Source organism: Scardinius erythrophthalmus (genome assembly GCF_964197995.2).
Source record: "Scardinius erythrophthalmus genome assembly, chromosome: 7".
In the NCBI taxonomy this organism is placed as follows: domain Eukaryota; kingdom Metazoa; phylum Chordata; class Actinopteri; order Cypriniformes; family Leuciscidae; genus Scardinius; species Scardinius erythrophthalmus.
Window position 1 is genome coordinate 33,360,493 of NC_138227.1, and position 142,903 is coordinate 33,503,395.

The 142,903-nt window shown below is 38.8% G+C and overlaps 4 protein-coding genes and 1 long non-coding RNA gene across 7 annotated transcripts; 4 read left to right on the plus strand and 1 right to left on the minus strand.

Moving 5' to 3' along the window:
• The first annotated feature begins 6,947 nt into the window (after positions 1-6,947).
• abcg1 (ATP-binding cassette, sub-family G (WHITE), member 1) lies at positions 6,948-63,022 on the plus strand. 2 transcript variants are annotated; one of them, XM_081371169.1, is made up of 15 exons: positions 6,948-7,424; positions 8,854-9,097; positions 23,981-24,098; positions 47,381-47,513; positions 48,610-48,660; positions 49,309-49,454; positions 54,226-54,349; positions 54,457-54,571; positions 55,560-55,708; positions 55,848-55,949; positions 56,975-57,143; positions 57,317-57,417; positions 58,063-58,221; positions 58,387-58,505; positions 60,233-63,022. In XM_081371169.1, exons 1-15 carry the CDS (start codon positions 7,362-7,364, stop codon positions 60,459-60,461), a joined length of 2,022 nt encoding a protein of 673 aa, XP_081227295.1. In that variant the 5' UTR covers positions 6,948-7,361; the 3' UTR covers positions 60,462-63,022. The 2 variants fall into 2 exon arrangements, with proteins under 2 accessions (XP_081227295.1, XP_081227296.1); XM_081371170.1 differs by lacking the exons at positions 6,948-7,424; positions 8,854-9,097 and adding an exon at positions 18,794-18,922.
• On the minus strand, positions 29,620-39,102 carry LOC308693972. 2 transcript variants are annotated; one of them, XR_014030534.1, is made up of 6 exons: positions 38,986-39,102; positions 38,238-38,545; positions 38,054-38,124; positions 37,681-37,893; positions 33,765-33,807; positions 29,620-29,775 (listed from the first exon to the last, which is right to left on the minus strand). It is a non-coding gene; the product is annotated as an uncharacterized lncRNA (long non-coding RNA). The 2 variants fall into 2 exon arrangements; XR_014030535.1 differs by lacking the exon at positions 38,986-39,102 and having other exon boundaries at positions 38,238-38,613.
• LOC308693971 (uncharacterized protein) lies at positions 40,494-41,578 on the plus strand. The gene is made up of 4 exons (XM_081371171.1): positions 40,494-40,525; positions 40,657-40,874; positions 40,962-41,121; positions 41,370-41,578. The coding sequence occupies exons 2-4, from the start codon at positions 40,743-40,745 to the stop codon at positions 41,483-41,485; spliced, it is 408 nt and encodes a 135-aa protein (XP_081227297.1). The 5' UTR covers positions 40,494-40,525; positions 40,657-40,742; the 3' UTR covers positions 41,486-41,578.
• Positions 60,562-87,581, plus strand: LOC308693222 (interferon-induced GTP-binding protein Mx-like; the record flags this gene model as incomplete). The annotated part of the gene is made up of 14 exons (XM_081370014.1): positions 60,562-60,608; positions 69,578-69,634; positions 70,379-70,548; positions 75,405-75,539; positions 75,789-75,943; positions 76,380-76,518; positions 76,629-76,827; positions 76,906-76,984; positions 77,265-77,387; positions 77,491-77,623; positions 77,713-77,871; positions 81,524-81,600; positions 81,691-81,954; positions 87,357-87,581. The coding sequence occupies 14 exons, from the start codon at positions 60,562-60,564 to the stop codon at positions 87,579-87,581; spliced, it is 1,962 nt and encodes a 653-aa protein (XP_081226140.1).
• A 36,955-nt stretch (positions 87,582-124,536) lies between these two features.
• On the plus strand, positions 124,537-142,315 carry LOC308693223 (interferon-induced GTP-binding protein Mx-like; the record flags this gene model as incomplete). The annotated part of the gene is made up of 13 exons (XM_081370015.1): positions 124,537-124,558; positions 124,877-125,074; positions 129,708-129,842; positions 130,470-130,624; positions 131,052-131,190; positions 131,304-131,502; positions 133,396-133,474; positions 133,779-133,901; positions 134,006-134,138; positions 134,228-134,386; positions 139,895-139,971; positions 140,058-140,318; positions 142,091-142,315. The coding sequence occupies 13 exons, from the start codon at positions 124,537-124,539 to the stop codon at positions 142,313-142,315; spliced, it is 1,905 nt and encodes a 634-aa protein (XP_081226141.1).
• Positions 142,316-142,903: the final 588 nt, after the last annotated feature.

The following is a 142,903-nucleotide window of genomic DNA, read 5'->3' on the forward strand; positions in this document are numbered from 1 at the left end:
GCGTGTCTGCGGCCTAGACATTATTGTGATGGCTGAGCCTGTGTAAACAGATCTGTGGGGGTTTGTCCCATTGTGCCAACTTGCATATGCACATTGATGGAATGACTCACATTTGGCCCCATCCAATAAAGTGTTCATGCACGTGCCTCTACCAACTCATGAAAACAATGCATTGTAGCAGATAACACTCCTCCTTTTGAACTGTGGACATTTTAAATCTGTGGACAGTTTAAGTCTGACACATTTACATAAAACAAATCAAATCATCAGGAAAACAGTTTGGTTTCGTGAAGCATAAGTCATGGAATTTTTGCTTTCACTCTTAAAAATGAAGGTTCCAAAAAGAGATTTTTTAGAACCATTTTCATTCCATTGAAGAAGCTTTCAGTGATCAGATCTTAAAAGAACCATTGTTTATGGCGAAGAGCATTTTAATAATCCACAGAAACATTTTTCCACGATAAAGAACCTTTCTTTTTAACAGCGTATCATTACATAACACAAGGGGTTGACCTGCCTCATGTATAATAAATACATGTTATTATACCTCAGCCATGTAAGTGTGAAACTGTCAAAAATATACATCTTCAATTGGACACATGACATTCTGAAGAAACTGTATATAGACGTATGTTGTTGTTTTTTAAAGATTGATTTTATTCAGTTGAAACACCATTAAGTACAACACAAAGTATCCAGCAATCCAGCTGCTTCATGACCGAACTGTTAAAGGACATCAAACTTGCATTTGCCCTCGATGTATTGAAGGGATTGTTGCCTTGTTATGAGATATGTGGGTCAGTGAACTCTTGTTGCTCAGTGCTGGTCATATTGCAGAGACCAAAGCTGAGCTGCTTTCACTCCACTAATCCAGTTAGAGCAAATAACAAACAAATATACTGCATGTATAAAGGGACCAGTCAAATAATAAACAAAGCAGGGGCCATCTAAATGTAGATTTTTGAGTACATATTGGCTGATCCTTTTGACAAACAAAATGTGGATATATATCTTTAGGTGTAAATCTGCTGCTTTTTTGCTCAGTCTTATTTCATGTGATGGTCTTAGTGACAATGTGAGATAATAATGCAAGCTGTTGGTTACATTTTGCAGCATAAATCGTTCTTGAGGTGCGGTCGCATTTACTGTTGCTCGGTGAACTTTCGCGGGCAGTCCAATAAGAACCGCGCAGATTCCAGTTAAAAGAATCGGCGCGATCGTGCGTTTTACGGGAATTTTCCCCACGGAGATTTCGCTTGTGTTCAAGTTGGTCATACAAATTTGCTGACCAACAGAAAGGTTTGAATGTTACTTCTGTGCAAGCTGTGCTTCATACATCTCTACGCTATTGGCAATATTGCACACGAAACTTCGCCAATATGACCGCACCTTTATGCTATCATTCGTAAATCAACACAGCATGTCTTATATTGTGTGAAAGAAGAGGTTCTGCATCCAGTCTTGATAAACAGGAGCTTCTTCAGAAAGGTTAAAAGCGCAAAGCACAGCACCTAGAAATTGAGAATACAAATATTTGGTTAGAATATCTATTTGTGTTACTTTTTTTGACAGAAATATTTCAGGTTACTAGTTAAAATAAAATAAAACATCACCAGATAAAAAAATGCATTGACAGGTATGCACTTACCAAACTAATCTGACGGGAAAACATATCTGAGTTACAAGATGGCGATTTCGTATGAATTCATACGAGTAGTAGAGAGAGAAAAAAAAAAACATGAAGGTCCACCCTAAACCCAACCCAAACCCAACCTTTACTGGGGCGTAAGCAGATTGTATGAAAATGCATGAAAAAGATTGGACGAATTCAGACGAAGAACGATAACTATTCAGCGAAATTAGTGTCCACACCAACGAACGATAACACTCTGTTTATTACAAGAGCATGCCGCAGGTTTTGTTGACTGCTGCTTTAAATGCTCGAGCTCTTTAAAGCAGGATGGATTCTGATTGGCTGTCAATGTTTTTATCGTTCATCAGCTGGAAAAAAATAGATCAGAAAATGATTCCAACGATTTAATTTCTCTGTGCCGTTATAGTTGTGGTGTGAATTTCTGCTATTCTTTTACATTTAGAAGGGTTTTCAGAACTATCTTTATCATTATCTCAATGCTAAGTAGATTACTTACAAATTGTAGTTGGTTACTGATTCCAAATTACATGACAAAAAATGTAGTTAGTAACGTAATCCATTAGGCCTACATGACATATTTAAAGTAATGTAATCTAACTACTTTTTGATTACTTTTAGATTACTTTTAGATTACTTTTAGATTACTTTTGACCTAATTCGTTTATCACATTCATACAAAGAGAACAAACTTAATTGTATTATCCATTATTATTATTGACTTAATTTTATTATTGACCTAACTTATTAACTTAAAATCTCGGGATAATTCAAGTAAATATACACTATATTTGTACAAATATTAATGACCATCACTGATTATCATTATAGTTACCATCCTTGGTGTGAACGGGCCTTCAACCATCAATTCGCCAAAACGTAAAATAGTTACGAATTGCCGAGAGATTGTGTTGGCATTTACAATGGAAGTCTATGGGGCAAATATACAGTATATTGTCCCATAGACTTCCATTGTAAGTGAATATTTGCGAATATATATATATATATATATATATATATATATATATATATATATATATATATATATATATATATATATATATTTTTTTTTTTTTTTTGTTATTCACATCTACAAAAACTATAAAAAAAAAAATATATATATATGCAGAACATTTCAGTACCTGTATCTCCGGGGACAACCATGATAACCAATCATGTACTCCTGCGCATAGCAGTGCTTCCTGCACAGTCCTCGATATCCACAGGTCCATTTCTGCACCTCTGTGTCATTGGCTGTTGGGAGAAGATCGCTTAGTACATAAACAACAATCAGCATGCACAATTCATACTTGTCCAACAGTCATTGTTGTCAGCAATTAGTAAATAATGCTATTAATCTGCCAATGCACATCAGCATTGTTAATACTAGCAATAATACCTACAGATCCAGACCTGTTGTTATGTTGTAGTAGCTATTGCATATTGAAATGTAAAAGTACCTTCACTCGCTGACAGCAGCAGCAGAGTTATTATAATCAGTCCCAGTGCCCTCATGTTGTAGCATCTCCGTCTCTTCGGCTGACCACTCACATTTATATTGCACAGCAGCCCGGTTCGAGGGGAGGGACTAGTCTAGTCAATAACAGTTTGCATTCCTTTATCTGCATCAGTTGTGAGATTATGTCTTTATTTATTTATTTTCTTTCTAATCCCAGCAACATTTCAAAAATTAATTTACCCATAGTGAAGAGCTTGTCTACAGTTTCATAACTTGTTATGCCCAGCATGCAAAGAAAGGAATGAATATATTTGGATCAATTATAAGGACTTTTTTTATTGTTTTATAATAATCTGATCCTTAAGGGTCTATTGGTATTGTTAAAATGTTTAACATTTGAAAAAAAATTGAAAAATGTGCCCTTAAAGTATAATAGGCATGTTATATAATGCATTGGAATTTAATGATGTAATGTTGCATTGACTCTGCGGGTCTTTTCTTTCAGTGCTACTGTAGTGGCCAAAAGTGATGTCGCAAATATTATTACAAAGTTGTTAAAGCATGCATGTCAGCATATTAGTTTGCTTGGAGTCAATTGTTTTATTTGTGATATGAAACGTGCCAAATTGTGCCGATATTTTTTTGGCCAGGCTGTCATACAAAAAAACAAGAGGGAACCAACAAAATATTAATAACTGATTTTGTTGTAATCAGCGTGTGATTTTTTTTTTTGCACAAAATTATTTTTTCGCCAACAACTACAACTATTTTTTTTTTGCATAGTAACATAAAACCTGTAGTTTGTTTTTTTGTCAAAAACATTTGTTAGATAAATACCTTGACCAAGGTCAGTGTTTGGTTCTTCCCTCATATTTAAAATATTTAAAGAATTATAAAATATTTTCTTCATATTTTGATGGTTTAATCAAACTTAGAGGGTCATTATAAAAACGAATAACTCCTCCAGACATCTCTTCTGGCCACTGAGACTGAGCTGTTACTCTGTTGTGTAGGTAAAATTGTTTCAGGAAATATTGGTAACACTTTATTTTACAGGGTCCTTGTTACACGTTACATGTAGTTACTAGAGTATAAATTAGGCATAACTAATCCAAAGCAAACCAAGTACATGTATTTAATAAATATAATTTAGTACTTAAATGTATAATTATAACAGGACACCTTAAAATAAAGTGTAATCAAAATTTAAATATTACATAAGGTATAACATTTATAGGATTTTAAGGATATATGCAAGATTTGATAAAGTTTATTTTTTTATTTGATGGCTCTGTATAATTTTTTTATAATGGTTTATAAATTATTTTTATTGTATGTTTATTAATGTTTTACATTGCAACTCGAAATATATGTCTTTCATTCTTTCTTTCTACCTATACATTTAGCATAGTTTTGCATAAGTTATGGGTCGTTTTCCCTTTACTGTACACTAAGGGGGCGTTTACACCATAGATATCTATGTTTAGATGCCACATTTGACCGCTCCAGGCACGTTGGCATATATCTATGGTTTACATGACAGTTTTCAACTCGTTTACATGAAAACTATGTACTAAAAACAGAAACATTTTTTCTTTTTTTTCTCTCTTTTTTTTGCGTACAGACAAAAATGTTGTCAAAACGATCCCCGTTCACGAGGATCTGCGAAAATGTCTAAAACGCTGTATTCTGCTGCCAGGCCAGTAGTTGGCGATGTCACTTTGTAAAGAAACACTACATGCCTGTAGACTGAACATGTAATACGCATGTGCATGACATCACCATTTTCACAAATTTGCATTTTTTTTTTTTTTTTTTTTGTATAAAAACAATATCGAAGATGATAACAGTATAAATTTTTTTTTTTTTACTTTGAAATCAGTTTTCACAAATCTGTGTTTTCAGGCCCCAAAAATGCTGTTATGGTGTAAATGAACGGCCAAAACGCATAAAGAGTGTTCCTTAAATCTTTGCAAAGTGACATGGCCAACTACTGGCCTGGGCTGCATAATACACCATTTTACACTAAGACCTGTTCAGAATCAATGCTAATAGAAATATTATTGTTAATTTAAAAATAGTTTATAGTTATGTTGAATGACCTCATTTAACACTCATTTATGTGTATGTCTCTGCAGTGGAAACTCGTTGGAAAACAGGTAGTTGTGCAACTGTGTACGGCCAGAAACGTTGTCAGCAAAAATCTACTATTCAGGACCTGGCAATAGCAGCTCACATGCAGGACCTTGTGACCAGGACCCTTTCTCTCTACACATACACAACCCATTCACACCCACTCACACACTGGTTTCACAACTGTTGGTTAAAGACCCATACCCATTTTTTTTTTTTTACATACAATGAATTGGCATAAAAAGATGATGTCTGTTCACTTCTCTCTCGTTTTCAGTGAGAAGCCACCAGAGGGTGCTACTATAGGCCTATAGCTTACTAAGTATAATATATAATATATAACAGGGGTCACCAAACTAAGGCCCGCGGGCCGACTCAGGCCCGCCACCCCCCTTTGACTGGCCCCCCAGCCCCTCTGCCCCCCACTACTTGAACCGGCCCTATGAGGCAATCCCCAAAAGTCGTCATGGTACGGGCATCACAGTTTGGTTCATACATTTAAATGGAGAATACCAGGTATAAAAATAAATAAAACTTGCGTGCAATTTAATTAATGTAATGCGGAACTACTGTTACATACGCGGATTCTTAGGGACACCTAATCTGTAGCTCCGCCTTAGCTCTGAAGCAGGCTGCGGTGTAAAGATTGCAATGCTGGAATATGTTGAGAGAGAGGTGTGGGCGCGATCGAAAAGTCGTAAAGTGTTTACTTATATTTGTGTGTGTGTGTGTGTGTGTGTGTGTGTGTGTGTGTGTGTGTGTGTGTGTGTGTGTGTGTGTGTGTGTGTGTGTGTGTGTGTGTGTGTGTCGCGGCCGCGATCGAACAGTGGAAACATAAAAACATACTCCGTCATTTAGTTTATGCAGGACATCATTCAAACCGCAAAGTGTTTAAGTTACTGTTAATTACATTTTTAAGGAAAACAAATATATTAATCTGAAATGTAGCAGATTAATTTTCAATTAATTCAGGTACAATTACCAAACATATCAAGGTATTTTTATTAATTGAATTAATGAACTAATTATATAAAACTATTGTCAGTGCACTACAAATAAACTGGTTCTATATGCCTTTACTTTATATTAATAAAACTTATTTTTTTTTTAAATACAAGGCTTAAGACATTTATTTTTCTTTTGGTGGTCCAGCCTGAGACATGCACAAGCCTTCTGCATTTTTGTTTTGCTTTTCCCTCCATTGTACCGAACTCGTACCGAATTGTGATGTCTGAACCGAGGTATGAACCGAACCGTGACTTCTGTGTACCGTTCCACCCCTAAAAGAGAGTGCAGAGTTTTCAATGAACAGTGGACCAACGATTATTTGTGAAGAATAACTTTAAATAAAACAAAGTGTGAAGACTCGATTACAACATTTGCAAACCACTAGTAAAGATAAACAAATATATGCCAGGAATCAAGTGTTGATATAGTAGTGTGGATATAGTAGTGGGGATGGCTGTGCCAGGCTAGTAATCTCTACTACACAATGAGGCCTGCTGGTGGTCATTTTGGTCTGGGTCATACAATTCTATGTTATATAGCTGACCCGGCCCCGGCCCCCCATCACAGTCAGGAACGATAATGTGGCCCCCAGAGAAAAAAGTTTGGTGACCCCTGATATATAATAATATGTAATTTTTGTAATTTTCAGTGAGAAGCCACCAGAGGGTGTACATGTGCCTTAAACCTGTTCTTAGTGCATTCTGCATTGGTAGAATGAAAAGTTTAACAAGGCATAGGCTATATTTGTCTATTTTGAACTTCTGTCTATGGGCTTGAATTGATATTACGTTCTATTTAGCGTCCGTTTGCCTCTCGACGACGTTTATTGAAAACAGTTCCGCTTTTTAAAACGCACCTCGAGACCTCTCCGATTTTTCCCCGTGTCGTATTCCCTTTCATCGCAAAAACGCGTCCCGTGTGTGTCCTGTGTGTGTGTCCTGCCCGCACGGTTATGGTGACGTCACCATCTGTACACCGCGCGCAGGTACTGCTCTTGTAAACAATAACATCGCGAGGAGGAACACTCGGAGGAGCTGCTGAGGACCAAACAAATGCAAGATCTCACTGCATTGGCCAGAATCGGATTTAGACGCTGCACATTTTAAAGGAATGGCATGTCTTATGGCAGCCTTTTCAGTCAACAATACTGCAGTGACCAACTCCATCATAATGGTAAGATTGTTTTATCTCAGTGATATCTATCTATCTATATGTATGCATATGTGTGTGTGTGTGTGTATATATATATATATATATATATATATATATATATATATATATATATATATATATATATATATGTGTGTGTATATATATATATGTGTGTGTGTGTGTGTATATATATATATATATATATATATATATATATATATATATATGTGTGTGTGTGTGTGTGTATACATTTTTTATTAACCATTTAATACTTAACATATTTAGCTACGTAAAATAAACTGTATGTTTAAAACCTGCTTGATTGATGTGTATATTCCGAGTGAACCAGAGTAACCCTCACTGACTGCACAGGTCTGTCAGTTCTTCACTGTCCTGGTGTCACAGACTGCATAGCATTGCTGTTGCAAAGATATTTCTAATGCATGATCAGTTGCTAAATATTTAATATAAATATAAATGTTATATATAAATATAAAAACGTAGTGCCAGCACTAATTTGATCAATTCTTTAAATTTCAGATGTGATGATGATGATGTTTTAATATCCTTTTATATTACATAATACAGTTTTAATATGGAGAAACACATTACTGCATTAAACTCACATTTAGCCATCACTGTTTTTCTTTTTTCTCTCTGAGCTTAGAATAAGCTGTGTCCGATAGTAACCTCATCTGCCTTGTGGTGAGAGAGAGAGAGAGAGAGAAAGATTAGGTTGTCTCTCTGTATATTTCGAGTGCATTTCTGATGAACTTTTATTTTCTACTATATATGTTATATGTGGTGTTGATGCTTATTGCTTATTCTTCTTAATATAAAAAAATAAATAAATACTGTCAGTAGTACAGTGATGGCATTAGAGAGCAATAACATGGTCCTTCGATACCATGGTACTCTGATGTACTTACTTTAATATATACCATGGACATATCATTGTTTACAAGATAAATTGCAACTTTTTATTGGTATTTTGCTATAGAGCAACAAATTTAGGGTGTGTGTGTGTGTGCGTGTGTTCCTGGTATTCCCTATGTTATGGGGACCACAAGTATAGTAATACTAGTCAATTTTGACCTTGATTTTTTTTTGGTCCCCATGAGGAAACATGCTTAAAAATCATACTAAACAATGTTTTTTGAAAATGTAAAAATGCAGAAAGTTTTGTGTGATGGGTAGATATAGGGGTAGGGTTAGTGTAATGGGAGATAATGTACAGTTTGTACAGTATACAAACCATTACATATATGTCCCCATAAAACATGGAAACCCAACATGTGCATGTTGTGTGAATGTTAACTTCTGAACTTCTGACTTCTGAACATCGAACATTTGTCAGCAGAGATTTTGAGTCCTAAGGGCAAAATCCTCAGGCCTTTTTTCTTTCAAGGCTGCAGTGTATTACATAAGCGTTCTCTCTTTCCACCCTCAGAATACCAATGGACCTCCGGATCTCATGCTAGACCCTAGAACCGTGTGTGTGTCCATTGATGAAATGATATCCAAGCCTGTCGGCAGTCAGCAAACACCACTGTTGCACGGACACCTGAAAAAAGTTGAGAACAATCTGACCGAGGCCCAGCGATTTTCATATCTCCCCCGCAGACCCGCAGTCAACATCGAATTCAAAGATCTCTCGTACTCGGTTCCTGAAGGACCATGGTGGAGGAAAAAAGGTAATGTTTGACCTTTAAGCCTCAAAGCACTTTATATGTCATTTAAAGGTAAGGTTGTGCTTTACCATACACTTTATTGTGTTAAATAACTAAAGCACAAAAGTAAATGTAAAGTACTGTGTTGTTCGATAGTACATTTCACGTAATACATTTTAGTAAATATTAATTTACTCAATTGCAACTTCATCATTACAAATGTGACATTCAAGTCTCAAAAATTATGATACAGTATATTTTAATTTACCAAAAGCAATATTAAGTTTATTAACTATCAAATTAAACTATAACACATTTCCATTTAATTACAACTAACATGCAATTAAGTGTCTGAAAACATCACATTCAGATCGTATATTCTTTTAAAGTATATTATTTCCATGATAGGTGCTCTTTTTAAAAGTATGCTAAGGTGAACTTCTTTTTCACAACCATAGAGACTCACATATATGTCTTTGTGCACTCCATTAAATCTTATCTGCAACATACTGTATTTAAATCCATCTTTTGTAGGATAGTGGGAAAGTTAGTTGTTTACTGTGATTTTTTAAACTGACATGCACACACAGTAAATGTATGTCTATAATATGTGTTTTGATAGCATACTACAAACTAATTTTAATGAAAAAGTCCATGTCTGCACTAATCAACTAATCTTGCTGTATGTTTTAATTGAATTTGCTGCAAGGGGATTTGTTGGTTTCTATTGTAAATATTCTGGGAATTGGATTGATTTCAAGGGGAATGATTTGTTTCGGATACAGATACAAATAAATTGTCTGGTGATATGGAGAGTGTAAGATATTGAATAGATTAGCCAAGAGTGGTTTTAGGCTTTGTTTTTTTTTTTTCAAAAATGTCCTTTTTGGTGGATGTTATCCTGAGAATGTCTGAGGATGTTATCCTCTGAAGTGAATTCATTAATTAAGCACTACGGTTGACATAACAGCCCAGCTGTCTACTTTGCCTTGGCTTTGCTCTTTTTTTTTTTTTTTTTTTTACGTTCACCTTAAAGGATCAGGGTTTGTTTTTGTTTTTGATGGACAGTGATGTCTTCATTAGGCTCACCATCTGGATTGTAATTTGATTTTAAATGTCTTGGATACAGCAAATGTTCATTAGCAGCAGTTTTGGCACTGGCAGAAAACCCTGAACGTGATTTCACCAAGTACAACATGTTCCTGGTTCAACATCTTTGTTGATCCTGGAGCAACATTCCAATCAACCAATCAGATTTGAGGAACAAGTTTACAGTTTATGTCAAGTTTAGGCTTACAACCGCGGTTAGATGCTTCTACATCTGTTTTATTCACCTATCATTTCCCTCTGGTTTTAGGGATAATTTATGAGTACGGTTAGATTTAGGGTTAGGGATATGGTTAGGACTATATTTTCTGACAGGAATTTTGTTCCACAATCAACAAAATATGTTGACCCAGGAACACATATAACTCTGCAAAATCACGGTGACCCAAGCCAGAACAGACGGCAGAGTTCAGCTCGAGAGATGGGCTTTTTTCATCCTACAATCTGTTTTTTTACTACTTTTTTGTTTTTGTCACTTGTCAGATTGTATTTTTCACATATTTCCCCTATAGCTCAGAAGTATTTTTGGATGTGCTCATTTGCTGCTCAGTGTTACTCAGTCCTTCTGCTAAGAAGAATGAATAGCTTACCCATTGGCCCTAATGCTGTTTGCAGATATAAAGGTGTTTTCCTGTCACAAATCTTTCTCAGAGCAATATTTTGCTTGCATATCATACTGTTCATAACATTGCCAATGCTACATTTACATTTACATTTATTCATTTAGCTGACGCTTTTATCCAAAGCGACTTACAATTGCTATATATGTCAGAGGTCGCACGCCTCTGGAGCAACTAGGGGTTAAGTGTCTTGCTCAGGGACACATTGGTCTCTCACACCAAAGGCATGTGTCTTATCCATTGTGCCACACCACCCCTGAGTTGCTAGTTTTTCAGTTTTTTTCTACTTTAACTACCACTACTTAAAGTGATCTTATATATCTAATTGCATCTGATATAGCAAGACAAGTGACTGCAGTGTTGTCTTGTATTTGATAAAATATCAAATAAAATATTAAAATGATAAAATAACAAAAGTATATACAGCAAGTACAAAAATCCCAGCTTGTTTTCAGAGGCTATTTACACTAACTCCTCCAACCATTACAAAATTGCAAAAGAAATCACGCTTATAACAGGATCGTGGTGTGGCTAGTAAGGCGGGTGGCGTTAGCTTTTGACACAACCAACCAGAGTCCGAATCCACCTTTTTCTGAACTCATTCTTCCTTTTCCAATCGCATATCAGCTCAGAGAGGCGTTTATTTTAAATAAAAATTAAGATAATATTGAAAAGTTGAAAAAAGCGTCAAACAGTGGGAGTAAAGTGTTTATCAGGTAGAGTTAGGGGAAGGCTACCTTTAGGGACAAGGACAAGTAATGTCCCAGTATGGCAGCATCCATTTATGATTTTAATAAATATAATCATATAAACTGTATAAGTTGTCTTCATTGAATACTGTTTCTTTAATATACTACAATACACTGAGGTGCAAATATAGTGTCTTCCACTATTTATTCATAGCGTCTAACAGCTATTTACACTTATTGCAAAGAAAATACTGATATTCTAACAATAATGTAACATCTATCGCTATTTACACTTAGTGTAAATTGGATTTAACTCTATTTGCACTTAGGCCATATTTACATCGCAGGTTTTGATGCCCAATTCCGATTTGTTGACTATATCTTATTTTTTTTGATGACCAGCTTACATCTTCTTTTAAAAGTGACCCATTTCCGGTATCTGCATTTACAGCATACACTTGGTGAAACAACCCAAAGTAGACATATTGACCCGGAAAAGCTTGGGCCAAAAAGAAAGTAAAAATGGTATTATTTGCAATTGACGCAGATGAAATTATATTACAAGTTTTGCTTTCCGCACCACCTCTAAAGGTCAGCAAAACATTGGATTGATGCTTCGTCCTCCATTGCGCCATTGGATAGAGTCATGTGATCGCGGATGGTGTCCACCTGACTTGATGTCATTCGCCTCCGTTGCTTTTTCAATGACATACGACTCGCATTGACAGGGAAATATCCGATCTGTCCGCTTACATGCAGACGCAAATGCATGTATCCTATCCATTTAATGTATTTCCACATATGAATGAGGCCTGAAACCGCTCTGAGAACATCGGAATCCATCTGCTTTTTTCCTGCTTACACATTCATGGGTCACATCCAATCTGTGCCACATGGGAGGAAAAAATTGGAATTGGGTCACTTGAACCATGTGATGTAAATGCAGCCTTAGGGCCAGATTTACTAAACAGGTCAAATTAGCAAGAGCACAATTCCATAACAGTGCCGATGGGAGTGGAAAGTTCAGTGCGTGATCTATACTGAACTTTAAAGAACAGAGACACCGCCGGATCATTTCCGTAATGACCAATGTAATGTACCAGTTAGCGTTTGGTTTAAGACTTTTTTGGGGTGGTAAATAATCTCGCAAACAGCAGTAAATTGACGAGCGCATATGCAATAAGGTCAGCAAAAATAACTGTCCACGGCTTTTCAGCGCTAATTTGTCTTTAGTAAATCCTGACCATAGTTTTTTAACGCCAAAAGAGTGTTTGTGCTGGTGCAAGCTGTTAGTAAATCTGGCCCTAAGTGTGGCTAATTGTAGCCAAAACATCTAGGCATGTTTCAGCATTGACACTTATAGCCACTGCCATGAAGTAAATAATAATTTATCAAAATTCTAAATAAATTTCATGATTTCTGAATAGTCTTTAGAAAGCAAAATAAAACAATAATTTAGAATTTGGTAAACACTTAATTTCTGAAATCTTTCCTTCCCTCTGAAGAGTCCCTGGACCCCAGTTCGAAAACCACTCAAAATGTAATTAATATTTGTACTAATAGTGTGTTTTTTCCAATGCTTAGGCAGGGTAATTTACACATTTGCTGTTGAATTTCCAGTCAACTTACAAAATCTGACCTGCTGCTTAAAGGAATTGTTGATCCAAAAAATGTAATTCTGCTATTTTGTCATGATATGGACTAGGGCTTGCTGTGTCCTCCTTGGTTTGACCTATGCACTGAATCTCCATTATCCCAGGCATCTGAAGTATACCTTTGAGATTTTTCAGAAACTTCTCTTGGAGCTGGATGCTTCAACGCTGTCAAACAGAGTCCAGTCACTCAGGTCTAAACTGCTGTCTTAAAATAAGATTGTCTTTAGTATAATCTGTTCTGTGGTTCCATGTTGCCTAACAAAGACCTTACATTTGAGCAATTATTTTGAACATTTTGTGCCTAGAAAAAGAGAAACACCAAAAAAGGTGTTCTGCAAACTTGAACTGTTTGAACTTGAACCTGTGTGAATTGACACCTTGCCCTAAGAGTTTTTACAGGCCTTGCCGTTCTTCCCACAAGGCTTGCTTCGTCCTCTTTGGTTTGATCTATTGTATGCACTGAACTCAGAGTGAACACAGTCTCCAGTCGCACAGAGTTTACACTGCTGGTTTAATACGAGATTGTTATTAGTGTAATCTGTTAAGACATTCGTTTCTTTTGTTTTCAGAAAATGTGGAAACCTTGTTTTTTATATTTATTTTATTTTAAACAACGCAACTCCGTTGTGTATTTTGAACAATTTGTGAAACTTTTCACAAGCTGTTTTGAAACTGTTTTCAACCTGTGTGAATTAATATGCCTTAAAGGAACACTTCGACTTTTTGGGACTTTAGCTTATTCACAGTATCCCCCAGAGTTAGATGAGTCCATACATACCTTTTTCATCTCTGTGCGTGCTGTAAGTCTGTTTGACGCACCCACCGCTAGCCTAGCTTAGCACAAAGACTGGATGTAAATGGCTACAGCTAGCATACTAATCCCAATAAGTGACAAAATAACGCCAACATTTTCCTATTTACATGTTGTGATTTGTATAGTCACAGTGTGTACAAATAACAAGGTCACATGAGACACAGCCATTTTTTAAACGTTTAAATGCTGGGAACTATTTTCTCAGAAGGCGAAGCACTGCTACTTGGGCAGAGTGATTAGCGCAGCACCCGAGAAGTGCCGTTCCGTCAACAAAACCAATGTGACTAACCCAATAGAGGAAGCGCTGGTGTCTGAGCGTGCAGGTCTGGGAGTGCAAGTGCAGGTCTGCAGCCAGACCCTTCTCGGAACAACTGTAATAGTAGTGAGCACCCTATTCATGTAATAGTGTCACTAAGGTTACATTACATATAGCTAATGGCATTGTAACAGTAGGCTAGTCATCTAAAACATAACGGAACACTTACCGCAGCCGCAGGTGATCCACTTTGTCCTGTCTTTACTATCGATGGGATGGCCGTATCCTTCAGCACACGTTTCATGGTCCGTGTGGCAAATTCTATTTTTTCTAAATAGTCGCCCTCAGTGAAATGTTCTGAGCCAACGCGATAGTCCTTGATGATGTCTACAGGTGTGTTTGGATCTATATCTAGAGCAAGTAGCCATTGATTCATCAGGTCAGCATTTTTGGTTGGAATTCAATGAAACATCATGGTATTATCTGGTCTCCCCTGTTTATTGCCGTAGCTCTTTACAATACAGTGAACACCCATGATTGTAAACTTTGCATTTACTATCTAGTAATTGCTGACTCTATTACTCCAACTCTGAGCGAACTCTCTGCTCCTCACCACGGCGCTTCTCGGGTGCTGCGCTAATCACTCCGCCCAAGTAGTAGTGCTTCGCCTTCTGAGAAAATAGTTCCCAGTATTTAAATGTTTAAAAAATGGCTGTGTCTCATATGACCTTGTTATTTGTACACACTGGCCCTCATTTATCAAAAGCGCGTACACCAAATTTCCAGCGTACACCTGGCGTACACCCAAAACCACGGTGACTTTGAGATTTATCAATATGAACGTTGGCGTACGGCAAGCTCAAATCCTACGCCAGCTCAGGAGGTGGTGTACGCACGTTTTGAGTGCGGGAATGCGCAGAAAAAACAATTCCTAACACCACAAAACGCACTGACAAACTAAAAGATATGATATATTATGACCCACTGTAAAAAAACAACAACATATTAATTATAAACTTCAGTGTTTATTTTTGTGCAACATGGACTTCAATGTTTAATTTGTGTGATTTTACCAAAGCATTTGATTTGTAGGCATATGTATTCCTTCAGTTGCGAGCCTGTGCGCTTTACCTGACGTTTCAAGCCTTGTTTATACTTTCGCCTGGCTCCGCAGCGCGAGTCTCCGCAGACTGCGCGCGCACCTCCCCAAACGGACGAGGCGTTTATACTCGACGCGCTCGCCGTTGTACTATTCTTTGAAACGATGGTTAGGCCAGGGTTAGGCCCGGCAGGTGTGCACGGACTAGGTTCAGTAATGAAAGGCTTTCAATGACCAAAAAAATAATTCAGACTGACAAAATAATAAAAATGACATTCTTCTTCTTTTAAATAATAATAATAATAATAATACAAATAATAATAATAACGACATTCTTCTTCTAAATAACAATAAGCGTCATTAATAATAAAAATCTAGAAATCAATTTTGTTTCTTTCCACTTCCCTGGTTTCGCTTTCTCTTTCTCAAAGAAGTTTCTCTTCTTTGCCGTCTTCCGTGTGTCCATGGCGTAAAATGAGGGCGTGGGGGAAGCGGAGACTTGAATATATAGGGGCGTGTTATTCTAATGACGCTCGTTTTCAGCCGCGGCATTTATCAAGGGCAGGTATTGCGTACACCTGGATTTCAAAGGTACGCACAGCTTCATAAATCAGGCGATGAGAAGAGTGTAAGCATAATCTTACGCCAATATATACGCCCGTTTCTACGCAAGATTGATAAATGAGGGCCACTGTGACTATACAAATCACAACATGTAAATAGGAAAATGTTGGCGCTATTTTGCCACTTATTGGGATTAGTATGCTAGCTGTAGCCATTTACATCCAGTCTTTGTGCTAAGCTAGGCTAGCGGTGGGTGCGTCAAACAGACTTACAGCACGCACGGAGATGACAAAGGCATGTATGGACTTATCTAACTCTATGGGATAAGCGTGAATAAGCTAAAGTCCCAAAAAGTCGAAGTGTTCCTTTAAAAGGTCATTGGGGAAAGAAATGCAGTTAGTTATGTTGATAAAGAGTAGTGAATATTCACTCAGAGTACTAACAGATGCCATTTCTGTGACTGTTGTTGGCAATAATAAAAGAGTTTATAATTCATCTTCATCAATTCGTCTGTTATTCATACTTGAAATTTTAACCCGATTTGATTAAATTATTTTAATTAATCCACTCATTAAAAATAATAAAACCAACTTATTTTTGTGTTGAATCAAAACAATTCTACTAAGTAGTATTTATTAGCATAGTGGGGGTTTTTGTCCAAGGAAACCAATATTTTTGTTTAAATTTTACTTAAATTTGTTTTGTGTGCTAATTGCAGTTACTCATTTTGAATGGTTAATTTGTAAGGATCTCATTTGATTAATTCTGACTCAATTCTAAAGTCTTGTTGAATTTAATTAATAGTATTGCTTGTAATCTGTTGCCACAATTTTATTGAGTAGATATAGTGTGTTATTTTTTACAGTATACTGTCATATGGCAATTTTATGGTGGCCACTATAAATGACCTATTTCTGGGTGGAAATATTCTTACAAAACAGTATAGTCTAAAGGTTATGTATGATATGAGGGTAATAATGACATAATATATATATATTTTTTTTAAATAATGAAGTCAGTTTGAACTTGTTTATTCAAATTGTAATGTATTGTGAATAATTAGGGCCCGAGCACCGATGGTGTGAGGACCCTCTTGGACTCGCTCCGTTTATTACAGTTTGAAATGTGGAAACATGTGCCTGAAGTAGAAGCAAGTTTCAATGAAACTTCAATGCCACACTCCAGTGTCGCTTCTTCCAACAGCCTTGCCATAAAATATACACAAGTCCGAGTCCCATAGCCAACTGGCTCATCGTACTGGTGACTTCACTCAATGTCTTTGGTTGGATACTCTTAGATAGCACGCTTTTTTTTGGCTTTCTCCAAAAACAACAGAATGCTCAACACACAGCCCTTACTCATGCACTCAACATCAGACACATGCAGGCAGCAAATGGATTGAACTGGCAAACAGCTGGGCACGGTTAAAAGGATCTGGTCATGAAATGGTCAGGGATAGTACCATGATGTCACTGAGTTGGAGGTATAGAGCAGATGTGGACAGGACCGATATAATCCTGGTGTTTTGTGCAGATCGCAGCTTTCAGAGCCTCAGGATGAACAGATCCTCTGGCATCTGCAGCTGGTATTTCATTTGATGCTGCTAACTTGGTTGACAAAAATGAATTTATTCAATATGATAATATAATTTGTGCACTGAAACATAATTCTGCATATCAAATATAAGCTGTTTTTATATGATGATGATTCCAACTGCTTTAAGGGCATCACTGCGAATTGAAAGTTTAAATCTTCTTTAAAGGGATAGTTCACCAAAAAAAGAAAATTCTGTCATCATTTTCTCACCCTCATGTTGTTCCAAACCTGCATGACCTGTTTTCTTTCTTCCGCTGAACACAAAAGATATTTTGTAGAATATGGTTAACCAAACAGTTGATGAACCCCATGACTTCCATATTATTATTATTTTCATACATTGGGGTCCAATAAATGCTTGTAATAAATTTGGCAGTACACTTTAACCATATTTTAAAGATGTACTTAAGTCGTACTTAAGTGGGTCAAAAGTTCAACTAATTGCATTCATTATAAATGACTATTTTCATTTAAATATAAATAACATGCATGATTAAATGCATTTGTTTAAAGCGCTTATAAATATAAAGTATTCTCATGTTTCAGACAACTTGGATCATGTTCCTTTCCCGCAGAAGCTCACTCTGTGTCCACAGAAATTGGCTATTCACTAGGCCTACTATAAGCTATGTGACTGGCTGATGGTTTCCAAGTCAAATTCACGATAATAATCGATTTTTATCGATTATAGTTGTTGCAGCCATAATGTACTTTGCTCTGCAATGCACATTATGGCAAATTTAGTTGCTCATTTTAGTATCCAATGCAGCAAATTCACACAGTATATGCTGCATACTGCAGAAATAATAGTATTAGCAGTATTACTGTTTGACCGTAGTACTTTCGTCTTTCGTTTCTGTGGAATATTTGTGCACCGATGAATCATTTACATCTTAAACATGTATAGGAAGTTACATGCAGTAGGGACGGTTTTGATTTCATGTTGACTAAAAGCAAGTCCATCTGACACGTTATCAACAGCTTCTAGGTTTTTATTTTATTTTAATTTTTTACTGAAAAGCAATAGAGAGTGATGTGCTGTTTATTATCAATTGATTGCCATTGAAACCGGGCCTTTGAGCTGTCTAACAAATCTTTGTAATCCATACTGAGAGGAAAGAGAGAGCAGCAGCCCAGCTCCGCTCTCACAGCTGGTTACTATCGGTCAATAAACTCCAGTAACCTCCGCTTTGAGCTGTGGAGCAGGAGCAAACCATCAGATAAGGCTGCTAATGAGAGATGCTTGTGGAAGAGGTATAACTTGGAAGAATATCTGAGATGTAGATTGTTCACTTTCATTTTCCATGAGTTGTCAACTCCATATTCAATCACTGAAAAAGGCTTTTAACAACATACGTGTCTTTGCTGCATTAGTGGATTATTCCTGACTGCCCTGTCTTCATCAAGTATCATAACACATCACATGTTCCCAGGATATATGCACTATAGGTAACTATAAGTTTATAGATCAGTGTTGCTGACTGTATTTATGAGAAAGAACTGAAGGATATATTAACATCGATCATTATCAGCTAAATTTTCCCATATATGTTGTATTGATAATATAACACTGGAGGACAACTGTGACTCTCAGTTAAGCTCATTTATTATTTATTTTATTGTACCTGTTCTGCAAAATAAAGTATTCTGTAACATGTATTAGATGCATGACCCTGGCTGTAGACATCTTGATAGCTGAATCTTGATGTTGCCATCAGATTTCTAAGACCCACCTTTTTCCAAATATTGGGCCTCCTTGGAAACATTGGTATAATTTGAACACTATGGATTCATTGCCAGTGAAAGTGTCATAAATATTTAATAGTGCGATCTGCAGGAGTGATCAGCCTGTTTCAGGTGTTGTTTATGTGACCTGAAAAGTTGTGACAACTCATCTGTCAAGGTCACATGACCACAACTTTATAGCGATTTGAACGGCATTTGGTCAGCACAAAGAAAAGGTTATTCATCATTACTCAAAACCCAGTGTCCCTGGTGAAAAATAAGTTAAATTAATCATAAAAATAAGTTTTCAAAGAGGTATATGCATGCTCTCTTCTCTTTGTATATGGGCTGTTTAACTGGTATGCATGTAAACTGGGTCATTAGCATTTGTTTAAAAACAGTGTATGGGTGCTTTCTGTATCAGTTTGATTACTTGCAATGAGCATATATAAGACTGCTGTTGCTTGAAACTCATATTATGTGTACTTTATGCTGTGTACCATGCCTTAAAATAACTTTTTCACAATGTTTGTTTGGGTCGAGCTTTTAATAGGATTTAAAGAACCTCGCACAGCCTTGAGTAACCTCCGGTAGGGGTGAAAATGTCACAGAAAATAACATCAATGCCAAGCCTACTGGAGCATGTAAAAGACCCAAGTGAACTCTGTCTCGTCTCTCCTCCTCCTTTGGTATTTTTACCTCGGCTGATGATTTGACCCTCATGCTGTAAAACGCTGAAAGAGCTGCATGGGCAAACCTGCTTTAGAGAAAGTGAGGTGTTTGCCAAGGAGGCCTAATACCTTTGACTCAATTACCCAATGAGATCTCCCTTCATAGGTCAAAAAAGGCCAAAATAGCTGTCTGTTGCTCTGGAAGGGAATCAGTGTTGTTTTAAATTGCTTTTTAAAATACTTTTTATTAGTATTGCAATAAATCAGCTGATGTATAGGCAATAGCACAGTAACAAGCACTTATCAAGCTCTTTCCCACCCAGCCCCAACCAAAACATCTTTCGCTTGGCTGTAACTAATAGATAAGGAGGCACTGACCTGCACTGTAACAAATAGATAAGGAGTTATGTCTAAATAACTGTACGGTAAATTGTCGCCAAGAACAGCATGATTCAGCATTGACAAACGGGTCACATGAAAAGACGAACATGTACCTGTTGAACACGATCAATGCAAAGTTCTGCACTGCCATATTTCGTATTTCCTTATATACATTGAAAAGTACTATACTGTAATATATACTGTACCATGGCACTGAATGATTGACATGTTTTCTGGCATGTACATGGTACTCACGGCGCATGTTTTAAAACAACATGGCGATTGTACATGGTAAATGTCTAAACACTTACAAACATTAGCATGGTATGTTTTTTGGACATGGTTTTCTGGCGCTACAATGGTATTTTGGGCAAGTACAATGTATCATGGTATTCTTGGAAGTGCCATGTATGTAAATACCATGATATGTATTTCAGTACCATAGTACTTTTCAAAATACCACAATTAAAATCTGATACCATGACTCTATAAGGTATACCGCTGTAAACCATAAAACATCATAATAATACGGTGGTACTTATTTGTTTGTGTAGCCAGTATGATCTGGTGCTATAGTTTGTTTTTGCTTTTTGATATGGTAGTTTTTTCTATAGTCATAAAATGAATAAACCGTTTTGTTTTAGTCTGTCCACCTTATTCTTCATCGCATAAGCTATTTCCTGTGAAAATGCGATTAGTCCGATTTATAAGCCGCAAAGTTAAAAAACAAAGTGCACTTAATGGTAAAACTAATTGTGCTACAAACCAGTGTGTTTATGAGTATGATAAATTAAAATAAAATGATGACAAATACCAGTTTGCAACATTAAGCAGCACAACTGACTGTTCTTGTTCAGCTGAAATAACTGGTAGCTATGCAAGAAAGAAGCTTTGCGCAAGTTAAAAATGTCTGTTCCTGCTCCTTTGTTAAAAATAAGGTGAAAAAGACAAAGTCATATAAAGCTGAAAGTTACAGTCATAGAGCCGGTCATACATTAGATAATTGTGGGGGGATGAAAATTATGCGGCTGAAATCATAATGACTCGACTTTATTCACTGTGGTTCATAATCATCGAAGTCTCTATGCAAAATGAACATGATTGTTAAGTACATTGCTGATGCTCGGTTACGTAGGATGTGAATGTTTGTCGGCACTTCATTTGACTACCGGTCAAACTTACATCTAACCCCACAGGTCATGGGAATTTGTGTTTGCCAAGCGATTTGAATGTTTTCTGGAAAGTTCACTTTGGCAAGCTGTTTCAAACTCCGAAGAAGGCCTGATTTTGTTCGAAATGATGTCACACTCGAAGAATTAAAGTAGTGGTGCAAATGAAACAGTGATGTTATCATATAGCAATACCTCCCAGTATTTCTGTGTTTCGATTTCTTCGTCATGCACACTTGATCGTGACTCAAAGTAACCCTTGTCCCTCGTGGCCAGGGAAAGCTCTCTCCTCTGTTGACATGCAGCACATCAGGTGCACTAAGCAAAATCATCCTGCCTTTATCTGCTAACCAGCTGGCTTCACCAAGAGACCATGCCTTTCCATTTCAGAAATAGTGTGATGCACCTTTCTATGTTGGTGGGGTTACTATAGTGCACGATCAGAGGGAGAAGCCCTGGGATCCTGCGCTAAAAGAGGACAGAGAAGGTCAGAGGTATTTGTGTATTGCTCTGACGGATTGTAAGCACAATCCAATTAAGCTGGCAGCCACTGCAATCAACTGGATTAGCATCTCAGCCTCAGATACGGGATAAATAACAGGTTACAATCGGTCAACCTGTAGATGTCCTCTTTTCAGTACAAAAAACAGGAGGTATCATTTCCCAATTAGTGCGGACTGAATGTAGTTCTTTTGGACACTTTATTGATAAATGAAAATGTTTTGTAGTTTAAAATGCAATTAGCTGAACTTTAGAGTCAGACGTAAGTGCATCTTTATGTGTAATTTAATAAACTTAGGTTACACTTTATTTTAAGGTGTCATTGTTATTATGTAATTATACATTTAAGTACTGAGTAATATTAATCGACTACATGTACTTACTATAGGGTTAGGGTAGGATTAGGATTTGGTGGAGGGTTAGTTTCATGTAATTATGTAATTATATTGTTATTACTATGGTAAATACATGTAATATAACAAGGACACTAAAATAAAGTGTTACCTAAACTTCTAAAGCTAATAAACCTCTATTGTATTTGAAATATGAGTAAAGTGCTCTACGTCATACTGACAAGTATTTATCGTAAACTGAAATATATTTTAATGTCATTTATATTGAAACTTGAATGTCATTTGCAAATATTACACATTTGTGAAAAAGTTACAATTCAGTATGTTTAAAATATATTAAATTAAAATGTAACATTGAATAACACTACAGTTAAAATTATAATCAAGCACTTTACATGTGCTTTAGTATGTTAGAAACAAAAAAAACAAATATTACAGTGCACTTTTTAAAACTGAACTTAAGTGCGTTAAAAAAAAAAACATAGTCATGAAATTGTACTCTTAAGTACACTTAAGTGCCATTTTATTTCATTATCACAAAACACTTCTTTTTCACAAGGGTTTATAATCGTCCCAAAAACTATTTACTTAAAATGTACAAATGTCAGTGCATTAGATAACATAATGCTATGAAAGATATCACAATCCCACATTTCAAGCAAACATTTCATGAATAGAGATTTTTCAGTTTATAAAACATAAATTGCACTCAGCATTTGCTCTACACTTTGCATAATGCGTCGGATGGACCAAAAATATACAAACAATGCTATACAATTCAAACTAAAATGTAGTAGCAGTAGTATGTTGTTTTTGTTTTGTTTTTTTTTCGTAGTAGAAGATTTCAACATCTTTCCTTTCTATTCTTACATGAATGAAGAAGGCTGGCGAGTGAACTGACTTGCCTGAAAATGGACTTTGCTTTATCTCAGTAACTTTAAGATTTCAAATCAAAAGCACAGTTAAACATGCTTGTTTTCTATCATTTTGCATGCTTGTTTGAAACATCCAAACCTGTATTTTCATTATCTTAGATATCAGGTTATCAAATTTCTATTGAAACAAGTTAGCACATTTCATGAATGAATGATTTTATGTCTTTAATTTGTGTTAAAAAGTCTTGTATTGCAAAGTTGATAAAATGTGACAAATGTCCATCTTGTTGTCTGATGATTACATTTCATTACTAATAATACAATTCATACATTTTAAGTTAGTAAACGTTCAAATACTCTTTGGGGCTAGTGTATATGAGTCAAAAACCCACAGAGAAATGTTGTTTACAAATCTGCACACAAAGCAGCGTAATATGGTGAAGAATGCATTGTACACCTTGACAAAAGAAAATGAATAGGTATTGTTGAAAGGTTATAGCATCAACCCATTTTTCTTTTAAAGTTATAGACAAAAAGGTACACTGAGAGGAACAGGTCAGATTGAGGTAAGAACAGGGTTTATCCATAGATACTCACACCAGCAAATATGTTCATTCACCTGGAAATTTTCAGAAACCCGACTGTGAACAAACAAATAACCCTTTTCACCTGCAATCACAAACTGACCATTATGTAAGCAGGAGAATTTGAATGGGATTTTGGCAGGTTCATTTCATGATTGGGTGGAACAGCTCAGGTGATTCATTGTGCTTATTGTCCGGACTGTGGAAGGTTTCTCACACGGCTCTTTCTCTGTTCCACCCTGTTTCAGGTTACAAGACTCTTCTGAAAGGGATCTCTGGGAACTTTACCAGCGGAGCTTTGGTGGCCATCATGGGACCCTCGGGAGCTGGGAAGTCTACGTTAATGAACATTTTAGCGGGTTATAGGTTAGTATGACCACATGAAGCATCCAACACTAACTATTTTACATTTATGCAAATTGGTAACCAGTTAAACATGATAGTATTGTCAATAATTTAAGACATTTTTTCTCATATAGAACCTTTTTGGCATAAAGGGTTCTTTAAAGCAGGGGTTCTCAAACTATCTGGAGATAGGGACCCCTCATAGGGCAGAAAAAATTCCAAGGACCCCCTCATAACCGCAACACAAATGTAATAGCTAAATGTAATAGCTAAATAGCTAAAGAGAAAGATGGGATAGGGGCAGGGGCGTTTCTAGGTTTTAAAAACATCAGGGGCTGAGCCTGAAACATTAGGGGCTGGGGGTGGGTTACAAGATAACATGATTCGATACAGATAATAATGTATATTGTAGGTCTATACAGGGGACAGCCACACCAGCCCACATTACCCCACAGACACGCGCATTGAAATGAGAGGTAGTTAGGGGGGTTCGGGGGCATGCTCCCCTGAGAAAATTTGGATTTCTCGGACCTACATATGTGCATTTTAAGGTGTTTGAAGGCCCCCAAAAACTGGATAACAATAGCTTTAAAAGCATGTCAATGGGCAGCAGCATAAATTATCAAGCAGATAACAGATTCTTATTGTTGACAATACACAATCACATATTCCAAACAAGAATGGCCTTAAATGAGAAATCTTTTAAGGATTATTTTGCATATAGATGTTACATTTCAATCAAGTGCAATCTTTTGTTTGTTTATTTTATAAATATATATCTATACTTATATTTTGCTTATAGTTTCTGTAATTAGCAAAGAACATCTGTGTTTAATAGGAATACATTGTAATAATGTTAATCAAGCTGACTAAATCACGACTGTGCAGCAGTTCACACTCACAATAAAAATACAATATAATTGAAAACAAAGACAAGCTCATTATACAAAGGAAATAATATTACAGATCTAGACAAATTGGGTTGCTTATAGTTAAAAGAATGTCAAGAACGATCATTTAGGCTAGATGTATTTTTCACATTTTTGGTCACAAAATAATTTTTTTATGACACGAGTCAGTTTTGATGACTTTGCAATATTGATAAAATGTTAGAATATTAATAATGAAAAATTACGCAGTTTTAATCTCCCTTTTGGTTATTTCAATACTTAATTGACGACAGAACACGACGTACATGCTCGTAGTTTCTTTTGCGTGATACAGGGCGCGCTGCATTTGCGCTTGATATTGAAGAGTGCGCGCTGCGAGCACACGGCTGATACGACAGGAAAGTTTTACTGACATATAGCAGCAAAGCCAAAGCACAATGAAATAAGGCGACTTATGATTTCGCGGGTTTACATAGGCTATTGTCCAGTTTCATTTTTGTCAGTCAACTTTTCAAAAAGCATTCAGGGCTACACTCAAAACATTCGGGGCTGAAGCCCCGGCAAAATCGTTAACGCATGTGCTGAGGGGGTGCTAGATCATTGAGGGGGGGGGGGGCTGCGCAATTATATATATATATATATATATATATATATATATATATATATATATATATATATATATATATATATATATATATATATATATATATATACACACTATTAATAAATGAGCTAAACTTGGCCACTAAATATTTAATATTCGATTATTCTAATGATCACAAAGTTTAAATTTTATTAAATTGAACAAGCGCAACATTCAGCATTCAATCAAATATTCTAAAAGATGTATTAATTAATAATAATGTTATAATATGTGTGCGTACAACAAGCAAGATGTGCCTTTGTAAATCCGGTGGCGCGTGCATTGATTTTTATTACAGTGTCGGCTGCAAAGATGAAGTTGACGATCGCCGTAGTGAACGCGCCCGTAGAGAGAAATGCACAACATGGATTACATAATCAGAGAGTAGCCTAGCCTTTTTGTTTTCGTTTTGAATTATTTCGTTTAAAGACATTTCAAGCTTTGTGTATTTGATGTATTTCTCATGTCTGTGTGAGGCATACGCTGAGTTTCGTTAAGTTAGGATGAGATGCGCTCCAGTTCACGTGCAGTGCAAGAGACCGCGCGGGCGCCTCCATGAATATTGTCTGTTATATTTGCATCTTATTCATTAAAAACAATCAATTGGTTGATGAAAAATGTATTAAAATTAAGATACAATTTATACAAAACGAAATTCACTTTAAAGAAAGGCTTTCTACAAAACAAAACTTAATGAAGTGGTCAAATCATGTCTAACCCGCTCCATGTCTCTCGATATATTGCGCATTCTATCTTACTCGTGCTGTTGCACTTTTCATAAATCAACATAAACGAAACAAAATAACATCATAATATTTGAACAAATATGAAACTAAATGTTGGCCTACAGACTCTCTGCAAATTGCTGCACATTCATTTAATTCTGAAGTTTTCACAAACAAGTTGAAAGGCATTTGATCAAATCAAGTTCACGGATAATTGTGCGTGCATTTATTAATCATTATGATACTAAAATCATACCAAAGTTATCAGATGAGCCCAGAATATGAACGCAACGTTCAACGCAACAAATGCATACACGTTAAGCATTTTCCTCCCATAGAAAACCATTATAAGAACGCTTAATGTGGCTTAATGCAGATAAGAATGTCCCCTTATTATGGCGAAATTACGAGATATTATGTCGAAATAACGACTTTTACAGATTGACGTAATACAACAGAGTTTCTATTGGCCCAAAGTTAAAGCGGGGGAGTGCTGATGAACACAATGGGCCTGTTTAATTGGCTTTTATTCATTCTTTAGCTGTGAGACGTGAAGTTAAAACCTGAGGGAAATGTTTTGGTAGATTGACGTAATGTAAAAGCCGAATGTTCATTGGTCTAACGTTACACGCGCGGCTACACACTGGCTGCGTGGCGTGAGCGTGGCGTTTCTGAAGCGTGTCAGATGCGTGGCGGCTGCGTCGCGTTTTCTGTGTCTTTGCACACCAGAAGCGTGTCTGACGCGGCGCTGCTGCTGCTAGGTGACATATTGGTGACATGGGGAGAGAGTTGTGGAAGGCCTATACTTCATGTTAAACATAAATATATAGCAGCAAAGACAACGTCGGCAGTGTTGACGGCAATATAGACTATAGAATATTTCGTTCTGTATTGACAGGTGCAGTATTTGAAAATCGATAATATTTTTTTAAATTGCATTTATTTGCATTTATGTCAAACCCTAGACACTTTCAAACATCAAAATTACATTTATTAATATGTATTCGTGTCAAAATGTCATATAAACATCTTTTCCTATTCAATTTTGCCTGGAAACGCTTCCAAGACGCTTGCGTGTCGCGTGAAAAATAGGCGTCGGTTCTATTTCTAGCAGGCACGCCTGTTAACATGGGAGCCGAAATAAAAACGGACACGCCACGCAGCTGAGACGCTTACCCCTCATTTACACCGCACACGTCTGCGGCGCATTACGGCTGCGACACGGCTACCGGAGCTGATCGCGCCCATTCTAGTCAATGCTGGTGTTTACACCGGCCGAGACGCGGCGCGTTTCAGAAGCTTCCCAGAAGCGTCTCTCTGCGCCGCTTCGCTAAATATAGGCGCCTAGTCTATTTTTGACGGACGCGCGTCCAAGTCGCACCGGAAATACAAAATAAAAGTAAAAGAAAACATTGTCAAATTCTAAATAAACACTCTGTGCAAACTCCCAAACGTATTACACACCGATATCCTTGGTAGAAACCATAGACTGTATGGTAGAAATCCAAAAATCAAGAAAAAACACGTCGGACAGGCAAATCACGTGGTCTCGCGCATCCACTCGCTCCGCTTCTGAAATGCTCCCGGTGTGAGTTGGCACCGCGTGGAGGATGGAATAAAACCTTGTCGCAGCCGTAATGCACCACAGGCGTTTGCAGTGTAAATGAGGGGTTAGGCCGGTGACACACTGGATGCGTGGCGTGAGCGTGGCGTTTCTGTTGCGTTTCAGCTGCGTGGCGGCTGCATCGCGTTTTCCATGTCTTTGCACACCAGAAGCGTGTCTGACGCGGCGCTGCTGCTGCTAGGTGACATATTGGTGATATATTTGACATATGGGGAGAGAGTTGTGGAAGGCCTATACTTCATGTTAAACAAATATATAGCAGCAAAGACAACTTCGGCAGTGTTGACGGCAATATAGACTATAGAATATTTCATTCTGTATTGACAGGTGCAGTATTTGAAAATCGATAATATTTTTTTAAAATACATTTATATTTGCATATGTCAAACCCTAGACACTTTCAAACATCAAAATGACATTTATTAATATGTATTCGTGTCAAAATTTCATATAAACATCTTTTCCTATTCAATTTTGCTTGGAAACGCTTTCAAGACGCTTGCGTGTCGCGTGAAAAATAGGCGTCGGTTCTATTTCTAGCAAGCACGCGTTTTCCGCGCGGCTCGAGCCGCGCCTGAGACGCGCGTGTCACGCACGCAGTGTGCAAGCTCTAACCTGTTAACATGGGAGCCGAAATAAAAAGGCCGGTGACACACTGGCTGCGTGGCGTAACCCCTCATTTACACTGCACACATCTGCGGCGCATTACGGCTGCGACACCCCAGCTAACAAGGGACGTCCCCCGGACGTTCCGAACGTCCACTTATGTCCTCATTTGGTCCGCTTTGTAACGTTCGGTGCAGGACGTTCCGAGGACGTCCACTTACGTCCGCATTTGGTCCGCTTTGTAACGTTCGGTGCGGGACGTTCCGAGGACATCCACTTACGTCCGCATTTGGTCCGCTTTGTAACGTTCGGTGCGGGACATTCCGAGGACATCCACTTACGTCCGCATTTGGTCCGCTTTGTAACGTTCGGTGCGGGACATTCCGAGGACATCCACTTACGTCCGCATTTGGTCCGCTTTGTAACGTTCGGTGCGGGACGTTCCGAGGACATCCACTTATGTCTGCTGGTTTAAATTGTGGTTCCTTAAAAATCCCTTTAAAGCAATTTTGATAATGGATTTTATGCAGAAACCACGTTCTTAAGTAGGCTATCTTACGTAAGATGGGAAAAAAATATTGATTTTCTTAATATTGGGCTACTCAATATGCTGTTAAAAATGGCCTTTTAAATATTATATTACAAAGAGCCAACTAAACCAGTTTATATTTGCACTATAAAAATTGTACTGTTTTAAAAATGAATAAAAATATCCAAAGCCATGTAATTGTTTACATTAAATCATTTTCCCCACCATTATTATTTTTAAAAACTGTCTATTTAATGTGTGCTTCATAATGTAAATCACAGTTCACATATTCATGCAATAGTTAAAAGAATCCACCATTGTGCAGTGATTTTTGTAACAGATTAAACGTTTGAATAAATGTATGACAATGCTTATTAATGGTTCTTTTTCATGCCTCTGCATTCATGCATATATATATCTTTGCATCCTCCTCCTATATATGAAGTGCTGTGAAAAATAATTGTCACACAGCAAATCTCCACACAAGCACATTAAATCAAGATAAAACAAACTTGACTGTACAACTATAACCAAAATGGAAAACACTTTTATTATTGCTAAGGGTTCAAAATGTAAGCAGAGTAATGCAAACAGAAATGCAGATTGACAGCCGCTGAATCAGATGAAAGCAATGACTTAAAATGCAGGAGGCCCCAAAAAGGATGGAAACGAGTCCAATTGCTGAAAGAAAAGAAAAAAATGCAGGTAAGACATACATTCTCATGTAATCTTGGGGTAATTTAAATTTAAACTGACAAACTGTTGGTCAGGCTGCAAAAGGTTTGTTGCTTGTAATGTTTTTTTCCTCTTTGTTATTTAAAATTCTTAACATGTAATTGTATTAATTTAGTGTTTTAATGTGTAATTATTTTTTAAAAGTAGCCTACTTATAATTACATATGTAATTAAATATTTTAACTTTTTTTAAAATTAATAATTAATTAATAAGAAAACAAAGTTGATCAGCTCATGAGGTGCCTAAAAATTGCCATCCATATTTTACAATGATTTATACTACAGGGCCGTTGAATGCTTGAATCTGATTGGTTGACGAACGTTCTAAGGTGTGCAATTATTTTCAGGGAAACGCACGGCTAAAGTAGTTCCAGGCAGGTCTTGACCGCATTACAGCTCCATATCACTTCGCATAGTCAACTGTAATAGCGGAAAATAGGATACAATTCATAACAAGAAAAAACATTTAGCCCCATGCGCTTGATCTGCAATTTTCAATGTCTAGCTCAACAATCAATGGAAACATGCAGTTTAATTAATAAGTTAAATAAGTATATAGTATAAGTATATAGTCCTATCTATAATCAATATAAAATTAAACTGAATATAGGCTAAATAAATGGATAGTTCTGCAGCACTGATTTTTATTGCAGATAATATAACAAATGAATATTTATTGATAGGCCTACTTGTTAAAAGGGCTTTGTGTTTCATTTATTCGGCTATAGTCTACTGTCATCTGTCAATAATAGGAAAAAAAAGAATGAACAAATTAATTAAATCGAATTGAATTAATAAATAATATTGACGCACATGCTTTTCGGTCTCATTATTACAGCGTCTCTCTCTAATAACTGCATTAATAACTGCATATTATAATGAATGTAATTTGATACTTATGACTGATCATGCCCAAACGCGTTTTCAGTCAGTGTTCAAAGTCGGTGTTTAAAATCTGCTGCAGTCGATGAAAACAGTCAGAGAATGTGTCAGCTAGTCGTGTGTCCCCAGCATTAGTCTGCTATCAGTGGCTCAAACCTCCGTTACTAATCAGCAACGGAGCATGGGATTAGATGCGTAAGAAATTAGTCCTACAAGAGCGTTTTAATGACAAAAACTTTACAAACGTCTTGAAATACATAATCTGAACAATGTTTCAAGGTGTGGTAACTGTAGTATAAGCGGAATAATTGACAACAGGCCGTTGAATTATTAGAAAAATAATGCTTCGCGTCGTGACCGCATTGCAACCTTGGGTGTGCATTATTTTTCTAATAATTCAACGGCCTGTCGTCAATTATTCCTTACTTATTGCTAGTCTTTGTTGAATAATAGAAATGATAAAGAGCTTAAAAAATAATTGCATATTAAATCGCAATATTGGTAAAAAATAATACCGCAATATTGGTAAAAATAATTATTTTCCAAAATCATTCAGCCCTAGATATAACTGAGAAGGGTCTGGTGTTAAAGGGATACTTCACCTCTGGAAAAGATGAATGTGTATTTAAAATGGGTAATTTATGTAGTAGAAATGTGAATTTTTTGAATTTTTAGTCTTCTACACTGAGAAAAGCCAGAAAATAATGTTGTTTTTCATCCACAAGCTAAAAATACAACTCCCAGAATGCACTTGCTTCGCTGTCCGAGGAGGCCACGCCTACCGGTAAGAGAGCGCAGTTAAACTCAAGGCGGCTAGCTACTAGTGGGTCTCCGTGATGAGTCTGACAGGGATTTCGAGATCACCCAAATGTCTGGGATTCAGCTTTTGTGTTCTACAGTCTCCATTCATTATTCTACTGATACAAATCTTAATGCTAAATCCAATCACCGCAGATTAGCATCACGCAAAGCAGGGATTTTGGAAAAATGAATCGTTGAACGAATCATTCTGGAGTCGCTGAGCAAATCAGGTAAAAATAAATGACTTTTATAAGACAACAAAAGTGTTTTTTTGTCATTGCATGCATGTAAAACTATTGTTGTGGACTCCCAAAGCAATATTAGGAAAATTTTAAATGCCATAATAGGGGCCCTTTAACCAGGCTACAAAAAATGAGCTTTCAGTAAGATTTTGTATTGGGCGCAGTACCACAAATTCTCCATTAGATGCCAGCAAAACTCCACTGGGACACAGAGGTTTAATTTGTTATTTAGAGTGGAGTTTTTCCTCTCAAATTACACACATTGGGTCTCATTCATGAAACAGGAGCAGAACGAATTTGTGTAAATCGTGTGTAAAATGGTTCTGGTGTAAATTTTAGGATTCATTAAAATGTTCGTATTTCCCAAATGTTAGTTGGTACGAAAGAAATCTACACCTGCTCCCAGCCACGCGTAAATAGTGCGTTTAACATCCGAACGTTTTGCTCATTAATAAGGCTGCCTTTTAATTCACCGTAATCGGGTACATATTTACACAGCATTTAAAAAAAATATTATATATAGTAATTACATACGGTTTTTCTTTTAACTTTTATTACGAGAGCCAGTAATAGCATCTGCAAACGGAACACAAGTCCACAAGTATTTTTCTTTTATTTTTTTTATATTCAAGCTGTTCATTCTTTTTCAAGTCACAAAGGTTGCAGTCAAGCTTCATGTCGAACCATTTTCTTTTCACTTCTGGGACTGTTCGATGAAACTCCATTAACTGCATCTGTAATATTCTGCCAAGCATTTTTACCTAAAGCATTTAGGTATTACCTAAAAAATCCTTTTTTTTTAGGACCTGATACGCCACTATGTACGCTTGAAAATAAAATGTGGCGTTTTGAATGAACTTCTGATAATAAAACTTCAATTTCTGCATCTGAGAAATTTCTCTTCTTCATTTGCTTTTGAGAAGACATGTTGAAATCCTTTGTTTGGTGTCATAATATGATGCCCATATATAGTTGTCAGTCGGTTTTAATGGACGGGATTTATGGTAATTAAGAATGAGCGTGCACGCGCGTCCCATTTACGACTGATTGGAATTCATTAACCCACACACACATTTCACTATCACATCTGACGTTTACGAAGTATTTGTGAATCAGGAGAAGAATTTTCGGGAATGTCTCTTTACGTGCAAATCACTCACATATTTACTTGTATATTCATGAATGAGACCCATTCACATTTTACTTTACTATTACACGCATTCAAACCACACGGAGGAGTAGAAGCATAAAAGGAGGTGTGACGAGATCGAGAGATCGTCGTGAGGGCTGTAGGGAAAAACTTGTAAAACTTTTTTTATTGGAACAAATATATGAATTATACAAATTTATAGCAATTGGTAAAAATTAATTTCATTTATAATTATCATTGGCATAAATTAAAATAATCTGACAGTGAGACCACGGTAACCACAGGTAAAATAGGCATGGCTACTCGCTCACTACCACTGTGTAAGAATTGATAAATTACACAATTCCGGACAGTCTGTTTCGAGGGTGACCCTGGGTGGTCCTCTTTGGTGTTTACCATTTGAACTGGCACTCGTGCACCATCAAGACGAAAGTCTCACCTCCGAATCAACTTCATCTACATCTCTTTCCCTCTCCCTTCACCCCCTCTCTCATGCCTCTCTCATGCTCTGATGATCACCTGATTTCACCCAAGAAAATGTATAGTTTAATGTGAATGATTATTTATCACAGAGTATTTTCATGTTTGGTATCACTTAAAATGTTACAGTGCGACTGGTACAAATGTACCAGAATAAGTAAACAAAGAAAAGAATAAGTAAAACAAAAGGTTTTTAAAGGAGAACTCCGGTCAATTTTAACATTGAGCTCATTTTTTTGTACATTTGGAGTGCTGTCAGTACAGCACACTAAAAATATATGATATATTTAACTTTATTGATTGATAATACTTCAAATGCACAAAAAAATTATAATAGTGATACGGTATCAAGTAGTGGTGTGGCATATTAATTTGCTTACCTACAGCTTCATCCTTCAAGCCACGAAGTAAACTCATCAGGCACTTGAACACAGAAACAGAGGACACAGTAATGAGCATCAATTGTTAGGTTGTGTGAATGCGCTCTAAACAATTTCCCCATGAACTATGCATGTATACACAGAGCAACAGCCTCAACATTAGCTGCAGGGTCATCATCATCATCCTAGATGTTATACATGAATCCCAGAACATCTTCTGGTGGTGAGGCAGCATCCATCTTGCTTCAGCTGGACACTGGATCCCCTCTAATGTCTCTCATCCTTTTCTTTCAATCTAGACATCCTTCACAAGCTATAACTTATCTGCATGTCATAATCCCCTGACCCGGTTAGGGTTGTAAAGTTATACTGGTATAATGATATTTCATGGTACACACACAATTAAACTGAGGGGCTTATTAGTGCACTACATATGGCCTTCACCAAGTTCCAAACAAGTTGCCTATTACATCATATGTCCAGTAAGAGCGGCATTAAGACATTTAAAATGTTCCTCGTCACTCAGTGATACTAAATAACTGTCATAACGGAATTAATGTTTGTTGGTTGAAGACGGTGGTGGAAATAGACGAGCTCGAGTTGATTTCATATTTGTTTCATATAAATTGCGCGAATTTTGTAGTTAATTGTTAGACAAGTTAGTTGCTTCGTTTGATTTACATTATAGGATTAATTAGTTACCATATATTGTATTTATATTAGTTGTGTACAGTTTGATAAGGTTGATTTTCAATAGGTTATAGTTTTTTACCCTTAGATTTAGTGTACAGTTAAGTTGTGTGTATATATAAGCTGTTTACGTGTTTGTGTATATAAGATTAGCTAGTTTATACGCCGTTTGTAGCTTTATTTACTTCTTTGTTTTGTTAGGCCTAACGTTACGCGTCGTGTTCATATAGTAAGGCCTATATTGTTTTCGTAATTTAAGTTTTTTAATTCAGGTCCATTACACCACTGTCCCCGTGAAAACAGTTACATTTGTGGTAAGTACGTTAAATTTATTAATATATTACCCTTTCGTCCACAGCTAACGTTATACGCTGCGGGTCAAGTGCGCGAGACGATTAGCAGCTACATTTCTTGCGCGAGATCATGCAATCCAGAGCTCGCGACGCAAGATCTATGATCTATATAATTGCTTCTTGAATAAAAGAAAGCTAACATTTGATGTAGTTATAATTAAACACATAATTAACGTTTAAATTATGAAACGTCTTACCTTTTAAAGGTGTTTCTGTAGCCGCAGTCTTCCAGATAGCCAGCCGTGTGTGTGTGCGACCGTGTATATGGCCGTGTATAGTTCCTGTTTACCATAGGGGGTTTACTGGCAGACACATAACGTTACTGTCTATCACAGCACACTATACCGCCTCCTATTGTACTGGAGTTTAATTAAAATGAGCTCTAGGGCTGAATACTGTGCAAACACACTGACAAGTAAAGCGGACTATAAAAACAATAGGCGTCCCAGTGCAAGTAGTTTTTTGGCCAAATCACAATAATAGCCTAATTCACCTTTGTTTGTAGAAAGATGTGGTTCACTTCTTGAACATATTACTAAGGTCACAGCTGAGTGTAGATTGTGCAGACCATTCAGCCTGATACATATCTTTATGGAATCATCTTTGAACCTTTATTCATTATATTAACATTTAAATTAATTCAATTTATATTTAAATTATAAATTTAAGCAAACAAATCTAAATAGGGACAATTTACAAATTGTTTAATTAAAAAAAAACATGCTACGACTTTAGTTTAAATATGCTTTGTCACAAAAAAGTTGCTTATATATATTAATTTATGCTTATTTTTATTTTCTCAGCCAGTATACTTCTTGCAAATATGTCATCCAAAAAGGTAAGTTCAGAAGCAAAACAAGTTATATGATTGATACTGGTAGTTTGAGGGGGGAATAAATAGATTAAATCTACAAGTTTACTGAAAAACATAATTTATTGGATCATTGGCAGAGACACCAGTACAGTAGCTTGATGACATCCAAAGAGCGTAGGAGGCAGTACAAAAGAATTTGGACTAGAGTGTCAAGGGCACAAAAGAAGGCAGCCAACAAACCAACTGTCAGTTCAGATGAGATGGCCAGCATTCCTGAAACTGACAGTTTTAGTCACAACCAGCTCTTTGAGGAGGAAAATTGTGTGGTTTCAGATCCAACCCTGTCAAGTTCTGAGAGTGAACAAGACAGTACACCCATGCTGCTCAGAGAACAACTTTCAGAATGGGCATGTGTGTTTCAAATTAAACATAACGCTGTGGATGCTCTCTTGAGCATACTTAAAAAACATGGACATGAAGAACTCCCCCAAACTGCAAGGACACTCTTTGGAAACGAAAACCACTACGAACTTTCTAACAAAGATGGTGTCGAGAGTGTTAAGTTTAATGTGGCAGATCAGCTGTCAAAACATCTGAGCAGATATCCTGCATCTGTGACAGAGCATCTGCAGTCACTTGACCTTTCGATGAACGTTGATGGGCTACCATTATTCAAAAGCACGAACCTATCCCTCTGGCCAGTTCTCTGTTCCATAAACCTGTCACCCGAATGCATTTTCCCCCTCTGCATATCCATTGCTGCATCCAAACCCAAAACACTCAACTTTGTTGATGACATTGTTCAGGAATTGGGAAAACTAATCCAGGATGGTCTAACCTGGGGAGGCAGATGCTTAAACATCCAAGTAAGATGTATTACCTGCGATGCCCCAGCAAAAGCTATGGTCAAGTGTGTAAAGCAGTTTTCTGGATACTATGGGTGCGATAGATGCAACCAGAGGGGATCCTGGCATGGTAGGATTACATATCAAGAAACAAATAACCTGACCATGAGGACAGATGAATCATTCAGGGAGTGCTGGCAACCTGAACACCATCAAGAAGAGCAGATCTCACCCTTCTCTGTCCTCCCGATTGACATGATAAAATCCTTCCCCATAGATTATATGCACCAGAGCTGTCTTGGGGTAATGAAAAAGTTGCTGCTTTTGTGGACAAGAGGTAGAACAGATTTCCGGATGTCATCAGGAGATGTGACCAGTGTAAGCGAGAGGCTGGTGACACTAAAGAAGTCCATTCCTGATTGTTTTGCCAGGAAGCCAAGGGGTTTGGAGGAAATTGAACGCTGGAAAGCAACAGAGTTCAGACAGTTTGCTTTGTACACTGGGAAGATCGTTCTAAAGGGAGTTCTCAACGATCAGCTGTATGAACACTTCTTGTGTTTCAGCACAGCTCTTTGCATTTTAGTGAGCCCAGACCTTACAAAGTCACAAGTACCTTATGCAAACCAGCTGCTGACATATTTTGTGGAGAGAGGACGGGAGCTGTATGGAGAGACATTTTTGGTCTACAATGTCCATTCCTTGCTGCACCTTGCAGAAGATGCCCAAACCTTTGGCAGCCTTGACAACTGCAGTGCATTTAAATTTGAGAGCTATCTTCATCAGGTGAAGAAAATGGTGCGCTCTGGGAAAAACATTTTGGCACAAGTTGCAAATCGCCTGGAGGAAAGATCAAAGTCCAAGATGGAAAACAAGACAAACTTGATGTCATTCAAGAGCCCAAACAATGTGTTTGTGTTAAGCCCTGAACAATGTTGCGAGGTGGTGGCAGAAGAAGAAGACAACACAGTGTTATGCAGAGTCTACACAAATCTACAGCCATATCTGATGACACCGTGTGATTCACGTCTCTACGGAACATACACCGTTAACACTAGGCATTCTCAAATGCTCTGCTTAGAAAGACAGTCACTTCAGAGGAGGGCATTCATTGTGGACGAAAACTATGGGACCAAAATTGTGGTGTCCATTCTTCATACTTTCTAGAGCTTTCTTGACAATGATGAGAGAATGACAATTTGAGTAAGAATACATACTTGAAGTATTCCTTTCGTCCCCTGAGTCTCTACATCTTTCATCCCTGAGTCTCCGCCTCCTAAAGCTTTCCCCTCTGAGTGTCTAACGCCTTTGGCTTCATCCCTGAGTGTCTGGGTCCTGAAGCTTTGCACCCTGAGTCTCTGCCTTTAGAAGATTTGCCCCATGAGTTCCTGCCTCCTGTCTTCTATCCAGCGCCATTAACTTTTGAAAACCTAGATGTTTCCAGTACAACAAAAAATACAACATCAGAAAAACATAATTTAAGCATGAGGTTAGAGAAAGTAGCCAATAATTGTCTATTAATAGGTAATTGTGTACATTAAATTTGTGTATTGCAAGCTGAACTAACAGAGTTATCTGAATTTTACTTACAGATTTATCTCCGCTACGTAGTACTCAATTTCATTGAGCAAAATGAGGTTGAGGTGGCACCATCCTCATGGCTAGAGTGGATCGATGGGGTAAGATTTAGATGATATATATATATTTTTATAATACATAAATGATAAACATTAAAACAAGTCAACTATATACAGAAAACATTAAGTAAACATACTTGTTTCTGTCTGAAAGGTACTGTTTTGCTATTGGCCCAATTCAAATGTTGGGACCAAGGTCAAAAAATGTGCCATTCGAGACGAACACCTCTGGACAAAATATGCAGTCAGAGTATTTTCTGACACAGGTAAAGGAAAAAAAACAAGGCTATCTTCAAGCTCAATAAATACTGGCAACCATTCATAAAATATAAATTGTTTATATAATGTATATTAAGCAAAAGTTGTGCTATTTTGAGAACAGACAGTTACAACCTGGCAAGATACCGGGTCCAAAAAGCACTGGAAACCTCTCATGTTGAGGACTCTGATGAAAACAGTGTACGAAAGATCATCCCACCAAGACGATTCAGAGGTATTAGATCTGTGCTAATACTGTAAATAAACTAAGGTTGGTCACATTAAAAGACAATTTCAGTTTTAACTTTGTTTCTTGCAGAAGAAGAAATCCAGCCCAGAAGAGCACAACAGACACAACACTGTAAGTATACATACAGCATTAAACAAATGAAGTTGAAATGATCAAGGAAAGTCAAATGCATGTCGTCTATAAATATTTTCTTTAAATTATCATTTTGTTTTACAGTTCAGGAGGACAGTGAATCATCACAAGGTGAAATCAGTATGTTACTGTCATTGTATCCATTGTTAAATATTGATAAATTGTTAAACAGTGGGGATGATAAAGGATTTAGAACAGAGACATTTTGCATCTGTTTCTAATTTATATAAAAAAAAATTTCTTACCCTATTGTTTTTAATTCTGAAGATGAGATGTCCTGCTTGAGAGCAAAGAAAACCAAAAAACGGTCAAGATCGACACCAATTAGACCTGAGTGTAAGTAGTGTGTTAAAAAAATTAACTGTTGAATATTTGATTATAATAATGTTAGATGATAATCTAAAGAGTACAGAGAAGTCCCTTTCTATGTTGTGCAAAAATGACTCAATTTAAGAAGGCCTACACATTTAGAAATGTTAAAAAAAAAAAACTTTCAAAGACTGTTAATGCTGTTGTTGTTGTTTTTTAGCTGAGGAGCCTGATGAAGGTAAAATCAATCGAATTTACTTTGATATGTTTATTCTATTATTACTTTTCTACTTACGGTTTTTTTCCTTATGTTAGATGAGGTACAACCTATAACAAAACATACAAAAAGATCCATGTTGCCTGAAGCACCTCGCTGTAAGTGAATTTAAATGTTTTCAGTCATATAGTTGTACTTCCATTGAATTAAAGGAATATTCCAGTATTTGTGGTATAATACTGTATACTTGTTTTCAAATGTATAGTCACATGATTTACACATATGCTAATAACATTTTTATGGCTTATAAAAAGAAAAAGAAAAAAAACTACAGATCAAGCATGTACAAGAGTGCAACTGTTGGACTAAAAATGGGTCTTACAGACATTTTTTCTTAATCTAATGATTTATTTTATGTGTTTAAAGTTCCATCTCCTTCATCACAACTGCTGCCACATCAGTCCATTTCTGCCAACTTTCAGAATCAAGGTATACATTAAAATGTTTGTTTTTTGTGTCGACTTTGGAGTCTCCCTGCTAAAATTCGCACTCAGCCTCTGTGAATATATTTGTTGTTGTTTTTTTTATAACTAGACACATGGATACAGATATTAATCTGAATAATGTTTTTGTAACTTGTTAGGAAGTGTGAATGATCCACAATCTCTTCGAGATGGTAACTATTTAATTAATTTCATCATAATTATCTTACAGTCAGTTTTATTAATTGTCTCCCAAACAGACGTATATGTTAATTTTTTGTATTGCTTTAGTTAGTTATGTCATTAATTTCAAAACAAATTCTGAACAGAAATATTAACTGAAGGCTACAAATTTTACTATATTAATTCTCAATATGTAAACATTAATTTTTAATCTTTTGCCTAACATGATGAAAACGGCTTCATGTTCCTTGTCCCCTCACAATGACAGTAAACTAATTATTAGGCTGCATTACATGAATCACGTTACAAAGGCCCATTTTCAGTTCAAAATGTTATAACGTTTAACATTTATAATATAAAACAGTTGTCAAATATGAAATGTTTAGTTTAGGTACTGTACTTACATCTCATCTCGCACTTGACCATGAACACGTGTCGACTTTGGAGTCTCCCTGCTAAAATTCGCACTCAGCCTCTGTGAATATATTTGTTGTTGTTTTTTTTATAACTAGACACATGGATACAGATATTAATCTGAATAATGTTTTTGTAACTTGTTAGGAAGTGTGAATGATCCACAATCTCTTCGAGATGGTAACTATTTAATTTCATCATAATTATCTTACAGTCAGTTTTATTAATTGTCTCCCAAACAGACGTATATGTAAATTTTTTGAATTGCTGTAGTTAGTTATGTCATTAATTTCAAAACAAATTCTGAACAGAAATATACAAGTTATTTGAGAATTTGGAGAGGAGAATCGTACTGAAACTGGACGCAATTCAGGAAAACATCACATCAGCGGTCAGAATGCAGAATATGAGGCAGCCAAACACCTCTGTCTCTGATCTCACAGAGGTGCTAGAGGAACCCTGTAAGACTGTGGAGGAATTAGAAGAGCTGTGTGAGAAGCTAAAGGATGCTGACCTTCGAAAGAAGATGGTAGTGCCACAACACAAGTAACATTACTAACCTGAAATACTAAACAATCCACTCTTGTGATCAATTGCTGTTTTTTGTTGTTTGTAGATTCGTTATCTGTGTCTTCAGAGTGGAGGCACCTTGGGAGATGGAATAAGGAGAATGTTAAAAAAAATTGGAGATAACTCTTTATGGAAACATTACAGCTACAAAGGGAGAAAAGGAAAACTTAAATTTCAGCAGCTCCTAATTAATGATGTGATCATACGTAAGTTTCAAAACTTGCCACTAATGACTAATAATGTGCCAATCCCCAAAATCACAATATTTGGAATGTAAATAAGTTTGTTCATCGTAAATGTATAATTGTAAAATTTGTTAGTTCTCAGTACTTAGCGTTCAGACTCATAGCACTCATTTTGAAAACAAAATGTAATGTTTGAAGCGTTTTAATAGAACTTTCAACATCTATCTGAGTGCAAGTTTTAATAACTGTGATCTCTGTATGTAATCAAGGTGCCTGCAGTAAGGCATATCCACACCAAAAAACCCAGAGTGTGGAGGAAATGATTGCTGTGACCCTGAAACATGCCCCAGATCGTGCAAAAACAGCAACTCAGGCAAGTGCATAGCATTTAATTCTAGCAGTTATAATAGGTTAGATTACATTAGATAGGTACATTGTAACATGACCATATGACAGATTAAAATGTTATCTGATCTAATAAAAAATATACAGGCTGCAAAACAAACTATAATATTTTGTCAATAAAAAACAACTATTACGTTTTTTCATATAAAATGCATTTCAAGACATTTGAAGGATAAGAAATAGCTTTAAAACCATGTCAGCGAGCAGTAGATTATTTGTCAATACCTTATCACCTCTTATGCTATCCATAAGTCCTTATCTTTCTCTCAGTCTTTGCATAGAGCTGAACTTTTTTAATTTACTGAAGGCTACAAATTTTACTATATTAATTCTCAATATGTAAACATTAATTTTTAATCTTTTGCCTAACATGATGAAAACGGCTTCATGTTCCTTGTCCCCTCACAATGACAGTAAACTAATTATTAGGCTGCATTACATGAATCACGTTACAAAGGCCCATTTTCAGTTCAAAATGTTATAACGTTTAACATTTATAATATAAAACAGTTGTCAAATATGAAATGTTTAGTTTAGGTAGGCTACTTACATCTCATCTCGCACTTGACCGTAAACACGTGTCGACTGTGAAGTCTCCCTGCTAAAATTCGCGCTCAGCCTCTGTGAATATAAAAGCCCTCCTACTTTGATTTGATTGGTCATCTCAAATATTTCTGACATTGACGAGCAGTAACAGACCAATGAAGCTCAGTTGAACACGCACACACAAACACACCCTGTCCTCTGTATCTGACGTGTGATTGAATAACGCGCTGATTATAAGATGGGGTTTTTTTCTTTGAAAAAAGAAGTGTAATCAGCAACATTTTAATAATAATAATATCTAACATTTCATAGGAATATTGGTGCATAGCCTAATTTATTTCCATATTCACTTGTTGGGTCTCCCAAAATGGCTGATAAACATGATTTAAGTCTTGATCTCCTCTACAGTGGACATGTATGAAATCAACGCCCTTTGATATTATTGAGATAAAGACTTTCTGAAAGAACAGCTGTTCTGTAACAAAGACTTTATACCAATAATATCAAATATCATAATAAAAAAATCTATAAATATCATTAGATAGCCTAACTTATATTAGCCTACTTATGATGTCATAAGTAAAACAAGAATAGAGTATATTTAATTAGGTCTAATGTATAGGCCTATATCATGTAGCCTATGTCTGAGTTGCGTGTGTGACAAAGTCGCCATGCAAGCTTAGCTTATGAGTTACATTATGAGCTCATATGTAGAGATCAAGCTGCATGATGTTTGCATTTTCACATAAATGCACAACGATAACATAAACAGATACTAATTACTGTGCTCATTTCGTTATTTCAGGTTAGAAGCCAACAGGAAGAATTTCCATCGGAGTAACCCCGGCCACAGCTGACAACCAGATCCAGACCATGCAGACCCCTCCCCAACAGACACACACACACACACACACACACACACACACACACACAGACACAGCGTGCGCGAGCGCAACAGACACACACACACACACACACACACACACACACACAGACACAGCGTGCGCGAGCGCGTACACACACACACACACACACACACACACACACACACACACACACCTTTAGGCTACAATTGTTCAGTTCAAATAAATGTACTTTGTTCCTTACAATTTCTCACGTGTCTTCTTTGGCCGTTTTCTGGTAAAAAGTAAAATAAAAGTAAAATAAAACGAATTAAGCAAAAGTCCCCTAAATGTCCCGAATGACCGCTGTTGGTCCCGTGAACGTCCTCTTGAACGTTCGGAGGACGTCTTTGCGAACGTCCGCGGGACATCAAGCGGACTCCACATGGGGACGTTCGGGGGGACGTTCGCACAGGCCATTTAGGGGACGTTCTGGGGACCTTTTTTTGTTAGCTGGGACGGCTACCGGAGCTGATCGCGCCCATTCTAGTCAATGCTTGTGTTTACACCGGCCGCGACGCGGCGCGTTTCAGAAGCTTCCCAGAAACGGCTCTCCGCGCCGCTTCGCTAAATATAGGCGCCTAGTCTATTTTTGACGGACGCGCGTCCAAGTCGCACCGGAAATACAAAATAAAAGTAAAAAAACACTGTCAATTTCAAAATTAACACCATGTGCAGACTCCCGATTGTATTGCACACCAATATATCCTTGGTAGAAAGCATAGACTGTAAGGTAGAAACCCCCAAAATCAAGAAAAATCACGTCGGACAGGCAAATCACGTGGTCTCGCGCATCCAGTCGCTCCGCTTCTGAAATGCTCCTGGTGTGAGTTGGCACCGCGTGGAGGACGGAATAAAACCTTGTCGCAGACGTAACGCACCGCACACGTGTGCAGTGTAAATGAGGGGTAAGCGTCTCAGCTGCGTGGCGTGTCCGTTTTTATTTCGGCTCCCATGTTAACAGGTTAGAGCTTGCACACTGCGTGCGTGACACGCGCGTCTCAGGCGCGGCTCGAGCAATATTATCTGCCTGCAGAGCCGGAGGCTGCATTTTCAGGACCCCACTTCTAGGACCGCATTTCTAGGACCCTAGTTTTTTGTGACAGCGCCACCTACCGACTCGGAGAACCGCAGTCTCAGGAACGCATTTCCAGGACCCTAGTTGTGCCAGGCAGTATTTCCACCCACCCAGTTTTAACTACATTAGAGTTTTACAGTTTTATTACACCCAAATACTACTTTATTTATTGCAATTAAACCTGGTTCCTAGGAATGTTGAGAAATTATTGGGTCTAGCATAATATAATAACTCAAGTAAAATAAACAAGGAATCATGTTATAGTCTTTTCAGTCACTAGATCGACCACATTTTCAAGTATAGAGGGAAGACAAGGATGACTCTGGGGGTAGATTGTGTATATTTTACAAAATAATATATCACACCTCAACTTGAACACACTAAATATTGTACAAAATAATATATAACAACTGAACTTGCACACAAAATATTGTACAAAATAATATATAACAACTGAACTTGCACACAAAATATTTTACAAAATAATATATAATAACTGAACTTGCACACACAAAATATTTTACAAAATAATATATAATAACTGAACTTGAACACACACAAAAACAAATTTGTTCATGATGTGGACCACAAACAGAACTTCATGGACAACATCATCACTGACTCCTAAGAGAGAGAGAGAGAGAGAGAAAGAGAAGTGAATTAAATAAGGAACATTTAGTTGAACATGTTCTACTCTTTAATTTTTTTTTCTTAGTTACCAAACAGTGCACACATATCAATTAATGTTCATAATACTATTATTGCATACTGTTCAAAGATTTGAAAAAAAAAAAAAGGTTTTGATGTTGTGGGAACAAAGGTTCTAGAAACATCTGAATAGAAATAACATTGACACGACTTTTTTTCTGACCATATATATATAGGCTATATATATATATATATATATATATATATATACACACACACACACATTTACATATGTATATAATATTTAAAGCACACATTATAAAACCATGTCAAAATGAAGAGACGCATGTAGACGCATATTACACATAACATGCTTTGTGGGTAACGTTAAACAGGCTGACTGTGAGCACGTGACAGTGAAAACATTAAGATTATTTTAACTGAATTAAAATGGAAGAACAATGAGTCATTAACAAGCTTTCAGAACGAACATGCTACAGTTTTATTGTGCTGTCAATAAGTCAACACAGGCTTATCACGCAACAGTTCCGTTAAATGAACGTGCTAACAATTCATTTTCAAGCAACAGTTCCGTTAAATGAACGTGCTAACAATTCATTTTCAAGCATTAGAGGCTAAATACTATGGCTATGCATTCAAGACTATTTATTTAGCAAATCACCATCACGTTTGCTACGTTAACTTTCCAATTAAATGCATCGCAATTGTAAAAAATTATTCGCATTTGATACTCACACTCTGATTGTCATCCATCTTCGCTGGTCCTCTAATTCGGTAGGTGGCGCTGTCACTAAAAACCTAGGGTCCTAGAAATGCGGTCCTAAAAGTGGGGTCCTGAAAATGCAGCCTCCGGCTCTGCAGGCAGACCCTACTCGGCTCGAGCCGCGCGGAAAACGCGTGCTTGCTAGAAATAGAACCGACGCCTATTTTTCACGCGACACGCAAGCGTCTTGGAAGCGTTTCCAAGCAAAATTGAAAAGGAAAAGATGTTTATATGAAATTTTGACACGAATACATATTAATAAATGTCATTTTGATGTTTGAAAGTGTCTAGGGTTTGACATAAATGCAAATATAAATGTATTTAAAAAAATATTATTGATTTTCAAATACTGCACCTGTCAATACAGAATGAAATATTCTATAGTCTATATTGCCGTCAACACTGCCGAAGTTGTCTTTGCTGCTATATATTTGTTTAACATGAAGTATAAGCCTTCCACAACTCTCTCCCCATATGTCAAATATATCACCAATATGTCACCTAGCAGCAGCAGCGCCGCGTCAGACACGCTTCTGGTGTGCAAAGACATGGAAAACGCGATGCAGCCGCCACGCAGCTGAAACGCAACAGAAACGCCACGCTCACGCCACGCATCCAGTGTGTCACCGGCCTTACGTTACGCAGCCAGTGTGTAGCCGGCCTAATGAATGAAGATGGGCCCTGCACTTTCTCCGGGTATGTTTATATTTTATAGCGAACTTTACACGGACCCCTAGGGGTCCGCGGACCCCACTTTGAGAACCACTGCTTTAAAGCACTGAAGTGCCTTGGAACACGCAACTTTGTATTATGCGTTAACGCCGGCCGCCACGTCGGGAAGTATCGCGTGATATCAGGTCTCGCGATGTAAACAATTGCTTTACGGCCAATAGAAATCTGCTAAAATGCTGTTGCGCTCCCTCACGCTGTCCGAACCCGAATGAAGAAGACGTTTAAAGAATGTCCCATCTGCTTTGATGTCGTTGATCTACTAGCCTCTGGTGTCTGAGAATCGCCAACGAGTTTTTACAACAGTGTTGTCAAATATATTCCAAAGCTGTGGGGGGAGCTCTAGAGAGAAACCTGCGAGCAAAAAGCGAGAATACAGCGAAAAAATCCCGAAACTGCATAGCCCTGCTTTAACCAACATACAAAATGGAATAAAACTTGAGCATTTGAGCAACTGAACACACATCTTCAACCCATATTGCTCCGTGAGGTGTCAACGGTCGCTTTGACCAGGTGGTATTTATAGCATAGGGGGCGGAGCTTTAGATTCTAGAGAGCATTTGATTGGACAGAAGATGTGATGTCATAAAAATCTGTGATCCATTTTAGCGGAAGTGAGAGACTGTAAGTTTTGAATGCTTCTATCTCCTAAATGTGAATTTTGTCATTGTTTTGGAACACACCAGCTTATTCATAACCTTAAGGCTAACATATTTATACTAAAAGCTAAAAAAACTTACATTTTGATTTCAGGGGGCCTTTAAAATTTAGTCTTTTTTCTAAGAGTGCAAAACCCAACCCTTAGTGGGGCATAAGCAGATTGTATGAACACGTATTTATGCGATTCACCACCAATTTGCCGAAACATAAAATTGTTACAAATTGCCATGAAAGTGTTGATATGTCCAACACAATCATTATACATTTTGGTTCTTTTTTTGTATCTTCCACTGGAAGCTGTTCATTATTTATTTAAATGTATTGTTTTTGCGGATACTTTTATGCAAAGCAATTTACAAATGAAGAATGCCTGAAGAAGTATGTCTCAGTGTTGATGCTGAATGAATACAGCAATTACTTGACATGTGGGGGAGACCATGATCATTTATCCGGATTCAGGAAGTGGTGGTTATAAATGTGTTGACGTTACAAAAGACAGTATATGTGAAGATGTGCTTTATCACACAGGGAAACAGGCATGAAGGGGGAGATCTTGATAAATGGGCAGCCCAGAGATCTACGATCTTTTAGGAAAGTGTCCTGCTACATCATGCAGGACGACATGTTACTGCCACACCTCACTGTACAGGAGGCCATGATGGTACGTGTCTGCTGAGATCATCTCATTGAGCTGCATTAGCACATGCTGTAATCCCCATTCAATTAAAAGTCTCAAGTATCTATAGCTAAAAGTTCTTGAGTAAAGATACAGATGAAGTTTCCACATTTATTTATACATATACAATTCTAACTATAAGCATTTTTAGAGTTATTCAGGAAAATGAATTAATCAAACAATGCAATTTGTCTTGACTATGGCTCTGACACTGGATATTACACTGAACTGAACTGAACTGAAAAGATTTCCTAACATATTTTATGTAAAATTTACATTCATTGTCAGACATGATGACAAGTAAACTAATGTCTGCTCTGAAGGTCTGCCCTTATGAAAAAGAAGTACACTTTAACATACATTTTATTTCATTGGTATTTCTGTACATTTAAGAATATATAATTTTAAGATTTGAAGTACACTATAAGTGCACATTGAGTACGGCACACTTCTTTTTCGCCAGGGTAGATGCAATTATGAAGAGTAAATGTTTCCCTTTGCACAAGTATTTACTTTAAGCAGTGCTCAAGTAAAGTACAAATTACGGTAACACTTTATTTTATAGTGTCCTTGCTACATGTTACATGTACTTACCATAGTAATAACAGTAAATTATGATTAATTACATGCAACTATCCCTCAACCAAATCCTAATCCTACCCTAACCCTATAGTAAGTACATGTAGTTAATTAATATTACTCAGTACTTACATGTATAATTACACTGTAACAATGACACCTTACAATAAAGTGTAACCCAAATTACTCCAAGTAATACATAAAATTAGTTTTACACCATGTATTGAATGTAACCTTTGTTGGTTGAATGTAACATATTTGTTAATATTTAGTTAAGAAAATAACATTTTTAATTGCAATAGCATAACATTACCTCATGGTAAATGTAACGTACACAAACTAAATAAAAAAAACATGTAATTAGCTGTCACAGCTAGTTTCACAGGAATATGTCTCATGTAATTGCAGTTGTTGTTTTGTTGAGTTCATGCAAATCCCTGTTAGCTGTAGTTGTATCGGCTAATGCTCATCATGATCTAAATCACTCACTCTCCCTGCTCAGGTATCAGCTAATCTCAAACTCCAGGAAAAGGATGAAGGCAAACGTGAAATGGTAAGCGAGAGGCGTGTGAAGTTTCTCACCCGGTTATGTACGTACTGCCTAATCTTTATGCTAAAGGTCAGCCATGGGTGCCTTAAACATGACTTGATTGGCTACTAATAATGTTGTTGCATGAACGACACGGATGCTGTTGCAGGAATATGTCCTAATTGGTGAACTCATAGTTAACATGTACACTACCGTTCAAAATGTTGTACTTTTTTTTTTTTTTTGAAAGAAATTAATACTTTTATTCAGCAAGGATGCATTAAATTGAGCAAAAGTGACAGTAAAGGCTTGTACATTGTCACACTAGAATTCTGTTTCAAATAAATGGTATTTATCCTTCTATTTATCAAAGTAACATAAAAAAAGTATCACAGTTTGCACAAAAATAATAAGCAGCACTATTGTTTAACATTCAACTTTGATAATGATAAGAAATGTTTCTTGAGCAGCAAATCAGCATATTATAATGATTTCTGAAGGATCACGTGACACTGAAGACTGGAGTAATGATGCTGAAAATTCAGCTTTACATCACAGGAATAAATTATACTTAAAATACACTAAAATAAAAAAAAAGCTATTTTAAATACTAATAATTCACAGTATAACAGTTTTACTGTACTTATTCCACATGAAATGCTGTCGTTCTAGGTACGGGAAATCCTGACTGCACTCGGCTTGTTAGAATGTGCCAAGACGCGCACATCCAATCTGTCCGGAGGCCAGAGGAAGCGTTTGGCCATCGCCCTGGAGCTCGTCAATAACCCGCCCGTCATGTTTTTTGATGAGCCCACCAGGTGAGCCCCCTCCATGTGCACACATTACACGGTAAAAAAAAAGTATATATATAAAAAAAAGCGATTGCCGTAAACATACCAGCAGGAACATTTTAGGTTTTATGCACCTGAACTTAAATTTGCATTAAAATATCTGTATATTCATTACAGGTGCAGTAGGCGATTTCTTAGAAACACTGTTGATATTTGATACCAACTGAAACAAACACACCCCTCCCTTCATTGCTCCGCCCCTAAAATTCATGCACACGCAATAATACTGCAATAATAATAATCAAAATAATGCAGTGACACTCCAAACTGTCCTGTTACTATAGCTAACATTACAACAACAATATATCTTGGTTCTGTGAAACAGCAAAACCAATGTTACTCACGTCTGGAGCAGAAACAACACAACCTCTGCATTTTTTAAGGCCTTGCCGTTTAGGTCTCTCCAGCGCTGGAAAGCTTTTCTAATATTAATGCGGGTTCTAAAGCTGATCTTAACCCCTTTTTTTCCAGTGATATTCCTCTGACCTTTTCTTAATGTCTCTCAGCCATCTCTCTTTCTACAGTCCCTCTTGCTCACTCTCTCTCCTCCCCCATCATGAGTGGACACGCCCCCAACTGCTGATTGGCTACTAGTGTGTTGTGGTGCTCGGTCCGATCCACTTTCAACCGCTTTTCTCAGAAATCTCTTACTGCACATTTAACTGATATAATGTTACTATTCCATCTAAAGTAGGGGTTGCACGACTACTGATTTCTGCTAGTCGATTTCTTATCAAAACAATACTCGAGTTACTCGACTACTCGTCGTTTATGCTACTGTATATGAAAAGACATGAAATAGCTAAGTTAGATCTTATCAATAAACATTTATTAATTCATAGCCTAATGCAACAATTACATAAGTAAACTCAAAACTTTATAATTATGACATTTCATTTTTAAATTTTCATGTAACAGTCTAAAGCCAAATAAATAGCCGTTCTTGCCTTTCATTTCAGACGGGGCCGTTCACATATCGCGTCTTTTCCGCGCTCAAGGTCGTTATTTCAAATGTAGGAGCGCGGCGAGCGCGCTCATAATGAAAGCAACGGACGTGGTGCGCTAGTTTGTCCAGGCGGGTTTTTCCTTCTCATCTCCAGAAATATATCTAGTAGTAAAGCTAATGCAAGGGCTAGAAATAAATTAATCCTTTGCTGAATGATACTTCTTCGTTGTCATCATGTAGAGCGCAGTTTGGTTGCATAGCAACGACAGACGCCACGGGAGCGCAAGCGCTTGTAGGAGACAGCGGAACGGCCGCGCGCGCTTTCCGCACGTTTTTAGAAGCAATATGTGAACGGCCTCTTGCAGAGTTGGCCAAATTACAATATTTTTGTCATCCTTGATGAAATTCTTCCACACATCTGACGCGTGGTGTCTGTTGGTGACGTTCGCCATTTTTAATTAATTTTGTTTAATGGACGCTCGAGTAGTCGATTGTTTCCGACAGCGTCGACTAGTGGTTGAAGTAGTCGATCTATCGACTACTCGACTAGTCTATGCAAGCCCTAGTCTAAAGTAATGAAATCTGTTGTTTACATGTATAATATACTGATAACCACCATTATAATACAGGTGGTAAAAGAGACACATGATGAACAAGCTGAAATAAATACATATATTTAGATAGAAGTGTAATGCACACAAACACAAAACACCATCATGGTAACACACATGACACTAAATTAATACAAGAAACATTCATTTAACAAAATAAGATGTAACGTTGCATAATTATAACAAAAACTAACGGGAAAAATAACTATTTAAATTAAATACCATCAAATGTAAAGTGTCACACAGGGAATTGTGAGAATGTCATTTTTTGCTTTTTCACTGTAAATTATAAGAGGATTGATTGTTTTTACTTCCAAAATCTGCACATTTAACAGTATTTTACAGTAAAATATCATGAAATGTCCCATTGGATCCATTACAGTTGTACCACTAAAATAAAAAAAAATAAAAACATGTTTACAGTGATATATAATGCATGGCCATGAAGCGAACCATCAAATCGACTCCTCTAAATGACGTTCCTGAGACAAATATATCTCTTGTTGAAAAGCTGTTACCCATGAGGCTTCTCTGTTCTGTCCTTGTAATGTGCGAATGCAATTTCATTGCATATTCACTTACAGGCTTTGCCCAGATGGGATATTGTTGGACAGTTGAGACCTGGTCTCTACGGACTCTATTAAGCTTTCATTCCTCTCCCGGGGTTTTACCCTCTAAGAACAAAAACGACTCTCTGACTTTAGTTTGCGCTCTCCAGAGAATCAGAGAGTCATTTTGTTCTTAGAGGGTAAAACCCCGGGAGAGTAAATAAATGCGATTTACAAAGTATTGTTTTAAGCCGAATTGACTTTAGTTTGGCTTAAAACAATTCTTTGTAAATCGCATTTATACGATTGCCATGCTTATCAAGGACGAACAGATTCTCCTTCATGGAAATCAAAACATGTGGCATCAGCTTCTATAGGTTGCATAAGAGCAGGACCATTATCATTAATGTGATGTCACAGAGTTGTGTTTGGTTAAGTGGATACTTTAATGGCTCAAAGGAATAATATTTCCCTGTGCATTAGATAAATATCAAATCAGCAAATTGTGTGTAGCATGTGTGATGATATTATTTGAATGCACTGCTAAATTGACAGCTACTAAAGTATTATCCTGTCCTTTAAAATGGACACTTAATCTTCCACTTTATCCAGCGTCTAATATGGCTTTGATAGAGCGAGGTCAAGATTATGATTTAATCTCACCTCTTTAACCTTGTCTAGCCCACTGACATGACACTTAAGTGATATTGCAAGGACATATTGTTATATACCGCAGAAGTATTGCTAAATTATAATATAGTATATACAAAAATAAGTAATATCGGTGTTATTTTAGTATCATTAAGATATTGTTGTAGTTTTTTAAATTTGTTTTTATATTTTCTGTTTTCATTTTGATTTTAGTTAAAGTTTTAGTAATTTTCTTGTGTCTTTGTCAGTCTTATTAGTTAAATAGGTATAGTTTTTGTTATTATCTGTTGTTGTTGTCTTTATTTTCAGTTGTAGTTATTTAAGAAAATAAAGTTAAACTAAATGAAAATGAGAAATGTTGCCTTGGCATCTAGCTGAAATTAGTTAGGGTTAAGTTTTTATTTATTTATTTATTTTATTTAATACGGAGCTCCTAAAGGGACCTTTGCAAAAATAAAAAAATATACAGACTTTCGGTGCTCATGCGAAACTTTTGTGTGCTCACTAGAAACTATTTTGTGTGCATGAGGAACTTTCCACGTGTATGTCTATCATCACAGTTATGTTTAGTTTAGTTCAGTTTAGTTTAGAACAGTTTAGTTCAGTCATATCTGCATCAGTTTTCATTAGTTACTATGGTTTGTGATTACTTGTTTGTGTTGAACGTGTTTGTGATTCCCCTAAGTTTGCTGCTTCATTAAAACCATCTTCTTCATCATGCTTCTTCTACACCCTCAAAATTTGGCTTTTTGCTCAAAATGAAACCACAGATTTCAGATTTAACAGCGCTTATTGCGAGCAGAGCCACAGACATTAAGGGCTTTAGATATGAAGGGAGGCTTACGCTTAAAAAAAAGACAAACTATTAAGTAGCTGGGCTCAGACGAACTGCTCTAACGAAATACAAATTTTAGATTTTTATTAGCCCAATGCACACAGCCATATTGCCGCCATTTCACGACCGCCACAGGGTTAAAGCGGACATGGTTTCTCGGCCATCACAGAGGATGCTTTTTTAAAGGAATAGTTCACATACAAATTTAAAATTCTGTCATTATTTACTCACCGTCAAGTTGTTTCAAACCTGAATGTATTTCTTTCTTCTGTTGAACACAAACGAAGATACAACTTAATGTAAATGATGACAGAATTTTCATTTTTCAGTGAACTATTCCTTTAAAGCGGACATAAGGCTTTGATATGAGAAAGCATATACTGCCCTGACAAAAGCTACATTTTGAGCATGTTTTTTATCACGGCGCATGATATTAGAGGTATACTGCCGAAAGCCAAATTTTGAGGATACAGATGTTTATTAATTCATGCGCATCCTCTCATTTTCTTCATAGTAAAATGGCAGTGACACACAAAGGAAATATGTTATAGACAGTATAGATAAAACATAAGTTGTATGAGCACGCTAAAAAATATTTTGGTCCCACTTTATATTAAGTGGCTTTAAGTACTATGTACTTACATGTACTTACTTTGAAATTAATAATTTGATACAATGTACTTATTGTGTAACTACATGTTTTTACATTGCACTTACATTTTAAAAATTCCTGCATGTAATTACAGCTGTAATTGATTTATGTAATTACATTTGTAATTACACAGTTGACCCTTCCCTTACACCTTAAACCTACCCAATCCACCACACCTGTCCCTAACCTTACCCGTATCCCACCTCAATAGCAGCAAAAGTGTTTAACAATACAACACGAAAACAATAAGTACATTGTACTTTTGATGTAAGTACATAGTACTTAACGCCACCTAATATAAAGTGGGACCAATATTTTTTATATATATTTTAACAGGAATTTCTTAGAAGAAAGAGGAGGAAAGGGAATCGGTACATAATAATCGGTATAGACTTGAACCTTGTCTGCATCGGAGCACCACAGCTTGGAAATATGTGCCACTGCCGCACCACAAGCAGGTTCTGACTGTTGTTTTCTCTGTCTTCTCCTCTTCAGTGGACTGGACAGCTCCTCCTGCTTCCAGGTGGTCTCGCTGATGAAGGCTCTCGCTCGGGGGGGACGGACAGTCATATGCACGATCCACCAGCCCAGCGCTAAAGTCTTTGAGCTCTTTGATAAGGTGATCACTATTTTATACTCTGATTTGTGTTTTTGAGGTTTTTAATGCATTCTGTTATGCAAAATACTGCCTGTCGCACCTCATTCTTGGTGTGTTTGTTTCTACAGCTGTATGTCCTCAGTCAAGGCCAGTGTATTTACAGAGGAAGAGTGTTAAGCTTAATCCCGCATCTCAGAGAACTGGGACTCAACTGTCCCACCTATCACAACCCTGCAGACTTCGGTAAGAACATGACACTTTCAGTATACAGAGGTCTTAATGGACAAACAAATAAATAAATAAACTTTTTTCGGGAATTGCTGGACCCTTGCTTTCAGAAGTTGCACGAGTGAATCAAATCTGACATTGCGCATCTACTAATTTGTACTTTTACTTAAGTGAAAATTTACTGACAGAAACAATTTTAATGAATGATTTAATTATTCAGGTAATAAAGACATTCAAAATGTTGGGGTTGGTATGTTTTTTTTATGTTTTTGATGAAGTCTCCTGCTTACCAAGGCTTATATAGTGAAGTATTGAAAGAATTTATTCCTGTGATTTAAAGCTGAATTTTCAGCATCATTACTTCAATCTTCAGTATCACGTGATCTTTCAGAAATCATTCTAATATGATGATTTGCTGCTCAAGAAACATTTCTTATTATTAATGCTGCTTAATGTTTTCATAGAAACTGTGATACATTTTTTCAGGATTCTTTGACGAATAGAAATTTCAAAAGAACAGCATTTATTATATATATATATATATATATATATATATATATATATATACATATACATATATATATATACATATACATATATATATATACATATATATATATATATATATATATATATATATACATATATATATATATTGTAATATATATATATATATATATATTGTAATATATATAAGTCTTTAAAGTTACTTTTGAATACATCCTTGCTGAATAGAAATATGAATTTCTTTCAAAAAAAACAAACATTTTTAATAGAAATAAGTAAATACTTCTATTCAGCAAGGATGCATTTTATTATATATTATATAGTTTCATTTCTATGTTTTTTTTTTTCCAGACAGATGCAAAATGTTATTTTTTGACACCATCTATATATGAATAAATAATATACTGAGCATAATCCAGAGAATGAAAACGCACCTGCATTCTCAATACATGTTGCAGCTCAACAGAGTCTGAGAGCATTTTCTTCGTTTCTCCAGTAATGGAGGTGGCCTCTGGTGAATATGGTGACCAGACGGCTCGGCTGGTGAAGGCTGTTCAGGAATGGAAGACTGAGAAAGACTACAAAAGTGAAATGAATGGTAATGGGGTCCATAACCCCTTCCTGTGGCACAGACCATCTGATGAGGTATGTATAGAAACATGTGAAGCCTTTATGTAACATGATGCAGTGGGTGTGACGTCATATGAGAAATATGCATCTCTGTATTTTTGGCTCAAATAATTTAGCACACAAGAGATGTAATAATTGATCCTATTTTCTTTAGGACTCTTCATCGTCGGAGGGTTGCCATAGTTTTTCTGCCAGCTGCTTGACGCAGTTTTGCATCCTTTTCAAGAGAACTTTTCTTAGCATCCTGAGAGACTCGGTAAGCTGCACCGCCACCTAGTGGGGACGTTTAGTGACACATACACAGCACAGCTAATATGTCATAAAGAGCAGCAGGTGTTTAAACATGGAGAACCTGATTTCAACATGGTCCTGGTGCAACATCTTTGTTGATCCTGGATCAACATTCCAAACAATCAGATTTGAGGAACAAGTTTACAGTTTATATCAAGTTTAGGCTTACAACCAGGGTTATGTGCAGTGTTATTCACCTATCATTTCCCCCTGATTTTAGGGAAAACTTATGGGTAGGGTTAGGTTTAGAGGAGTGGATTTTGTTTAGGACTACATTTTTGGACAGGAATTTTGTTCCATGATCAACAAAATATATTATCCCAGGAACGCATCTAACTCAGGAATTTAAATCTAACGCATTTAAATCAGGACATGCTTTAAAGTTTAACGTTTAAACCAATTTAGTTTCAAAAACAGTAGCAAGGTCATGGATTACTTTTCACTGGAATATACTTAATTGCAATTCAAAGATTTTTAACAGTTTAACAACAGCTGAAATTGTCCAAATTGTGTCAGTCCGGGAAATAAAGTGTTTTCTATTATTATTATTATTATTATTATTATTATTACACTCTAAAAAATGCTGGGTTGTTTCAACCCTTGTTTGGGTAAAATATGGACAAACCCAACCGTTGGTTTAAATTTTTAAATTATATTTTTTATAAATGTAATGAAATATATATATAAATGGAACACAAATCACCATTTCTTTTGGAAATACCTCGTATTGTGTGCATGATTACAAAGGAATTTCATATTGAACGGTTATCATTAAGAACCTAAAATTCATCAGAATGTCATTATATTTTAATTCTACTTTATAACATTTAAATTAGATTTAAAATAGATGTATCCTGTTTGCTCCCTAAATTCAAATTATTTTCCAATTTAGTATTGCAATTCATAAACCATTCTCAATTCAGTACGGTGGGTACATGTAAAATCAGAATGAACGAAAGCTTGGTTAGAAAATGATTCTTCTCTGTTCAGGTGTTGACTCACTTGCGCATCATATCTCATCTTGGGATTGGAATCCTCATTGGTCTGTTGTACCTGGGCATTGGCAATGAGGCCAAGAAAGTCCTTAGCAACTCTGGCTTCCTGTTCTTCTCCATGTTGTTCCTCATGTTCGCAGCTTTGATGCCTACCGTTCTCACCTGTGAGTCTGTGAAATTTGTGTAAAAAGGTCCATTATATTCTTCATACAAGAAAGACTTTGATGCACTTTTACTTTACTTTGTAACACTGTTCTTGTATGTGAAAAAACATGATCATTAACTTGATATTTACATTCTACGTAAGCTAATCTGTTCTTTCTGACTGTTATTGTAGTTCCACTTGAGATGGGCGTCTTTTTGAGAGAACATCTAAATTACTGGTACAGTCTAAAGGCGTACTACTTGGCCAAAACAATGGCGGACGTCCCGTTTCAGGTAACATGGAACAAATAAAACATGAGGCTTTCTCTTGAAAAGTAGCTTGCTCTTTTGAGATGATTCACATAGTGGATAAGAATAAGGTTTAGAATGGGATATCGTCAGAGTACATACACATAACAGGATAAAGATGGAACAAGAAAGGGAATCACTAAGATGGTTATGGCATAAACATGTTATTGGAGCTTCAAGAGGATTTACTTTTCAGGTCAAATCACTATTTGCACAATATAGACAAATCCTGCTGCAACATTACATAAGTGGGCTTTGCGTTTCCCCAGCAGAAATATTCTCTAGTGTTTCTACAAGAAACATTCTTCAGTTAGAAAAAAAAGATCTTGAACATTTGGCATGTTTTACTTAACCTGACAAAAATAGTTTTTTTTTTTTTTTTTTTTCCTATAGGGATCCTATTATGCTTTTTTTACATGTTCGTCTTTCTTAAGTGTGTAATGTTGCTGTTTGAGCATGAAAAAGGTTTCCAAAGTTACAAAGCAAAGTCACTCCATGAGGAGATATTCTCTGTATCTATTTTCAAGGTCACTAAGCAATTTTGTTACATTGACTTATGAACAAAAAGTCAAATTGTTAGTTTTCTCTATGAAAGGAGATTCTTCAAAATACTTCCTTTCTGCCTCACAGGTTGTGTTCCCAGTGGCGTACTGCAGTATAGTGTACTGGATGACATCTCAACCTTCAGATGCAGTCCGTTTCATTCTTTTCCTGGCTTTAGGGACGCTCACGTCATTAGTTGCACAGTCGTTGGGACTACTGATAGGAGCAGCATCCACGTCATTACAAGTAGATGCCTCTACTTTTGCCTTGTCCTGTAATGTTCTGTCATATACTTGATTTTATGAAAATAATTTGCCTCATTATCTATCAATCAATCAAACAATCAATTTTCAAAGCCATTTACAGAAAATGTACACTTTTGTCTGATGCAGTATTGTGTTTCCTTGTCAGGTAGCAACTTTTGTTGGTCCTGTGACAGCCATCCCCGTGCTACTATTTTCAGGCTTCTTTGTCAGTTTTGACACCATCCCAAAATACCTCCAATGGATGTCATACATTTCCTATGTCAGGTAAGAGAACCTCAGGAAATGCTCATTATAGCTTTTAGTTCAATATTAAGGTATGATAGATTCTGTATGTGCCAAATCATTCATTCATTGAAATTATGTACATGAACAGAAATTCTTACTTTTATTATTTATACCTAAAGACAAAATGATTAACCAGCAATATCACAGTTTCACAGAGTTGTATGTGTCCTTTTGAAAGAGATGTAGACTTTAAATTAAATGCTATTAACTGAACTTAAGAGTGCTTTTTGACCCACCTAAGTAGGATTTAAAGCTACACTGTAATATTTTAAGTTGATTTTTAGCAAAAAAAATTATACGTTCTCATTAATGTGTAATCATTTCAACCAACTAATTAAGGATTCTCGTAAGCGTAGAATCTGCCATTTAGAATACATACGAGCGAGTCGCTCGAATGGCGGAAGCCATGTTGCGCATCCATCTTGAAAATACATTAGACAAAGAGGGACATACCTGGAAATTTCGCGTTTTTACACTCAGTGGCACCGTGACGAATGTGAGGGGGAGATTACTCGCGACTGCCGGCAGATTTGAAATAATACGGCCACTGTAGGAGTTAAAACGCCCTGGGAATGGGAGGGGCTAGAAAGTAATATTCAGTTGGTAGTTATATAAAATTTCACCGCTAGATGGGAGTAAATCCTTCACAGTGTAGCTTTAAGTACATCTTTATACAGTATGTCATTTCATAATTTTATTAACTCTGAAATATGTTAAAGTGTACTGCCGAATGTATTGGCAAGCATTTATAGTAAAACATAATATACCATTTCTATTGAAACTTGTATGATACTGTATGTATTTAAACATGACATACAAGTTTGTTATTGCACATTTGTAATGATAGCAGTTGCACTTTTACTATATATAAATATATTCACTTTAAATGTAAAATCAAAAAAGTTCAATGTTAACTACAGTTAAAATTACAATCAAGTATTTTACATACTGTATGCTTTAGTATGTCAATCAACACATCAAAATAAGTGTACTTCTTTAAAGCATGACAACATATTACTAAAACATAATGTTTAAAATGTAAAAAGTAAAAATTTTCATTTTACACAAAAGTGTGCTTAAGTGTGTTAAGAAACAGTCATGATAGTGTTTTATTTCATTAATATCATATAATTTACAAGTAATAGTTTTTAATAGACTTTTAAGATTTGAAGTACACTACAAGTGCACATTCAATACAATTAAGCACACTTCTTTTTCACAAAACTCCTTTACATAACATTATAACATTATTTCCTGCTCAAGATTATATTTTACATCTCATTACAAAGATCAAATGTGCTACAAATATAATTTCATGTTGTCTTTAAGTACAGTATGTAAGATGAAGTACACTTATCATAAAGAGGTTAATCATAGTGATTGTTTGATTGAGATTTTAGATTAGGATTATTCACTATTACTACTTATTACCAATAAGTAAATAAATTATCATGATATATAGATTCAAGTTTAAATTATTTTATTATGCAAGTACAAAGAGATATGAAAGACTTGCAACTATATAGGCACAATGTTGCAGACTTAGTGTAGTGGTCAAAATACAAAATATTTGACAACAGAATGCTGCATTTGACCAATCAGAAACAAGTATTCCATAGAGCTGTATAATAAAACAAAATTGTATACCAAAAACATTGGATATCTTAAGTGGTCCTTTTCTAAATCAGTTGTCCTCTGACTTTCAGATATGGTTTTGAAGGAGTCATTCTGTCCATATACGGGCTTGACCGTGAGGACCTGCACTGCGACAAAGACGAGACATGCCACTTCCAGAAGTCAGAAGCCATTTTGAAGGAGCTGGATGTTGAGGATGCAAAACTCTACTTGGACTTTATCGTGCTGGGCATCTTCTTTGTGTCGTTTCGTCTCATCGCCTACTTTATCCTCCGATACAAGATCAGTGCTGAGAGATAGACTCGTGTAAGACGTGACGGAGAGAGTACAATCGAGACTTTCTTGTAGGCTGAAAAAGCCGAAACAGAGAGGGTTTGTTCCCTCAAAAAGAACCATCGGCATGTTTGCCTACACTGGACAGAAACCTGGGCTGAACCTGAAGTCACAGTATGTACTGTAAATGTCCAGCTTTTGCGTGCTTTTATAAGAAAACAAAGCGCTTAGAACGCAACCGTTTTTGGGAGTCAACCAAACATCTGCCAGATAGACAAAGAAACATGGCCGCACTGAAGAAAAGTCACAGGAGCAGACATTCAGTAGCTGACTGAAAAAGTAATGGGCTAATGTGTGTGATCATACTGGAAAGCTGGAATCTTTTCTCTTGCCCTTGTGAAAAAAGAAGTGTGCTTAATTGTATTTCTTCAAATCTTAAAAGTACATTTATTTAAAAAAAACTGTATTTGCAGATAATATAATATTGATGAAATAAAAGCCACTTAAGTGTAGTTAATAAGAGCACACTTTCATGACTGCTGCAAAACTTAAGTACGTTTAAAAGGGGCACTTTGTAATAATTTCATATTAAAGTGTACATTGTAAACCATGGTTTAATCATATTTTGTCGTGCTTTACAGAACTACACTTGATTTCATAGGCCATTAAGTCACATGTAAAGCACTTGATTGTAATTTTAACTGTAGTGTGTTATTTGATATTACATTTTAAGTTAATATATTTTAAATGCACTAAATTGCAATTTATTCATTACAAATGTGTGATAATGACAAATATATTTATTAATACAGCATACAAGTTTCAAAGGAAATGCCCTAAAAGTATGTTTTTGTCTTAAGTTCAGATCACGTTTAAGCTAATAAATAATTTTAATTGAATTGCAATTAATATGCAATTAAGTGTCCGTAAACATTCAGTTTCGACTTCTCCTTTCAAAAGAATGTTGAACTGCACTTTTTTTTTTTTCACAAGGGTGCCCTTTTTTCTTTTTCTTTTTTCCTGTGCAATGATTGGATATAATAGACAATCATTTATTTCTGGTCTACCTGGCATTCCTTCTACTCTTGTTCTGTTGGTAATGGCTGCCTATTGCTCTTATAGAAGAATGATAACTTAGAAGCTTGTGTAGGTTGTAACTGGGTTACAATCCTATCAGAGGAGAAACAAATAAAACAGAAGAGAACTAAAGGCTCAAGATGACTGGATCTCATTAGAATGAAAAAGGGAAAAATGCATCAAATCCTAATAGCATGTAAATTCTGTGCCACTGTTGTCATTAAACAGAACTGCAAAAGTAATGACTGTTTTCTAGAAGATTTCTTGAACACTCCTTCTTCTATCTTTGGTCAGACAAATGGATAGTCCCACCCCCATCACAAATGTTGTAAAAGCAACTGTCATAAAAGTATACAGCCTTAGGTAATGTGATGTTTTTATTCATGCTGACATTTCTGGGTGTTTAAAAAAAAATAAAAATCTGGGAAAGGAATTTATTTTAACATTGAACAAATTACATACATCACCTTTAAGGGTCCATACAACATGTTCAATATATCTTTATGACTCTAGTAATTAAGTGCAGTACATCTGATAAACCATCATCATATGCAAATATGAATTTTGGCATCTTTTGCAAAATGCTTGGCTTCTCTTTGTGCACTGCATTATATTTTTATATTTTTGCAAAGTAAATTGTTGGACTTCTTCACTAAGTTATCAACCCTAAAGTTGGCAATTCCCCTAAAATGCTTCTCTTACTTTCAGAAATGTATTTTATGAAAGGTTTACAAGTTCACGTTTACTGTTCTAAATGCCTTTGATTTTCCTGAATTATAGGTTCGAAGGTCATGTAAGTAAACAGAGGATCTCACACACTTCCATGTGCCGTTCATCATCCAAACAAGTTTTATTCACATTAAAGGGTCATTGTCATTGATTAATGTTACATTCTTTGTTGACATCTATTCACAGATTCCATGCTTTCTGGTTACAGGACAATCAAAAAATGGTGTAATTGCTAAGTTAATGCAAAAGTGAAAATGTGACAAAAATGAAGAATGCTATTTATTATCTGGGTTCTTTGTATTAAATGTCCATTTTGCAGATGTTTAGTGACCTCCGAGCTGTATGTCCCCATTCAGATCATCTTTCACTAAACATTGCAGGCACAATGTGAATGCTGAGCTTAACTCAAGTGTTATTACCATTATAACACACCAAACCTGTGTGGAAGTTGATGCAAAAATATGAACCATCTTTGATTGCTGTATTACCTCTATTCTTTTGGAAGAGTATGTCTACTTAGAATGTAGTGCATATTTATGTTTTTGTATATCTTAATTGTATATTATGTTTCTTATTTAGCTTCCTTCTTTGAATCTTGCACTTACAGTATGAACCGTAGAATCAAAATGATAGGGATTGTTATATATAAACATTCAAAGGCTCTATTTTAAAAGTTATTTAATTTTCCATATCTGAAATGGTCTACTAGTTACAATATGTTTCTGTTGCACAAATCTAATGTAATAATGGTTACATATTAGATAAGCTAATAAAGATTTATTGTTTTCAAACTGCTTGTTTTGTTTTTGTTTTTTTTAATCTGAGTGTCTTATTTTTGATGGGTTAAAAACGTGACATACTATTTATAAAAGATAAGATTAATATGATTTAAAACAATAAAAATTGTGTCAAAGTGTAGGGACAATTTAGCTGCAACGTTCAGTATAATATTAATAAAAAAAAAATAATAATTCTGGATACATGCACAAGCATGTGGGAAAAGTGTCAGAATAGATGGTATGGAGATGTTATCCAATAAGAAACGATTCCAAACCCTGTGTCATAAATATATTAAGTTTCATTGTGTTTTGGACCCAGGGTCCATCCATCCATTTCCCACTGCTTACAGCCTAAAGCACTGATAATCTCCAGCATCCCTGTTTGACCCTCTGTTTTTTCCTCCTGAGCTTCATTCTCACTGTACTATATGAGCCATAAAAGCCTGATGTATCAAATATGATACTCAACGCATATGAAAACTGTCTAAAGGTTCATTATACTGTTCCTTTAAAAATAAATTGTGTTACTGTATTTCATATATCAGGCTTTATAGGGTTAATTACAGAATCATAAGACATTTATAATATAATGATATCACATGATGATATACATGGTGATATAAAAAATAAAAAATAAAGTGAAACCAAACTGAAAAATGACTTTACTGGTTTATTGACAGTATGACAGTATGACTTTAATAGTCATACTAATAAACTAGGGCAGTCTGTAAAAGTGTGTTTTATCATATTTCATGACATTTAGGACAATATAATTTGTTAAAATGCAACTAAGAAAGTCAGTTTCCACAACAGCCTGACAGTAGTCTATGCCACTGAACTATAGTCCGTAAAACTGATGATGTCCGAAGCTGAGGCAGATGTTATCCAATTAACAGACATTGCATTTATTAGTTCATCAGTTCATGTATTCCCTGGGAACCAAATTTATGACTTAAATTAGTAAATTAGCTCAAAAGGGAAATAACACATTATGATCTATATATATATATGTGTGTGTGTGTGTGTGTGTGTGTGTGTGTGTGTGTGTTATAGTTAATATGTAGATCAGCTTCCAGAATCAGTTTTAGCAGAATTAATTTTAAATTGACTGATCTGTTCGTCCACCAAAGTACGACCTTCTATCAACTCTTTAAGGAAGGTTATTCTTCTGGCCAAGATTATTCTATATAGCACTAAACAGTACAAAACGCATGTAGCAATACCAAACGTAAAAGTGACTTGATCTGTGAGCAGCAACAGAGACAATCAAGCGTGGATATAATGAATTTGAATAAATGATACAACGGATACATAAAACTAAACAAACAAATCATATAAAAAATTACAAAAAGTAAAGAAAGAAGAGAGAGAAGATCAAAGAATGGCAAAACTTACAAACAGTTAACCTTTGAGAGCCAGCAAAGAATGAAATCACCTTAAAAGGGACAGATAAGCTTTAAACGCCACTAAATATCAAAAGAAATAATATACTTGTGTAACAGGGGTGTCTCTGCGATGTGTTGTGTATAACTCACAATGGACACCAATTTGCACTTTAGGATAGATTTGTATTCTGTTGGCAACCAATCTAAATGATTACTTCCTTTTACATACATGTAAACTACATAATAAACAGTTATAAAACAACACATTTGAAACATATGTTCTGTACCTGTTGGCAAAACAGTGGTGATCAGACCCGGGCCTCACACTCGTGCATGTTCTATAATGGAGGTGAACATTAAACTTATTACCATACATATTACAGTGGCACAAACACAAATCATACCATATAATTCTAATCACTCGTATGTCAATAGTGATCCATAAAATGGTTTGAGGTAAGCAGGGCGGGGCCAAGAGCCTTGAGAGAACAGCGCGAGGCCGGCGGCGATTGATAATGAGCATCACCTGTGCGCTGTACCGGTCTCGTATCTCACGGAGGAGCTTCAGAAGCATAAAAGGAGGAGCGATGACAGTGAAGGACGAGAGAGGACCAGGTCGTGAGGGGCTGCCGCTTTTACTTTCATTTTGTGTTTAGTGGTGCCAAAATCTGTGAAGTGATCAGTGGCATTTTCTTGCGGAGGCCAAGGGAAGCCAGGCTTCCCCGCTTTTTCAGAATATAATCGTCATTTAATAAACACTTTTGTTTTCACAGTTTACGTAATCCTTCTGTCATCCCCTCATCGTCTCTCTACATTCATTACTGAGCGTTTTATGATGTGTAAAACAGCGCCCCTATAAAAGTGACATGGTGAATGAGCGTTGAAAACATGGTACTGCACCCTGTGTCTGTGAGGAGGCCAGGCTGAGTTGGCATCCCTTGATAGAAAAAAAAAAGAATGATTAACCAATCAGGTGACGCTATTGTCACGACACTGCTCCCCTGTGATTGGTCAGGACAGTGTCAAGGGAAGCCATGAACTTGTTGGCATCAAGCCAATCACATCACGTTATCATCAATGAATGAAATAGCGGAAGATTTGTTGATTTGTGTTGACATCTTGTTTAGCTAGTTAGCTAAAATTATTAATTGTAATTATGGAGGGTGGAGATTTGGAGTATTTGATAAAAAAATCTTTTACTAAACTGCCTCTACAGCAGCAGTGTGTGAGAGAGAGCGAGAGAGAGAGAGAGCGCGTCTGGTCTGAACTGCCCATTTAGCGATGTGTTATTTTTTTAATGTGATTATAGTTCTTACTGTTTCTTGCGTGCTTTGATTAAGCAGCATGTGAGTGCACTTTATTGTTCATTGTTGTGATTGTTTGTGAATAACCGCTATTGTCCTTACATGAGCGTCACACCGATTTAAGGGTGTATTAAATGAAAAAGGTTATCTTCTTGTTGCTTACCGTTGGCGTTTCCTATCTGCGAATGTTTTAATAAAAACACCATGTTTTTTAGAGGACTGTGTGTGTGTGTGTGTGTGTGTGTGTGTGTGTGTGTGTGTGTGTGTGTGTGTGTGTGTGTGTGTGTGTGAGAGAGAGAGAGAGAGAGAGAGAGAGAGAGAGAGAGAGAGAGAGAGAGAGAGAGAGCGTCCGTGCTCAAAGTGTTGGATTGTAACAAGCGTAAGTCCCGGTAAGATGATGCTGGGCGCTCTAATAGTTCATCCAAATAGCAACATATAAATGGTAACGTATGATTTTCTGCCCCTACCCCTTAAAACACACAGCTTAGAGGTTGTGTCTTATTGGCTTCCTCAGAAATTTTCCCCACGCCACGCCACTGGAAGTGATAGATCGCGTGGAGCTTCGGAAGCATAAAAGGAGTAAAGAGCCGAACACGCTCAGTGCAAACTCTAGATTGTTATCCCTCAGGAGAAAATTAAGCAAGATCAAAGCTTCTTAGGCTACCTCAAATGCAACATGAGTGCACCCAGCTCCCTCAAGAGTCCAATACTCCAACAGACTCTTGTCTTACACATGCATAAACAAGCGGTCCTGAAGACAAAAAAGCTGATGATGTGTGACTCCATTAGATAATGATTATTGGCTTTTGTTTACACGTGCCTCAGACACCGGTCACGCTGATGACAATACCCATAGAGTCAATACCAGACACAGCGTCGAAGTTCCACTTTTTGAAAGGGAACTCTGACAAAGTTGAAAACGTTCATAAAGAGATCGTAAAATAAATCCATGTAAATCGAGTGGTTAAATCCAGTCTTCTGAAGAGACATGACCGCTTTATATGATGAACAGATTTAACAGATCTCTTTATGAAGTTTTAGGGCGTTTTCCCACTGGGTTCGTTTGCTGCGGTCCGAACCCGAGTGCGCTAGTTCCCGGCGCCCCCCGCAGAGTTGGTCTGGTTTCACACTCAATTAGTTGTATCGAACCCAGGTGCGTTTGCAGTGATCTTACGTCATTGCAAATGCAAACGCACACGGAACGCACACGTGTGTGAGGAAACAATGATATCGACAGTGATACGCATGCGCGGGATACTATACTTCCTGAACAAGCGCGCACCCGAGTCCGTGTTGCTTGCACATTAACGCGAACCGCACCACGGTTCGGGAGCAACCGAGCTCAGACCACCTCCTTGGTCGGTGCTCTAGTGCGCACCCGGGTCCGATGACAGCGTTCACATTAGCGATTTTTCATGCGAACCGTGCCCCGGTCCGCACTAAACTGCCAGTGTGAAAGCGCCCTTAAACTGTCCAAGTTTTGGGTGAACTTACTTTCAATGGAGGGACAGAAATCTCTCAAATTCCTTTAAAGATATCTTCATTTGTGTTCCGAAGATGAACGAAAGTCTAAACGACATGAGGATGAATCAATTATATGAGAGAATTTTAATTAAATAATTAATAATTAAATAAATAAAAAAAAGTTAATAATTGGTCACCATCTAGCTGTCCTCAGGATGTTATGCCACCTCTTTTCCATAGACAAATCATTGACACAGTCGGTCCTGACCTGTTAATGGTTATTAACAAATGCTTGTCTACTGGCTCCTTCCCTAACAGTCTTAAATATGCTGTGGTGACACCATATCTTATAATTTATAAAACCTTTCGTCCTATTTCAAATCTACCTTTTATCTTTAAAGATCCTCAAGAAAGTTATACTGACTCAGTTACAAGTTTTTTTGGCTGTAAATTCTCTTCATGAAATGTTTTAATTTGGTTTTAAAGATTTACACAGTACTGAAGCCGCCCTTTTAAGAGTCTCAAGTGAAATCTTTCCAGAAACCAATTCTGGGAAATCCATGGCTTTGGTTTTATTAGATCTGAGTGCTGCTTTTGATTTGGTCGATCATGAATTCCTGTTGACAAGTCTGTGGGCCTTCATGGCACAGCCTCACTGTAGTTTTGTTCTTATCTGAGTAATAGGTGGTTCAGCGTTCGTATTGGTCATCATTACTCCTCTAGTATACCTCTTAATTGTAGAGTCCCACATGGATCAATTCTTTGGCCGGTATTTTTTACCCTGTACATGAAACCTTTGGCTTCCATTTTTAGAATATCCCTTCATCTATGCTAATGATACTCAGATCTATTTCCCATTCAAACATAATGATAAAAATGGTTTACAACCACTATGTAGTTGATGACTGTGACTGTGATTCTCTTGCCCCATGTGAAACTCAAAGTGCTATCTGGGCGCTCTGTTTGATCACAGCCTAAAATTTGATAAACAGATCAATAAATTTGATAATTGAATACTAAAACAAAAATTATTGTACTGTTGTAAAATCATGCTTTTTTTTCCATCTTCGCCAATTCTGTAAAGTGAAACTTTTTTTATCCCAGAATAACTTCCAAACTGTGATTCATTATGAAATATCTCGTCTAAATTAATGTATTTCACTTCATCATGGTGTCTCACATCTCTCTCCCATCTATAGCTAGTGCAAAATACAGCTGCTAGACTCCTCACCGGGACTCGCATTTTAAAATTCTATATGATTTTAAAATTCTACTATTATGTTTATAAAGCCCTCTATAATTTGGCCCCTCAGTACCTGACTAATCTGCTCCGTCCATACACTCCTTCTAGAGCTCTGAGATCCAGTGATCTCTGTTTACTCATCATGCTTATATCCAGACTTTTAAAAAAAAGAGCCGAATGTCTTTTGCGATCACATCCGAAACTTTGGAACAGTCTACCTCTCCATATCAGATTATCTCCCTCTATTTCCACCTTTAAGTCTACCTTAAATACATATCAATTCTCTCTGGCTTTCTTGAACATAGGTTTGATTATTTGTTTACTCTTGTTGTGTGCTCTTTAATTTTGGAAGTTTTATTTTTCTAGTTTCTTAGTTTTATTCAGTTTGGTCGGCCTGGGTTGTTTTTAAATGTGCTTTATAAATAAATATTGTATTGTAAAAGTTATTAGGCAAAAGAGTATTTTTGTCATTAGAGTAAGTTCCTACAGTTGCCAGAAGACTCATTGTCAGAGAAGCACACTACACAGAGGTATGGCATGAACCAGAGTCTGGAATGTTTATTAACGCACAGCAGAACAGCAGAGTAATGATGGATCAATAACAGAGAGAACAAGGATAGAAATGGAATGCATTCCACAAGCACAGCAGTAGATGAGCACCAAACACGATGGAAAACCAAGGCAATCGAGGATAACACCACACACAGTATCACAGCTGTAACGTGAAAATTACTAAAAGGAAGCAAGACAAGTAAAAATTGACTTGATAATATTAATTGAGAGAAATGACTTGAGAAAACTAAGAATGTATAATATGAATCAGTTCTGACTGCATCAGTCTCCAGTGCTTCCAGACATGATGGGTAATTCAACCTGAGTCTTCTCATAATCAGTTGCTCACAAACAATAAACTTTACTTTTATTGGTGTACATTCTGTTAATTAATGTTGAAAATTGTGTGAAAGATGGCTTATATAAACCTATGGGATTCTGAACTTTTGAACAACACTGAACACGGCCATAAGGTAGACAACATTTTCTTTTGAACTTTCACTTGAATAGTACTGCACATAGTAAAGTACTACCTTTTATTTTAAATGTGTCTTTTTGTTAATGCTAAATATGTTGCTAACAAAACACATCTCTGTTAATTCATTTGCAGACAAATGATGGATGATCAGGACACATTTACAGATTACAAATCTCAAAGAGACGAGAGGTATGCTTCAGATGTTTGACAGTTTGATTACTAAAAATGTATGTTGTTAATATATTTTATTGTTCTACCCTATTGCCAGACCTAGACTTTCAATCTTTATTGAAATATATATATATAAATGAATGTATGCATGATCAACATTATGGTAATCTAAACAATGAGTAAAATAAAAAATAAACTATTTAAATATTCAGTGTGTAAAAAAGTCAGAGACCAGTGAATGCAGGAGAGGAAGGGTACCACAACACAACAGGGCAGATTGTGAAACACAAACAGCTGTGTGCAAATGTACATAGAAAAGACAGAAACAAACACAAATAAGGAAGAAAACAGAAGGAAAATCAAACCCAAGTCCTGACAATAGCATCAATAGTACAGTGTCAGTGAAGAAAAAAGCTTTAGATGCAATAAGAAACAATAATTATAAATATATTCTGATATGAAAATAAAAATATTTTGATATGAAAATGTTATTGTGTAATTGTTATGCAAATTAAGCATGAGAGTATAATGTTATTGTGTGTAGCTCTGAAATTAGCCTTAGAAAGTCAAAAGTCTCAATATTTTTACTAATACATTTAAAATGTAATTTTCATCACTCTTTTTCATAACATGTTGGTTCGAAAAAATAAATGTCTCTTGTGATGTCTGTCCACTAACTATATAACACTTTTCTTTCTCTCTCCCAATGTTTTTATTATAAAGCTCATTTTCGGACTCACAAACTCATGGAGCATTCCACAGTAATTTCATTGAGTCTGTTCAGCCTTTGATTGAGTTGATTGACTCTCTGAGGATGATCGCTCTTGATAAGGATATAGATCTGCCGTCCATTGCAGTGGTGGGAGATCAGAGTTCTGGAAAGAGTTCTGTTTTGGAAGCTCTCTCCGGGGTGGCTTTACCTCGAGGAAGTGGTAAGACTCCGAAATTACTTTTATTTATTTTTTTCATGTATATTTTCCCACTTGGTCCACTATTGAGATCACTTGTATGTTGATGGCAAACAGATTTATATTCATTGAAAACCCGTTCTATGTGGATGTTTCCTACCATTGTATATCTGAGAAAAAATTTATGGATGTCTAACAATTGTCTTTACTGAAATAGTTCTAAGACTAAAGTCATGGCACTCACCATCAGCTTCATAATGTTGGCCTTGTCTGTTGATTGCTATGTCTTGGAGTTTAAAATTAACTGAAAAATCTCTGAGTTATTTTTGATGAGGCGACTGGTATATATTGTGATGTTCCGTGCTGTAGTCATGACCGAAATCTTTGGACATACCATTTGAATTCGTCCGGCATTTCAATCACCGGTTTTGACAATATCGTTGTGTGTTTAAACCAAGCGGCAACCTCCCTGTCTCTCTCTTGAAACCAACACGGAAGTGGTCATTCGTCATCATTAGCCGTTTGTCTGCTGTCTGTTAGCCATCACGTTACCTCAGTTCATTGTCTGACTGTAAAAATAAATAAATTCCGGAGTGACGCGCTGCCAAGATGGCGACGGTTGGCCACGCCCACTTTAGGCTTCAAAAACAGTCTTCAGAAACCTACGGGTGACGTCACGGACACTATGTCCATATTTTTTTACAGTCTATGGTTGTAACTAGGGATGGCTGACGCGAAACTGACGTTCCGAAGCTTTTCGAGATCCCGAAGCGCAGATGTTTCGAAACACTGATCCGAAGCGTGATTCAAAACACCTATGTCACGTGACTACCGCTAAATGAAGCTTCGGAGTGTTTCACAAGTGTTTTGACAGGTGGCATGGTCCGCCGAATCAGTGTTTGATTGACAGGGTCGGGAACAGACCACACAATCGCACATCTGTATAAAAGTGAAGTCAACTCATCTTGACCTTGTGGGTTTTTGTGAGAGGAGTTTGATTTTGAGATAGCGGATTTTTGGTGATATAGTGACATTTATAGTGCGATTTGTTTAGTTATATTTAAATTTACACATTGACTGATAGGCTAGAGACAGACAGAGTATACATATAGTGACACATTAATAGATGCATAGATAGAAATATACATAGACAGATAGATTAATAGATAGATACATATATAGATACATAGATAAAGAGATAGATAAAGAAAAATGGAGGCTCCACAGAAAAGATGTCGTACATCTGTGGTGTGGGAGCATTTCCATTTGGAAACCCCAAATAAAGTGAGATGAATGTATTGTGATCAGCAGCTAGCCTACTGCAACAATACATCATCCATGATGCGCCATTTGAGGAGCACTCATCCTGCCATTTTGCAGGGTGCAGAGGATGGTAACATTCCCCCTGTTCCTAGGCCTGCTACTGACACTGCTGGGCCATCTAAGCAAGGTATGCATTGTTTGAAATATAATTATTTGTATGTCCTTGCTAAAAATATCTTTGCATGCCAGTGTGGCAGAGTGGGGGAGGTTGGCGGTATCGCCGAGGTCGGCGGTACCCCTGAGGTCGGCGGTATCGCCGGCGATACCAGCTCGCTTTTTTTTATCAGTGTAAAAGAAACTCATAAATACTCTGTTGACTTTGATTTTCCATAGGAGTTTCATACATCAATCGATTCTGTTAAATGTGTATTATTTTTGTGTATACTCACAATAAAAACAAAGTGTTGTGCTTTTTGCCAAATAAAGAAAAATAAACACGAAGAGAGTTCTGCCTTCTCTCTGTCAGTGTAGTCCATTCTGAAACGCGTCCGAAAATGAACAATAACTCAGCAAATACTCAGTCAAACAGACATACAGACACACAGGCATGAAGCTTGAATTCTCTTCTTTTAAATGAAGTAATTTATATAAAAAACAAATATTCTCATCTTGTGAAATCTGTATTAAAAGAGAGCGATTCCAGTCAAGTTTATTCAGATCATTACTTGTTTACACCATCTCGCAGCGCTGTGAGGAATAATAATAATGGAAAATGTCCCTCAGAAGTGCGGGCATTTCGAGGAGCAAGGATCAGACTGAGCTGAGGAATACAGTAGTAAGTTTTTTAGCGCAATTTTCCACCGGACAAAATTGCGCTTGTTAACTCATGATTTCTGTTCTGTGTGTCTTTGCGCACCAATCTTGCACTTCTATCTACTCCTCAACCAGACCACCTAGAGACTTCGGGTTTTCGGCATAATGTTAAGGAAGGTCTAATCTCGGGAACGCGCAAAAAAAAATCCAGGAAAAGATTTACTATCTCTTAAGCCTGTTTTATACTTCTGTGTCGAACTGCCGCCGTAGCTACGTCGTAGGCTGTGTGTAGCGCGCATACCCTATGGCGTACCCTGACGTGCACCTCTCCAAAAATCTAACAACGCGTCAATTCTACGCGGACACAAGCGCGGTGATTGGTCTGCCAGAACCCCTCCCTCGGGGTTTCACATGCTCCCTAGGTGCGCGTCAACGCAGACAACGACACAGAAGTATAAATTAAAACCAACACGTTGCCTACGGCGTATAGGCTCCGGCATAGGTCCGATGCAGAAGTATAATAAGGCCTTTAGTGTTGAGATCCCATGAGGTGAGAAAATTGCGCTAAAACACTGAGTTGGTATTACTTGTTTTTTCCTTCTCACGTGAATCGGGTTTCTGTTTACCCCAAATGGAGGTGGGCCAAATACCCCCCTTCAGACGTCCCAGAGAGAACCCACAGAACCCACTTAAAATTACAGATTCCATAAAAATAGACAAAACACAGCAAATTTACAAGAGAGACAAAAACAGCAGCGTAGTTTGGGTCCGTGTATCCTGCTGATTACAGATGCGCTTAGACGGCTCCGAGCTGGAAGCACGTTGTTACCCAGCCGGAATCTGACACAGCTATGGGGAATGAGTCTATGAGGAAATTATTCCCATTCTCCACCAGGGGGGGTAATGGAGGAAAATACCCCATCTGCTACACCAGCAACAAGTGTCCCTTGTGAGAGGACTTTTTTCAAAGGCTGGAGAAGTTATCTGTAAAAAAAGAAGTAGGCAGTCCTTCCACAGCAGAGAAATTAATATTTTTGAATAAAAATCTATAAAAAAGTGAGACATTGTGGCTTGATTTCTTTTAATAATATATATTTTTCATGACCAAAATAACATTATGCACAGTGAGGAGCCTACAGGTTTCAAGCTTCACATATTAGAAAAATACAATAATAAAAAAAAGTAATGGCTCGTTGTCAAGGTTGTTTCAGATCAACACCTGCAAGTGACCACTAGGTGTCACCGTTGAGACGGGTGTCGGATTGTTTCGAAGCCTCGACACAATATGGAATGGAATGAATGGAATGAGGCATTTATATAGCGCTTTCATATGTACTACTGTACACCCAAAGCGCTTTACAATCATATCAGGGGTCTCTCCTCAACCACCACCAGTGTGCAGCATCCACTTGGATGATGCGACGGCAGCCACAGAACAACGGCGCCAGTGCGCTCACCACACACCAGCTATAGTTGGAGAGAGGAGAGAGAGTGATAGAGCCAATTCAATGTAAGGGGATTATTAGGAGGCCATGATTGGTAAGGGCCAATGTGTCGAATGTGGCCAGGACACCGGGGTTACACCCCTACTCTTTACGAGAAATGCCATGGGATTTTTAATGACCACAGAGAGTCAGGACCTCGGTTTTACGTCTCATCCGAAGGACGGTGCTATTTGACAGTATAGTGTCCCCGTCACTACACTGGGGCGTTAGGACCCACACAGACCACAGGGTGAGCACCCCCTGCTGGCCTCACTAACACCTCTTCCAGCAGCAACCTGGTTTTTCTCAGGAGGTCTCCCATCCAGGTACTAACCAGGCTCAGCCCTGCTTAGCTTCAGTGGGCAACCAGTCTTGGGCTACAGGGTGATATGGCTGCTGGCCATGTCACCCTTAACCAATGTACCAATATGGTACATTTGCTTCAACGGTTTAATTTTTTCACGAAGCCTCGATCTGCCCACCACTAGTTGTAGCAAGAGTGATGTAAAAGACCATCTGAAATCCAATTTGAGCTGCCAGAGTGTCCTGACTGATACTCATCTGTAAAAATATGATTGGAATCACTTTTCAAACCACCTCCAAATGCAGCTTCTATTGAGTAATCTAGAATCGTAACAGGCAAAGGGTCAGGCACAGGAAGGCAGTCCAAAAAAAAAAAAAAGGCAGGGGACACAGGCAAAAATCAAAGAACCAAAACACATAAAACCAGGGAGAATGCTCAGAGATGCTAGGCAATACTTCACAATGAATGACTGAGATACAGGCTTATATAGGCTGTGGTACTGAGCTAATGAGAGACAGCTGTAAACAATAATGGTTGATTAGTCCGGGTAGTGGGTTATGGGTAATGTAGTCTGAGATGGTGTGGCAATAGTCCGTGTAGTGGGTTATGGGTAATGTAGTCTGAGATGGTGTGGCAATAGTCCAGGTAGTGGGTTATGGGTAATGTAGTCTGAGATGGTGTGGCAATAGTCAGGTTTGGAGTGCCCTCTGGTGGCTATCAAGGGCACTTAAGCTGATGATCGTGACACTGTTGTTCAAATCTTCACATTAATGGTACATCCGAGAAACATCTATTCTTGCAGCACGATGCAATGAGTGTACTCAATATCATATAAGTAGAAGAAGGAGGAGATGATCTTGATGCAATGTGACGAAATAAATTAGATTTGAAAACTAGGGACCAACATTCCTTGAGATCCTTGAGAAACATTGTGCTTATATATATATATATATATATATATATATATATATATATATATATATATATATATATATATATATATTTTTTTTTTTAAGGTATTGTCACTCGCTGTCCTCTTGAGTTGAAATTACGGAAGTTAAAAAAAGGACCGTGGTCAGGGACCATTTCCTACCGTGGTCACAACGAAACCTTTCATGACCCATTAATGGTGGATAACCTTGTCAGAGAAGGTCAGTATGAACAGAAACCCTTACAGATCATAACCAGCATCAGTTGTAATGATGCCCTGATGAATGTCATCTTCGAAAAAGCACTAGCTTATATTGCATCTGTGTTTAACACAATTGAGCAAAACTCAGAATGTTTGCTTCTTCAATTCAAATTCAGAAAGACAATTGGAATTTGACTTGAAATATACCACTTGAAAATCACAAATTAGTCTTGTTTGAATCTGCTGCAAACTTATGTATATTTGACAGCTCAAAACAAGCTTGCTGGAAATACAGTTGGAATATGTGATGAACTCATCTCTTTGGAAATTTCATCTCCTGATGTGTGTGACCTCACTCTGATCGATCTACCTGGTATAACCCGTGTACCTGTACATGGTCAACCTGATGATATTGGCGATCAGGTGAGTGAATAGAGTGTTAAAACAAAAATCCAAATGGCTGTTTGAAAGTATGTCAATATTATGAACATTTGTGTAAACAGGCATTTAAGCTGTCAACCTGCACCTGCAAAAAATATACAATCCCATTCAGTTTCAAATCAGTGGATTTAATCAACACTTGTTTTTGATGCACCAAGTAGTCTATTTGTAGCTGACAGATGTCAATGTGAACTCAAGAAGAGAGAGAGAAAAATACTTTCTTAATACATTTTCACCATTCATAATACACATTAATGCATCTCTACATGTTCATTATTATTCATTTATTTCTTATTAACTTATTTATTTGCAATGGTGTATTCTATATCGCATAAGTATAATGGGTGCTGTGGTGTGTCATGGTGGCTTAAAGATTCTCATATTTTTAACCAAAGGACATTTTATCTTTTATTTTTAGATCAAAAACTTGATACTGAAATATACTGCCAAAAGTGAAACCATCATTTTAGTTGTTGTGCCCTGCAATGTTGACATAGCGACAACAGAAGCACTGAGAATGGCACAAGATGTAGACCCAAATGGATACAGAACTCTTGGTTTGCCAACTTTTCGTATTTCTGCAATATTTTTCTTCAGGCCAAACTGTAGCATTATGATTCATGCTTTTCCTAACTTTTATCTCTTTTTTGTTGAATGCATGGATTAGCAATTCTCACAAAACCAGACCTTATTGACAGAGGAGCAGAGAGTGATGTTTTGAACATTGTCCAAGGCAAAGTTATTCCTCTCAGCAAGGGCTACATTATTGTGCGATGCCGTGGTCAGAGTGACATCAATGACAGAATCCCTCTTTCTAAAGCCATGGAAATGGAAAAAACTTTTTTTAGGAACCACCGATATTTCAGGTAATTCTAACTTTTATATAATAATAATAATAATAATAATAATAATAATAATAATAATTAACCTTTTTTTCTTGAAAGCTCTCTATTGAATGATGGTAAAGCATCTACTCGATGCTTGGCAGACAACCTAACCAAAGAACTGGTTGATCATATCAAGGCAAGCACTTTATTATTATGCTCCTAGCCTTCTTTCTTTCTTTCTTTCTTTCTTTCTTTCTTTCTTTCTTTCTTTCTTTCTTTCTTTCTTTCTTTCTTTCTTTCTTTCTTTCTTTCTTTCTTTCTTTAAATAATATACTGTACAATAATCTTCATCAGAACATAAAAACTGGTGATTTTTATTTTGTCACAAGTGGTCACAGTTTATTAATTTAATAGGATTAAATACTATTTTAAATTAGCCAGCTAATATATACAATTATATGTTTTTATGGACACAGAAGTCACTACCCTACTTAACTGAGCAGATTCAGACTAAACTACTCAGCGTTCAAAGGGAGCTTAAAAACTACGAGCAGGGTCCACCTGTTGAAGAAGAGCTGATGGGACCTTTTCTCAGTGATGTAAGAGCTCTGAGAATAAAGCACAATATATATCCAACTTAGCATCTTACCTACGCCTATATATCTATCACATAAATGATGATTTTTTTTTCTCTTCCTATAGATAATAATGGAGTTCAGCGATCAAATAAATGAACTGAGTAGAACAGGAAATTCAAAAGATAAAAACATTAATGCACTTCTACGTCCTGTGTTCAAGAAATGGGACATCTACCTAAGAGGCACTGAAGTATCATGTGAGTGAAGATGTTGAAAACATGTGACTTTTTAGGATTGTACCAAAATCCCTAAACTAGACCTTCCCTTTTTCTTATTACAAATGTAGTCACAGCAAGAGTGAATGAAATGATAGACAAGTATAATGAGATGCATCGTGGCAGAGAATTGCTTACGTTCAGTGAGTTCTGTGAGTTTGAATGTGTCATCAAAGACCATGTGGCAGCCCTTCAAGAGCCAGCTATGGAAACACTGAAGCATGTACGAGGTTAGTGTATATTTTATAAATATACAGTGTAGTCAGACAAATGTCACAATGTCGGTTTGTTTAGATTTCAGTTCTTGCCCATGTTTGGTTAATCAATCAATTGACCGTTCGCAAAAGCCACGCCCCCTAGTTATTGTTACTACGCCCGTCAAAAAATTGAGAAACAGACACATGGCTGGGTTGAGCTCCATACCGGTATAAGTGATTGTTTTGGAGTAATGCAGCAGACATATCCTCCAGGGCACGACAGAAAGGGTTGCAATATGCAGTGGAGGGACATGTTCAAAATGTTAAAATAAGAAAAGACAGGAATATTACAACAATCGAGGCCAGTGCTTGAAGTGGGGGAAAAAGGTGCCAGTAACTGTTACTCTCATGCATTGGCAAATCATGACATTTGAGATTAATACAGTGAAAAACAAAACTTGAAGATATTGCTGGTACAACAACAATTTATTGTTATTTATTATAAATGTATTTAAACAAATCGTGTGTGTGTGTGTGTGTGTGTGTGTGCTTGTGTTGTGTGCAAACGGAACTCCTCCAAGTCTGCAAGTCCAAAAATACATTTAGGCTATGGTGAGTTTACTACATTTTATTTTATTAAATGCATTTATGGTGAGATTATTATATTTTCATGTCAATCTGTGTTCGTTTTGACCAATAACCAAAGCTGTCACTTTAATTCAGCGCATGCAGCACAGCAAAAATAGACTCGGTGCAGAAACGATTGCAGCATCCGTGCAGTGTGAAAGCTTTACCTGTTAACATGGGTGCGAAAAAAACGCACTGTAAACGGACTACAGAGTATATGTGAAACGGGCGTGACTGACGCTTATATATTATACGCTGACATATGTATGCTTATTAATCTTCGAGGCATTTGTGAGTGAGGTCTCCCACACTGCTTAATCCATTGTCGGCATCTTTCCGCTTGGGTCTTGGGCTTTGGAAAGGCGAAAAAAACGACCCTTCCCTCCAACCTTTTGGGGTACCTAGTGTCAGGTTTGTAAGTGCCATAGGCGAATCGTTTCACCATGTGCTGAAATCGCAATATTTGACGGAGGTCCTTCTCCTTAGCTACAGTTGCTAAGCTAGGATTGGACGAGGACCGTTCGAGGGCGGGGTTTTGCGAACGGTCAATTAGTTCAGTTCTGTCTTTCTCCGCCCCCTGCCTGTTTGTTTCCATGGTTACTGTTTTGATTTGAGTTTCAGTTCAGGTGTGTCGGTAACACTTTAGAATACTGTATCTTACTTACTGCATAACTAATAAGGAATTATTGAGAAACTAATAGATAATTATTTATTAACACTTAAGTCACTACTGTTAACTACTAAGGAAGATGTGTTAACTAATTAGTATGTAATATAATTGTATGATTGTGTTAAGTTTCAGTTAGTTAATCAATAACTAATGAATTATGTCATAACTCTTGAAGAACTATTATTAATTATCTATTAATTAATGTGCAAGAAAAATAACTAAGAAGTACCTACTAATGAACAGTCATACACAGTGGTTACTACAATAAACCGTTTTATTTTAGCAGTGGAGTGGTGGATGAAGTACACAAATCAAGTACTTGAGTAAAAGTACAGGATATTACTCCAGTAAAATGATAAACTATTGGCCTATTAATTAAAAAAATTACCTTAAAAAAAGTACAAAGGTAATTACTTGAAAAGTAAAAAGCACTGATCAAAGTTTTTTATTTTATTTTCTAGCCAGTTTTAGTCATTCTTCAGCACTAATAAGAAAGATAAGTGCAGACATTTACTAGGCTATATATTGATCTGCAAATAAGCAAACTTTTTATTTAATTAGCAAAATGTATCATAATGTATGATAACTTATCTATTTTACAAAGGTTTAGATAATACCGTTAATAATGTGTTTTTTTTACAGTAAGTTTGATTTGAGTCAGAAGTATGTGGTAATTCTGTATTAATTACTAATGAGTTCCCTATATTCTCACTTTAGAATACTGTTCCAGGTTCCAAGTAATTCCTGAATAATTATCCAATAATTATTTGTTAATTACAATTCATTTCCTTATATGTTCACTTTAGAATACTGTTTCAGGTTATAAGTAGCCTAATTCCTGGACAATTATTTGATAATTATTTATTAATTACTAATGAGTTCCTTATATTCTCACTTTAGAATACTGTTCCAGGTTTCAAGTAATTCCTGAAGAATTATCTAATAATTATTTGTTAATTACCAATTCATTTCCTTATATGTTCACTTTAGAATACTGTTTCAGGTTATAAGTAGCCTAATTCCTGGATAATTATTTGATAATTATTTATTAATTACTAATGAGTTCCCTATATTCTCACTTTAGAATACTGTTCCAGGTTCCAAGTAATTCCTGAAGAATTATCTAATAATTATTTATGAATTACTAATAAGTTCCCTATATTTTCAGTTTCCCTTAGTCATTGCCTCAAACATGAATTTTACTCAATGGCATTCTATGCTGAGGAAAACAGACACACACAGTACTGTATATAAAATATAAAAACTAATCTGAGGTTAGTTTTGTATGACTGTTCATTAGTAGTTACTTCTTAGTTATTTTTCTTGAACCTTAATTAGTTGATAATTAGTAGTAGTTCTTCAAGAGTTATGACATAATTCATTATTTATTGATTAACTAACTGTTACTTAACACAATCATAAAAATATATTACATACTGATTAGTTGACACATCTCCCTTAGTAGTTAACAGTAGTGAAGAAGTAGTTAATGAATAATTACCTATTAGTTCTTCAATAATTACTTATTAGTTATGCAGTAAGTAAGATACAGTATTCTAAAGTGTTACCGGTGTGTCTTGTTAATTAGTTTTGTTAGTTCCTCTATTTCCTGTCTGTATTTATGGTGCCTTCACGTGCTATGGTAATTATGGTAAATACCAAAAGCCGACATGGAAAATGCACATGAACACCCCCTCATGTGGTATTTTCCACTGGGCAACTCGTAGAATATTTTGATGCACGAGTTGCCGAGATGAGATAACCTTTGACCTTTTCAAAATGGCGGAGAGCAATGCAAGAGTTGCGAATACTGTTAGCGGATAGTTTTTGTAGCCTATACAATGTTGTGTCATTAACGATTGTAATATAATGCGTTAACACTCAATTTTCAACTTCGCCGCAATTTCCTTGGTTCATATTTAATCATTTTATGTCATGTTTTATTTTTTATAATTATTAATTATGTTTTAATCATCAGAAAGCACCACATTTACGTTTTTTTTTTTGTAAAGATAAAAAAGATACTCTACTGACACAGACCTTGCGGGTACTACATTACGACAACAAAAGCACTTGAACACAACACACTGGTAAATACCAGTTCACAAGTGGAAAATATAATCTTTTCCATAGCACGTGAAGGCAGCATTAAGCCTTCTGTTTATTTCAGTTCTTTGTCAGTTCTATGTTGCATTAAGTTGGTTGTTCTGTTCATGTTCCTGTTGCAACCTATCTCTGCTGCAACCTCCGTGTAACATATTATTAGCAATAAACAATTTTTCAATGCACTTCAGAGTAACTCTGAAGTAGGTGCAATGTTCAACATTTTTATAGTAATTAACAATTTACAATTTTCCTTCTTGTCATAAACTAAAATTTCATTTTCAGAGATTGTTCAGGATGTGTTCAGAGAGATATGTTATTTATCTTTTGACCAGTACCCTGCACTGAGATACATTGTATCTGTAAGTACAATTTATTATTATTATTAGCAGCAGTAGTAGTAGCAGTAGTAGTAGTAAAGTAAATGCAATGTATTATGATGTACTCCTCAGAAAATGATTAATGACATTCAGTCAAAACAAGAGGCCAAAGTGGAGAAAAGAATCAAGGAGTTCATTGATATGGAGCAACTGGTCTTCACTCAGGACAAGGTTTTACAACAGAAACTTGATGACTCTGACATCCCTCAGAAGACTGGGATGGACTCTAGTGACGGAAACCTCTATGATGATGATGACACAATTTTCAATTCTAAAGGCTGTGCGTTTTTGGATTCAAGAAATCTAGTTCCAGACAAACTGGTTCTGTATTATGAGGTGGGTCGCAACACATACTATGAAATGTATTTATTTATTTATTGACAGTGACAGTAAACGTATCGTCATTAATAAAAGTGTAATATCCAAAGGGGCTTTAAAGTTGAAGTGTGTACTATCAACACCACTAGTTTCACCAAACAAAGTTGCAAAGAATCAACCCATCTGGCACTGGTCTACATCTACGAATGGCTTACCTTGTAGTAAATCCATGCTGGTGGACCAGGAATGCCACTTTTGGCTGTGCCTGGCTGACATGCATTGTAGTGGCTTCCTTTCCTTCTTTAGCCACTTACGTGAGGAAAAGTATCTTTGACACTACACCTGTTTTAGCGAGACTTGAACTTTATTGTAACAAAAAAGGTGACAACTTAAAGACAAAACTCCTTCCAAAACAAGCAGTGTGGTGTAATGTAGGTCAAAAAACTGTCTCCCTTCCCCCGTGCCCCTTGCCACATCACTTCCTGTTTAAGATGGCTACCTTCAGGAATTCTAAATTCCATTCTTTCCCTTTACCACAGGGGGGAGTACAGAAAAATAGGTACATACAGCCATGACATTGAGTAACATTATTAATAGCCTTATGGCTCCTGCATGCATGATGCCGACAAGACACGGTTCCTAAATTCCCCTGTATCCAATGCCGGCCTCTTCAGTGACGCGGTCGAGAGCTGCGCCCAGCAGTACTTGGCTGCCTAAAAGCAGACGGAGGCCATAAAATATGTTTCATCACCCGCTCATTACTGAAGTCACCCCCCAGCGACCGCCCCCGCTCCCATACAGCAGCAGCAGCCTTCACCTAAGCTGTGTTGTGCCCAGCCCATCCAGGCGCCTGCTAAGCCAAGCGGAAAGCGGCAAGCTCACGTAAAACCACACCACTCTCATCCTCCTCTGCTGCCAGCGGGCAGAAGTGGACGGCTCGAGGATGTCTCTAGACCTTCTCACACACCCTCTGCCCAACGGTGGAACCAGATAAGTGTCATGCCACGCAGGCGGAGGCGGAGGTGGCCCTTGTTCCCTGAGAGAACACGGTGTTCACATTCTCAACTATCTCGATGACAGGCTTATTCTAGCACAGACTCGGGATCAGTTGTGCGAACATAGGGACATGTTGCTCAGTCACCTCAGCCGGTTGGGTTTTCGGGTCCACTGAGAAAAGATCAAACTGGCCTCTGTGCAGAGGCTCTCTTTTCTCGGTATGGAGTTGGACTCTGTCTCACAGTCGGCACACCTCACAGAGGACCGTGTCCAGTCAGTGTTGAACTGCTTGAATTCGTTTGCCTCTCCAGAAACATCCCACTGCCAGTTGTTTTACTCTCTGACTGAGGGACAGACGGTTGAGATGCGCTGGCTCACAGCTGGCCCCAGGGCCAACGCAAGTATGTGTTTCCCCCAGTGAGCCTACTAGCAAAGACATTGTGCAAAGTCAGGGAGGACGAGGTTGGCCCACCCATATTGGCCCACTCTGACCTGGTTTCCAGGACTGATGCTCCTCGCAACAGTCCCTCCCTGGCGCATTCCTCTGAGGAAATACTACTTTCTCAGAGACGGGGCACCCTGTGGGATCCGTGTCCAGATCTTTGTAGACTACATGTGTGGTCCCTTGACACAGGACGTGGAGGCTCTAGGAGGTTGGAGGTACCTGAAGGTACCACAAGGGGTAGTGTAAAACATCACTTCAGCGCAAACACCGTCTACGAGACAGGTGTACGCCTTGAAGTGGAACCTGTTCGTCTGAAAGGTGAAACCCCCGAACTTGCTCAATCAGAGCCGTGCTTTCCTTCTTGCAGCAGGCGTTGGAGCGAAGGCAGTCTCCTTCCACCCTGAAAGTCTATGCTGCCTCTTTCTCAGCCCACTACGACTTGGTGGAGAGTAAGTCAGTTGGGAAGCATGATCTGGTCATCAGGTTCCTTAGGGGGGCGAGGAGATTAAAACCACCCCGCCCTCTTTCTTTACCCTCTTGGGATTTGTCTCTGGTGCTCTGAGCACTCCAGAATAGTGATCGACCGATATATCGGTCGGCTGATAAATCGGGCCGATATTTTATTCAGCGACCACCTGGCTGAGGTTTGGACGTGTGCTCATAAAAGAAGCGACGCGGTTGCGACACGCATGTGATGCAGCGCGCTCGTTTGTCCAGGCGCTTCTATGCCGTGGTGAGATGAAAACAAATACATTTTTTAGGGCCTGTTCACATATCGGGTCTTTTGCGCGCTCAAGTTCGTTATTTCAAATGTAGGAGTGCGGTATGCGCGCTCATAATGTATTTTCCAAGCGCGTCCGCGCCGCATCGAGATAAAAACATCTCAACTTTTCAGAATGCCGCATCCGTGGTGGAATAATACGACAGCATCGAAAACTCGGCCGAACAGCTGATCATAGCTGGACAGGGCAGGTTTTTATTTCTCATCTCCATAAATATATGTAGTCGTAAAGGGCAGGAAATAAATTAATCCTTCCTCCATGTCATCATGGAGAGCGCAGTTCATGGCTGCATAGCAAAGACAGACGTTTATTATGCTGCTTGCTTGTTGCTACTGTGTGCAATAGTGTAATTATTTTATTCATGCTTAAATATTTATTTTCAGAATTTACTTAAAGAATTTGAATTATGCTTAAATATTTATTTTCAGTAATTTTAGCACTGAACTTTTTTTACTTTTTTTTACTTTTTTTACTACCTCACGTTTTTAATATTTGTCAAATATTGTTTTTTTTAAGTTCAATAAATGTTCCTTTTTTAAATTGAGACTTGTAACGTTTGTTATCATCATTGTGTCATTTTTATGATTTAAATTGAGTGAGCAAAAGCAGTATCGGCTCCAAATATCGGCCCAAGAAAATCGGCAGCCCGAATCGGTCATCGGCTAAGGCTGATGAAAAAAAAATCGGTATCGGCATCGGCACTAAAAAATCCATATCGGTCGATCCCTACTCCAGAATGCCCCATTTGAGCCCTTGCAATCAGTAGACTTGAAAATCTTGTCTCTAAAGATGTTGCTCCTGGTTGCACTGGCCTCCATTAAGAGGGTAGGGGACCTGCAGGCTTTTTCGGTCAACGAATCATGCCTAGAGTTCGGGCCAGATGATTCACAGGTTACTCTGAGACCTCAACCCGGATTTGTGCCCAAGTTTCCCACCACTCCCTTCAGGGACCAGGTGGTGAACCTGCAAGCGCTGCCCATGGAGAAGGCAGACCCAGCCCTGGCTTCGCTGTGTCCCGGCCGCGCACTGCGACGGTACGCGTAGCTTCAGGACCTCAGACCAGCTCTTCGCCAGTTATGGAGACCAGCAGAAGGGAAAGGCTGTCTCCAAGCAGAGGACGGCCCACTGGTTGGGGGATACCATCGCCTTGGCTTATCAAGCACAAGATGTGCCTTACCCGCTCAGGTTGCGAGCTCACTCTACTAGGAGTATTGCATCCTCCTGGGTGCTGGCGTGTGACGCCTCCCTGACAGATATCTGTAGAGCTGCGGGCTGGGCGACACCCAACACGTTCATTAGATTATATAGCCTACGTGTAGAACCGGTATCCTCCTGTGTTCTTGCCTTAAACTGGTAGAAGACACTTAGTGGACCCGGCTTGTGTCGACTTGCTGCGTCAAGATATATGCTGTTGCTCCAGGGAGTTCCTATGGGTAAACCCTGTGAGTCCTCCATCACCCTTGGCTGCCGGACGGCACCAGGCGGAGCGTCCAGCACCAGGCCTATATTCCGCTGAATCCTTGAGAACCGGGTTTAGGCTGGGTGCCATATGTGTGACCCTGTGGGGATCCCATATGTGTAATCTCCAGGCTGCTCCTAAATGGAAGCTTGTGTCTTTCCCTTGGGGGTACCCATATTTGTGGGGATAGAGTCACCCCAGTAACTCCCATATGTAGTCAACCCTTCGGGGCTTGTCCATATGTCATCTACACATACAGTAACTCCTTCGGGGTAGAATGTTGTTCGGCAGTGTTCCTTTTCCAGTGGGAAGGGCACATTTTCCCAGTGTTATCCAATAGTCACTGAGCGGGTCATGTGGAACAGCAGTGATTTGATTTTCTGCGTAATCCAGATCCTTTCTTACAAGAAGGATTGGAGGCTTTCTTTGGGGTTTCATAACATTAGACCTACTTAAGTCTCTGCAGCTAGTGTACTTAAATTTTATTTATCTGCAAAATTATGTTGTATACTTACAGTTTTGCACAATATATGTTCTCAAAACTACATGCACCCTTAAAAAAAAAAAAAAAAAAAAAAAACATTTAGCAGTTCTTTAGCAGGGTCTGTGTAACCTGTTCTGAAATGGTTTTATTATAATATCGTTATCGCAAGAGGCTGCAATGTATATCACAATATGGATTTTAGGCCATATCGCCCATCCCTAATTGATAGCCTATAGTAGTTGATAATAACATAGGCCTACCTAATGTTGCCTACGGACGGTAACAGTACAGTAGTAACTTTTTACAGTCTATGAGTAGAACAGCTTTCTCAAGCAGTTTGTGATGCATTTTGGAAACAGGAGATGAGCCCCTGGTCTAATGCGCCACCTGGCTTGAGAAACCCGTTCTCAAAGACTTACTTTTATAGTCATTATTTGGGTAGCACACATATTCTGAATGTCTTCGGCAGAATTCAAATGAGCCATTTTAATCTAGATTAATCTAGATTAATTTCAAAATTAATCTAGATTAATCTAGATTAAAAAAATTAATCTATGCCCACCTCTAATATAAATCCTTGGGGGTTAGCTGATCTTTCTTCCTTCCTCAAAAAGAAGGAGAAATGAGAACAAAACACTTTCACCCTGAAGTTTTTTCAGTGTGGACAATTAGACGAGTTGCTAAGCATTTAGTGAGCATGCTGATTGATCAAGAACTTAATGCACTTAAGTGTGCAAGGACAATATGCGTCCTCGTTCGTAATGAAACAGGTACACAGAGCCACACCCTTCTGAAATGGTATTGTACTCACCCTGAGAAAATGAGAATAATCCACTCAATGAACACGATATATATTCTAATATATAAACCAAGTATGGGCAGATAAATCTTATTGAAGAAGAGAAATCTGAGTATTGATGACGCAGGTGGTTGCTTATGAGGCACCAGTGATGCAATGCTTCAGTGAGTCTTCAACCAATTGCCGTAAATATTTTTACTGAAAAGGTCTTAAAGGAAACAAAAAGAGTCTTCAAAAGAAATCTCTGTAAAAACCCTATTTTGGTTGTTTTACCAGGCACTTTTATTTTTATGATCAGTTAATAACAATTTTAAATTGAGTCTGTATGTGCAACCAAACCACACAATGCAGGTGCATTGGCACAAGAGATTCACCAGATATATCACTGTAAATGGAAGCCAACCCCAAAAGGTCGATTAAATACCTTTATTTTTCCATGTCCTGCCTCCATATAGATTGTCTATCAACGCCTTACAGACTATGTGCCCATGCTGATAATTCTCTTCATGCTGAAGGATGCAGCTAAGACATTGCGGCATCAGATGCTAGAATTGAGGAACGGGGCAGATGTGGTCAAACTGCTGAATGAAGACTCAGAGCGAGGACGCAGGAGAGCTGATCTAAAGCAGCGACTGGAACGCCTCACGCAAGCTCAAGAACTGATAAGCAACAGACTCTGAGACGTTTTTATCAAACACAAGCGATATGCATAAATTTAGCATCAGGGATGCAGATATACTATAATTACCTAATAATTACTATCATTTACCTTATTTCAGATTAGTAATTCTATAAGTTAAATAAATAAAAAACAATATAAGATCAATTTTACAAATCGGCTGAATGGAAATTGTACAGAAGGCTACTGTAATGTAGTCTAAGGTTGTCAAATTGACTTACATTGTCAAACCAAACTGACATAAAATCCATAATTATAATAAAGAACAATAAACTCTTAAACTCAATTTTCACACTCTCACTTAGTTTATTTAATTATTTTACAAACAATATCCTACAACAATGCATATAAATGCATTACATGAGAATTGTCATTGTTTTTTTTTGTTTTTTTTTTTCATTTTTACTACAGGCATTCCTGTAGATCAAACAGCAGACCATAAAGATAGCCACACCTGTCACAGTTATCTGGACTTATTCATCTTTAGTTTCACTTTCATGGACTTTCAGTTTGTTTTCATTCATCATATATGTTCCTTTGTTTGATTTTCCTGCCACTTTGATGTTTCATTGAAAATGTTTCATTTAATCACCATTATTGTAAGTAGTGGTTCCTTAGTTGGGCACTTATTTTTCACTGGCTGTTGTAACAGTGTGTTTAGAATACATGTATTTGTAGTGAAATAACCCAGAATCAAATAAAATCAAATGGTCGTCATCATCAAGTGGCCTAATTCATTGATCACTAAGTCTAATCACTAATCTAAAGTGTGTTGTGTCATTAATGCATGTAAATTTTGCGCAACCAACCCTGTGATACAACAGTCCATAAAGACAAGGACAACTTTTGTATCATCTTTATTATTAAAACAGTTAAATGAACGTATTCCAAATATATTCACCCTTGCATACTCTTCTCTCAACCACAATAACAAGTGGATTCCGCCCCAACTTCTCCTGCAGCATAAAACAATTTGTGACAATAATAAAGTGGTTAGAGGGGGAACTTTGGTCGACCTCCTTAACATGGGTTTGGTCAATTTGGCTAATATTGGCCAGATAAGGTTGATAAGGTGTAATAGTTATTTTCCTTCAAATATTCATTCTTGACACATAGTAACTTATTAAGTCTGACTTTACAAAAGTGGCAGCCAGAGCAATTGCTTTATCAGAGGGTGGAGAAAAATAAAAGACATAAATCCTATTCTCTCTCTCTCTCTCTCTCTCTCTCTCTCTCTCTCTCTCTCTCTCTCTCTCTCTCTCTCTCTCTCTCTCTCTCTCTCTCTCTCTCTCTCTCTCTCTCTCTCTCTCTCTCTCTCTCTCTCTCTCTCTGTGTGTGTGTGTGTGTGTGTGTGTGTGTGTGTTAGCCTTCCCTGTGAAGGGCTGGCCATGCATCCAGGTTGATTCCCTCCAGCCTCCAGCATTCCAGGCCCCTACATAAGACAAGTGAATTTGAAGATGGATGGTTAATTTTATAATTTCATATGATATGCACAGTGCAGTAAAAACAACAACAACAAAACCAAAGTAGAACTGCTTTGTTTTTTAGTCTCCCATGTGACCATTTTCCTTCTTCCTTGATTCCTCTTACCACACCTATTAGTTTATCCTTTGTCATGTCCTTTTTCAGTTAATTGATTTCGACCTGTTCCTTATGTTCCTCCTTATTTATTGTTCTTCCTTTACTCTTGTTATTGCTGGATTGCTTTGGCCTGTATCATCAATGCTTACTGCCAGCAGCTTTTGCTCTAGTCTCACTCTTGTCCTCTATCCAGCCTTATGTTCTTCTACTCACTGGTTCTCCATCACTTGTGGTCTGCCCTGCCCAGTGAATGGACAGACATTTCTAACCCATGCTTAATTCTATACAATAACTATATGTAATTGTCACAATTCTATTAAGTTTGGACTTTGCTGTTTTCCCGCCTCACTTCTACCTCTTCATCATCCTGCTTCTTCCTGCAACGAACTGTGACAAGACATATCGTTTCAAAGCAGCTTAACAGAAAATGCATGTGTCTACATTACAATTTAGAGTGATCAGTAATCAGAGGTGACTGTGTCCAAGTACATATGCAAATCACAGAGTTAGCTAACAAAGCATTAATATAAGGCAGTAACAATTAGCTCATTTAAGTCATTATTTCAAATTGTGAACAATGATTACAATATATAGAAATTTAGGTAACACTTTATAATAACGTTCAGTTGTAAGTCATTTATAAGTGGTTAGTTACACCCAACACTGGCGGTTAGTGAGTAGAGAATGTGATTACCCTATGAATATGTGAGATACTTTAACTAGAAACTGATCTTACACTGGACAGAGCTGTTACCATAGTGTACGATTGTACGATGTTACCATAGTGTACTTTCTTATCCCAAGGACCATTTGGAATTCCTAAAGACAAAGAGGTGCTGATAGGGCTCGAGACCTGTAGGCCAAGATATCTGGATATTGGCCCTGCATCTCAATGTCCATACTATCCATCCTAAACAGTATGTGAGATTAAAATAATTGTGTTTCAATGCATAGTATGTTGAAAAGAGTATGCCAGAAGTCACCGGATGATTTACTGTTTCTGGTGGATTTTCGAAGTGTGGATCCACGCTCACTAAAACAACTAGGGTTGCCAACCGTTCCGTATAATACGGAATCGTTCCGTATTTGACACATAAAAGTCTTGTTCCGTATTGAACTGATACGGAACGCACTTTGTTCCGTATTTTTGAGAATCAATTCCGTGCAAATCCATGACAGACACATAGATTCTAATATATGTCAGACTATGAACGAAGACAATTGTAGGCTATGATAAAAAAATAAACTAAAAACCCGACGGTGCGGTAGATATTAATTTGTCCCCCTGTTTGTCTATGATCAGCATAGCGTTTTTAACATCTTGGAACATCATCAGAGAATGCCCTTTTAATTGGTCGTTTCAGTCATTGTGAGTCACGTATCTGAGCAACGATGACGACAAGTGACAACAGCGGGAAATATGACTACCTCAGAGCAGCCGTCGAAAAAGAAAAGAGCACAAAAATATACATACAGGTGTTGTGTTGCTTGAATGCAGTATTTGAGTGCAATATTTTATATTTTCTTTATTATCTGTTTTGTATGTATAATTGTTTTGCACTGGAAAGAAAGTTAACTATAATGGAAGTATAATTATATAAAGATATGTGCACTACACTTCCTTAAAATGTTGTCTAATTAAATTAAAAATTTTATTTTTTGCACTGGAAAGAACATTCTAGAAGTCTAATTCTATTGAATAAGTTCGCACAAGGCTACAGAAAACTGTTTTGTTTTTTTTTCTTCAAATGCAGTCTAAGCCGATGAGTTTTGAATGATATATTTTGTATTTGTTTAAGTTAAAAATAAAACGTATTATAAACTAAACAAATCCATGGTTCATTGTTGTCAAAATGACCTTGATAGCCTTTATATTTCACATCTATGTGGTTCAGTCTTGTATATTGATTAGGCCTACTTTGCTATTCTATAAATATATAGGCCTAATAAGTTGTAGGTCTATTATAATATGCTTTAATGTATGCAATATATTTATCTAAATATCAATTAGTTCCCACAATATTCACCAGAAGTCATCATTTCAGGGGTTATTTTTCAAAATTTTCTTCCGTGGGGGCATGTCATATACACCCCCCCCCCCCCCGCCGTTCCTTACTTCCATTTCAGAAAGTTGGCAACCCTAAAAACAACTAATATTGCCCACAACCCAGGAACTACAAACACAAGTAAAAAGTGTTAAAAAACTACAAAAAATGGTGGATATGCGCGACGATGAGAGGTTTAGATAAAGGTTTGAGTGACTTATCAAATTTTATCCTGATAAACAAATTATATATTTTAATGTTACAAGTGTTATATTTCATATTTGAAAATTAGGATAAAATTTCATAACAATGTGGACTTTTATAAAGATCCGTTTGGCCATTAGCTTTTAAATGCACCATTAATAATGCATTAATATGAGGAGAAATGAAATGAAATGAAATGTGGAGGATTTTAACAGTGACAAGATGATTGACAGGTCAGTTTACTGTGACAGAATGCAACAGAGAGCAACAGTTAAAGACGTAATTGTATGACACGATAGTATGTCCCAAAGTCTACTTTTTACTACTAACTCAAAAGGATCTACTTTTTCTTCACAAAAAGAGTACATACTTTTAGGGCGTAGTATAAGTAGGCGAACTGAGATGCAGCATGGGTGTCTTCTAATCGTCACACCTTTAGTATGATGGGGGAAGTTGTAATTATCTGATTGGTCAGTTTGAAAGTCTCACATTTGGGTTTCGGTCACATGGTCAAGAAAGGGATAAAATAAGATTTTAACAGTTGCTCTGTCTTTGTGATTATCTGGCTCTTCTTTGCGCTGGCTCTTTCTCTTTTCTTTGTCTCTTACTATCTACACTCTTTCTCTCTCTCTCCCTACCTCTAAGGTAACATTTTACATATATGCTGGGTACAAGTAATGGTATAAGTTTTTATCATCTCATACATCTATTTTGTAACTAGTTTAACCATAACCATATGTGACCCCGCCTGTGAAACCACGGCTAAAGTCGCAATATGATTTTCTGAGCCCGAATTTTAGCAAATCTTTGACATGGCCGTAGTCAATATTAAAGATATCAAGGTTATATTTTCACAGAATGTACTTTACATTGTGTAGGATGATTTTATGTAGAAAACATTGAATCACAAAAAACGTACTCGGTTACCTAATGTAAACTCGGTTCTCTCTAGAAGAGGGAACGAGTATTGCGTAAGTTGCTTACGGATCGGGAAAGTCTTCTTTCCTCGAGATCTGAAGCCAAAAATTATCCTTAATTTTGTATTCATTGTCAACGCAGTGCGGCAGCCGGCAGACCATGGCAGGCTGTATGAGTGTGCTCATTGGCTGCTCAGCGGCAACTGCTTAAGCCTACCAGTGAGCCCTGAGTGACGTCACATCCAATGAGGGCGCTTCGCGCCCTCCACACCCCTCTAACCGTCAAGATGGGTGTGGCCAGTGTGTATATAAGCAGGGCTCACAGGCTGAAATTCTGGTTTTCGTAGTCTGAAGCGCAAAAGCTTGTGGCGCGTCACGGCAGGTTACGCAATACTCGTTCCCTCTTCTAGAGAGAACCGAGGTTACATTAGGTAACCAAGTACGTTCTCTCACGAGGTTCTCTCGTATTGCGTAAGTTGCTTACGCATCGGGAACCCCTTGTCAACGCCGTGCGCGCCGAGCATCCAGCACATGAATCCCAGGGAGACCGGGGAAACCATAACGCTGAAAACAGGTGGCCGGTCGGAGAAACGGGCCAACACATGTACAAAGCACTTCACTTCGTAGATAGATAGAGCGGCACAGCCGGTCTATACATATCAATGTAAATAGTGCGGCCGGCAGCGCGGGCCCACACAGTACATAAGCACATATTAGGGAAAGAAATAGAGCGGTTTCACAGTCTATTTGTGGGGAGAATAATCCCAGCGCGACAGAGTGTAGGGCGGGCGGCCAGCGGTGCGGGCCAGCACCAGTACACAAGCGCGTAACGGGGAATAAAGGAACAGAGCGGCACAGCCGGTCTGAGCACAAAATACTCCTTCCCTTGGTGCCATACCAGAAATATCACCAGTATGTGAACGTAGTCTGCGCATAATCGACTGGGCAGAGCATACATGCCACTTATACTGATAATAGTTTAGCCTGCAAGGCAAGAACTTCCAGGTTATAAAACCTCACGAATGTTGATGGGGAGGCCCAGCCCACTGCCATACAAATATCGTGAATAGAAATTCCGCTGGACCAGGCCCACGGAGAGGCCATGCCTCTAGTGGAGTGGGCTCTGATACCCAAAGGGCACTGCAGGTGTTTGGAGGCGTAAGCTGCTGCAGTCGCGTCCACTATCCACCTGGACAGGCTCTGTTTCGAGGCGGCGAGACCCTTGGTGCGTCCGCCAAAAGAAACGAAGAGCTGCTCGGAACGCCTGAAAGCGGCGGAGCGCATGATGTAAACTCTCAGCGCCCCAACAGGGCATAGGAGGTTATCACTGTCCCCGTTATCAGATGTTGGCAGAGCCGAAAGGGAGATGATTTGTGCCATAAAGGGGGTTCCAATCGCTTTGGGGATGTAACCGTGTCTCGGTCTGAGAATGACTTTTGAGTCATTTGGTCCGAACATAAGACATGCAGGGCTAACAGATCCCCCACGCGTTTTACTGAAGACAGAGCTATCAGAAAAACGGTTTTGAGCGAAAGGTACTTTGGATCCACGGATTCAAGCGGTTCAAAGGGAAAATCCTTCAGTGCCTCCAGGACCAAGGACAGATCCCAGATAGGAACCGAGGGGGGCCGCGGGGGATTCATCCGTCTAGCTCCTCTGAGGAAACGGATAATAAGCTCGTTCCTTCCTATTGCCCGGCTGCGCGTCGTCTCAGCGAACGCTGCAATAGCCGCCACATACACTTTGAGCGTGGAAGGGGACCTGCCTTTATCCAACAGCTCCTGTAGGAAGGAGAGCACTCGCGGGACCCCACATGTACGTGGATCGAAGCTCTTAGTAGCGCACCATTTAGAGAACACAGACCATTTAGACGCATTGAGCCGTCTCGTGGAGGGAGCTCTAGACTGTGTGATCGTGTTCACAACCCCTTCTGGCAGGTCAACGGGTATCCTTTGATTATCCATGCATGCAGAGACCATTGTTCCGAATGGGGATGCCAGATCGATCCACCGGCTTGAGAGAGGAGATCCTTTCTCACCGGGATCGGCCATGGGGGTGAGTGCGACAGCCTCACTAGCTCTGGGTACCAGACTTGGTTCTCCCAACGCGGGGCTGTGAGAAGCACTGGGTGGTGTGTTTCCCTGATCCTCGCTATGACCTGTAGTAACAGGGAGATCGGAGGGAAAGCGTACAGCGGGAGTCTGGGCCAGGTTTGGGACAGCGCGTCCTCGCTTTTCGAGAAAAATATCGGGCAGTGAGCGTTGTCTTTCATCGCAGAGAGGCCGACCTCCGCTCTGCCGAATAGGCGCCAGAGGAACTGGACTGTCTGACGGTGCAGGGACCATTCTCCCAGGGGAATAATGTCTCTGGACAGTCTGTCTGGGCCGACATTCAAATGGCCCGGCACGTGCGCGGCTCTCAGCGAGCGCAACGAGCGGTGAGCCCACACGAGAAGGCGTTCTGTCAGGTTGCACAGGTTCCTGGACCCGACACCGCCCTGTCGGTTCACATAGGACACCACGGACATGTTGTCCGAGCGGACTAGCACATGGTGATCCCGTATGAATGGGAGAAAGCGCTTGAGCGTGTTCTCGACCGCTATCATCTCCAAACAATTTATGTGGAGGCGTTTCTCTTGTTCTGACCACAGGCCAAAGACCGGTTTGCCCTCGAAAAGAGCTCCCCAACCTGAGGTGGAAGCGTCCGTCGAGATAACTTTGCGGTGTGAGACGGCTCCCATTGTCACTCCCTGCTGGTACCAGTCGGCCGCTAACCAGGGCTTCAGTGCTGAAACGCAGCTCTGAGTCACTCTGATTCGAATGCCGCCGGAAGCCCAGGCTCTGTGAGGCACTCGGGCGTTCAACCAGCGCTGCAGCGGGCGCATACGCAATAGACCCAGCTGAAGCACTGCTGCAGCTGAAGCCATACAACCCAGCATCCTCTGAAATGTCTTGAGAGGTGCGGTGCTGCCCGGTTGGAAGGACGCAGCCAGGCGTTGAACGCAGCGCGCGCGCCGTGGCGATAGGCGGGCCGTCATTGCCACAGTGTCCAGATCCAAACCCAGGAAAGAGGTTGATTGACTGGGCACTAATGAGCTCTTGGTCCAGTTGACCGTGAACCCCAGGCTTTCCAGGTGGCTGAGAAGCACTGTTCTGTGGGCGATGAGTTCGGCCTCTGACTGTGCTAATCGTCCGGATAGTTCAAAATTCGCATCCCCTGACCTCTCAGGGGAGCGAGAGCCGTGTCCATGCACTTCGTGAATGTACGGGGTGCCAAAGACAGGCCGAACGGCAGGACGGTGTATTGATATACCTGATATTCAAGGCGAATCTCAAGAATGGCCTGTGACGGGGTATTATCTGGATCTGAAAGTATGCGTCCTTTAGATCGAGAGAGATAAACCAGTCCCTCGGGCGAATTTGCGTGAGGATCTGCCTGGTTGTGAGCATTTTGAATAGTCTTCTCATAAGAGCTTTGTTCAAATATCTCAGATCCAAAATCGGTCTGAGCTCCGTCCTTCTTGGGAACGAGGAAATATCGGCTGTAAAAGCCCGACTCGCTCATAGAAGGGGGAACCGGTTCTATAGCCCCTTTGCACAGAAGTGTGGCTATTTCTGCTCGAAGTAGATGTGCTACTTCCCCATTCCCTCTCGTCTCGGTACGCGCCCGATAGCGCGGGGGGCGGCGAGCAAACTGCAGAGTATAGCCTAGTTTTACTGTGCTTTGCACCCATTCTGATGCGCCTGGAAGAGCTTCCCACGCTCTTGCGTGTGCAGCCAGGGGCAGAATGGCCTCCGGGCTCTGATCGCCGCGCATCGCGGGCTCGAGAGCTCGAAACGGAGGGGCGGGCGCAGCGCTCTCGGTACGATAGCTGCCCGTTTTACACACAGTGTCCCGGTGGCTTTGGACGGGGAACATATAGTGTGAGGCGTAATGCGCGAGGGCGGCGTCGGGGGTGAAATGTTCGTTAGTATGTGTGAGCGCTCAAGGGCGGGCACAGGATTTACATTTAAAACATGACCGGTCGTGAGAGGCCGTGTGACAGAGCGGGCAGTGAGTAGGTGTGGGCACGGTGAGGTGGACACGTGACCTACTTTTAACACTCGAGCGGCTTCTGCCTACTTTATGAGAGTGGGCTCTGTGAGAGACACAGGATTTATAGTGCTTGTGTGCAGGGGTGAACACGGAAACGTGGGCACATTCACTGCATTTGAAACACATACGGCGTGAGCCATGCAACCGGACATTATGCTCATTTGAGATTTCTCTGGGTCGCCGTGAGAACGGTGGTTGCGCGCAGGCGAGCGGGTAGATATACCGGTTCGTTGGCTGCGAGGTAAACATCTGCAGTAGCCGTGGCAACGGGGACTGACAGAGCGTGAAGCTTTGACGGTGGTCTAACCGCAGCGGGACTTAACCGTCTTTTCTTCCCTCGTGTATAGACGCTCATAAATAATCGAGCACCATGTGGTGCGAGAGGCGGGTTCGCTTTCTGTATGTAAGAAAAGCTGGCCGCGAGCTCGGAGAAGCGAACAGTAAAAAAATGTATCTGCCGCGAGAGCTGGGCTCGAACACGGGTCTCTGGCGTTAGAGCCTATGATTCTGCCACTGGGCTACAGGGGAGAACGCATTAGCTTTCGGTTAGCGCGAGCATATAAGAGTACGACCTCATGTTTGTTTGCAGTCGTGCGTGTATTAAAAACAGGCTCGTTTACTGCAATTGTATTATTTCCAGCCGCCTGAACTTAAGAGGGGACTGAAAAATGTTTGAGAATTAGCGGTTTGTCCGGCCACAGCGGGACGAAAACACTCTCTCTTCCTCTTTTCGCTGGTGAGTGAGGCGCGTGCGCTGAACGTTGCTCGTGACCGTCCGCTCTGTTATCCCTTGTGAACGGCGCAATCTGCGCGGCCCAAAAAGGGAGAGTGCGGGTTTGCTTTCTGTATGTAAGAAAAACTGGCCGCGAGCTTGGAGAAGCGAACAGCATAAATTTTTATCTGCCGCGAGAGCCGGGATCGAACCGCAAAAGCCTTGCTTGCAGGCGTGCGTGTATTTATAACGGAGATGTGTGAGGACGGAGTAGCTTTCTTGTAACGTAAAGAGAGCTCCAGGACCGTCCGTTTCTGCCATCCCTTGTGAGCGGCGCAGTTTGCGCGGCTCGAACAGAGGGAGAGGAAGCTCGCTCCGAGACTGTCCACTTCTGCCATCCCTTGTGAGCAGCGCAGTAGCGCGGCTCGAACAGAGGGAGAGTGTCTATCTCATTCGCCTCATCCCCTGACGCGGCGGCGGCGCGGGCGAGATCCCGTGGTTGAGCGGCCGGGAGGGGGGGCGGAGAGGGCGAGAGAGAAGCTCGAGGGAGAGGTTCCGGCGAGCTCCTCAGTCATATCAGTCTCCGGTGGTCTCTGCGAGCGGCGCTTTCTATTGCGCGGCCCGGCAGGGACAGGCGGAGCGACAGCTTAGTCGAAAACTTCAAGTCGAGCCCGCAGGGTCGACATTGAAAGTTCTTCGCACTCGGGGCATCCGCCCGTAGAGAGTGCGGTGGCGGCGTGCTCGCGGCCCAGGCAGAGAGCGCTGAAGAGGTGGCGGTCTCCGTTGCTGAGCGGGGCGCGGCACGAGCCGCAGGAAAAAAACGAGGCGTTTTGACAAAAACGCCTCGTGCTCTTTTAGAACAGTGAGAGATAGTGTGTGTCGCAGGGCAAGCACACACAGCTGTAATAAAAGGATATGTCGCCGGATAGCGTAGCAGGCACGGATGGCTGAAGACGGCAAGGCGGCCGGCTTCTTCAGGCGCTGTCCTAAGCTTGCTGGTCGCTGGTTTCAACGGCGGCGGCTCTTAAGATCCAGCGATGCGAAGAGCTTCGCTGAAGACAAGAAAATCAGAATTTCAGCCTGTGAGCCCTGCTTATATACACACTGGCCACACCCATCTTGATGGTTAGAGGATGTGACGTCACTCACATCTCACTCACAGGGCTCACTGGTAGGCTTAAGCAGTTGCCGCGGAGCAGCCAATGAGCACGCTCATACAGCCTGCCATGGTCTGCCGGCTGCCGCACTGCGTTGACAATGAATACAAAATTAAGGATTATTTTTGGCTTCAGATCTTGAAGAAAGAAGACTTTCCCGATGCGTAAGCAACTTACGCAATACGAGAGAACCTCTCGTAAGAGAAATGACTTTAGCTGGGTTTTCACAGGCAGGATCACATATTGTCATTAAATCCTTTCAATAGCAAATGATGTGCTAACTAGTTTTAATTTGGTATTGACTTTGAAGTGCTACTAATTGCAATACAATTTTGTCACTCTATAGCAGTGTTTCCCAACCTTTTTTCTGTCATAGCACCCTTAGAAAAGTTTCTACATTTTTGTCACGTAAATTACAGAAAACAAAGGGAGAACTCAAATGCAAAGGGAAAAAGATATTTATTACAAAAGAAACACTAAACACAAAACAAAACCCACGAGGGGGAAAACATAACTAAATACAAAACAACAACTTCAAAAACGAACATACCAAAAAGGGTCACGGGAGAACAGGAGACGTGTACAAGACAACGATCCGACACAGACTGCAAACACAAAGGAACTTATAAAAGGGACAAATCAGGCAGGTAATGAGGGAACAACAGGTGGGACAAATGAAACCAATAATGAGATAACAAGGAGGGTGGGGTCAAAACAGAGACAGGGACACAAACACCACATGTGCTACACAAGACAGGACAGGCATGTGACATTACCCCCTCCTTAAGGAGCGGCTACCAGACGCTCCACTAGGGACGGGAGGGACAGACCAGGGCGGGACGGGAGGGACAGAACAGGGCGGGACGGGAGGGACAGAACAGGGCGGGACGGGAGGGACAGACCAGAGTAGGGCAGGGGAAATGGACAGTTCGGGAGGCCAGGGCGGGCCACAGAGTTCGGGCGGCCAGGGTGGAGACCTTCCCTCGGGCGGCCAGGGTGGAGACCTTCCCTCGGGCGGCCAGGGTGGAGACCTTCCCTCGGGCGGCCAGGGTGGAGACCTTCCCTCGGGCGGCCAGGGCGGAGACCTTCCCTCGGGCGGCCAGGGTGGAGACTTTCCCTCGGGCGGCCAGGGCGGAGACTTTCCCTCGGGCGGCCAGGGCGGAGACCTTCCCTCGGGCGGCCAGGGCGGAGACCTTCCCTCGGGCGGCCAGGGAACAGGCACCGGCTCAGGAACAGACATCACCGGCTCGGGCACTGGAACTGGCACCACCGGCTCGGGCACTGGAACTCCCACCACCGGCTCGGGCACTGGAACTCCCACCACCGGCTCGGGCACTGGAACTCCCACCACCGGCTCGGGCACTGGAACTCCCACCACCGGCTCGGGCACTGGAACTCCCACCACCGGCTCGGGCACTGGAACTCCCACCACCGGCTCGGGCACTGGAACTGGCACCACCGGCTCGGGCACTGGAACTGGCTCGGGCACTGGAACTGGCACCACCGGCTCGGGCACTGGAACAGACACCACCGGCTCGGGCACTGGAACTGGCACCACCGGCTCGGGAACTGGAACTCCCACCACCGGCTCAGGCACTGGAACTCCCACCACCGGCTCGGGCACTGGAACTGGCTCGGGCACTGGAACTGGCACCACCGGCTCAGGCACTGGAACAGACACCACCGGCTCGGGCACTGGAACTGGCACCACCGGCTCGGGAACTGGTACCACCGGTTCAGGAACAGACACCACCGGCCCAGGAACAGACACCACCGGTCCAAGTGTGTGCGTAGCCCACACACACCACATGGCTGTGGTCATAATGGCCAGTGTCGCGGTCACTGAGGGCTCAGGAACAGACACTGGCTCCGGCTCAGGAACTCGATCAGACACAGACACTGGCTCCGGCTCAGGAACTGGAACAGACACAGACACTGGCTCCGGCTCAGGAACTGGAACAGACACAGACACTGGCTCCGGCTCAGGAACAGACACTGGCTCCGGCTCAGGAACAGACACTGGCTCCGGCTCAGGAACAGACACTGGCTCCGGCTCAGGAACAGACACTGGCTCCGGCTCAGGAACAGACACTGGCTCCGGCTCAGGAACAGACACTGGCTCCGGCTCAGGAACAGACACTGGCTCCGGCTCAGGAACAGACACTGGCTCCGGCTCAGGAACAGACACTGGCTCCGGCTCAGGAACAGACACTGGCTCCGGCTCAGGAACAGACACTGGCTCCGGCTCAGGAACAGACACTGGCTCCGGCTCAGGAACAGACACTGAAGGTTTGAAGGGCGTCTCCAGGATCCGAGCTAAACGCTCTAAATAGCCGATCAGTGCCCCCCCGGCCATGAGAATGGGCATCTCCCGATCTGTCTCCGACTGGGCAGATGTGGCTTGAACCATCTCTGGCTGGGCAGATGTGACCTGAACAGTCTCTGACTGGGCAGACGGAACGTGAACAGTCTCGGGTTGGGCCACTAGACTCGGGACCACCAGACTCGGGACCACCGAAACAGGGACCACCGGAACAGGGACCACCGGAACAGGGACCACCGGACTCGGGATAGCTGGAACAGGGACCACCGGAACAGGGACCACCGACATAGCCCCGGAGGGGTTCTTTCCTCTCCTCCTCCGCTTCGGAACCACCGGAACTGGGACCACCGGAACTGGGTCGAGGAGGGGCCAGAGTGGAGAGTGGTCTTGAAATTCCCCTCGCCCACCTCCTCTACTGCGGCCTCCACGGGTCCCGCGAAATATGACCAACCGGGTCCCCTCAAAACTTTGCCTCCTCTCCCGCTCGGTGGCTGGGGAAGAGACCCTTTGCTGAGTCCTTGACATGGTTGGATCGTTCTGTCACGTAAATTACAGAAAACAAAGGGAGAACTCAAATGCAAAGGGAAAAAGATATTTATTACAAAAGAAACACTAAACACAAAACAAAACCCACGAGGGCGAAAACATAACTAAATACAAAACAACAACTTCAAAAACGAACATACCAAAAGGGGTCACGAGAGAACAGGAGACGTGTACAAGACAACGATCCGACACAGACTGCAAACACAAAGGAACTTATAAAAGGGACAAATCAGGCAGGTAATGAGGGAACAACAGGTGGGACAAATGAAACCAATAATGAGATAACAAGGAGGGTGGGGTCAAAACAGAGACAGGAACACAAACACCACATGTGCTACACAAGACAGGACAGGCATGTGACAATTTTGTGGCACCCCATCCACAGACCCCACCCCACAGAAGTGAGAATATTTTCATCTTTCCCTTGCATTTTTGTGTTCAGGTCATTGAGATGCTTAAAAACATCGGTGAGATATGCAAGTTTTGAACACCATTCCATGTCTGCAATTAACTCTGCATATCCCAAATTCTCCTGATTGAGGAACGTTTTTAACTCTTGCCTCAGTTCGTAGAGTCGTGAAAAAACCTTGCCGCGTGATAGCCATCGAACGGCCGCATGTAATAACAAGCTCTGATGTTCCGCTTCCATTTCCTCGCATAAAATCAAAAATAGACGCCTCTTCAGTGGGCGTGCCTTGATGAAATTAACTATATCTACTGCTCTGTCCAGTACATCAGAGAGTTCCTTCGGGAGCGTCTTTGCTACCAGTGCCTCCCTATGTAAAAAGCAGTGAGTGGCTTTCACATGTGGGTTTTGCGCTCTGACTCTGCTAATGAAGCCCTTCGTACTCCCCGTCATGGAAGCGGCCTCATCAGTACACAAAATACTCTGTTGTCACACGATATATTTCTTTTCCCGTTGTTTTGTCTGGCATTGATTTACAAAATAAAAAAGTTTCTCTAATGCTGTCGCCATCAACGAATCGAACATTTGCCACGAGCTGTGCGTGCCCACTAATGTCAGTCGACTCATCCAGCTGCAAGGAAAATTTGCCGCTTGATCTGATTTTTTCCAAAATCACACTTTCAGTGTCTGAAGACATGTCATTTATAGGCCTGCTAATTGTATTGTTTGACAGGGGAACCTTTAATATTTATTTCGCTGCTTGTGGGCCCAGCATGGTATTAACAATGTCTTTGCATGCTGGTAAGATTACAGTCTCAGCGATCATGTGTTTTTTTTTTTTTTTTATTTAGCTACTATTTCAGCCACAAGATAGCTTGCGTTTAAAGCTTTCTCAGACACTTTTGTACTCTTCATCATAATTCCCTCTTGTTTTTCACGTTGCATTTTCAGTCGAATAAAATATTCTGCATCCTTTCTCACGGGTGATTTTTTTGTCAGATGCCGTTTCAGTTTGCTAGGAACCATTGATTCATTCGACAATTTTTCCCCACATGCCAGACACAGAAGAAGAGGACATGATGGATCTCCGATAAAGATAAAGCCATATGACAAGTAATTGTCGATATACTGTCTTTTCTTCTTCTTACTGCTGCTTTCAGCGGCCCGTTCTGGACTGCTGCATGAGGAAGTAGACGGTACAGAAGCATCTAGAGCTTTTCTTTTAACAAATCTGTCCATATTCTTTTGCACTACACACACATCGTCGTCACATGTGAATTGTTATTCACACACAAAAAAAAAAAAAAAAAAAATACATGGCACCCCTGCTCTCGTCAGACGGCACCCCGGTTGGGAAACACTGCTCTATAGCAACACTCTCCAACATATTAAGCTATCGTAATATTAAGCGCGTATTTCCATCGTTGGTAAAAGTAATAGTGGGTGGTTATAGACAAGAAATCTACAGTTTTCTACCATCTTGCTGATAATGTTTCTTTAGTCATTCGGCAGTCCTGCAGCCTGAACCCCTGCAGGAAATCCACCCTTACAATAGCAAGCCAGATTGAATCTACCGCCGATCAGGCTAAATCCATTTTAATTTCCCACCAAGTTACCTCCCCGTACAAGCAATGCAGCACACAGTAAAACACAGAACAACAGGGAAATTGTACACATGAATCATTACAGGACAGTACAATGGTTACTTGCTGGGGGACAGAGGATACCCTTGTCTGCCCTATTTAATGACACCCTACCCTGAACCTGATCCCGGACCACAGACCCGCTTTAACCTGGCTCACAGCCGAACACGGGCCAAGGTGGAGATGACCATAGGGATCCTGAAGTCTAGGTTTCAGTGTCTGCGTGGGCTCCGGGTCAGTTCAGAGAGGGCATGCGACATCATAGTGGATTGTGTTGTGCTTCACAACATTGCCAATATAAGAGGAGAGAGCCACCCTCTTTGGATTGAGGAAGATGGCCCAGAGGAACCCCAACAGGGTTTTGCACACAACAGAGATGGAAGACTATTGAGAGACAGGATTTGTCAAAATTGCTTTTATTAAAATGTTTGCACTGGTCTGCTCTGCAGTTCATTTCTTGATTTCCTGCAAAACAATGAAAGTAAAAATTTCAGTAAAAATGTTTTTTTTTTTTTATTACAATGCTTTATATACACAACACTTTTAACATGCAACAGATTAATCAGAAGTTCTCACCTTAAGGCGATGCTCCAGTAATTCAATTTCAAGTTTTACTTTTTTAATTTGAAGCTGTATAAGGTCCATCTCCATGTCACTTTTTCTTATTTGTTTTTGAAGATGGACCTTATACAGCTCCTTTGCTGGCAACTAGGAAGGCAAAAAAAAGTTAAATGAGATTCTGTCAGACAATAAAAGTAAAATATGGACAACTGCACTCAAATTCTTACTCCGGTTAGATTGTTCGTTGAGGTTGAAGGACCTTAATCTGTGGGCAAATCCCCAGGTATGTACTGTGAAAGGACAATGACAGTTTGTTACTCTAATGTGAAAAGGGGGCATGCATTATAATGGTGTGCATCATACCTCAGTGGATCTACCAGCATTGTCCACTTCTGTCACAGCAGATGTGGTCTCTTCATCGTCATCTTCATCCTTCAGTGGAAATTGTATATAATTGTATGAAAAAGTATACATTATCTGGCAAAAATAAACATAAAAAAAATATCTAAAAGCAACTAAAGGTACCTGACCACAAAACACTTACAGCTGTGACAGACTGTGTTCTTTCTGTAGGGTCCAATAATACAATCCCTCTGTCAGTATCTATAAGAAAATACAACCCATACAATTCTCAATATTATCAAAGAGGTACCAATAATGCAGAAAAAAATATCAAAGCAATATAACTAAGACCACAGTAGCCTATACATCATATGTAGTTCAATAAAGTAAGCCTGCATAAAAACGTTAAGCATGTTCAAAAAGCCTTTATAAGTGACAGAGAGTAATTTATTAAGTCATAATGAGAACAAATCACAGTGGCAAACTTACATTTCACCATGTTACTTGTGGTGCATGGTGTGTGTGATGAAGTGCCCCCAGGAATGCCAGCAACCACTGGTCGCCCTTTATTAAGAGACAGAGCCAGCTCCTCAGATGGGGTGAGGGGAGGTGGTGGTGGGCCCCCGCCAGTTAGACGGGCTTCAGCCTTCTTTCTATTAGCTACATGACAGAAAGAATATACTAAATCGTGTTTAATAAATAGTTCAGTAATCCATCCATCCATCTTCTAGCGCTTGTCCGGGGCCGGGTCGCGGGGGCAGCAGTCTAAGCAGGGATGCCCAGACTTCCCTCTCCCTAGACACTTCCTCCAGCTCTTCCGGGGGGACACCGAGGCGTTCCCAGGCCAGCCGGGAGACATAGTCTCTCCAGCGTGTCCTAGGTCTTCCCCGGGGTCTCCTCCCGGTGGGACATGCCCGGAACACCTTCCCGGGAAGGCGTCCAGGAGGCATCCGGAAAAGATGCCCGAGCCACCTCAACTGACCCCTCTCGATGTGGAGGAGCAGCGGCTCTACTCTGAGCTCCTCCCGAGTGACCGAGCTTCTCACCCTATCTCTAAGGGATCGCCCAGCCACCCTGCGGAGAAAGCTCATTTCGGCCGCTTGTATCCGGGATCTTGTCCTTTCGGTCATGACCCACAGCTCATGACCATAGGTGAGAGTAGGAACGTAGATTGACTGGTAAATCGAGAGCTTCGCCTTGCGGCTCAGCTCCTTCTTTACCACGACAGACCGGTCCTGGTCTGATGAGGCCAACACGACAACATCATCCGCAAAGAGCAGGGATGAAATCGTGTGGTCCCCAAACCCGACCCCCTCCGGCCCCTGGCTGCGCCTAGAAATTCTGTCCATAAAAATCATGAACAGAACCGGCGACAAAGGGCAGCCCTGCCGGAGTCCAACACGCACCGGGAACAAGTCTGACTTACTGCTGGCAATACGAACCAAGCTCCTGCTCCGGTCGTACAGGGACCGGATAGCCCTTAGCAAAGGGCCCCGGACCCCATACTCCCGGAGCACCCTCCACAGGCCGCCGCGAGGGACACAGTCGAATGCCTTCTCCAAATCCACAAAGCACATGTAGATTGGTTGGGCAAACTCCCATGAGCCCTCCAGCACCCTGTAGAGGGTATAGAGCTGGTCCAGTGTTCCACGACCGGGACGAAAACCACACTGTTCCTCCTGAATCCGAGGTTCTACTATCGGCCGGATTCTCCTCTCCAGTACCCTGGCATAGACTTTCCCAGGGAGGCTGAGAAGTGTGATCCCCCTATAGTTGGAGCACACCCTCCCATCCCCCTTCTTGAAAAGAGGGACCACCACCCCGGTCTGCCAGTCCAAAGGTACTGTCCCCAACCGCCACGCGATGTTGCAGAGGCGTGTCAGCCAAGACAGCCCCACAACATCCAGAGACTTGAGGTACTCAGGGCGGATCTCATCCACCCCCGGTGCCTTGCCACCGAGGAGTTTCTTGACTACCTCGGTGACTTCAGCTTGGGTGATGGACGAGTCCGCCTCCGAGCCCTCAGCCTCTGCTTCCTCAATGGAAGACGTGACGGCGGGATTGAGGAGATCCTCGAAGTATTCCTTCCACCGTCCGATGATATCCCCAGTCGAGGTCAACAGCTGCCCACCTCCACTGTAAACAGCGTTGGTAGGGCACTGCTTCCCCCTCCTGAGGCGTCGGACGGTTTGCCAGAATCTCTTCGAGGCCGACCGATAGTCCTTCTCCATGGCCTCACCGAACTCCTCCCAGGCCCGAGTTTTTGCCTCCACAACCACCCGGGCTGCAGTCCGCTTGGCCCGTCGGTACCCATCAGCTGCCTCAGGAGTCCCACAAGCCAGCCAGGCCCGATAGGACTCCTTCTTCAGCTTGACGGCATCCCTTACTTCCGGTGTCCACCACCGGGTTCGGGGATTGCCGCCTCGACAGGCACCGGAGACCTTACGGCCACAGCTCCGAGTGGCCGCGTTGACAATGGAGGTGGAGAACATGGTCCACTCGGACTCAATATCTCCAGACTCCCTCGGGATCTGGTCGAAGCTCTGCCGGAGGTGGGAGTTGAAGATCTCTCTGACAGGAGATTCGGCCAAACGTTCCCAACAGACCCTCACAGTACGTTTGGGTCTGCCGAGTCTGTCCAGCTTCCTCCCCCGCCATCGGATCCAACTCACCACCAGGTGGTGATCAGTTGACAGCTCCGCCCCTCTCTTCGCCCGAGTGTCCAAGACATACGGCCGGAGGTCGGATGAAACGACCACAAAGTCGATCATCGACCTCTGGCCTAGGGTGTCCTGGTGCCATGTGCACTGATGGACACCCTTATGCTTGAACATGGTGTTCGTTATGGACAAGCTGTAACTAGCACAGAAGTCCAATAACAGAACACCACTCGGGTTCAGATCAGGGGGGCCGTTCCTACCAATCACGCCCCTCCAGGTGTCACTGTCGCTGCCCACGTGGGCGTTGAAGTCCCCCAGTAAAACGATGGAGTCCCCAGTCGGAGCACTTTCCAGCACCCCTCCCAGAGACTCCAAGAAGGCCGGGTACTCTGCACTGCCGTTCGGCCCGTAAGCACAAACGACAGTGAGAGACCTATCCCCGACCCGAAGGCGTAGGGAAGCGACCCTATGAGCTGGGGGGCTATAAGCAAACCCACACCAGCCCGCCGCCTCTCACCATGGGCAACTCCAGAGTGGTGAAGAGTCCATCCTCTCTCGAGGAGTGTGGTTCCAGAGCCCAAGCCGTGCGTAGAGGAGATCCCAACTATCTCTAGTCGGAATCTCTGAACCTCACGCACAAGCTCAGGCTCCTTCCCCGCCAGAGAGGTGACATTCCATGTCCCTAGAGCTAGATTCCGCGTCCAGGGATCGGGCTGTCTAGGCTCCCGCCTTCGACTGCCGCCCGATCCACTTAGCACCGGCCCCTTACGGTCCCTCCTGCAGGTGGTGGGTCCACGGGAGGGTGGCCCCACGTCACTCCTTCGGGCTGAGCCCGGCCGGACCCCATGGGGGGAGGCCCGACCACCAGGCGCTCGCATACGAGCCCCAACCCCGGGCCTGGCTCCAGGGTGGGGCCCCGGCTGCGCCATACCGGGCGGCGTCACGGTCCTCCTTTTTTTGGGCATCATAAGGGGTTTTGAACCGCTCTTAGTCTGACCCGTCGCCTAGGACCTGTTTGCCTTGGGAGACCCTACCAGGGGCATATAGCCCCAGACAACATAGCTCCTAGGTTCATTCGGGTACTCAAACCCCTCCACCACGGTAAGGTGGCAGTTCAAGGAGGGGTAGTTCAGTAATTGTGTAATCAAATATGACCTTTTTGCAGAATGTTTTTGTGTTTCATTTCAAAGTTATTCTGGCTCCAGAGGGATTACACCTTATTAAATAAGAAACCATATATTCCTAGTCAATATACACTGGTATTTTAATCTAAAGAAATGAATGGCAGGAAAAGTAAATGCTTTTGTAGTGATTTAACAGTCAAATTGTTATTGTCATAAGTGTATTGTGATTGTCAAAGCATTTTAGTAACTAACTAGGTTTAGTGACAAAGTTACTATGTTTACATGGTACAATTTATGGTAAACTATGTTTTTTTCATTATTATTGCTTGACACAAATTTCACGATTTCAATTAAATTAAATTCTTGTGATTTGATTTAATATTGATTCATTTGGATAAATATAAGGTACACAAGATAGACATTCATTTTTCACAAAAAAAAAAAAAAAAAAAAAACTCACCTAATTCTGTAAACATACAGAGAGCCCTATCAGATGGTAGTATTATTTATAGGTTAAAAATAATTCAAACATTTTTATTACAATAACAATTTTAGTAAAAGTAAAATAAAATATAATAAATATGTAATATAGTACACATATAGCAAAATACTCTCTATAACTCTTTTTTTTCTAGCCAACTAACGTGCTATAGCCACTGATCTATATCTAATGATCAGTGGCTATAGCCCATATTATGGTCATTAAATGGCTTTCCTGAGGTAAATGTTATGTGACATAATTGTTCTCCAGCTGTTTTATTGACCCCTTTTCGCGGATGAAAAACACTGATTGATCGATATCATGTATGAGGAATATACATTTCGGTAAGTTGTACTGTATCTTTCAACAGTGTTTGTGTTTATTTACTATTAGCTAGTAGAGATGACTGGTTCACGTGCCACTAGGTATCTGTCACGTCACATTCACAAGCGCCAAAACGGTACAGTATTTATTGTTTGAATTTCGTAATAAAATTGACAGAATCTGAGAGCTGAGTTTTTTTATTTTTATATCATAAGTAACTGCTCTGTCTTGTCTGTCTCGGTCTCCGTGTCCTCTTTGCTGAGATAGGTCTCACTGCAGAACCGCAGAACCATACATCATAGTAGTGTGAGGACGACAGCGCCAGCCTAACAGTCTGGTGCCGGAAGTGGATACCATACATATCCACCTTACATATACCATACCTAAACCTACCCATCTCCACCCCCTGACCCCTAAACTTACCCCTAAACCTACCCATCTCCACCCCTTAGATGCTTTTACCACGCCCACTTCCGGCATCAGACTGTTAGGCTGGCGCTGTCATCCTCACACTGCTATGACGTATGGTTCTGCGATTCTGCAGTTGGTAATTGTCTTTGCTTCGCGATTTTTCTGTGTGAGAAAATGGATGTGTGGCATGAGAACGTGTGAGAAGTGTCAATTGCGCGAGTCTCACAGTGAATGCGTGAGAGTTGGCAGCTCTGAATGTATCCTGTAAAATCCTGTAAAAACAACCAAGTTTAGTTTTGTTTACCCTTTACACAGAGACTTTTTGACAGTTCATTTTTCTCCTTATTTAACTTGTCTCTGTGTTTAATCAGGTCAAGGTTACTTGATGATAATCCATCTCTCTCTTTTGTCAATTGCATGTTCCTGGTAAGTAGCTCATCTCTCTCTTCTGTGAGGTTGGAGATCTTGTCTTGATGTGGACACACAGCACTATGACCGCAGTCAGCAGAAGAACACACAGCAGAGCCAAACACACCAGAGCTGCTCTGGAGCTTCTGTTCCTCACAGTATCACTTCCTGAACACCAGAGATATGAAGATCAACGCTAATTGCTCGTATTACGCAAATGTGTGTGTTATAATGAATTTAATCTCTGTACCTGTGTGTTGAGGTGTTTGGGAATTCTCTGTTTGTCATAACATCAGAACCGTTTATAGGATCCACTTTATCATAGATATTCATCTCTTCTTCATCTTCTCTGTCCATGCCATCTTTCCTGGAAATGTTCATATTGCCATAAGACATATTCAGTCTGCTGAAGTAGATGTGAGATTATTAGAAGTTGTTTCTTCAAGTGGATTGCACTGCTCTGAGCTTCTGCTTTTGAGCTTTACTTTCAGCAGACACAACCACTGTGGTCGTCAAGGTCATGTGATATCCAAATGGGGGGCAAAAAAAAAAAAAAACTCTTTGCTAACTAACTATTGAAAAAAGACTTCTTTTTTTCTGTAAAAACTATTTACTTGTACTTGTGCATTTATGCCTTGTGTTTAGATGTATGTATATGACGTTGTCCATATACTTCATTAACATGGACAAAGCCTGTTTTCATACTGAAGTTAATTGACCTGCACAGCTACTAGAACTCGTTTCATCATATAATTAGAGATCAACTGAAATCATTTGGATCTTGACTGTTTTACGTCTTCTTTACTTTAACAAGTAGCCTACTTATACATATATGTACAAAATTCTGTTTATGAGTGTGAGTTTTTTTTTATTTATTTTTTTTATTATGCAAGGAGTGAAATTACAGTGAGAACAGTGTATGTATATACAGTGAAAACAGTGAAACATCAAATTGGATCTCAACGGAACAACAGTTGAATTGTTTAAATTTCTGAATAGAAATGTATGTTTGTGTGCTCTATATAGCTAATGACATATTAGCATTAATAACATTAACAATATAACAAAAAAAAAACAAAAAAAAACAATTCAAGGCAAATAAAACAAAAACAAAATAATTAACAAAAAAAAAAAAAGATACCACTGTCACCATTCCGATAGCGATAGTAACAATAATAAAGATGATAATATCAATAATTACTACCATTACTTCCACCAGCATCATAATATACAATAAATAACTAAATGCAGTAGCAAATAATTACCGCTATTATCCAGTCGTGTTGTGTTTTGTCACGTCTCCGCCCTGCCACCCACAGCCTGTAGGATGTGCCCAGAACGTGCCGCCCATCAACAAGGGAAGATACCGCTGAGCCCAGAACACCCCAAGTACCCTGGCAACTCCCACCATCGCAGACAGGCCGCTATCACCAGATTGCCAACCCTGGTGACAATGTTCCTAATCTAATATGTTGCATTAAAAATGAGACATGGCATGAAACACAGACCCAGGGGTAGCCAGTTGATGGCAAGGCCCGAGTGGAATTCTGACCTCTGCCACCCCTGTGCTAACTAACCTTGATCAGAAGTAACGCACCATGCTTACCCTGTTCTATGTGTTAATTTTGTTTTTTTAATATATACATATATACATATATATATACATACATACATACAGTACATATACATATACATATACATACATACACACACATACATACACATATATACATATATATACATATACATACATACATATATACACATATACACATATATACATACATACTTTTTTTTTTTATTCATTCATCATTTTTTTTAATGAATTAGATGCATTAAAAAGGACAATAGTGTTGCGGCCGTCCAAGCCCAGCCCAGAGCACCCGGGGAGCAGGCCCCACAGGCATCCTTACCCTGAAAAAAACCCTGGCCCAGGGACCATCATGTCTATAGGATAGCAGGAAGGAGACACAACAAAATTTTGTATAATCAATACGATTACTTCAGTAATACTATTTATAACAGTGATAACAACAACAACAACAACAATAACAACAATAATAACAATAATATCAATAACAACAATAATAATAATATCATTATTATTATTATCATTAACAATAACAATAGCTACAGTGGTATCATGGCAGCCAAAAAAAAAAAAAAAAAGGAAATGGAATCCTATAATGAGAGATAATATAATAATAATTATGTCAGGAAGTATAAAATCACTAAGGTCAAATAAATGAATAAAATAAAATGTCAAATAAAGCGATAATAATAACAGTAAAATATATTTATGATCATACACAATAATCCTTATAGTATAGTAGTAGTAATGCTTCTTATAATAATAATAATAATAATGATAATAATAATAGTCATTACTACCATCCTCATCATCACTATACACATAGTAATAATAGTGTATTGTTGAGAAATGTAATTGATGTTTGTAATATTTATTTTAATCATATACCATAAATAATTAGTCAAGGTGTGCATCTTGTTTTAAATGAATGTGAACATAGTAGTATTGTTATCGTATTATATTATAGTATTATAGTTTATATAGTATAGTATTACTAATAATATTATAGTAGTGTTATAGTATTATTTCTTCTTTTGATAGGAATGTGAGAAGACATGAGGAAATATATGTAAGAATGTGCGTGGCATCAGTTTCAGTTTGGGTCGAGGTTGAAATAGTTGAGGAATGGTTTCCAGTTTTCCCTGAAGGACGGTATGTCACCGTTTTGGAAAGTTGTGATTTTTAGTAAAGTTATGAATTCCAATAGTAAATTTTCCCAATGGTTTAAACTAAGAATATTTTTGGATTTCCAGTTTTGTAGAATTGTTTTCTTGGCGATAGCTAGAGAAACTAATAAACTGTCTTTGTATTTGGTTTGTAAATGTATTATTTGTAGGTCTCCCAGCAGGCATAGAGGCGGAGAGAGAGGGATTCTACAGCTCAGAACATCTGAAAGTTTTTGTGTTATTATTGTCCAAAAGTTGTAAACTGGTGTACATGCCCAAACTGCATGAAAATAATTGTCAGAAACACCCATGGTGCACTGTGAGCAAATGTCAGAAGTTGCAAGTCCCATTTTATATTTTTTATATTGAGTGATGTGAGTTCTATGAATGATTTTATATTGGATTAGTTGTAAATTAGTGTTTGTTGTCATTGCAAATATATTATTACATATGTCAGTCCAGTATTGGAAGGTAAGAGGGGCGGATATATCTTGATTCCATTTAGTTTGTGGTACATGTATTAAAGTGTCTGATTTAGTTAATAATTTATATAATTTAGAGATCAATTTATTATCATTTCCAATTTGCATAATTTCTTCTGATATCCGTGGGGGTGTAAGAGTATTATTTCTTATGTTGATTTTATTTCTTATGATTGTTTTAAGTTGTATATAATAAAAGGACTGTTGGTTTTCAATTGCATATTTCTGGGATAGATCTTGAAAGGTCATGAAATTATTGTTATTGAAGAGGTGGTGAAGGTGTGTGATTCCTTTTTCTTCCCAAGTGTGAAAGTGAATAGGTGTTTTACGGATATGAAAATCTGGATTATGCCATAATGGGGTGAATTTACAGGGAGTAGTTGTGGAGTTAGTGATTTTAAGTACTCTCCACCAGGCTGTCATAGTTGTGGATATGGCAGTATTTCTAAAACAGTTGTGATTTTTAAGTGAGGTATTAAGAAATAGTAGGTCTGACAGTTTAAGATTAGGGCAGTATGCCTGTTCTAAATCTATCCATGAAGTATTATTATTGTTTGGTTTTAACCATTTGACTATATATTGTAATTGATTTGCTAAAAAATAATAAAAGTTGGGTGCTTCAAGACCACCTTGCAGTTTATTTTTTTAAAGGGTTGAATACTTAATCTTAGCTTTCTTATTTTTCCAAAAGAACTGTGATATTGAACTATTAAGTGATTGGAACCATTTCTCTGTTGGGATTACGGGAAGTAAGGAAAAAAAGTAATTTATTTGAGGTAATATTTTCATTTTAACGGTGGCTATTCGTCCTAGAAGTGAGAGCGGAAGACTTGACCAGCGTTTTAGATTGTCTTGAATTATTCTAAGGAGTGGAGAGTAATTAAGTGAAAATAACTCTGACAGCCTGGGGGAGATGTTAATACCCAGGTATTTAAAATTCCCAACCCTAAGTGATGGAAATGAAATCTGAGCTGCAGAATCCCAGGCGTTGTCTAACAGTGGGAGTATGATGGATTTATTCCAGTTTATTGTATAATTTGATATTTCAGAGAAGTTATTGATGATTTTGAATGTTTCTTGTACTGAATGGGTGGGGTCCTGTAAATGTAATAAAATGTCATCAGCATATAAGCTAATTTTGTGTTGTGTGTCTACAGATTTAATTCCCTGAATCATATCGTTTTGTCGGATTGCTTGTGCAAGTGGTTCAATAAAAATTGCAAATAATGAAGGAGAGAGTGGACATGGCGCCGGGTCGGCAAATGCCCGTATGTTGTGACTTCATGTGGGAACTATGTATAGGAAAATGTTGGCGTTATTTTGTCACTTAATGGGAGCAGTATGCTAGCTGGAGCCGTTTACCTCCAGTCTTTGTGCTAAGCTAGGCTAGCGGTGGGTGCGTCAGACAGAGTTATGGCACGCACAGAGATGAGAAGAGTATGTATGGACTTATCTAACTCTGGGGGATACGGTGAAGAAGCTAAAGTCCCAAAAAGTCGGCATGTTCCTTTAAGTTTGGGAGGAAGATGTGTGGTATTTTTAAATGAGGGAACGGCTGCAACATATAAAATGTGTCAGACGAGGCCCTACTGCCACATACATGCAAATTCACACACTCACCAAAGAAGTAAAGTGTGAATGTTTTTATTAATTGTTTGTCACATGGTATGTTTCTGGTATGTTTCACACATCACCTTCTGTTTTTTTCTAACATGTGATAGATGATGATAAGATAAAAAAAATTAAAAAAACAGATCTGCCAATTTAAACTGGCCTAAACAGGAACATTAAAATTCTGCATTAACCCTTAAAGACCTAGAACATTTTTTGGGGCATATGGCTTGCCAATTCTTTTCTTTGTTTTTCTAACCCATAATAGTAGTCAGCATCAAGTGCTATATATCATTTTAAACAGGAGAAATTGAAGTTTCAATCTAGCTCATTTAAATTTATTTTGTCTTAGAATGGATTAATTTACCAGATTTAAGAAAAACAGCAGCAAAGGTTTTTTTTTTTTTTTTTTTTTTTTTTACTCAAAAAAACAAAAAAAACCTCCTGAAGTTTGGATTTTTTTCCTTTAGAAAGTTATACTTGGGTATTCTAGATTTCCAGATTAAATTGTGTCTACATAACAATCCCCAAGCAAGTTATAGCAATTTATTACAATAGTATAGGTGATTTTCAGTGAAAAGCTTGTTTTTTGAAAAAGTTCAAGAAGTAAAGTAAATAGAAACATTGTTATAATAATAGAACACTGAAGCAAAAGTGACTATATATAATATATATATATATATATATATATATATATATATATATATATATATATATATATATATATATATATTCAGAGCTGATCCTGACCTCCCTTAGCCTGGCTCCGCCCTCCTACGTACTTCCGCTCAATTTCATTTTCCTTCAGTACTACGTCTGGGACTGCTGTATATTCTTAAGTTTCCAGAAACAAATTTTTTGTAGGACCAATCAGTGAATAGAGGGAGTGGCTGAGAACGATGACGCTGATGTGATCACACACATGACTAGCGTCGGCCAATAGTGAGCCTACGTGTGACGTACAACACACAGACGCGCTGCTTTATCAAGACTGGAGGAACAGAGAGAAGGAAATGAATAGTGGAATAAAGTCGTTTTTTTTGTTGTTTTTGCGCACAAAAAGTATTCTCGTCGCTTTATAAACTTTATAAAAGACAGACATCTTATTCTAAACATAATCCTCTAATCATTCGGACGACCACACGTTAGCGATTGGCTATGGCAGATCCTGAGTGACTCTGGGCAGATCCAATAGTTTTGAACTTTAACAGAGAACCCGCCTTCAAGGAAGTAAACGTTTCTCAATGGAGCGAGGCCAGACTCTCTGTACAAATGAAATGTACGAGAGTCTGGTAGAACCAGGCTAGACCTCCCTGGGACCCTAAGCAAAGTTCTGTTAAGGGGCCCTCCTACCTGACCATTGAGCCATGGAAACCATTTGCCATTGCCACACAGTCACACCTGACACCCCAGTGCTCCCACTCCTTTAATATCTGAAGACTGAAGATCGGACCTAGATTTGTATTTGTATTTATTTTATTTTTTTGTGAGTTTGGTTGTGTTCTTCACCCCCATGGATCTGCCAGAGGTCAGACTGTTATGTCTGAGGCAGAGGGACTGTTAGCTTACACATCACACCCATGATTTCCTCGACCTGGCGTGCCTTACACACCATTGACTTGCTCAATGTATTTTACTACACCGGCCTGAGCGAGCAGGCGAAGGAATGTCTGCCAGAGAACGGTCCCCAGGGGGATTTCGCTGCATACGTGGAGTGGGTGCTGGTGATGAATAGACTGGATTGCACAGTCCGCCCCAAGGAGCCCATCTCACTCCAGCCCCACTCCTGACTCAGAGTCCAGCCAGACACCACCACGAGGGATGGACATGACGCCTGAGCCAACCGCAGACAGAGAGCCATCGTGAGAAGTAGCGACTGAGCCAAAGAACATGTCTGACCAGTTGTGTAAGCCGGCCACATTGTCAGTTTTAGTGGAGATCGAGAGATTTGATTGGAACACCCCCAACTTTCCCGTCACTGTGAGTGAGTTTCTGTTGGACTCAATGAACGGTTGGTTTGATTTTGGAGAGGATAATTCCCACCACCTTGGTTTCATCAATTGTCATCTCACCTGGATTCCCATCCTCCACCAGAGCCTCCTTGTTCCTCTGTCGGCATGAGGTCGCACCTCTTCAGAAGGAGGTGCACTGTCATGATTCTATTATGTTTGGACTTTGTTTGCTGTTTTCCCCTCCTTATTTTGTCACCATAGTAACTGATTTGATTTTGTCATTCTGTTCACCCGTCATTATTTACCTTGTTTTATCTATGTATTTAAATCCTTGTGTTTTATTTGAGTTTTGTCTGGTCTCGTCAATACTATGGTTGTGTATCGTTGTAACGATACGCAGACTCAGAGTGTACAACTGGAAAACAGTTAAACAAATTGTATTGATGTGGCATAGAGAGTGAGACAAAACAGGCAGGTATCAGGATGTAACAGGGCAATGATATGGAGGATGAGAGTAACACAGTCCTTTCTGGAATATAGCTGAGTGGGGAATGACCGAAGGGAATGGATGGTATGCACACACCTCAGTTGTTGATGAGTTGAAGGAAACCACGGTGACAGGGAAACGCACGGAGATGAAGGAGAACGACTAGGGAGATAGAGTGGGGATTTTCTTTTCTTTAAAGGGGGGGTGAAATGCTATTTCATGCATACTGAGTTTTTTACACTGGTAAAGAGTTGGATTCCCATGCTAAACATGGACAAAGTTTCAAAAACTAAGTTGTACGTTTGAAGGAGTATTTTTGTTCCAAAAATACTCCTTCCGGTTTGTCACAAGTTTCGGAAAGTTTTTTTCGAGTATGGCTCTGTCTTGCGTAAGATAGAGCGGAATTTCCTTATATGGGTCCTAAAGGCACTTCTCCGGTAAGATCGCGGGCGCGTGCGCACTCGTAAACCAGAGCAAGAGAGTGAAAGCAGTTCGCCATCAAAGCGCCCTGCCCGGCTTTTGGGAAGTCAGTGTCACCAAAGAAGTGTGTTTTTGGTTGCCAGGGCAAGACAACCCTGCACAGATTCCCAAAGAACCCAGCGTTAAGGAACCCGTGGATGGAGTTTGTTTTCCTGAGCATAAACGGAGTTGTGTAAGACTGTTGTTCCCTGCAAATGTACAAGAATACATTTCGACGATGATTGTTTTATAAACAAAGCCCAGATCGATGGATTTGCAGATCGTCTAATGCTTAAGGATTGAGCAGTCACAATGATAAAGGTTCGCGGCCGTGCGTTGGAACGGTGAGTAAAACTGTTGAACAAATGTCTCTGTGTGTTGTTAGCTAGGCGGGTAAGCACAGCAAAGCTTCGCCCACACGGCCCGCCCCCAGCCGCTCGTTTTTTTCCGGAAAGACTCGGTACAGTCTATCTTTCAATTAAAAATATAATAAAACAAAAGACTTTTTGGAGATATGAAGGATGCAATATTACTCTATAGGTACTCAAGATTAACAGAAGATTGAGTGAAAATGAGCATTTCACCCCCCCCTTTAAGAAAGGCCTTAATTTGGGGGAAGTATTAGAGCTAGTTTCATAGGGGAAAAATCTACATATTTTTGTTAAAATGTCCTTAGAACAAAATAATAATAAATAAAACTTGCCAAATGACTCACACCACCACAAAGTATTCATTAAAAAATGAACAGTAATTAAGGAACAGAATGTACAAGAATACTTGTAGGATAGGCACAGTGACCTAGAAATTACGGTAACACTTTAGAATACTATTCCTTCATTAATGAATAACTACATAGGAACGAATAAGTAACGCACTATTAACATAGTATTAACTAACAAGAAACTCTGATTAACAATAATAGCGCTCAGTCGAATGTGGTAGTTCACTATTAGCTAATCAGTAACTACTATTTTTCATACCTCACTGAACTACTATATAATATTAATAATGCATAATGTAGGCCTATAATATAAGGTAATGGTAACCCATTAGTAATGAATAAAGTGTTACTACATCCTTCTAATAATTCGGATCAGTATTCTAAAGTGAAAAGCTTGCCAACTACATATTGACTGAAGTCATTGCAAGCTTTTGAGGTTTTTGTAAGGTTTTGGATAGTGATGACTGAAGTGTTACTACATCCTTCTAAAGGAACTACTAATTATTTGGATCAGTATTCTAAAGTGAAGATCATGGGAACACACTAGTAATGACTAGTTTAACAAGTTGTTGTTGTTAACAAGTCCATTGGAAGCAATTACTATTCAAAATCTTACAAAAACCTCAAAAGCTTACAATGACTTCAGTCAATATCATGTTTTTCACTTTAGAATACTGATCCAAATAATTAGTAGTTCCTTTAGAAGGATGTAGTAACACTTGAGTCATTACTACTGGGTTACCATTACCTTTTATTATAAATGATGCATAATTTATGTTAATTATGAGTTTCAACCACATTCAACTGAGCGCTATTACTTACTAATTTGTTAATCAGAGTTTCCTGTTAGTTAATTGTAGTTACTAGAATGTTAATAGTGCATTACTGGGCTTCCGGTTGTGCACGCAACGAGATGGCTGCATAAGAACTGCGCTGCTCCCGGCATTTTTATCTAAAAAGCCCTGAAAACTCGTAAACCTTGACATAAATTTGTTAAACAAGAAGGTACAGGACAGGGCGATGGTGAAAGACAGGTAGACTAAAATAAGGAACGAAGGAACTGAAGCTAACGAAGACAGCGACCTAGCTAGCGCTAGTGCTGGGGTGGAACAGGAGGGCAACATTGACCTAGGAGCGATTCTCATGGAAATGAAAGACTTTAGAAAAGATAATACCCAACAAATTCAGGAAATAAAGGGGGAAATAAACACTCCCAATGCAAGACTCATGGATGTGGAAAGCCGTATACTCGACACTGACGAGCGAGTGCAATCGGTGGAAGATATTATGACAGAGCTGTTTAAAATTTAGTCCAGACTCGAGACGCAACTAACTGACCAAGAAGGACGCTCGAGGCAAAATAACATAAGGATCTACTCCATTCCTGAAGGTGAGGAAAAAAATGCCCCCTCAATGATAGACTTTATTGAAAACGTGCTAAAAGAAAATCTGCAGCTCCCCCCGACCTTGAATCTCCAGATAGAATGGGCACACTGCGCGCTCGCCCCGGCCCCACCAGACAGAGCACCGCCGCGGTCCATCGTTGTTCGCTCTCTGAGCTACAGGACTAAAGAAGAGGTCCTTAGAAAAGCGTGGCAGAAGAAAGGGTTTAACTGGAAAGGTAAACAAATAAACTTGGATAACGATTACGCACCCAACGTGCTTAGACAAAGACAGTCATACGCGGAGGCTAAGAAGATACTAAAAGAAAGAGAGATATGGTTTCAGACGCCATTCCCAGCAAAACTACGGGTGTTTTACCCGGATGGAACAGGAGTTTATAACATGGCCGAGGAAGCAACGAAAGAAATGTCTGAGAAGGGACTACCCGTCACTGTCATTAAACCACCTGCGACGCTGATGGAACAGTTAAAGAGACTAACGTGGTCCGTGAGTAACGGGAACCGGAGAGAGCAGCGACGAGGAGGAGAGTGCACAACACGAGAATGGCCAAAGACTAAAGACAGACTTGAGCAGTTTCGAAGGGAGCCAGCCTAAAGTGACAGGGGAGTATGAAAGAAATATGCTCAAATGTGAAACGAACAGCTTCAGGTACTTTTAAGTGCTTTAGTTAAATTTTGTTCTAGTGTTGGTTACACACAAGGAATTCTGTAAGAAATTATCAAAGAGCAGATGGTTTTAGTATACAAAAAATGCCTGCCTATTTTGATTTGGACGACGGGAAACGACAGTTTTTGTTTATTTATTTTATTTTATTATTATTTCGTTTGTTTGTCTCCACACGAAAGAATGTGGGAACTGAACGACAAGGACGCTCCATGTTAGAAACCCAGGGAATGTTGATATGTGGAGGTGATATGAATATGAGATTATCTAAACTAGATAGTTCATGTACAAATTTACTACAACAAAAATCACTCACCAGAAAGATAAACTGTATCATGACCGAAACTGGAATTATTGGATATCTGGAGAGACTTCTACCCCTCTGGTCGAGAGACTACACACATTATTCTGCACCCCACTCCACGTACTCTAGAATAGATTACTTTTTTACCTTTAGTAAAGACAGACACAGAATTAAAACATTCAACATTGGCACAATTGATTTATCGGACCACTCTCCTGTACATTTATCCATCTACACTAATAATAAACCTAAATCAACAATCTGGAGACTCAATTCAAGTATATTAAATGATCCTCAAATTAAAGAACAGCTAAGAACTGAAATTGATTTATATTTTAATGAAAACAACAATGGAGAAGAAACGACAATTACTCCATCCATTTTGTGGGATGCATATAAAGCAGTAATAAGGGGGAAAGTAATTGCCTACACCGCCCTGTTAAAAAAAAATACAAAGATATGAGGTAGGGGGTAGATCTACAAAATGGCTGGCATTTTTAAATTAAGAAAACAACAAGCTGACAGCACAGTTTACAAGATTAAACATCCGAATACACCATGAGGTGGAAAAAATACAACAGAGCCTTGAAACTTATTATAAAGACCTATACTCCCAGCCAAAGTTGGATAATGATAATCTGGTGAAAAAATTCTTGGTCTCAGTGAACCTGCCAAAAGTGACTGCAAGAAAACAGCAATCTATTAAAGGAAATTACAGATAACGAAATTAACGCAGCAATAAGTAGGCTAAAAGCTCATAAGAGCCCAGGCACAGACGGCTTCACATCCAAATATTATAAGATGTTTAGAGAACAACTAACTGCAAGGCTATGAGCAGTCTGTGACTGGGCCCTCAAAGGGGGAGAGATCCCCCCCCCCACCCCCCATGGAAAGAAGCAACAATTACGGCCATACAAAAAGAAGGTAAAGACAAAACGGACTGTGGTCAAATACATAGACTTCGGTCCTAAATTTAGACTACAAAATTTACACTTCAATAATAGCCAAACGACTCGACAATATTATGCCTAATCTTATAAAAACAGACTAGACGGGGTTTATTCACCAGAGGCTGACCCAGGACAGTATTAGACGGACCCTGCATGTCATACAACACATCCAAAATATTAACAAAGAAGCAATGTTGATAGGATTGGACGCAGAGTAAGCTTTTGACTCTGTGAGGTGGTCATTTATTTATCAAGTTTTAACTAAGTTTGGTTTTCATGAAACCATTATCAAGGCGAACCAAACAATTTACAATATGCCAACAGCTAGAATAAAAATAAATGGCAGCTTGTCAAAACCATTTACATTAGAAAGATCCTGTAGACAAGGGTGCCCTCTCTCCCCAACCTTATTTGCTCTGTTTATAGAACCACTCGCCCAGTATATAAGACAAGATGATCTCATTAAAGGAATACATATGCAAGGAGGGGACCAAAAACTATCTCTATTTGCCGATGATATCTTGATTTATTTATGCCAGCCAAAGGAATCGTTACAGAGGCTGATGTCCACACTTGGAGAATTTGGGTTATTCTCAGGACATAAATTAAATATTCAAAAAACCCAGGTTTTGACCTTTAACTTTGAACCTCCTAGAGAACTACAAAAAAAAAATATAATCTTAAATGGGGCCAGAATTCGATGAAATATCTTGGGGTAATTTTATGTAGAGACACTACAGCACTATTCAAACTTAACTATGGGCCATTAAATAAAAAAATTAAGATATCAAGATGGAGTCTTATCCCTTCTCTAGGGCTAATAAACAGAATTGAATCAGTAAAGATTAGTGTTTTGCCACACCTCTTGTGCCGTCAACAAACCCTCCCTATTGAAGTTACTAAACAACAATTTGCTGAATGGGATACAGTAATTTCTTGCTTTATATGGCAGGGGAAAAACCCAAGGATAAAATACAACATGTTACAACTCACAAAAGATAAAGGAGGCCTGGCACTGCCATGTCTAAGAGATTATTATTACGCTGCCCAGTTAAGACCCCTAGCATGCAACCCAACTTTTACAGCAAGATGGAAAGACATAGAGGAGGCTACCACTAATGGCCCTCCAATACAAGCCATGGTAGCAGATAAGAGACTACTCACTCACCTAACAGATAAAGATAATCTGTGGATAAAACTAACTTTAAAGATCTGGCATCAAGTTTGTAAAAATAATAAACTAACCAAGGCAGTGGCGATGTTAAGATGGTGTGCCTATGACACGGAATTTGTACCCAATAGACATGATAAAAGATTCCATGAGTGGGCAGAGAAAGGCCTTACCTCTTACTTTACATTTACACATAATGGACAACTAAAAGACTTTCAAACTCTCAAGGTGAAACATGGTCTGCTAAATCAAGACTTCTGTCGGTATCTGCAAATGAGAAATAGACATGAGGAAATTACAAGGGGAAACCCAGACAGAAGGGACGGCATCATTCTGAATATATTCCGGTTAGCTTATATTGTGAATACCATTACAAAAATCATAACAAGGCTGTACCAAGGTCTCCAAGAAAGCAAACCAATAAACACGCAATACGCCAAAAAGAAATGGGAAAAGGAAATAGGCACAGCAATAGATGAGAATGACTGGGAAGTAATGTGTAAAATGCAGTGGAAGACAACTTACTCGCTAACTTGGAGATAATTTGGATGGAAAAACATAATGAGATTTTTTATTACCCCTGTTCAGAAAGCTTACCAAAACATAGGAACAGGGTGATTGAGATTTTGTGGCGTCAGCGACGCTAATCATTATCATATTCTGGGCCTGCCCAAAGGCTGTACTCTTTTGGCAAGAGGTACGCAGATGCTTAGAGAATATTTTCCAAACTAATATCCCTTTTGATTTCTTACACATGTACCTAGGTCTGGAAACCCCACAATCTGACTTCAACTGCAGATAAGAACCTGTTTAGGATTCTGTTATTGTCAGCCAGAAAGGCCCTGACAAGAAAATGGCTTCAACCAGACCTACCGGGCACTGAGGAATGGTACAACACTATATACCAAATATATATAATGGAGAGACTCACTATGACCTTAAGATTAGAAAAGGAGAAATATATTGGTCTATGGTCTAAGTGGATTGAGTATATAAAAGCAATAAGACTGGATCTTGTCTGAGGTCTGAGCAGCGAGGGCAGACGACACAGGGTTGGGAAGGGAGTGGACAACAGGAGAGAGAGGATTGAAACAAACTGTAGTTTGTGTTGTAGTTTGTTTGTGGTTTTGTGTAAATTAAGCACTAGAAGATTTTATCCACTTATACCATTTGTATATAGGTTTTTTTTTATTTATTTTTTATTGTGTTTTTGTCGACATGCAATCAAAAAAAGGTCAACAAGTATGTGAGGCAATACAAAATACTAATCTTCTTTTGTTTTCAGACCAAATGTTATGTTTGGAAAAGTGCATAAATAATAAGCATAAGTCACACTTTATTCCTATTTTTGAGTTATTATGCAAGTGTGTCTTTCGCAGATAAATGTCAGAAAAGTTTGCCTCCAATGTATATTGTCAAATGTGCAAGATCTTTATAATAAAAAAAAGTTAAAAAATAAAATAAAAAATAGTGCATTACTCATTTGTTCCTGTGTAGTTATTCATTAATGAGGGAACAGTATTCTAAAATGTTACCGAAATTACAAAAGTAAGCAAAACAAAACTGAAAATTATCTTTACTGCTTTATTGACAGCCATAGTAACTGCCTTGATAAACATGATAAGGACAAACGAAACTAAGAATTTATCTTTTAATGAGTTCTGATTGAAACTGTCTGTGTCTACAGATAATGTCTATGACAATTCAGCCAAGTCATGAGTCATATCCAGTTCCTTACAACTTTAGATTTATTGGTGTTCATTCTGCTAATAAATAACAGTATGAAACACAACCCTCATATACCTTTCAGATGTTAAACTGTTATTACACACAACGCAAGTGTAAGGTAAGGAGACAACAGTTTCTTTCATTTACATTTCTTTTTGGGTTAAGTGAAAGTACTGCATTGAACATTGTATTTGCTAAGACTTGACATGTTATTTTGGCTTATTGCAGACACCTAATCATTCTTTCTAATTATTTCAGTAATATCAGCTTAGAATTCTTAACTCATTTTCAGACAAACTATGGATCACCCAGACAAATTTAAAGACTATGATTCCCAAGATGAAGGGAGGTACAGTATTCAGCTTATTTTTTTGTATAGATTTGACTGTTCTTAGTTGCAAATTAAACATGAAAAAATGTAATTTTGTGTATATATTGTACATATAATATGACAACTTTAAAATTAGTCTTATGAAAATGTAATTTTCATCAAGTCATTTCTACCTCAGAATGCTGTTAAACACAATACAACAGATGTGGTGGTGGCGTTTGTTGGTTCGAAAAATTAAAGCTCAGAAAAAAACAATTTAAATAATCGAATTAATCATCTAAACAAGATCTAAATAATATCTCTGTTTGATGTTTTTGTTATAAAGCTCATTTTCAGACTCACAAGCTCCTGGAGCATTCCACAGTCATTTCATTGAGTCTGTTCAGCCTTTGATTGAGTTGATTGACTCTCTGAGGATGATCGCTCTTGATAAGGATATAGATCTGCCATCCATTGCAGTGGTGGGAGATCAGAGTTCTGGAAAGAGTTCTGTGTTGGAGGCTCTCTCTGGGGTGGCTTTACCTCGAGGAAGTGGTAAGACTCTGAAATTGCTTCAGCTCCTTGCAACTAAATGAGAATGACTGGAATTATGTATTGCAGTGGTACAATATGTTATTGCCATGTCCTCATCTATTAAAATGAAACTAATTTACATTTGTTTATGTAGCTGAGCTTTAATATTAATAATAATAATAATAGTAATCCGTTACATTTATTTAAAATGTTATTTTATATATAAAAAAGCATGTTAAAATGGACACTTTATGGTCCCTTTAAATGCAAATGAGCTGGTGCTCCCTTAAAGAAGAGAGCAGAGCTTCAAGAGCTCATGCATGCTCAAGTTACAGGACAATCTCACGCAATGAAAGTGTCAGAAACTCTCAGTAGCGGTGTTCAGTTTGAACCGGAGTCGGACAATAATGCCCACAGAGCCAAATAATATATGCTGCATGGATATAGAACAGGTATAGTTTAGTGTAATTATGGTTATAACTTATGTTGTCATCTTGCTTTTATCCATTGTTAGTACAAGCCTGTTTTAGCGGTCCTTGTCCGAATGGTGGTCAAAACTTTACTGATGAGTTTTATGAAGTTTATTGTACTTCACGCCAAAGATAAACCATCTGTTTCACTCCAGAAAGTCACTGTAAGAACTGAGTAAAACACAGTACAAGACATACACAGTAAAGTCTCATACATAAACTCTCTCTCTCCCTTGCATTATCATCAACATACATTACACAAAAACACTCGTTACGACTAACAGTAAACAAATATACAGACCTACTGTACTGAGAAAATGGCGGACAGTGTACAACTCGCTCAGGGCGGAATCTATGCTAATACGACAGAGTCCGTCAACAGTCATGGGCGGGGCTTGTACAAAGTGAAGGCTTGTTCTGAGACACTGTTTATTATTCATGGGGATTAAAAGAAAAGGAGTGGGTGGATTTTTTTTTATCATTATAAGATGGCTGTGTACATACACACACATTTATGTTCATACACCATGTTCCAGAACATCCAGAAAGACCGGCGCCAGGGCTGGACGGAATCGAGGCCGAGCTGCTCAAAGAGGGTGGACCGATGCTGTGGGCAGCATTGGACAGCCATTTCAGCCACTACATGGCGCAGAGAAGAACACCAGATCAATGGAAGACGGCCAAGACAGTGCTGTTGTACAAGAAGGGTGACCGAGAACAGCTGAGGAATTATCGGCCAATCTGGCTCCTGCCGACCGTGTACAAGGTCTTCACCAAGGTGCTGTACAACCGACTAGCCAGGCAGTTGGACGAACAACAGCCACCCGAACAGGCCGGCTTCCGGTCTGGCTACAGCACAATGGACCACATCCACGTGCTGAACCAACTGCTCGAACGCTGCCGGAAGTACAAGATGCCCTTGGTACTGGCCTTCGTAGACTACGAGAAAGCCTTCGACAGCATAGAGATCAATGCCGTACTGCTCGCCCTACAACAACAGGGCATCTCCTACGAGTACGTGGACCTTTTGCGGGAGCTGAACAGCGGATGCGCCACCAACATCACCTTGTTCGACCGGACACTTCCCGCTTGAATGACAGGGTACAGCTGTGGCCAAATTTGAAATTTTTGCTGCTTCAGTTGTTATGATGTTGATTCACATTTTTCTAGATTATTGTGCAGAGTGATCAGTGGCATTTTACATAATTTTAAAAAGCTTTATCACAAAACCCCAAATTTCACTGTTTTTGTCCTTGGCACCAAATTACCAGCTAACATCATTTTACTAATCATATCATCAGCACATGATTGCTATAAGGAAGGAAGAAGTGCTTCCAATCATTGTGTTCTTCTGTTAGCAATGGTTTCCTCCAAAGAAAGATGGAGGATCATCTTTGCATCAAAATGGCCTCCATTTACCAGATCATCAAGAGCTTCAAGAATAGAGGTTCGGCTGCAGTGAAGAAGGCTTTAGGATGTCCCAGAGTGTCCAGCAAGTACCAGGAACTTCTCCTGAGGAATCAGCTAGGGAATCGTGTCACCACCAGTGCAGAACTGCTCAATATTGGCAGCAGGTGGGTGTGAGAGCATCTGCACAAACAGCGAGGCCAAGACTTTTGGACAACGACCTGGTGTCAAGAAGGGCAGCAAAGAAGCCACTTCTCTCCAATAAAAACATCAAATATTGGCTGAAATTCTGCAGGAATTACAAGAATTGGACAGCAGAAGACTGGTGCAAAGTTAATGTATCTGATTAGAACATCTGGAAAATCGATTGTCCAGAGAAGAAAAGGTGAACGCTACCATGAGTCCTATGTCGTGCCAACAGTGAGGCATCCTGAGACTATCAATGGGAGTGTCATATTGACCCCAAACCTATCCTTGATAAAATATATTATATAATATAATAAATAAATAGCTATTAAAACACCAAAAATATATATAATTTTTGAATTTTAGATAAATCAGTGACATTTTATAGTGATTTGCTAATTTGTCCATAGTCGTGCAATAGGTATTCTGGATGTATAAGGGGTGGGGGTGGGGGTGGGGGGTTGGTGGTGTTTTATTTAAAGGGCTATTTAAGTAGTCAACAAAGAAACATAAAGTACCTGACTTAAACCTTTGGGGAAAAAATCAAATTGTGGGAGTTTAAATTGGTGGGGTCAAATTGACCCCAGTGGGTAAAAGATGTTGGTAGATTTGAGGGTAACAGGAGGGTTAATATATAAAAATGTGATACTGGTTTTCAGGAGCAACAATAAAGTTAACACAGAAATGAAAATGTTGTCGTCGTTTGCCCAACTTTGTGTCATTCTACACCTGTCTTTTTTTTTTTTTATTAATAGAACACAACATGAGATGGACTGTAATAAAATGATCATAACATTAAAGCTGCTTAAAGGACTTTGAGGTATCATAAATGCAGCCCATACTGTAATGTTTGGGTTAAGGTCGGGTGCAGTCGGATACACTTTAGGGGAAACTTTAGGGAGTCATCAGAGCCCCTCCCACTGATATTGTTAAAGACATTAGAACTACTCGTCCTTTACTTTACTTTTTGTTTTTCCCACTTATAAAAGTATTTTAATTATGAAACTACACCTTTTAATTTTATTGAAAGGGTACAGTTGTGGTTAGGTTTAGGCTTGGGGGTGTTTAGCAGCTACCATATAAAAGGTCTGTATTTGATTTGATTATTTATTCACTATTTATTCACAGTTTCACTAAAAGCTGTCATTTCATACTTCGCAAGATACGAAAACAAAACATAGAATATATGCATTTCATAAATATTTTTGAACCCACAGTCATGGCATGAAAATACAATAAAAAAAGTAATTGTGAAAAAATACTTTTATTAAAAATCTTTATATTAACTGATTTTCTATAAATGAAAAGACATTTATAGAAATTTTAACACTTCAGTAGAGATGATTTACACATTACAATGACTATATTTGTCATAAAAAGTGAAATATTCTATCTTTGGCGTGTATGAAAACAATTGATATCTAAGGTTAGCATCAACATTTTCCATGGCATAAAAAAAATCAAAGTCCCCTAATTTTGATTTTTTTTTTATATCAATATTTACAAACATTTGCTAAACTTTTTTGCTTTCTCTCATATTGGCTTATAGTCGCTAGAGCGCCTCTTGAGATCTGGGGAGTGAGGTTTTACCTGCACAGTTCTTACTAGCTGGCCTCAATTACACATATACACCAAACTGTAACCTGTGCTCTTCTCAGTTGCCTTTTAGGCTATATTCAGACTGCAGGCAAATCAGATAGTTTTCTCAAATCTGATCTTTTTAGGCCAACTGTCTGCATTTTGAATAGCTAGTGTTCAAATAAGATTTGTGTGTCCTGATATAAACCTATCTGCATGAGTTGCTATAAGAGAAACAGACCATAACATCAGCTCTGTAGCGGACATTTAATATCCACACTATTTATTAGCAAGTTAACAAGATCAGCAGTTTAAGACAAATCGTAATAATGGTCTAGCTCTGCAGTATTTGGCTGCATTCGCCCCGCTCTGTGCGGGCACATAATACAAGTCACTTATTTTTAAATACAAACAGGACTTTATTGATTATTCTAACACATAAAAATAATATCTAACACATAAACACACACACACACGAGTTACAGAAAGAAAGTGAGGCAGGGATGAGTTTTAAGAGAGTGAAATGATGAAATCCCAAGTTTCTAGAAATAGATGCACTTTAAAAAGACATGACCTGAATAAACCATTAATCATTAATTTAACCCTTCTATTGTTTCTTAGGTGGGGTTATTAAATTAATATCAATGCACCAGTTCAGCTAGAATGTCCAGCCGTCCGTTGGAGATCTGATCAAATAGACATTGTCTTAAGCTTGGGGTGTAACTATTTTTCCCTTATTAGTTGGTCACTCTTGACATACATTGTGACCGATGGATAGGAATCTCGCTAGAGAGACCAATCTACTTTGAGCGAAACTAAAACAAGCCAATGCACATTGGCGTGCAATAATTTGCATCAGCTGTTCAGCCACGCAGCGCGGGTATATAATGAGCAGCAGGTGCGATTGCACTTCCGTTTTTTGCTTGCAATGTGGGGAAATAAATGAGATTTGAAAACTTGGGGCCCACATACCTTGAGATCCTTGAGAAACTTTGTGCTTTCTTTTTTTTAAGGTATTGTTACTCGCTGTCCTCTTCAGTTGAAATTACGGAAGTTAAAAAAAGGACCGTGGTCAGGGACCATTTCCTACAGTGGTTACAATGAGACCTTTCATGACCCATTAATGGTGGATAACCTTGTCAGAGAAGGTCAGTATGAACAGAAACCCTTACAGATCATAACCAGCATCAGTTGTAATGATGCCCTGATGAATGTCATCTTCGAAAATGGACTAGCCTATATTCAATCTGTGTTTAACACAGTTGAGGAAAACTCTGAATGTTTGCTTCCTCAATTCAAATTCAGAAAGTCAATTGTAATTGAAAAGACCTTCTCCATTCAGCTGTGAATGCTGCACAACCCTGATGTCCTGAGATGGATTTCCAGGGTCAAATTCACCAATATACCTTATCCACAGCAGCGCCATCTTTGATTTTTATCGGGAATGAAAGCGAGGCTGTGAGGAACACACATGCATCTCTTCAATGGGCTGTACTGTTATTTAATGTGTTTTTGGATTATTCTGCTCATGAAACACTGGAAAAATATCTTTCCAAGAAATTTCAGTTGTCAAAAATCTCCCGAGAGATCTCTAATCTAAGAGCTTTATACAGCTTTTTTACAACGGATGCCATTGGAAACACGGCAAGTCTATCCCTCACAGCCTCACTTTCATACCTGTCATGGCGCTGCTCTGAATAAGGTCTGTACCACTTGAAAACCCCAAACTAGTCTTGTTTGAATCTGCTGCAAACTTATGTATGTATATTTGACAGCTCAAAACAAGCTTGCTGGAAATACAGTTGGAATATGTGATGAACTCATCTCTTTGGAAATTTCATCTCCTGATGTGTGTGACCTCACTCTGATCGATCTACCTGGTATAACCCGTGTACCTGTACATGGCCAACCTGATGATATTGGCGATCAGGTGAGTGAATAGAGTCTTAAAACACAAATCTAAATGGCTGTTTGAAATCATGTTAATATATAAACATTTGTGTTAACAGGCATTTAAGCTGTCAACCTGCACCTGCGAAAAATATACAATTCCATTCAGTTTCAAATCAGTGGATTTAATCAACACTTGTTTTTCATGCTCTAAGAAGTCTATTTGTAGCCGACAGATGGAACTTAGTCAAAATGAACTCAAGCAGAGAGAGAGAAAAATACTTTCTTAATACATTTTCATCATTCATAATAGACATTAATGCATCTGTACACATTATTCAAAGTTGTTGAATTTATTTACTTATGTATTTATTGGCAATGGAAGTATAATGGGTGCTGTGGTGTTTCATGGTGGCTTAAAGATTATCCCCTTCTTAACCAAAGGACATTTTATCTTTTATTTTTAGATCAAAAACTTGATTCTGAAATACATTGACAAAAGTGAAACCATCATTTTAGTTGTTGTGCCCTGCAATGTTGACATAGCGACAACAGAAGCACTGAGAATGGCACAAGATGTAGACCCAGATGGATACAGAACTCTTGGTTTGCCAACTTTTCGTATTTCTGCAATATATTTCTTCAGGCCAAACTGTAGCATTATGATTCATGCTTTTCCTAACTTTTAACTTTTTTTTGTTGTTGAATTCATGGCATAGCAATTCTCACAAAACCAGACCTTATTGACAGAGGAGCAGAGAGTGATGTTTTGAACATTGTCCAAGGCAAAGTCATTCCTCTCAGCAAGGGCTACATTATTGTGCGATGCCGTGGTCAGAGTGACATCAATAACAAAATCCCTCTTTCTAAAGCCATGGAAGTGGAAATGAAATTTTTTAGGAACCACCGATATTTCAGGTAATTATAACTTTATATGTATTATATTATATTTATATATTATACTATATATACTATATTTATATATTATATATAAACTATAAATTATAACTGAAACGGTTTCTGTTTCAGCTTCACTTTAAATTAATTTGTTTTGAGTGGAACTAAAATAATGCTTATAATTTCTGTAAATTTTTCACTTCATTTACTGGTATTTTACATTATTTCAGAATTAATAATAAAATGCGACTTATAGGTCTACGTAACATCTGTTTTTTTCTTCTCCCTCAAAAATGCATGTTTATGTGTAGCATATTTTGTAACCATGCAGCAAAATATTTAAAATATCTTGAAAAATTACTTTTTAAAATTACATAAATTACTTTTTAAACCATTTAACTGATAATTATTAATCAGTAAAAAATATTACCGACGGTTAACCAGTGAATTATGAGCATCCTATATTAGTATTCTTATGGCTTGACTTTGAAAAATTGTAAAAAAAAAAATAAAAAAAAAAATAATAATTAAAAATGTTTAAACTTTTGTAGTGAGAGAGAGAGATTGACTAATCAAGTGCATTACCTGCATCTATCTGATATTCTTCAGGTCAATCTTACTGTATATTCTTAATCACAAAATCAGTTTAAATGTATGCTGAGGAAAGCAATATCTTTGTCTTTGTCCTTTTAACAGTTAAAGTGATTTCCCAAGACATTTGTAAGTTGAGTCTTATAAGGTCTTGTTTATAGTAAAAACGTCTATGGTCACAACATTGTTTCAGTCCCTTACAATAAAAAATCTTTGCTACTGACTCATTCATAAAGTCTTTGCTGAGAGCCAGATGCAAATTCCTGAAGGACTGGCAGAGATAAAGCTGTTCTCTGCGGGTACATGACTGCTGAACGGCAGCTGACTGCCTGAAACCCACATCTCTGAAAACCTCTAAACAAATTGTCAAATAGGTGCTATATTTATATATAAGTCTCACATTTGAGGTCTAAATAACTACATTCTTGCCTTAAAAAACTACATTCCGTGACACAACAAAAGTAGCCCTATTTATAAAATGATGGTGGGTTTGCTCATCCGCTGTTTGAAATGCTGCAAGCGGAGGATACAAATAGTGAAACGGTTCCCGTGGTCATACTGGTAGAACATCTGTAATGTATAGTTGTTTTGGGTTCATGTTTCATGTTATACTAGTTTCTGTTTTTGGTTCATGTTTCATGTCAGTTATGTTTCTTGTCTTGTCGTGTGATTCCTTTGCCCTCATGTGATCCTGACATGTGCATCACTAGTCTTTTGTGTCATGTTGTCATTGGTTAATTGTCTAATCATGTTCACAGGTGTCTTGTTTGGTGATTAGTCCATGTGTGTATTTAAGCCCTCATGTTTGACATGTGTCTTAGTCTAGTATTGTTCGTGTAACCACTGTGTGGTGAGTGTTTATGTCAAGTCAAGTGGTGTCATGTCAAGTTATGCTTAGTCAAGTCTTTGATTTGTATTTTGATCACGTTTGGATGTAAATAAACTGCACTTGGCACTCCTTGCCACTGTTGCCTTTGGCTTGCTCAGTTGGGGATACTTAATTTGATTAATCGATTCAACAGTGCTATTGATCAGCATTACCAAACGTGGATGTTTTACACCAGAAACAAACACTGATGTACTATTTAATTTAATACTGTGAAGCTGCTTTGATACAATCTGTATTGTGAAAAGCGCTATATAAATAAAGTTGACTTGACTTGACTTGACTTGGGTTCTGCAACTCACCTCCAGTGGATTCGTTAGAACATCGCATGGCTGGAAAAGGTTCTCAGCCAATCAGATTCAAGAACCAGAACAAACTGTTATATAAATTAAATAATAAATAATAATAACAATAATAATATATTTTTTTCTTGACAGCTCTCTACTGAATGATGGTAAAGCATCTACTCGATGCTTGGCAGACAACCTAACCAAAGAACTGGTTGATCATATCAAGGCAAGCACTTTATTGATTATGTTCCTACTCTTTCTTTCTTTCTTTCTTTCTTTCTTTCTTTCTTTCTTTCTTTCTTTCTTTCTTTCTTTCTTAAATAATACAATAATCTTCAGAAGAACAGATGAACATGATTTTAGTGGGTCACAAGTGGTCAGTTTATTAATTTTAGGATTTAATATTTATTTTAAGATTTAATAAATATTTATATAATTTAATTTAAATAATATTTTAGTTAGCCAACTAATATATATAATTATATTGAATTCTATAATAATTAAATAATTATATTTTCTTATGGACACAGAAATCGCTACCCTACTTAACTGAGCAGATTCAGACTAAACTACTCATCGTTCAAAGGGAGCTTAAAAACTACGAGCAGGGTCCACCTGTTGAAGAAGAGCTGATGGGACCTTTTCTCAGTGATGTAAGAGCTCTGAGAATAAAGCACAATATATATCCATCTCTTATTTATACATATTTATCCCATAAATTATGCAAAAAAATTCTAATTGATTTTTCTTCCTATAGATAATAATGGAGTTCAGCGATCAAATAAATGAACTGAGTAGAACAGGACATTTAAAAGACAAAAACATTCATGCACTTCTACGTCCTGTGTTCAAGAAATGGGACATCTACCTAAGAGGCACTGAAGTATCATGTGAGTGAAGATGTTGAAAACATGTGACTTTTTAGGATTGTACCAAAATCCCTAAACTAGACCTTCCCTTTTTCTTATTACAAATGTAGTCACAGCAAGAGTGAATGAAATGATAGACAAGTATAATGAGATGCATCGTGGCAGAGAATTGCTTACGTTCAGTGAGTTCTGTGAGTTTGAATGTGTCATCAAAGACCATGTGGCAGCCCTTCAAGAGCCAGCTATGGAAACACTGAAGCGTGTACGAGGTTAGTGTATATTTTATAACTATACAGTAAAGTCAGTTATTATTAGTAATATATATATATATATATCACTGATTCTTGAGATAAGGGACAAAACATGTCCCCCATCAAAATGTTGCAATTTGCCTTAAAAAACAATAAATTATTTAATTTAAAAGGCTTTAAAAGTTGGATATGAAAGACTTGTGTATGTTTAGACCCTTAGTTTTGTATATATTTATATTATTTCATAGAATTTTATAAAATACCGGCACTGCACTATGAAAGCCCATGCAAATGAACTCGTCCTCCATAGAGGTCACAAAATCAAAATGCAAAAAAAAAGTGTTTTAAAATGCCCAAAATGCACAAATATGAATATGAGGTTAATTGGATGGCTTAATAAAATATCACAAAATACTTAAAGTGAACATTGCATTATTTTATACATTAACAATAGCCTTTCAAAATCTGTCATCAATTCATGTCAACTCCGTCAGAAATGTTTCAAATTCTAAATAAATCATGCATATTTTGGTCAACTTAACCCTGAGGACCCCCTTTGACTTCTATCTGTTGATGAATGCAGCAGTCCAACACATGGTCTCGTAAGTTTACTTTTTTATATATATATTCAGCAAACAAGTTGAAATCCCTGTGGTCACAGCTTTTATGTGTCAACACTGTCTTCAAAGTAGGGATGATTTCAATCAAGAATTTTGAAATAAAAATTGGTAGTTTTGTTTAGTTTAATGGCAGCTGGCAACTGAGGAAAATAAAAATGGCTACCATTTATTAGACGTGATTAAGTTGAAAAAACATGTTGTTTTGTCAACTCCGTCAGATGTCAACTCTGTCAGATATTTTGTCTGACGGTGTTGACATGTAAGCTGACGGAGTGGAAAAGTGCTTCCAAGGACTCATTAAGTAATGTATAACAACTACATAACATGATAATATGATCTAAGTATACATGTTGATTGACTTAAAATATCTTAATATACCCAAATGCCACATAATAACTTTAATAAAAAAGTATTTTTAGTTAGCTCTCAGCCTATTGTGTCCTCTTGCAAATCATTTGTTAGATTTACATTTTAGTTCAAATATACACTGAACAAAATTATTAACGCAACACTTTTGTTTTTGCCCCCATTTTTCATGAGCTGAACTCAAAGATCTAAGACTTTTTCTATGTACACAAAAGGCCTATTTCTCTCAAATATTGTTCACAAATCTGTGTTAGTGAGCACTTCTCCTTTGCGGAGATAATCCATTCACCTCACAGGTGTGGCATATCAAGATGCTGATTAGACAGCACGTTTATTGCACAGGTGTGCCTTAGACTGGCCACAATAAAAGGCCACTCTAAGGCCTTGTCCACATGGACACGGGTATTTTTATAACCGTGACTTTTTTTTTTTACGCGGTTCGGCCGTTCGTCCACACGGAAACACAGTATCAGGTCACTGAAACCGAACATTTTTGAAAACCCCTGCCGGGGTGAGGATTTTCAGAAACGCCGGTTGCAGTGTTGTGTGTAGACAGTAAAACCGGGGTTTTTGCTTCAGATTCAGGCTTCTGATTGGTCAACGTGGCTTTACGATTAGGGTTATATCGCCGCCTGCTGGTGTGGCATGCTCTTGACAGTGCTTGATAGCGTGTTTTTGCGTTTTCATTTAGGCGGACATTTCTTTTAAACAGAGTATGTGTGGACGGGATTTTTTTTTTAAAACACAGGAGGAAAAACTCCAGTTATAAAAATACCCCTGTCCGTGTGGACTAGGCCTAAAATGTGCAGTTTTATCACAAAGCACAATGCCACAGATATTGCAAGTTTTGAGGGAGCGTGCAATTGGCATGCTGACAGCAGTAATGTCCACCAGGGCTGTTGCCTGTGAATTGAATGTTCATTTCTCTACCATTAACCGTAGAGAATTATAGAGAATTTAGCAGTACATCCAACCGGCCTCACAACCGCAGACCACGTGTAACTACACCAGCCCAGGACCTCCACATCCAGCATCTTCACCTCCATGATCTTCTGAGACCGGCCACCCAGACAGCTGCTGCAACAATCGGTTTTCATAACCAAAGAATTTCTGCACAAACTGTCAGAAACCGTCTCAGGAAAGCTCATCTGTATGCTCGTTGTCCTCATCGGGGTCTCGACCTGACTGCAGTCCGCGTTGTAACCGACTTGAGTGGGCAAGAGCTCATATTCGATGGCATCTGGCACTTTGGAGAGGTGTTCTCTTCACGGGTGAATCCTGATTTTCACTGTACAGGGCAGATGGCAGACAGCATTGTATGGCATTGTGTGGGTGAGCGGTTTGCTGATGTCAACGTTGTGGATCGAGTGGCCCATGGTGGCGGTGGGTTATGGTATGGGCAGGCGTATGTTATGGACAACGAACACAGGTGCATTTTATTGATGGCATTTTGAATGCACAGAGATACCGTGACGAGATCCTGAGGCCCATTGTTATGCCATTCATCCACGACCATCACCTCATGTTGCAGCATGATAACGCACGGCCCCATGTTGCAAGGGTCTGTACACAATTCCTGGAAGCTGAAAACATCCAAGTTCTTGCATGTCCAGCATAGTTACTGGACATGTCACCCATTGAGCATGTTTGGGATGCTCTGGATCGCGTATACGACAGCGTGTTCCAGGTCCTGCCAATATCCAGCAACTTCACACAGCCATTGAAGAGGAGTGGACAAACACTCCACATGCCACAATCAACAACCTGATCAACTCTATGCGAAGGAGATGTTGCACTTCGTGAAGCAAATGGTGGTCACACCAGATACTGACTGGTTTTCAGACCCCCTCAATACAGTAAAACTGCACATTTTAGATAAATCGGGCCGATATTTGCGGGTTTGACGTGTATTGGCATCGGCCGATACGCGGCTGCTGCGTTCGCCGATAGTTTTTTCCCGGCATTATTTACAGACAGGCGTCCGTGGGCAGCTCTGTGTTGCTGGAGACGCTGCAGTTCACGCACAGCCCATGCACTGCCCCTCCCACACTAGCAGAGTGCTGGAAGCCTCTTCAAGACAATGGCAAGTTTTAAACTTTCAAAGCATCTTTTAACTGTTTGACTTAGCTGAAATATTGACATACACTTTAAAAGTGGAAACACGTTGCTCTATATGTGCGTGCAACTAAGCAAGTTTGTGGGTCCAAATGGGAAACGCGAATGCCTCATCTATAAAACTGCTTGTCATTGTATTTAGGGAGCTGCAAATAGCTAAGTTTGAGGCCATCCATATGCATACGGCAGCTGTTACGAACACTGGTCATAGGATTAAATAATGCCGACGTTGTTCCGTGATATTTGTGGGAGTTTTATTCAGCGACCACCTGGCTGAGGTTTGGACGTGTGATCATAAAAGCAGCGACGCGGTTGCGACACATCGCGCTCGTTTGTCCAGGCGCTCCTATGCCGTGGTGAGATGAAAACATCGAAACTTTTTAGGGCCTGTTCACATATCGCGTCTTTTGCGTGCTCAAGTTCGTTATTTCAAATGTAGGCGCGCGGTATGCACGCTCATTATGGAAGCGACGGGCTCGTTTTTTCCAAGCGCGTTCGCGCCGCATCGATATAAAAACATCTCAACTTTTCAGAATGCCGCAAGCGTGGTGGAATAATACGACAACATCGAAAGATCGGCCGAACAGCTGATCATAGCTGGACAGGGCGGGTTTTTATTTCTCATCTCCATAAATATATTCGTAAAGGGCAGGAAATAAATTAGTCCTTCTTCCTCCATGTCATCATGGAGAGCGCAGTTCATGGCTGCATAGCAACGACAGACGTTTATTATGCTGCTTGCTTGTTGCTACTGTGTGCAATAGTGTAATTATTTTATTCATGCTTAAATATTTATTTTCAGAATTTACTTAAAGAATTTGAATTATGCTTATTATTTATTTTCAATAATTTTAGCACTGAACTTTTTTTTACTTGTTCTACCTCACATGTTTTTAATATTTGTCAAATATTGTTTTTTTTTTAGTTCAATAAATGTTCCTTATTTTTATTTGAGACTTGTAACATTTGTTATCATCATTGTGTCATTTTTATGATTTAAATTGAGTGAGCAAAAGCAGTATCGGCTCCAAATATCGGCCCAAGAAAATCGGCACCCCGTATCGGTCATCGGCTAAGGCTGATGAAAAAAAATCAGTATCGGCACTAAAAAATCCATATCGGTTAGTGGCCTTTTATTTTGGCCAGCCTTAGGCACACCTGTGCAATAATCATGCTGTCTAATCAGCATCTTGATATGCCACACCTGTGAAGTGGATGGATTATCTCCGCAAAGGAGAAGTGCTCACTAACACAGATTTAGACAGATTTCTGAACAATATTTGAGAGAAATAGGCCTTTTGTGTACATAGAAAAAGTCTTAGATCTTTGAGTTCAGATCATGAAGAATGGGGGCAAAAACAAACGTGTTGTTCAGTATAGATGACCAACAGAGGACCTCCAGATACATTTGCTTTTTTCTTTTGATACCAGGAACATTTTGACATTTTCATGTGTGCCAAGATCCTGACACCAGGTACTCTTTGTATGAAGTTTGATACCCTTTCCCTTGATACTCTCTCCCTTTGCCATGTCAAAACTAGGTAAATATCTTTAATCAGTTTTATTCTCGATTAGTTTGTCAACACCGTCATTTGTGTGTCAACACCGTCATTTGTGTGTCAACACCGTAAGATGGAGGTTTTTCATTTTTATATAAAAAGGTATGTTTCTTTTGTTCGATTAAGTGTGTTCATACATTAAAACACCAACTTATCTACATGCATCAGTGTCTTGTGCACAAAACCACTGAATGTATATTTTAAAAATTAAAAAATTAGTAAACTAAATGAAGGTAATTTAAAATGGCTAATTCAAAAACAATGTAAAATAATATTAAAAGTGTATACAACGCAATTTATCACTTAACCTTGCTAAGGCACACCATTTCTACACACTTAAAGACTTTACAGTGTTGTTGAATTGATCAAACACACAAAAAAAAACATTTTCATGTGTCAGACGGAGTTGACAAATGTCAGGTTACTAAGTGAGTAAATGTCAATTTTTATAAAAAGTGGTTAAATAAAAAACCTGTTCCTTTTCATAGTATGATAGATGAGACCCGTGTTTATGAAGATATCCAATTCAAATGAATGTAGTATCGATTTTTTGTTTGTCACTTTTCAAAAGTACTTTTGTCCCTTATCTCAAGAATCAGTGATATATTAGTACTTTAAAATTATAATGAACCCTTAAAAATTATATATATATATATATATATATATATATATATATATATATATATATATATATTATATAATTTTTAAAGGGTTCAGCACTCATAAAAGACACCCAAAAATAAACAAACATCACAAATTTTCATATCTCGAATTCTGATTGTTAATGTGAAGTTTTAGAATTTTTGTTTTGAAGCCATTAACAATCTACAATTTTTCTTCCTGTTACAAAAAAAAAAAAAATTCAGAGATTGTTCAGAATGTGTTCAGAGAGATATGTAATTTATCTTTTGACCAGTACCCTGCACTGAGATACATTGTATCTGTAAGTACAATTGTATTATTATTAGCAGCAGTAGTAGTAGCAGTAGTAGTAGTAGTAAATGCAATGTATTATGATGTACTCCTCAGAAAATGATTAATAACATTCAGTCAAAACAAGAGGCCAAAGTGGAGAAAAGAATCAAGGAGTTCATTGATATGGAGCAACTGGTCTTCACTCAGGACAAGGTTTTACAACAGAAACTTGATGTCTCTGACATCCCTCAGAAGACTGGGATGGACTCTAGTGACGAGAACTGCTATGATGATGACACAATTTTCAATTCTAAAGGCTGTGCGTTTTTGGATTCAAGAAATCTAGTTCCAGACAAACTGGCTCTGTATCATGAGGTGAGTCGCAACACATACTATGAAATGTATTTAATTATTGTCAGTAAATGTATAGTCATTAATGAACAGCTAATGTTGTGTATGCACTATAATATCTAAAGGGGCTTTAAAGTTGAAGTGTGTACTTTCAACACCATTAGTGTCACCAAAAAAAATGGCAAAGAATCAACCCATTTGGCACTGGTCTAGATCCATGAATGACTTACCTAGTTGTAAATTATAGTAAGTTTCTAAATAAAGGTTTCTTCTATCCATTATGGTCCATGAAGGACATATCAGTTACATATTTATCTTTGGTTCCTTGCATAGGTTTACTCAATGTTGTGTTTGTAGCTGACTCTAGTGGAACACCCTCTAGTGTCACGATTGTCTGAAGCTCGATTGTCAAGAGTCATGCAAATGATCTGGCTGATGGCATAAGCACTGTCCACATTACATCACTGATGCCTCATAAGGGAGCGCCTATGCTATCACAGTTCAGATTTCACAAAGGAAAGTGTAGTGAAACTGAGATTACATCCATAACTATGGGAACCATAGACCACAGCGCAATACAACAAACAAGGTGCTAATTTATCAGCCCGTTAAATGACACCTTATTAAAACAGCTAAGGCTTGCCTTAAATGTAAATCTCTGCTTAACCTTCAGTGCCCTCATAGGACAAAGACTGTGCAATCACCAAAAAACTGCCTCACCAAAAAGCACAGATTGAGTTCCAATAAGAAGACCAACCGTGCAAGCAGTGTGTGTTGTGGCTCGCAGAGCTAAGTCAGTCACTCTTCTTAGGTCACTATTTCTGTGTACTCCTTCTCTGCCATCTTAGAAATGGTGTTGAAGTGAGATGTAAGTGCAACATGCCAGCCAGAAAGCACTTATTCAACTTGGACTTTTACTCCGGTTGAGCTTGTACCTCAAAGCACAGCTTCAACTTGTCAACAGCACATGAAATCACATCAAACAACTCTGTATAAGATGTAGGAGCTTCCTGCTCACTCGGGCAGGCATGTCGGTTGGACCGCCCGCAAGATCCTCAGAAGTCGAGGACAAAACATCATCCTCATCCAAGCTAAACGAAATCTCACTGTGAGATTTTAGACTTGGATATAAATCCTTGGGGGTTAGCTGATCTTCCTTCCTTCCTCAAAAAGAAGGACAGAAGACAACAAAACACTTTCACCCTGAAGATTTTTACAGTGTGGACAATTAGATGAGTTGCTAAGCATTCAGTGAGCATGCTGAAAGCTCAATAACTTAATGGACTTAAGTGTGCGAGGACAATATGTGTCCTCGCTCGTAATGAAGCAGGTACACAGAGCCACACCCTTCTGAAATGGTATTGTGCTCAAATTCTAATATATAAACCAAGTACCATGGGCAGATAAATCTTTTTCTTGAAGAAGAGAAATCTGAGTATTGATGACGCAGGTGGTTGCTTATGAGGCACCAGTGATGCAATGCTTCAGTGAGTCTTCAACCAATTGCCGTAAATATTTTTACTGAAAAGTTCTTCAGGGAATAAAAAATGGGTCTTCATAAGACATCACTGTAAAAACCCTATTTTGGTTGTTTTACCAGGCACTTTTATTTTTATGATCAGATTTATTTTATGATGACCAGTTAATAATTTTAAATTGAGTCAGTATGTACAACAAAACCACACAATGCAGGTGCATTGGCACAAGAGATTCACCAGATATATCACTGTAAAGGGAAGCCAACTCCAAAAGGTTGATTAATTATCTTTATTTTTCCATGTCCTGTCTCCATATAGATCGTCTATCAACGCCTTACAGACTATGTGCCCATGCTGATAATTCTCTTCATGCTGAAGGATGCAGCTAAGACATTGCGGCATCAGATGCTAGAATTGAGGAACGGGGCAGATGTGGTCAAACTGCTGAATGAAGACTCAGAGCGAGGACGCAGGAGAGCTGATCTAAAGAAGCGACTGGAACGCCTCACACAAGCTCAAGAACTGATAAGCAACAAACTCTGAGACATCTTTACCAAACATAAAGGATATGCAGAAATTCTGCATCAGGGCTGCAGAAATTGGCTACCGGATATACTATAATTACCTTATAATTTCTATAATTTACCTTATTTCAGTTTAGTAATTCTATCAGATAAATCAGTAACAAACAACATTAGATAAATTGTTTAAATCTTGGCTGAATAGAAATAGTACAGTAGGCTGTAATGTAGTCTAAGGTTGTCAAATTGACTTACATTATCAAACCAATTATTTCTACTTCAGGCATTCCTGTAGATCAAACAGTAGATTAAGTAGACCACACCATGATCACGGGTTCAATTTCCATGGAACCTTATGAATTGATATAATGTATATCTTGAATGCACTATATTTGACTTTTGATACAAGTTTCTGCCAAATGCATACATGTAAATTTAACCCACATCTTAAATTATGTTTGGATTTTAATAATATTCTAATACAAAAGTTCTAATTGAGAATTAACAAAGGTTTAGCTCTAGTTAATGTTGATGTTTCATTGAAAATGTTTATCACCATTATTAATTAGAGGTTTCTTAGTTGGGCACTTGACCCTGACTTTTTATTATA

What these genes read in the sequence shown, in the direction of transcription:
- abcg1 (XM_081371169.1), top strand. Translation starts at nt 7,362, where the DNA reads ATGGCATGTCTTATGGCAGCCTTTTCAGTCAACAATACTGCAGTGACC. An exon ending in TTTTTTGATGAGCCCACCAG is followed by an intron (nt 49,455 to 54,225) that starts GTGAGCCCCCTC and finishes TCTCCTCTTCAG; the next exon opens with TGGACTGGACAGCTCCTCCT. An exon ending in TCATACATTTCCTATGTCAG is followed by an intron (nt 58,506 to 60,232) that starts GTAAGAGAACCT and finishes TCTGACTTTCAG; the next exon opens with ATATGGTTTTGAAGGAGTCA.
- LOC308693971 (XM_081371171.1), top strand. Translation starts at nt 40,743, where the DNA reads ATGCAGAATATGAGGCAGCCAAACACCTCTGTCTCTGATCTCACAGAG. An exon ending in CTGACCTTCGAAAGAAGATG is followed by an intron (nt 40,875 to 40,961) that starts GTAGTGCCACAA and finishes TGTTGTTTGTAG; the next exon opens with ATTCGTTATCTGTGTCTTCA. An exon ending in AATTAATGATGTGATCATAC is followed by an intron (nt 41,122 to 41,369) that starts GTAAGTTTCAAA and finishes TATGTAATCAAG; the next exon opens with GTGCCTGCAGTAAGGCATAT.